Source organism: Brassica napus, chromosome C9 (genome assembly GCF_020379485.1).
Source record: "Brassica napus cultivar Da-Ae chromosome C9, Da-Ae, whole genome shotgun sequence".
Classification (NCBI taxonomy): domain Eukaryota; kingdom Viridiplantae; phylum Streptophyta; class Magnoliopsida; order Brassicales; family Brassicaceae; genus Brassica; species Brassica napus.
Window position 1 is genome coordinate 7,861,923 of NC_063452.1, and position 142,104 is coordinate 8,004,026.

Here is a 142,104-nt window from a genome sequence, read left to right on the forward strand (position 1 = left end):
ATATAAATAATGAAAACAAGAAAAAATATAATATCTATTCCTAAGATTTTATTACTGGTTTTATTCTTTTAAGACCTGGTAGCCTCTATTTTTTACTTTAAAAATAAAGTATTTTAAAAATAAAACAAAAAGGATTTTTTTCCTCCAATGGTTACATGTATTTTATACCCTAAAAAGAAACTATTCTAAAAAATATTTTTTTATTTTATTAATTTATGATACAATTTTTAACTTTCAAAATATGAAATTTTTATCCTTTTATTTTATAATAATGTACTACCACAATAACAATATTATTTTAAAACTAAAATTTTATTATAATACATAATTATAAAAAAATGATGTACTAAACATTATATTTAAATGTGTAAATCATATTATATAATTTTATTCTTGTGTAAAACGAAAACATATTAAAATGAAATTTCATTTTGTAAAGAAAAAGTTTCATTATATTAATAGAATAAAGAAACAGTGTTACTCTATATTTGGTGTACTATTATTGATCTTTCTACATTTAACGATCTAGCGCATCATTAGAATGATTTTTACTCTATATTAGGTGTTAAAAGAAAAAATAGATTAGAAAATAGGAGATGAGCTAACATTATTATATAATTAACCAAAATTATATCATTAACCTAATATTCTAAGCTAATCGGGTCATGTGACATGTGAGAATAACAGGAAAGTGAGAATTCAGTTTAATTTACGATGGCTAAAGTACTTTGGGATTCAACTGAAAATAGTAAATTATGGGTGCAACCAGAATCGTATGTTTATAGCCATCAACCAAAGTCTTTAAATTTTTTTTCCTTTGTGGGTCATTATGGTATATTAATGGTTCAAGAAAAATGTATATACTGAATCTGCATCGTAAAATAAATAAATGTACTAGAGTTTAATGGGTAGCTAAGAGATTAACATGTTTCAACATCAACATATGGTTACTAAAAATATATGACCATTCAATAAGATTAAATCTAATAACATTATTTTTAATGACAATTTCAAAATGTGTATTTGATAACAAAGATATTGTTCAGCGGCACAATAGTTGTTTGGTATCTTGATCAACTCAACAAAGTCTATCTCTTCTATGATTGGGATCAATCAACGATTTTCACAGGGTCACCTCTTCCTATGTTCGTAGAGGTGATGATCCGGCTCAGCTCTGAACGGAGTTGACAGATGCACATAACGAGATTTCATCAATGAGGATTGAGCATCAAGCGACATGCCAACAGTTGTAAACCATGAAAAGTATGTTTGCCATACATGTGGAAGGACTTGACAGCTACTCGAGCTCTAGAGATTATACATAAAAATATTAATATCATCATACAACAAACTTTGGAGGAGCAAGCTGACCTGGAACGAATAACGGATAAAGCGGTTCCAAAGACTAGTGTTGAGTTCTTCAACGACGTTGATTTGAAATAGTTTCTATATTATTATTTTGTTTTATAATTTCCATTAAAAAATTGTTTACAATTTTATAAGTTCCATTTTATTTATGTCTGATTTTAAAATTTGTTTTGAATTATTACAATATATTAATTTAATTATTATTTTATTTTAATAAAGGTATACATTTATAAGTTAATTCTTTGTTAACTTAACAATTAATTAACATTAAATTAAAGGAAATCGTCTCTAATTCATTATTAACTTAACAACAAATTAACATTGACTGTCGCAGTTAATTTGTTGCTAATTCAACTACAATAATAAACAACCACAATTTAAAGTGTTATATTGTAAGTCGAAGTTACGAAGATAGTTTTTTCGTAAAATTTATATCTAATTTACGATGAATATATTTATGAAAAAATAACGATATATCATGGATCTTGCAGCTTAAAGACGAATTTATGACAATCTTTCAATAACTATGTGCATTTAATAATGAAACTACACTCCTTGTTATTAAGTTGTAAACAAGATGTCTTTTTAGATTTGTGCAGACTTAGACATCTTTAGACATCTTTAAGAAATACGAGATGGATTTTGGTTGAAGAAATACGAGATGGATTTTGGTTGAAGAAATGCTTGCCAGATTTTTTCTCATTGTTGGTCAGTGCACAAGATATATTCTCCCCGAGATGTATTCAAGAGATCAAGTTTTGAAATAATTCAGAAATGCTTACTCAATTAAGTAGTGATGGTTATCAATTTCTTGGCGTACAACAACAACAAAGAGAACATGCTACTGAATAGATAACAACCATTGCTTCAGATATGTAGAAGAATTGTATTATTAGTTGATCTCAATGGTGATATATGCATGAGTAAGTGAACATTTTAATGTGTTTTTTTATATTTTTATGGTTGACAATAGTAGTGTAATCTCACAACATATTTTTTCTGATAGGTGTGGAATGATTTATGGCATTGTTTCCTTGTTGGCATGATATGTAAAAACAATACTTGCCTAAATTTTTTTTTTTTGAAACACATACTCTTCTAAATATATTACACTTTTAGCGTGGTTTCGATAGATTGTTGTTAGAAAATGTTTTTTTTTTTTAAAGATCTTAGGAAATCTATTTTTTTTTTTTTAAACTCTACCAAATCTCCTATCAAAATCCTTAAACTCCAAATAAATTTAGCTAAATTCCATCAAATCTAAAATCCTTAAAAAAATTCATATCCCTAATCAAATAAGCCCTTTAATATATTTGACGTATATTTAGTACCAAATGGTTATGTATTTAAAACATCCAACAGTTAATTCAACAAAATAAACTTAATTTACATCAATTTTTATCCCTTTCGTTCTTTGCTAAAATTTGATAATCTACTTACAAGTTTGTCATTTTACTCAGATAATAGTCCCTTGTTATTTACAAAACTAACTTTATGAAAATATAACGACCAATCACAATTCTGATACTGATTTAGCTAAAGTAACTGAGAGCCCACGGAATTCACCCCACCTAACCTCTCTTAAAATATCAAGATATTAAAGAAAAGAAAATGTATACGTGACTCTTCTTTACAAAGGCTATATAAACCCTAGACTGGCACAAGGTTCCATCCAACACAAACACATACATCTACTTATTAACCATGAAGCTTCATGGACTAGCCTTGATAGGTTATCTAATTGCTGTGGTGAGTTGCAAAGCTATTGAGGAATGCCAAGAGAACGAGCCATTCACATGTAGAAACACTGATCAGTTAAGCAGTAAAAATTTCCCAAAAGACTTCATATTCGGTGTTGCTTCTGCTGCTTACCAGGCATGTTACAAACCAACAATTTTTGACGTAGAAAACCATTTAAAATATTAAATCCAACGTTGCATGGTTGTTTCTTATTATTGTAGGTGGAAGGGGGCAGAGGACGTGGTCTTAACGTTTGGGATGGCTTCACTCACCGATACCCAGGTATATCATCTACATGGTACATATATATATACATATGTCCACAACTCTTATCATTCTTAGTAATGTATTTGTTTACTATCAGAGAAGGGAGGATCCGATCTTGGGAATGGAGACACTACTTGTGAGTCATACACGAGATGGCAGGTTAGTTCCTCACTGAGTCATAGACCAGATGGCAGGTTAATTCCTCATTTCCTCACTGTGTATAATGATATCCGAGTGCGTATGTAAACTGCAGAAAGATATAGACATCATAGACGAACTCAATGCTACTGGCTACAGATTCTCATTTGCATGGTCAAGAATCATTCCAAGTATGAACACATAAACAATCTATTTATACAAAAATTTCTAGTAATTTGATTGTGATTGTTGGAAAATTAAATATATGACATGTATACATGAGCAGAAGGAAAGGTGAGTAGGGGAGTGAACAAAGGAGGTCTCGAATACTACCACAAACTCATAGATGGCCTCATCGCGAAGAATATAACCCCTTTTGTTACCCTCTTTCACTGGGACCTTCCTCAAACACTGCAAGACGAGTATGAAGGTTTCTTGAACCGCACCGTCATGTATGTCATTTGTGCCGCGTTCTTAGCATGGAAAATAATAAGAAAAACATATATATAATTGATCTCATGTTAATGATTTGATTCTATGCTTTTCACAGAGATGACTTTAGAGATTATGCGGATCTATGTTTCAAGGAATTTGGTGGAAAGGTGAAGAACTGGATCACGATCAACCAGCTGTACACAGTGCCTACGAGAGGCTATGCAATCGGAACAGATGCACCCGGTCGATGTTCTCCGGAGGTTGATGAGAAATGTTACGGCGGAAATTCTTCAACAGAACCTTATATAGTTGCACATAACCAGCTTCTTGCTCATGCTGCGGCGGTCGATGTTTACAGGACAAAATATAAGGTGAGAGAGTATATGGGTTTGTGAATATATAGGTGTAGTCTTACGTATATATATGACTATATCTAATCATATCATTATGGTATGCCGTGACCAACAGTTCCAAAAAGGGAAGATCGGACCAGTGATGATAACCAGATGGTTTCTTCCATTTGATAAGACTGACCAAGCCAGCAGAGATGCAGCTAATAGGATGAAAGAATTCTTCTTGGGATGGTAACGTATATGTATGTATATATCAACAAAAAATGAAATGATTTTCTTATACGTATGTTCATCGATCAGGTTCATGGAGCCGCTAACAAAGGGTAGATACCCAGACATCATGAGGGAAATTGTGGGTAGTCGGCTTCCCAATTTCACGGAAGCAGAAGCGGAACTCGTTGCGGGTTCATATGATTTTCTTGGTCTCAACTACTACACCACTCAGTACGCCCAGCCAAAACCTAACCCAGTTACATGGGCAAATCACACTGCCATGATGGACCCAGGCGCAAAGCTCACATGTACCACTCTGTTTCCTCTTATAGTTACAACCTTTCTATATATATATATATATATATATGTTTCTAACTCTTTTTAATTAAAGTATATACTTTGTGAGTGACCACCAATTATTTCATCCTTGGGTTTACAGATAACAATTCCCGTGGTGAAAATCTTGGTCCACTGGTATGTGCATGATCCTCCCCTGTTACTTCTCAATATTTTTTTCTTTCTTGTTTATGGGTATAATATGTATGCTTCCTTTTCTCAGTTCGTTAAAGACGAAAAAAACGGGAATGCCTATTACTACCCAAAAGGCATTTATTACGTTATGGACTACTTCAAAAACAAATACAATAACCCTTTGATCTATATCACTGAGAACGGTGACTATACTCATCTCTTTTTCCATATTAAGTAAATGTGTGTTTCAAATAATGTACAGTTGAAAAAACAAAAATGTACAGTTGTTGATGTACCATGATGGTCTAATTAGGATTTAGTACTCCCGGTAAAGAAACCCGTGAGGAAGCTGTTGCTGATTCCAAGCGGATCGATTATCTCTGCAGTCATCTATGTTTTCTCCGCAAGGTCATCAGGTGAGTGGAAGCTACTTTATTTTTTTCTCTTTTGAATTTGATGTATGGTCATCATCATGCACAGGCTTTGAATTATGATTTTTTCTGTTTCCAGGGAGAAGGGTGTCAACATAAAAGGATACTTTGCATGGGCTCTTGGAGATAATTATGAATTCTGCAAAGGTTTTACCGTTAGATTCGGACTTAGTTACGTTAACTGGACAGACCTCAATGATAGAAATCTCAAAAAATCTGGCAAATGGTACCAAAGCTTTATTAACGGTACCACTAAGAACCCTGCCAAACAAGATTTCCGCCGCCCAAACCTCTCCCTCCGCAACCAGAAGAAGAACCTCGCAGATGCATGAAACACTTTATCCCACCTTCATGATCATCTTCATATCTCTACTACTTGCTTCATAATAAGGAGTTTGTTCTATCTATATTGTACTACATAAATATTCCAATAAAAGATGATCATTTACTAATGAATATTTTCGTTTGAGTTCAATCCCTTCTTACCGCTTCAATTACTTTTTACTTGGAATGATTTGGTTTTACAAATTATAAAACTTGGAATGTCAATTATTCATGTGAGATTCGTTAGAGCATGATTATCGGTAAAAACGCTTTTGGAGGTTTTTAAATTTTTTTATCATTTAAAAAAAAAATTAAAAATGAACCGATCGCGGACCGCCACGTGTCTATGGAGCCCGCAAACAGTACAACAAACCCCTGTGAAACGTTTCTTATTTGGCGACATTGAAGCACAGTTTTTGAAAAAAGGTGGTGAGGTCCACGCGTAAGAACCCTCTTCCCACCACCGATAATTATGCTCTTAGATTTAGATAAGACATAGTCTATGTGTAACTATATTACTATATTATTTTATTATGTTTTATTTATGTTCTATTTCCAATGTAACGTAATATATTATATTACCATAAATATATTAATAAATTATTTTATTATGTTTTATTTTATTTGTTGATTTATAGAGTACTCTGTTTTATTTTGAAGTATAGTTTGTAATTTTCATATATTTTAAAATCGTTTTATTGTTTTTAAACATTGTTAAGTTCTACTAAAAAGTTAAAATTTTGTACTATCAAATCATAATAATATTTTGTTATATTAGTTTCCTTTAAAAAAATCATTTTCTATTATTCAAATTTTTTGTATATTATTCATAGAGCTTTTTAATACAGTTTTGTTCTTATTATGACCACATGTTATGTATTTATCAACGTTATCAGCTTTTTCATTTTTACCGTCTGTTTGCTACATAGAAAGTTATAACCAGACAAAAAGATGATAAATGTCACCAATTAAATCATGTCAAAATCATAGATATTTTTAATTGGCTATTGCACTAAAAAACTATAGGAAAAAGTATAATTAGATAAATGGACATTGCAATGTTGATTTTCTATAATTCCAGTATTAACCATATTCAAACTTGTAACCAGAGACAAACAATAGATCTGACACAATTTTTTTAATTCTCTTTCATGCACATTGGTGAATTAATGATTATATTTTTTGAAACAATACGAAATATAATAGTCATTTGGCTGCAAAACCCCGAGAAATTATCTAACTCATCTCCAGATCTTTCCATTTTTAATCTCATTTTTTATTTCGACTGAAACAAGTTTTCTCTTCCATACCGATATGGATGATTTTTGATTTGCATACTTTCCAGAAGATTTAGTAGGAGAAACCAAAATCTCAATTCCAGATCTGCGAATGAGGACGAGATACAGTATCTGCGAGAATCATCTTTCGGTAAGATTGTTCTTATTACCAAAAACTCGTGTTTTCAGGTAGATTCGCAAGATTCTTACTATCTCCGCCTTCACTCTCCTCTTCCTTGAGTACGCGGTGGCGTGTGTACTCACGCTACTCAATCACTTCTTGATGCGCATGTTTGGCTCCATTCGTTTATTGGAAAGATCATAAAAAAGAGGAAGAAGTGTGGAGAGAAAGTACGCGGTGGCGGGTGTACTCACGCTACTCAATGTCAGCAAAACACTAAACCCTAAATCTTAATCTTTAAATTCTATACCCTTGGGTAAACCATAAACCTCAGGGTTTATGATTTATCAAAGGGTTTAGTGTTTAGGATTAAAGGTTTGGTGTTTTTAATATTTAATATTTAGTGTTTGTGATTTAGGATTTATCGAAGGGTTTATATATGGTTTATTATTTAGGGTTTAGTGTTTTGCTAGCGGCACGTTAAAAATATTTTTTTTAAAAAATCATTTTTTTTTTGTTTTCGCAACTACTACTATTTTTTATTTATTTTATCTTTCTTATTTTAAAAATATAATATAACTTAGCAAATATTTATTATTTTGTTTCCTTTTTCGAAGATATGGAATATGATCTAACAAAATACTATTGGTTGGTGAATCTTTCTTTTTTTTAGCAACGGTTGGTGAATATGGACCTCTTGCCAAGCCAATAAGCCCAAAATCAGGTGAATGGTCACGGAAATCTCAAGATATGAGCAAAACCAGTCAAACCAATTCTACACTTGCCTTATTTGGAAGATTCGGATTTGGCATCAAGCCAAACTCAACTCTGGAGACAGACCATGCGACTTTTCAGATTCAAGAAAAACTCTAAAAACATCATAGGAATCACCATACTGCAGCGGACCAGGCGGATCCCAATCCAACAAAAAAATCCATTTGATTTAGTAAAATGTGTCAAACCGATATTATTTAAGGAAGGTCTTTAAATCCTTCAAATTGGGTTGACCCAAACATATCTATAAAAGACAGGAGAGATATTAGACCATCCAGAAGCTATCCAAGTTTCCTACCATGAACTAGCATAGGGTTTTTGTACTTGAGTTGTCTGCGTTATTCACTATAGGAGTTCCAATTACCATATGTTTGTGGTAAGGCTCTATTAAAGGCTGTTTAGTTTCAGGTAGTTTTGTTTGTTCTTGGTTGATGTTCTCGTTTTTCTTATTGCGTCCTACTTTCCTCTTTCTTGTTCATTTTGTTTAAGCTTCGCTCTGCTTTGGTTCCCGGATTGTCGGGCTTCGTTTCTCCTTCTTGGATCTATGTCTCTGGAGATTTATAAAATCTGCCACTCTTGTATCCCAAAAATGTATTCCACGAATTATTTCACTAAGTATGAATGAATGAAGTTTCAAGTGAAAAAGAATATACTGAATTTCATATATAAATTTTCATGATTTATGTTCTAAAAAAAAATGATAGTGTTTTCATTGAGTGGTTATAACATGGTAGAAATTGCATATAATAAAATATTGGCTCAAATATTCCACTTAGCAAGTGAACAATGGTGAAATACGCCAATTCCCACGGTTAGATTTTTGTGTATTTGAATTTTGATAAGTAGAATATATAATGGCAAATAGTAAGAAATGAGAAGTATTATAAACTTTGGTTTGATAATTTGTGTATCAAAATAAATGGTAAGTACTATAAAGCCTACAATTAGGCATGGACCCATTTAAACGGAACCAAAATTTCGAACCAAACTGAAATTCAAGGTTCGGTTCGGGGTTGGATCCTATCAACTATACTAGTGGATCCCATTTCTCTAGAACCAAAAAGTGGAACTTAACTGAAATCGAACCGAGAACTAAATGAATATCCAAATTTCTATAATATAGTTTATCTATTAATAAATGTTAACTATATTTAGATTTAAAACAATAAAATAATATAAAAATTATTTATAAGTAGAAATACCCAAAAAATAGAATTACTAGAATATTTTTTTCCAAAATATTTAAAATTCTCTGAATTATCCGAATTTTTTTATCTGAAAATCCCAAAAATCTGATATTTTATCTGGAAATCCAGGTTTTTTTACTATTTAACCGATAAACCGGAATCGAATGGGATACGAAATTACCTCGTATATAAGCCGGTTCTCAATTTTGTTATTTGAACCGAACCCAAAACTGAATAACCAAAACCAAAAACTGAAATAACTGAACTGAAACCTAATCGAAATTTCAAAATACCCAAGCAGATCCTAAACCTCTAGAACTGAAAAACATCTTGAACCGAACCGGAACCGAACTGAGGACTGAATTCCCAAGGCTACCTGCAATGATAAAAATAATCTTTCTATCCATTAGATATTATTTGAGAGACATTACAACATTTTAGGTTGTCATATGTCATCTCCACAATGATTCTTAGAATCTTTAAAGAAATAGGTTCGTCCATCTAAATATAAAATAAGATTTTATTAAACTAATCCTAAATTAATTATTAATGTTCTTCATTTTTTCTTTATATAAAAATGGAGGATTTGCCAAATATGACTCACAACATGATTTTAAATGCAAACATATACCCAAACTTGAATCAAATGCAAAACTAACCTAAAAGCCTTGTGAAATTACAGCCTGCCCCTTGTGACCAAACAAAAACCAGAAGTCATTTTTACGAATATAGCCTCAGTAAGTCGTCTGAGATGCTGGAAGTCGTCTAGAAGACTTCCATGTAAGTCGTCTGGACGAACAGATCTGGGAAAAAAAAATGATTTCATAGTTTCAACTAGTGAGATAACTCGTTTGTCATACATAAGTCTTCTCCAAGCACCCAGAATCTCAAAAAAAAGTGACCCACCAAAGAATTGTAAGCTTAAATGGCTCTATGAACCATAAAAATTTTAGAATCAAAATCTTGGATTTTTTTTTTATGAATATGGAGAGAAAGTGAAAGAGATGTTTTTATTTCATAAGAATTGAGAATGAAAGAGTGTAAATCGATTTTTAGGTGCATTAAGAGCTTCAAATTGGTTGTTCATGGTGGTTGGTGTATTGATGGCAATGACAATATTGTGAATACTTGAGTAAGATGAGGATAAAAGAGTAAAATATACATTTTCGACAAAAAAGAAAAAAAAAGTGATGGTATTTTTCGTAAATAATTTAAACTTTGGGGGTGAAAGAGGCAAGTCAAAGTTTTTTTTAAAAAAAGGTTAATTTTGTGTTTGACTTTAAGTTTTGAGTCATATTTGCCAAAACCCCAATAAAAATTACGGAATTCATAATGTGGCTAATATATATAATATATATATATGCCAATAATGGTTTTGAACAATAAAGATTTAATAAAAATTAGTGTATCCCTCTATAATTTTTGTTTACTTTTAAATTATAAAATATTTATTAAACAGCCACATTAACTATATAATAAAAATTTCAGATTTTTGAATGTGATATTTTGAATTTTTTTAAATGACTATATTAATAAACATGTTTAAAGTCTCACATTAATTTTTTTGTGATTCATGGTTTAAAATTTTTTTTATGACAAGATATAAATTATTGCAAAATCAGATAAGTAAAATGCTCATTTAATAAATATTAAAATTAATATATATATATATATATATATATCGCTTAAATGAAACTATATACCATATAAAAATTAATAAAGATTTAAATTTTAAAATTTGCTTTGTTTTTTTTTCTTGATAAAAGCTTTAAAAAATATTTAAAACTTAATATTTAAATTTTAAATTTTGCATTCAAATTTTTTAAAAAAACTTATAAATTACTAAACTATCAAACATAACCCAATGAAATTTTTGTTAATAGTGATTTAAAGTTTTTGTTATAAATTCACAAATGATCAAAAATTCATATGAGTAAAAAACATCAGTTAATAGATATCATTGTCATAAATTTTGCCAAAATCATAAAATCAAGTTTCCCACCAAAACTTTAAATTGGATTTTTTTCATCAAAATGCTAAATCTCATTTTTCCACAGAAACGACAAATTCATGTTTTCCTGCCTAAACCGCAAAGTCTTGTTTTCTCGTCAAAACCATAAAATTGAATTTTCCGACAAAAACGCAAAGTCGTGTTTACCGCCAAAATCATAAAAGTGAGTTTTTCCGGCAAAACAGTAAAATTGAGTTTTCTGCCAAAACAGCAAAGTCATGTTTTCCCGCCAAAACCGTAAAATCAAGTTTTCCCGCCAAAACCGTAAAATTGAGTTTTCCCGTCAAAACTGCAAAATTGTGTTTTCCCGCCATAACCGAAATATTGTATTATTCGACCAAAACCAAACACCATAAAATCAAGTTTCTCGCCAAAACCGTAAATTTGAGTTTTCCTGCCAAAACAACAAAATTGAGTTTTCCTGCCAAAACTGCAAAACCGATTTTTTCCGTCAAAACTGTAAAATTGAGTTTTCCCGCCAAAACCGTAAAATTGAGTTTTTCCGTCAAATTTTTTGTTTTCAGTCACAACCGCAATAACTTGTTTTCCTGCCAAAACCACAAAATCATGTTTTCTGGTAAAAACCGTAAAATGGAATTTACTGCCAAAACCGTAAATTTGAGTTTTCCCGCCAAAACCACAAAAATTGAATTTTCCCGCCAGAACCACAAATTTGAATTTTTCCGCCAAAACCACAAAATATTGTTTTCCCGCCAAAACTGCAATATTGTATTTTTCGGCCAAAATCGTAATATTGTATTTTATCGTTAGGACCGTAAAATTGTATTTTCCACTAAAACAAAAAATCTCATTTTTTCGCCAAAATGTTAAATATTATTTATCATAAGTCTAAGTATTCTTTTTGTTTTCAGCCCCAAAATAATATTTTTACTTAGTAACCATTTAAGCTATAATATTATTGTTCATGGGTTAACCATTAAAAACCATTAACTCATTAACTTAAATGAGTTATGGATTGACCCAATCCATTTGTCAAATAGATTGGTTAAAACCATAACCCATATAAGCTTAAAACCATTTAGATATGGTTTGGTTCGGGTTGGTTTATCCATTTTGACACCCCTATAGAGAATATTAGTTGGATGTTATGATTTTAGGTTTTCTGATTTTTTTTATTATATTAATATTTCTGAAACTTATATTACTTTTAATTTTTACAAAATCATTTGTTTTTTTGAGTTTCATTTCAAAAAATTATACTTTAACATCTATGATTTTATCTTTTATAAAATTTGGAATAATATCATTTTGAGTACGGAATAGTTATTTTCAAAAGGGTATATTTGATCAAGAAAATTTGGGAAAATTACACAATTATTTTTGAGTTTAGAAAATTATATGAATTTTGAGTATATATTTTGGTAAGATTTTTAATATTTTTCTAAAAATATTTTGTTATAATTAAAATAAATATGAAATTTATAAAAAAAATATCTGTATATTTAGTATCTTTAATGAATTATTAATATTTAAAATTTTCTAATATCATATTTTGTATATATTACTTGAACTAAAGGTTAGAATATAATATTAGAATTTGTAAGTAATCATTTTTAGATAATATATGTTTAGAGTTTCAAAATAAATAAGAAAATAATATATAGTTGTAGATACAAAAGTTTAACATATGTTAATCAATTTTATTTTTCATAAAAATATTACATAGTTTACAAAATTTTAACTCATTCTAATGGTGAAGGATAATTAATTAGAAATAAAGTATTTTTAAATTAAAATAGTTTAATGTACCAATTTAATATAATTTTCATATTTGATTCATAGAATACTTCTATTTCAATATAATATAGATTATAAATATATAACTTTTAAACGCAAAACAGCATAGAATTTTTTTTTGTTTATAAGAATATTTTAATTAACATTAATTTATATAGTTGTAGAATTACATATGTCAAAATCTTTGTATTCCGTACAATTATTATTTATATTCCATAAATCACATTAGCAACCTAGTAATTTGTAATGAGAGTGCTAATTCAAATCAACATGCGTCAAGATTATTTGTATAGATGGTTTGTTCAGGGCCGATTTAGTCGGACTTGGAGTTTAAAAAAAAGTAGGAAAATTGTTTTTTAGGCCAAAAGAATGATAACTATGTTCTATTAGGGTAATCTCATATATTTAATTTCTTATTAGTCTAAATATTTTCAAAATAGCAATATTGTCCTTAATTTCAATCTAAAATTTGAAATTACAATTAATAAAAAAAGGTTAAATAAATATAATTTTTAACTAAAATAATTTAAAAAAATATTAAAAATCCCAAAAAATTGAAATTGCCACAAATACCACTTTTCTAGTACCACTTTTCATGTTTACACTAACCACTGTTACCATCACTTTTAATGAAGGGTAAAAGACACTTATACCCTTAGGATTAATTAATCTAGACTTAGAGTTTAGAGTTGGGGGTGAATTATGATTTTTGGAATGTGGAATTTAGGTATAAATAAATATTAAAAATATATACAAAAAAATTTAAAAAAAAAAACCGAACAAGGATATATAAATTTTGAAAAAAAAGAATTTAATAAAAAAGTTTGAATTTGAAAAAGTATAATTTGAAAACATAAAAAAATATTATTTCTTTATTTTTTATTTAAATAATGATTTATTATATATATATATAACAAGGGTATAAAAGTCTTTTGACAGTTCAGATCAGGATCGACCGGTTCGGATCAAATGGTTTCCAAATCGATGATTTAATTTTTTTAATTTAAAAATTGATTTTATAAATCGCAATTTTATTTTTATTCAAAAAAAAGCGATTTAATAAATATAAGGAAACTAAATATTTTTAAATATTCTCTTCTCATATTTTCGGAACTGGTTATCTTTATCCGTAGAATCTGTATTCTACTATATGTAGAACACATTAAACATGTTTGAAATCGATTTATACTAGTTTTAGATTTATAGTAATGTGTAGATTTCGATTTCTACATGTTTTAGATTTATAGTAATGTGTAGATTCCAGATTCTACAGATTTTAGAACGATATGTTATGCGCGGAATGTATTTTCCAAATATTTTTAAATTACTATTATTTACGTTGATCACGTATTCTAAACATATTAGATTCAATGAAAAAAGTGGATTACATTTTCTACTGTGTAGAATGTCAATTCTACTTTTTGTAGAAAAAAAATATGAAATTACGATTTAAACATTTTTAGAATTATAAAAAAATACCAATAAATTGATATAGGTATTTCATCAGTAGTTACTATTTTTTTAAAAAAATTTGTTTGTAAAACTATTTATTTGATTTATTTTTGAAAATACTAAATGGTGTTAGCTAGAGGAAAAAGTGGTACAAAAAAAAATTAGGACATATTTATCATTTTTTTGGCCTAAAAAAACAATTTTCCCAAAAAAGTATTATCAGGTGTCTAATATTTGAGTACTTAAAACAGTTCTAACCATCAATTTGCATGGATTCCACTTCAATCCATTTTCGAAAATATGGATCATTTGTTTTGGAGAGTTTTACCAACTTTGGATATTCATCAATGCCTACGGTACATTTGGAAAGTTAGAAATATCATGGTTTTCATTAATATAAATGTGGATTCTAGAGATATTTTTAAGCTTGCAGAAACGAAAGCTGCAACACGGTTTGAGGTTCAGGCATCACTCTCACAACAAATTACACAACAGGAGGAGACGGTTTTCACAGCATTGTCTTCGGTTCAGGGACGATGGTGTTTCACAGATGGTTCATGGAAAGCCCATGATATTTTTTCATGACAAAGATGGTATAGCACTTTAGAAGGTTTTGATGGTTTAATGGGAACAAGAAATACAAGGGCTAGTCTTTCTCCATTACATGCCGAGCTAGAGGCTTTCATCTGGACTTTTGTAAAGTATGAGCAATCTACGATAATTTCATTGCAATGGACTGTTCCCAATTGATGAAGATGGTTTTTGAGCTTGCAGAATGGCCAGCATACACAAGTTATTGAGAAGATATCCGGATCCTGAGAGAGAGCTTTAATCACTCCGCGATTATTCATGTACCAAGAACGAAGAACACAAGGGCTGACAGCCTGGCATGCAGTGCTCGTCGTTCACATGGATGCAGAGTTGCCGAGTTAGTTCGAAGAATCTTAGTTAAGTCTATATGTTGATGACAAAAAAACATTTGTAATGTAAAATTTTATTTTATTTTTAAATGAAATATCTATAATGCATTGGATTTACTTCAACTCTAGTTTATGCTTTAACGAAAATAGAGTAATGAACAAAAAAAACATTATTCTGTTTATAGAATAAATTCATTTTTACTCTATTATATAATAAAATATAATATAACTGAAATATATCTTTCTTCTAAATTTCAATTTAGGAAAAATATGGAATGAGTTGGAGATAGTCTTACGCCTTGGTTAACAAATATATTGATTCAAGGCCACTTTCATCACGAGCCATACCGCCCACAGGCAACGCATATCTTTATCTATTTTGGCCGCTTGATGCAAATCACATGAAACCTCGGACTCAGCCTCTCCAAACACACCAAAAGAAATAAAAACAGCATAATAATAATTATTGGAGGTGCTTTATCATCGGCAAAACTGTGATCTTTCGTAGCATTTAAATTCATAATGGGGAATCTAAAATCGAAGGTACGGACGCAGTTTGCTTCGTATGCCCCCAGTAATTTTATCCGTAATCAGTTCGATGCTCCTATGCATTCAGCTCTTCTTCTTTTTTTTACTTCTTGGTAAATATTATGTCTATTTTCTACAAATTTAAATTTTAACTTTAATATTTGGTATATATCGTCTATCCTCAATGAATGTCAAAAAAAGTTATTTACTTGTTATAAAAAAGTCAAGGAATATTGTTTATTTGTAAGGATTGGGAATGTCACTAAACTGGTTGTACCTTGCCTTTGGATTCTCACTAAGCATATGTGCAGATGGCATATTCAGGTCTATCTCCTTTGGGTCTGCACCTTCTCTTGTGTGTTTTAGTTGATGTAAGGAAAAGTTTAAAAAATCATAGGTCTATCCCAAGAGTAAGGCAAGAGTTGTACAAAAAAGCGTAGCGAACCATCAGGAGAAGTCTAATAACATATTAAGAATCTAATATATTACATAAATTAAGCAAATCTATTTCGAAAAATTCAAGCAAATAAAACAATCAAAACAAAGTCAAAATCAAAAGCTAACTTAGTTAGAATAAGCAAGTTTGAAAAAAACAAAGAAAGTGGTGTGACGGTTAAAACAGCTTATTTTTTATGGTCCACACTGTTAGAAATCAGTTGAAAAGAACCATTTTAGATTATTGTTTTTTTTTGTAGCAGCTTATTTTTTGTAGCAGCTTATTTTTTGTATCAGTTAAAACAGCTTATTTTAGATTATCTTAGATTATTGTAAATCGTATTTTGTCACAACTTTCCAACGGATCCCTATATTTCCACTAGATAACAATATAAATAATGAAAACAAGAAAAAATATAATATCTATTCCTAAGATTTTATTACTGGTTTTATTCTTTTAATACCTGGTAGCCTCTATTTTTTACTTTAAAAATAAAGTATTTTAAAAATAAAATAAAAAGGATTTTTTTCCTCCAATGGTTACATGTATTTTATACCCTAAAAAGAAACTATTCTAAAAAATATTTTTTTATTTTATTAATTTATGATACAATTTTTAACTTTCGAAATATGAATTTTTTATCCTTTTATTTTATAATAATGTACTACCACAATAACAATATTATTTTAAAACTAAAATTTTATTATAATACATAATTATAAAAAAAATGATGTACTAAACATTATATTTAAATGTGTAAATCATATTATATAATTTTATTCTTGTGTAAAACGAAAACATATTAAAATGAAAGATCATTTTGTAAAGAAAAAGTTTCATTATATTAATAGAATAAAGAAACAGTGTTACTCTATATTTGGTGTACTATTATTGATCTTTCTACATTTAACGATATAGCGCATCATTAGAATGATTTTTACTCTATATTAGGTGTTAAAAGAAAAAATAGATTAGAAAATAGGAGATGAGCTAACATTATTATATAATTAACCAAAATTATATCATTAACTTAATATTCTAAGCTAATCGGGTCATGTGACATGTGAGAATAACTGGAAAGTGAGAATTCAGTTTAATTTACGATGGCTAAAGTACTTTGGGATTCAACTGAAAATAGTAAATTATGGGTGCAACCAGAATCGTATGTTTATAGCCATCAACCAAAGTCTTTAATTTTTTTTTCCTTTGTGGGTCATTATGGTATATTAATGGTTCAAGAAAAATGTATATACTGAATCTGCATCGTAAAATAAATAAATGTACTAGAGTTTAATGGGTAGCTAAGAGATTAACATGTTTCAACATCAACATATGGTTACTAAAAATATATGACCATTCAATAAGATTAAATCTAATAACATTATTTTTAATGACAATTTCAAAATGTGTATTTGATAACAAAGATATTGTTCAGCGGCACAATAGTTGTTTGGTATCTTGATCAACTCAACAAAGTCTATCTCTTCTATGATTGGGATCAATCAACGATTTTCACAGGGTCACCTCTTCCTATGTTCGTAGAGGTGATGATCCGGCTCAGCTCTGAACGGAGTTGACAGATGCACATAACGAGATTTCATCAATGAGGATTGAGCATCAAGCGACATGCCAACAGTTGTAAACCATGAAAAGTATGTTTGCCATACATGTGGAGGGACTTGACAGCTACTCGAGCTCTAGAGATTATACATAAAAATATTAATATCATCATACAACAAACTTTGGAGGAGCAAGCTGACCTGGAACGAATAACGGATAAAGCGGTTCCAAAGACTAGTGTTGAGTTCTTCAACGACGTTGATTTGAAATAGTTTCTATATTATTATTTTGTTTTATAATTTCCATTAAAAAATTGTTTACAATTTTATAAGTTCCATTTTATTTATATCTGATTTTAAAATTTGTTTTGAATTATTACAATATATTAATTTAATTATTATTTTATTTTAATAAAGGTATACATTTATAAGTTAATTTTTTGTTAACTTAACAATTAATTAACATTAAATTAAAGGAAATCGTCTCTAATTCATTGTTAACTTAACAACAAATTAACATTGACTGTCGCAGTTAATTTGTTGCTAATTCAACAACAATAATAAACAACCACAATTTAAAGTGTTATATTGTAAGTCGAAGTTACGAAGATAGTTTTTTCGTAAAATTTATATCTAATTTAGGATGAATATATTTATGAAAAAATAACGATATATCATGGATCTTGCAGCTTAAAGACGAATTTATGACAATCTTTCAATAACTATGTGCATTTAATAATGAAACTACACTCCTTGTTATTAAGTTGTAAACCAGATGTCTTTTTAGATTTGTGCAGACTTAGACATCTTTAGACATCTTTAAGAAATACGAGATGGATTTTGGTTGAAGAAATACGAGATGGATTTTGGTTGAAGAAATGCTTGCCAGATTTTTTCTCATTGTTGGTCAGTGCACAAGATATATTCTCCCCGAGATGTATTCAAGAGATCAAGTTTTGAAATAATTCAGAAATGCTTACTCAATTAAGTAGTGATGGTTATCAATTTCTTGACGTACAACAACAACAAAGAGAACATGCTACTGAATAGATAACAACCATTGCTTCAGATATGTAGAAGAATTGTATTATTAGTTGATCTCAATGGTGATATATGCATGAGTAAGTGAACATTTTAATGTGTTTTTTTATTTTTTATGGTTGACAATAGTAGTGTAATCTCACAACATATTTTTTCTGATAGGTGTGGAATGATTTATGGCATTGTTTCCTTGTTGGCATGATATGTAAAAACAATACTTGCCTAAATTTTTTTTTTTTGAAACACATACTCTTCTAAATATATTACACTTTTAGCGTGGTTTCGATAGATTGTTGTTAGAAAATGTTTTTTTTTTTTAAAGATCTTAGGAAATCTATTTTTTTTTTTTTAAACTCTACCAAATCTCCTATCAAAATCCTTAAACTCCAAATAAATTTAGCTAAATTCCATCAAATCTAAAATCCTTAAAAAAATTCATATCCCTAATCAAATAAGCCCTTTAATATATTTGACGTATATTTAGTACCAAATGGTTATGTATTTAAAACATCCAACAGTTAATTCAACAAAATAAACTTAATTTACATCAATTTTTATCCCTTTCGTTCTTTGCTAAAATTTGATAATCTACTTACAAGTTTGTCATTTTACTCAGATAATAGTCCCTTGTTATTTACAAAACTAACTTTATGAAAATATAACGACCAATCACAATTCTGATACTGATTTAGCTAAAGTAACTGAGAGCCCACGGAATTCACCCCACCTAACCTCTCTTAAAATATCAAGATATTAAAGAAAAGAAAATGTATACGTGACTCTTCTTTACAAAGGCTATATAAACCCTAGACTGGCACAAGGTTCCATCCAACACAAACACATACATCTACTTATTAACCATGAAGCTTCATGGACTAGCCTTGATAGGTTATCTAATTGCTGTGGTGAGTTGCAAAGCTATTGAGGAATGCCAAGAGAACGAGCCATTCACATGTAGAAACACTGATCAGTTAAGCAGTAAAAATTTCCCAAAAGACTTCATATTCGGTGTTGCTTCTGCTGCTTACCAGGCATGTTACAAACCAACAATTTTTGACGTAGAAAACCATTTAAAATATTAAATCCAACGTTGCATGGTTGTTTCTTATTATTGTAGGTGGAAGGGGGCAGAGGACGTGGTCTTAACGTTTGGGATGGCTTCACTCACCGATACCCAGGTATATCATCTACATGGTACATATATATATACATATGTCCACAACTCTTATCATTCTTAGTAATGTATTTGTTTACTATCAGAGAAGGGAGGATCCGATCTTGGGAATGGAGACACTACTTGTGAGTCATACACGAGATGGCAGGTTAGTTCCTCACTGAGTCATAGACCAGATGGCAGGTTAATTCCTCATTTCCTCACTGTGTATAATGATATCCGAGTGCGTATGTAAACTGCAGAAAGATATAGACATCATAGACGAACTCAATGCTACTGGCTACAGATTCTCATTTGCCTGGTCAAGAATCATTCCAAGTATGAACACATAAACAATCTATTTATACAAAAATTTCTAGTAATTTGATTGTGATTGTTGGAAAATTAAATATATGACATGTATACATGAGCAGAAGGAAAGGTGAGTAGGGGAGTGAACAAAGGAGGTCTCGAATACTACCACAAACTCATAGATGGCCTCATCGCGAAGAATATAACCCCTTTTGTTACCCTCTTTCACTGGGACCTTCCTCAAACACTGCAAGACGAGTATGAAGGTTTCTTGAACCGCACCGTCATGTATGTCATTTGTGCCGCGTTCTTAGCATGGAAAATAATAAGAAAAACATATATATAATTGATCTCATGTTAATGATTTGATTCTATGCTTTTCACAGAGATGACTTTAGAGATTATGCGGATCTATGTTTCAAGGAATTTGGTGGAAAGGTGAAGAACTGGATCACGATCAACCAGCTGTACACAGTGCCTACGAGAGGCTATGCAATCGGAACAGATGCACCCGGTCGATGTTCTCCGGAGGTTGATGAGAAATGTTACGGCGGAAATTCTTCAACAGAACCTTATATAGTTGCACATAACCAGCTTCTTGCTCATGCTGCGGCGGTCGATGTTTACAGGACAAAATATAAGGTGAGAGAGTATATGGGTTTGTGAATATATAGGTGTAGTCTTACGTATATATATGACTATATCTAATCATATCATTATGGTATGCCGTGACCAACAGTTCCAAAAAGGGAAGATCGGACCAGTGATGATAACCAGATGGTTTCTTCCATTTGATAAGACTGACCAAGCCAGCAGAGATGCAGCTAATAGGATGAAAGAATTCTTCTTGGGATGGTAACGTATATGTATGTATATATCAACAAAAAATGAAATGATTTTCTTATACGTATGTTCATCGATCAGGTTCATGGAGCCGCTAACAAAGGGTAGATACCCAGACATCATGAGGGAAATTGTGGGTAGTCGGCTTCCCAATTTCACGGAAGCAGAAGCGGAACTCGTTGCGGGTTCATATGATTTTCTTGGTCTCAACTACTACACCACTCAGTACGCCCAGCCAAAACCTAACCCAGTTACATGGGCAAATCACACTGCCATGATGGACCCAGGCGCAAAGCTCACATGTACCACTCTGTTTCCTCTTATAGTTACAACCTTTCTATATATATATATATATATATATATATGTTTCTAACTCTTTTTAATTAAAGTATATACTTTGTGAGTGACCACCAATTATTTCATCCTTGGGTTTACAGATAACAATTCCCGTGGTGAAAATCTTGGTCCACTGGTATGTGCATGATCCTCCCCTGTTACTTCTCAATATTTTTTTCTTTCTTGTTTATGGGTATAATATGTATGCTTCCTTTTCTCAGTTCGTTAAAGACGAAAAAAACGGGAATGCCTATTACTACCCAAAAGGCATTTATTACGTTATGGACTACTTCAAAAACAAATACAATAACCCTTTGATCTATATCACTGAGAACGGTGACTACTACTCATCTCTTTTTCCATATTAAGTAAATGTGTGTTTCAAATAATGTACAGTTGAAAAAACAAAAATGTACAGTTGTTGATGTACCATGATGGTCTAATTAGGATTTAGTACTCCCGGTGAAGAAACCCGTGAGGAAGCTGTTGCTGATTCCAAGCGGATCGATTATCTCTGCAGTCATCTATGTTTTCTCCGCAAGGTCATCAGGTGAGTGGAAGCTACTTTATTTTTTTCTCTTTTGAATTTGATGTATGGTCATCATCATGCACAGGCTTTGAATTATGATTTTTTCTGTTTCCAGGGAGAAGGGTGTCAACATAAAAGGATACTTTGCATGGGCTCTTGGAGATAATTATGAATTCTGCAAAGGTTTTACCGTTAGATTCGGACTTAGTTACGTTAACTGGACAGACCTCAATGATAGAAATCTCAAAAAATCTGGCAAATGGTACCAAAGCTTTATTAACGGTACCACTAAGAACCCTGCCAAACAAGATTTCCGCCGCCCAAACCTCTCCCTCCGCAACCAGAAGAAGAACCTCGCAGATGCATGAAACACTTTATCCCACCTTCATGATCATCTTCATATCTCTACTACTTGCTTCATAGAAAAGGGGCTTATTGTACTAAATAAATATTCCAATAAAAGATGATCATTTTTACTAATGAATATTTTAGTTTGAGTTCAATCCCTTCTTACCGCTTCAGTTACGTTTTACTTTGGATGATTAGTGATGTAGAGTGAGCTACGATGACACTAGAATATTCTTTAGTCAGAGAATTCCTATGATGAATGTCTTATTTTAATCGTTGAAAACACCAAGGATTAAAGAACACCAATGTAGTGAAGATGGACGTTTAAGGGGAGAAGGAGGCTGAAGTGGAGGATGAGATTGAACTGAAAATGAAGGTTGCATGGGAGGTTCAAGAGGCAAAGGGTGATACAAAATGTTGTAGATCAAATGTTAGTAAACCCGCATGAAGCAAAATTACTGGCTCTCCCTCACGGTTTGCGATCTTTGAAGAAGATGAAGGAGAAGGAAATAGTTTGGCAGTACAAATAGACACAGATAGTTATTCAAATTTCCACTTAACTTGAAAGAGAAGAAGGGGAGACTGAACATGTGTCAGTCAGTCAAACGATGGAGGAAGAAATCCAAAAGGAGAAACACGAGGAGAAACAGCTTATCTCATATTTTCATCGAAATGTAAAAACAAAAAATTCAGATTGTTTTGATTCAAACACTGCAAATGCAAAGGATCTAGCTCCTAGCGTAGCAGGTAGAAGAAGAATCACCCAGAAGAAATAATCATGTCAGCTTTGTGTTGGGTTCCTCCTAGTGGGGAAACCCAATGGTGTGATTGTGGTGAAAATGAGAAGTTAATCTAGAGGATCAAAGTGACCACTTGAGAAATTCATCTTGAGCAAACTTTGATGCTCTAGGTAACACAATCACATATTTTAAGTTTGGGCCAATGATATTTATCCATGAGATGGTATTGGGCATTGGTGGGTTAGTGAGACAGGACTATATAACCTAATTTTGTGGTAAGCTAAGCAAAAAGAAAGCAAGAACTAAGAAAAGGAAGCACAAGAGAGAAAGGAGATAAAGAGGAAAGTCGTCTTGGTTTGTCAAGGCAGGGTTTGGAGGGTCAAACGGATCCTGATCTGGCTGATACTTTGTGGGAAGCTTCGTCATTCAGTTGGTTAGAGGTTCACCAAAGGGATTTGGATTTCAACGGTTGGATCTTCTGAGATATGGGTTTTAGTGAAGCTGGTTGTCAGTATTTTTCAGCAGTTCTGTCTTGAGTGTTTGGTAAATTTGACGGTGAGGTCTTCTCTGTTTTGAGCTGGGATTTGGCAGAGGTACTACTGGGTTGTTGCTGCTGGTCTTGAAGCTTTGTGTTGCTCTCTTGTGGTTGTGTTCTTGTGTTGGAGATAGCTTTTGTAGCTGAGTCTCTGTTCTGTTCAGGTTGTTGAACAGGGAGGACGTGGTTGTACTCACATACATTTATATAGTGGATTGTTGAGTGGACTACGGTCCCGTGGTTTTTTTCTTCTCACATCGAGTAGGTTTTCTACGTAAAAAGTGTTTGTCTCATTTAGTTATTGCTTATACTATATCCTGCTATCTTCGAAGTATTTTCCTCTCAGATTCTCACAAGGTCAGGGGGAACACGATAGTACATTCCGCTGCACTGTGTGTTTTAACCCCATCAAAGTGGTATCAGAGCTTTTGGTTTTAGAGCTTTGGGGTTGATAACTTCGGGTTATGGTTGCTTGTGAGAATGATGGAAAATACGAGCAGGGTGATAAGCTTGAATGGTGCTAAATATCATCTATGGAAGGGTAAGATGGAGGATTTTCTCTTTGTTAAAGAATTCCATTTTCAAGTCTTCGAGGAGAAGAAATCTGAGAAGAAGACGGATAAAGAGTGGAAGCTTCTGCATCGCCAAGTGTGTGGGTTGATAAGGCAGTGGGTAGATGATAATGTGTTGCATCATATTGAGACTGAGACGGATGCTCGTTCTTTGTGGAAGAAGCTGGAGCAGTTGTATGCAAGGAAGACCGGAAACAACAAGATGTACATGATCAAGAAGTTGATTGAGCTGAGGTATCAGGAGGAAACTCCGATGACGGGTCACTTGAATCGTTTTAGGGATTGCTCAACAAGCTGTCTGATATGGGCATCAAGTTTGATGATGAGATTCACGGTCTATGGCTTCTCGGTACTTTACTGGATTCTTGAGAGGTTTTTAGGATGTCTCTTTGTAACTCCGTGTCGGAAGGTGTTATTTCGATGGATTCAGTGAAGAACAGTGTTCTTAATGAGGAAGCAAGAAGACAGTCGAACGCTAGCAGTTCGTGTTCAGATGTCTTTGTTACTGAGTCAAGGGGGAGGAGTTCGAGTAGAGATCCCAGAGAGACAAGAACAGGAGCAGGAGAAAATCTAATAAATTTGCTAACATGGAGTGCTATTTCTGTCACAAGAAAGGGCACATGAAGAAGGATTGTTGGAAGTTGAAAAACAAGCAGCAAGGAAATCAAGAAGAAAAAGTGGATCGGGTGACTGTCACCGAAGATCAGTTTTTCATTCTTCTTGAGGGTGATGCCATTAATGTTGCATGCCAAAACACCAGTTGGGTGATTGATAGTGGAGCTACTACTCATGCAACATCACAGCGGGATTTGTTTTCTACCTATACTACGGGTAATTATGGTTCCGTGAAGATGGGAAATGATGCAATGGCTCAGGTTGCTGGCATTGGCGATATATGCTTGGAGACTAGTCTTGGGACTAGGTTGATGCTTAAGGATGTTAAGCATGTCCCTGATATTAGGATGAATCTGATATCAACGGGAAGGCTTGATGATGAGGGTTATTTCAGTTTGCACGGTGGTGGTAAATGGAAGCTCTCTCGCGGTGCTTTGATTGTGGCTCGAGGTGAGAAATCCTCATCCTTCTATTAGATGCAGGCTAAGGTCTCCAAAGACGCTGTTAATGCGGTGGAGAATGATGGTGCCATGGAGTTATGGCATAAGAGACTCGGTCACATGAGTGAGAAGGGAATGTCTGTGTTGTCTAAGAATGAGGTGATTCCAGGAATCTGTGGTTTGCACCTGCAGAAGTGATCGCATTGCTTTGCGGGAAAACAACACAAGGTGTCTTTCAAGTCTTATGCGCCTTCTAGGAAACCCGAGGTACTCGATTTGGTACATTCAGATGTGTGTGGTCCAATGAAGACAAGATCCATTTGCGGCGCATCATATTTTGTGACTTTCATTGATGATCATTCAAGGAAGTTGTGGTTATTTCCTATGAGGACGAAGGATCAGGTGCTGGGATATTTCAACCATTTTGTGGCGTTGGTAGAGAGACAAACGGGAAAGAAGCTGAAGTGTATCCGCAGTGATAATTGTGGAGAGTATTCTGGACCATTTGATGCTTATTGTAAAGAGCATGGAATAAGACATCAGTTCACGCCACCATGATGATCTAATTAGGATTTAGTACTCCCGGTGAAGAAACCCGTGAGAAAGCTGTTGCTGATTCCAAGCGGATCGATTATCTCTGCAGTCATCTATGTTTTCTCCGCAAGGTCATCAGGTGAGTGGAAGCTACTTTATTTTTTTCTCTTTTGAATTTGATGTATGGTCATCATCATGCACATGCTTTGAATTATGTTTTTTTTTTCTGTTTCCAGGGAGAAGGGTGTCAACATAAAAGGATACTTTGCATGGGCTCTTGGAGATAATTATGAATTCTGCAAAGGTTTTACCGTTAGATTCGGACTTAGTTACGTTAACTGGACAGACCTCAATGATAGAAATCTCAAAAAATCTGGCAAATGGTACCAAAGCTTTATTAACGGTACCACTAAGAACCCTGCCAAACAAGATTTCTGCCCCCCAAACCTCTCCTTCCAGAACCAGAAGAAGAAGCTCTCAGATGCATGAAACACTTTATCCCACCATCATGATCATCTTCATATCTCTACTACTTGCTTCATAGATAAGGGGCTTGTTGTACTAAATAAATATTCCAATAAAAGATGATCATTTTTACTAATGAATATTTTAGTTTAAGTTCAATCCCTTCTTACCGCTTCAGTTACGTTTTACTTTGGATGATTAGGTTTTACAAATTATAAAACTTGGCATGTCAGCTATTCATGTGAGATTTGTGAGATTTAGATAAGAGAGTCTATGTGTAAATGCGAGAACTATAGCAAGAATAGTACCATAAAGTACATAAGAGAATATCTCTACAAAAATGTGTGTTATTTACTAGTATTTTTAAAGTAAATTTATTGCATAGAAATCTTCACAGTATTCGATATCGACCTTAGATTCTGTCAGCATTTGCCTCCAAGAAAACCCTAGATTCTTCAATCGCGGCCTCCTCTGAGCTGAGCCTAAGTTCTGATACCAATTTGTTCAACTTAACGCTCAGATTGCGACCTAGATTTACTCGATTGCTAGAATATAAAGAACATGAAAGAAGACAGGGTTTGTTCACCAGGCGTTCAACTCCTTTTTCGAATGTGAGGAAGAGATATTCTCACCAGGGCTGGTTAGCCCAGCAATACACTATCTCAGCTCAAACTCGAGCCCCGATCAACAACTGATCACAATCTTCTTCTCCGATCTTATCTTCTCTCTCTCTCTGATTACAATCTCTCTATCTTTCCTATCAGCTAGAGATATAAAGTAAGTTCTAACGACTTATACAGCGTCTTTTTACAACACTCAACCTCCCCCCCCCCCCCCCCCCAATGCTAAAACACGTGCAACTTGACCAAGCTATAACCGGCTTAAATCACTTCTAATCTAACCGGTCAATCAAACCAGTTTACATACATTCATAATACACAGACTCGGATTCCTCTCATCCTGAGGTAAACCCACTCAGCTTCATATCTTGCGAACTTAGCAACTCAGTTCTCAGTCACCCTGAGAAACCTCAATTCTTCCCTCATCTTTCCCTCATATTTATGGGATTGTACTGCATAGCAATCTTCACAACATTGATGATATTCTCACTTACCAACTCATGAACAAAGTTGTACTTCACGTCCACATCATTTTTCCTCCGTGGAGCACTGCGTTTCTTGATAGTGCAATATCACTTTGAGAATCACAAAACACATCCACTTGGGTTGGTCTTAAGCAAAACCCAACTCGTTCATAAAACCCTTGAGCCATACTGCTTCCCGAGCTGTTTCACTCAATGCAATGTACCTCGGTTGTTGATAGTGCCACTACTTTCTGTAAACTCGACCTCCAGCTTACTAAATTCCCTCCAAACGTGAATACCATTCCTGTCGACCTCTTTTTATCCAAGTCTGCACCATATTCTTCATCACAGTACCAATAAAATGCCATTGCTTCTTGTGTTAAAGCATCACCTTGATATCATTTTCTTTCTCTACCTCTTCTTATTCTTTCAGATCATTGATTTTCTTGATACCGACGAAAACATAAATCACAGGTTACTCCACTTAAGTTACCTCCACCTATACAACCGGCACCACCATATACCACTGCATTAGTTTCTGCTACTGTCGTCATCCGTCATTCAATTGATATCATTTCATATTATCTTCCGTGTAGATCGTACTGTCCAATCTGGTTTGGAGGAAACGCTAGACGGGGTTCTGTCATTGCCGCCATTAACTGACACGCCAACGTCAGTGGTCATCCATTTCCTAACTTTCATCGAAATAGAACAAAAATAACGCACGCCCAGAATTTATGTTGCTTTCATATTGTCTTCCCCGTCTTCTTTATGTTTAACACTTTTAAGTTTTCTAAGTCTGGTCTATTATACATAGTTATATAGTATAGTTTAATATTATATACGATTTTTCAGATTTTAATTACATTATATTTTAAATTTGGGTTTATTAATTAGAGTTTACTGATTAGTCTTTAGGGTTTAGTATTTGAAAAATGAGGATGAAATTAGAAATAGGGTTAAAATAAGTTTTAGTATTTTACATTTTTATTTATTGTGTTCTATTCTATTATTATATATATATAGAATGGAAATGTAACACAATATACATTATGTTTGTTTTATTTATGTTCTATTCTTAGTGTAACCTAATATATTATATAACTATATTATTTTATTATGTTTTATTCTATTTGTTGATATCTATAGAGTGTTCTATTTTATTTTGAAATATAGTTTGTAATTTTCATATGTTTTAAAATCGTTTATTGTTTTTGAACATTGATAATTTCTACTAAAAAGTTAAAAATTTGTACTATCAAATCTTAATAGTATTTGTCTATATCAGATTCCTTTTTAAAAAAAAAAATCATTTTCTATTATTCAAAAATTTGTAGTATATTATTCATAGAGATTTTTAATACAGTTGTGTTCTTATTATGGCCTAACATTTCTAAAAAAAATCACCATTCACAAGAAGTAATTTTTCTTTCTCATTCTCTGCCTTTTTTTGTAGAGAAATAAAGAACAAAATTATTCCTTGTTAAATATGGAGTGGAACAACCATTCTTTTTTGTTCCTGCAATTTTATTCCTCGACGATTTTTTCTTATTTGTTCCTCTTGTTTTCAGAAAGGTCACCAGTCGGAGCCGTTATGTATTTATCAACGTCATCAGCTATTTTCACTTTTACTGTCTACTAGGTGTTTTCCTACACCAAGTACAGAAATAAAATTTTAAAGTTTAAATTATATTTAAAGATAAGATTTTATTAATTTTTAGATTTTATTATTTGCTTACAATTTAATTTTAACTTTTAATATAAATTTATGTAATAATTAAGACAAAATCATTTATATTTATATTTAATAATATATTTTTATATTTAAAATTATATTCTTGAAAAGATAGTTTTATCATTTATTTTGATTAAAATATATATAAATAAAATTTTATAAAATTAACTTAAAATTCTGTTAGGTATATAATTATCAAAACGTAAAACTAAATAATATTTTTTTTTAAATAAATATTAAAAAGAAACTAACAGTATCCAGATAAAAATATTACAATTTTTAAATAAAAAACTCCATAAAATTTTGAAGAATTTTTTTAGTTATAAAAATTAGATATTTATAAAAAATAGAATTAAATAATATTTTGAAAATTATAAACTATTATTATATTTTAATTTCTACTATTATATTATTTATTGTTATATTAATGATGATATATGATGTTATATTAATGATGATATATGAGTTATTACCGTATTTAAAAATTTTTGCCAAAAATATAAAGAAACTCAAATATAAATCTATCTAAGAGGAATGTGCATATCACAATTAGATCAATGTCATGTCATATTTTATACTAAACCATGTCATTATTATATTTTTCAAAACTACACATGACAAATCACTTTTTAAATAATGGATAAAGGATTTTCTACATACAAAGTTATAACCAGATAAAAAAAGATGTTAAATGTTACTTCTAATTAAATCATGTCAAAATCATAGATATATTTTTTATTTCCTATCCAAAATTGGCTACTCTCAGCAAATTAACCCTTCTTCATACGTCAATAAAATCATTTAGGCAAAAAAAAAAAACTTTGAAGCCTCGGTTTTTTTTTTAGAGGAGCAAGTGGGTCAGTGGTCGCACCACCTCTGCTGCCATCTCACCAAGCGGAGTTCGAACCCTGCAACTGCCTCTATCAAGAGGAACTACTAGGCCATTGTGCCACAGAGAAAAAAAAAATGAAGCCTCGGTTTGGTCTAACTATTTCACGTACGAACGAAAAGATGAATCCACACAATAAAAAAAAAAAAAAGAAAAAAAGGCGAACTCGATAAAATAACAAAGAAAAAAACAAAAATCCCTTTAGGGCAGGAAGAGAAGAAGTACTTCTGCAAGAATCAATCGCTTCTACTGGTTCGTACTCAACCCTAATCTCCATCGATCTCCGATCATCATCCTTGTCTATCTTCTCTTTTTGATTGATTCTGACTCTTTTCTTCGAGAAGCTTCACGCTTTCTACTCTCCGAACCTCTCAATTTCAATCGATTACGCTCACAACGTAATCGGATTCTTGATGAATTCGCTTGATTTCACTTTCTTACTTGAGTAAAGCTAAACAATTGTTTCAGGTGTCGAAGAAGATGGGGTCAGAATCAGATCAGTGCTCTTCCAGATTCAATACCTCGGAGGTCAAATCTCTCATTTACCAGAAAATCGGACACTCGAGAGCTAATAGTTACTTCCACCAGCTTGGTAAGTTCCTCACCTCCAGGATAAGCAAGTCTGAGTTCGACAAGCTTTGTATCAAGACCATCGGTAGAGAACACGTCCCTCTTCACAATCGTTTGCTACGTTCCATTCTCAAGAACGCAACCGTTGCTAACTCTCCACCACCAAGATTTCTCAAGAAATCTGATTCTGCATTCCCTCGAAAGTGCAGGTCGAGGAAGTTTAGAGACCGGCCGAGTCCGCTCGGTCCGCTCGGGAAGCCTCAGAGCATCACCACGACTAATGACGAGTCCATCTCGAAGGCACAGAGACTTCCAATGGAAGAAGGAGAAGAGGTTGAACAGAGTGTACAGAGCAGAAAAAGCCCCTTGACCGCGCCGCTCGGTGTTTCAATCACCGGAGGAAGACAGTTTGTTTGCAGAAAGGGTGAGACTTGTCAAAACAGCGGCGAGCTTCCTGATACAGTGACCTTGAAGACTAGGTTAGAGAAGAAACTGGAGATGGAAGGGGTAACGTTGTCAATGGACTCTGCTAATGTTTTGAATAGTGGGTTGGATGCGTTTATCACAAGGCTGATAAAGCCCTGTTTGAGTTTGGTCGGACAAAAACGAGTTTCGATGTCGGATTTGCGCGCTGCAATGGAGTTGAATCCAAGGGTTCTTGGAGAGGATTGGCCTATACATCTAGAGAAAATCTGTTCTCGTGCTTCTGATGAGGAGTAAAAAGTTGTAGGAAAAAAAAAGGCTATTTTCGACATTTGAAACTGTTAATGATATTTGATTGATCGATTCTTTTCCTGGAATTTGGGTGGGAATTTGCCAGTAGAGCCTTCTTGAGGAAGCTTTGAAGGAGGCTTCAGGTTGTACAATAGTTTATATATAATAGATATATAGTTTAAATCACCATTTGTTTAGAAGGATATCTTTACTTTCTTTTTCTGTATTTCTTCCTCCTTGTGTCTCTCAATGTAATAAATTTTCAATTAAAGAAAAAGAAACTTTTAACATCCAAGTCCCTCGATAGACTCTTGTCTTATTTGCAGGAAGTCACATTTCATTGAAGAAGAACGTAATTCAGACAAGTAAGAGGAAACAAAACTCATTGCTTCATGAAAAACATGTCTTTGTAGAAGACCTTTCAAGTGTTTCAGCTTAAAATAGCGTCTGGCTTTTTACGGTTTCCCATGTAAGTCATGTAGATTGTCCACAAATAGGAAAACGCGTTGCTTACAAGAGGCTGCAAGATTAAGAAAAACAAGAGCAAAATTGAGTGAGAAACCAATCTTTTCAGTTTTGTCCTAAGATAAGCAGCAAAAGTCATCTGAGTTTTGTCTTGCACCGCATGTCTAAAACGAGGTGGGGGGTATGAATGTTACCTGTAAATGAACGGGGAAGAACTTGAATGTTATAAAATCACATATAGGCCAATACATGACACAGTTTCGCATCGCAGGGAGAAAGTCCCTTTTCAATCTGGCAACTATATCAGAACCGCCTTCACCTGAACAAACATACAAACAGAAAGTAAAAATAGCTTACAACATGATCTAGTGTTGTAATCAAAACTACTGATATAAACTGAAACTCTCCGCCACTAATTTCTATGGAATCTCTGGATTCTCTTAGCTAATGGAAATAACCAATCAATATGAACACATAGAAGGAAGCTTACCTTGTAGTAACGCATTCAATGAGAAGAAAGTCACCATCATAACAGGCCCGTAGATTATATTCCCCATGGCCATTTTCTTAAACGTTGTGATGAAATCCTGTCTGGGCAAGAGTCTCGACATAAAATTGAACCAACAGTGAAGTGTTGGACCCAAGACACATAGACCATATCCACCCATCCTTGCTGTTCTCACTAAGTCATAAGAGTCTGAAGACTTTTTCGCAATGGTCTGATAAAATACCACAATTCACATTAAAACATGTAAGAAATTAAATAAAACGATTTTAAGAATGTTTTTCTGCTTACCTGAGAAGACAAATCGGCGGCAATGTAGATAAGGGAAGACGTGACGCTTTTGGTGAGAACTGGGCGTGACTTCACCATACCAAGATACCATCCCACGAAGCCAACAGACGAGGAGGAAGGAGGAGGAGGTGGGAGCCCGGTTTGCTTTCCTCTCCCAAGAAACTGAGGCCTCGATTGCAGTCGCCTAAGGTTCAAAAGAGCAAGGCTGGTTTTACCAAAAGGATCTTCCGCCGCCGCGTTCCGCCTTATGAGCCGTGCGGCGTCGTTGGTGACTTTTCTGAACAATGCCCGGCTCATTTTGCTCCGGCTGCGTTAGTTTCCGAGATTTTGGATTATAGCAAAAGGTCACAAACAACTCTCCACCCACCCACCATGGCTGTTCATTTACCGTCGGTTTACTTAAACCGTATTTGGAGCCTATATTCCATAGGCTTAAATATGCCATGAACTATAAGTCAAAAGAGGGGAAAAAAAAAAACAGTGAGAAGGTGCGTGAGAAAGTGAGCAGCAAGTTCGGATTCATACAAAATGAATGACATGATCAAATCTATTATTTATGTGGTTTAAATATGATAAAAATTCTGGTTGATTATAGACTCTTTCAAAAAGTAAGAACAAAAGTACATTCGATACGTGATCTTATTGCCAATCAAAATGGCATATAGATTAATAATAGAATTATTATTTTTTTAAAAAAAATTAAAATAATTGAAAAAAAAAAATAATGACACTCATTTTAATGACGCTAACGTCACTAACTAAATCCTAAATCTTAAATTCTAAACCCTAAACTTTAAATCTAAACCTAAATCCTAAATTCTAAACTCAAACTCTAAACCCTATATCTTAAACCCAAATCCTAAACCATAAACTCACACCGTAAACTTTAAACTCAAACCCTATACCTTAAACTCAAACCCTAGATCCTAAACCCAAACCTAGACTCTAAAAACAAATCTTAAACCCTAAAGAAACAACATAAACATTAACCCAAACCTTTAGGATATAGGATTTGGGTTCAGGGTTTACGATTTGAGTTTAGGGTGTAGGGATTAGGTTTTGATATATAGTTTGAGTTTAGAGTCTACGATTTGGGTTTAGGATATAAGGTTTGGGTTTAGGGTTTACGGTTTGGGTTTAGGGTTTAGGATTTGGGTTTAGGATATAGGGTTTGGGTTTAGAGTTTACGGTTTGGGTTTAGGGTTTAGGATTTGGGTTTAAGATTTAGGGTTTAATTAGTGACGTTAGCATCATTAAAATTGGCGTTATTATTTTTTTTCAATTATTTCAGATTTTTTAAAATAAAATTAATCTATTTTATTATTAATCTAGGTGGTATTTTGATTGGTAATAAGAAAAGATGTGAATTTAAAGGTTCACCCTAGGGGTCAAAAAGTAATACTCTCTCCGTTTTTTAATATAAGTCGTTTTATAATTATGCCATAGATTAAGAAATCATTAATTTTTTTATATTTTCTAAACAAAAACATTATTAATTATTTACCTAACCACAAATCAACCAATAATAAAATAGAATGTATATTATCATTGGTCATATAACATTAGGTGTTAATAAATTTTACATAAAAAACCGAAAACGTCATATAATTTGAAACATAAAAATTCCTGTAAAACGACTTATATAAAAAACGGAGGGAGTAGTAAATCCGTTTTATTTGTAGTTAAGTCAGAAACTCATCAAATCTCAATAAATGTATATCAAGCAGAATAAATGGTGATTTAATATGATTACGAGCTACACTCATTTACTTACAAAAGTTATACTTTCCCCCACATACAAATGAGTCAAATGACTGATGTTATGGTTTTTTTTTTTTTGTGTACGAAAGATTGATATTCTATGTTTAGTTAATGAATCTAAATTTAGAAGTAAAACATAAACTAAAATGTAAGAATATAAATGGTTGAATTTTATTGAAAATCAGATAAAAGTTTTATATTTACCGATTCTCAATAAAATTCAACCATTTATATTTTCATTTTAGTTTATGTTTTACTTTTATCATAAAACTTTGGGAGCATGTGGATGAAGATTCCTCAGATTTTCAGCAAACAGCTTTGTCATATATTTACTGTTTAACTTGCAGACTTGCAGTACTCATCGACAATGTAGTTGTATTGTGTTCTGGTTTAGTCTACACCAATTCGTAATCATATACATAAGAGAAATCGGCCAAAAAAACAGTGAACTTTGAGGGAATTGCCAAAAGAAACCTAGACATATGGGCTAGCCAATAAAATCCTGAACTTTTGTTGACTTTTCGGGTTTATTAAGAAACTTACGATTGACTGACCAGATAAACACACCGTTAACCGAGTTAACTGTTAATTAAGCGGACGTTAACTTTTGGTGTTAAAGTATACGACGTCGTTTCATCACTTTGTTTGATTAAAGACAAACGACGTCGTTTATATAGCTGTGTTATTAAAAATATGTGTTTCCAACGGCTCGAACTCGTGTCCTCGGGTTTAATGGTAGGGGTTTTTGCCACTGAGCTAGTGGACTTTGCAATGGATATACGAACACAATTTCTTTTATTCTTCGAATCCGAGTTAAAGACAAATTAATGAAACGACGCGTTTTACATTAACTTTTTTTATTAAAAAGATGGGGTTCCATCGACTCGAACTCTTGCACTCGGGTTTAATGGTAGGGGTTTTTGCCACTGAGCTAGTGGACTTTGCAATGGATATACGAACACAGTTTCTTTTATTCTCTTTGAATCCGAGTTAAATGAATCAAAAAGAAACGACGGCGTTTTCTCGTCCGATTGGTATAAACCCTAAATGGGCGAAATCATAAATCCAGTTCGCGATTCAAGCTCGATTCTCTTCGATTTCGTCCTTAAGAATCTCGATTCTCATCTCTCCTTCTTCGAGTATCGCATGATGAGTTCGGGTTGTGAGGATTCGTCTGTGAATACGATGGGAATTCGTGGTATCCCGAAGCAATGCGGCTGTGGTCGAAGAACTGGGATATACACATCAAAAACGAAGGTCAATCCAGGAAGAACTTTCTTTAGATGCCCAACGTTTCAAAATGTAAGTGTTTAATTTGATTGTGTTTAAGAAAAGAACATAAGATTCAATGGCTAGGTAGTCAGTGAGAAATTGTTTGAATATAAAGATTGTGTTCATGATTTGTGTCTAGGATCACTTGTATAAATGGGTAGATGAAGCTGTCTACGAAGAGGTTCAAGATGCATTGCCAAAAGTTGAATGCTTTGCATCAGATGTTATGAAAATTAAAATGGAGATCGAAAGCATGAAAACCGTGGAGGAAGACTTGAAAGAAGATGTCAGGAAGGCGAGCAATGAACTTAAGAAGCTGAATGTGATCATGAAAGTGGGTTTTTCGGTGGTTTGTTTAGGCGTTGTGATATGTCTTGTGTTGATCATGTTTGACAAAGCAGATGGGTTGTCTATGAATAGCTACTAGAAGACTGTTTATGTAAGGCTATGTTTATGTAAGAATCATGGTTCATGTAAGGCTATGTTTTAAGACAATGTTTCAGTAATGTTTATGTTTTACTTCTTGATTGTTTATAGAAGGACAAATGAACACACCAATGAACAGACCATCAAGATAAACAACATGATGAAAACACAAAGATAATAACCAACACTATCTTCATTGAGAGTTTCAAATTAAAACAGCAGGAAGAGAAGAAAGAAAAAGGTAGTTCTTGTTCCAAAAGCATTCAGACAGAGACATCATCATAAACAACAGACAACGAAAGCATTCAGACAGTGACCATCATAAACAACACACAAGCATCTAAAAAAACCATCTTCCCCACGATGCTGTCTGTGATGCTTCAGCTTGTGAGGATTGACCTTCTGAAGATTGAGGAACTTCCCATGGTGATGCTTGAGCTTGTGAGGATTGATTTTTTGAGGTTTGAGCTTCTGAGGATTGAGCTTGTGACTCGCCAAAGTGTAGTCCCTGCAAAACTGTAGGTTTCACGCCACTTAGAGGTTGTGTAGAAAGGAGCAACAAATTCAGAGGGTTTTCTTCCCACGCCAAGGATGACCTTGGCAGCATGGATGCATGGAATACCATTCATTTGCCAGCTTCGACATGCACAAGTCTCATTCTCCAAATTCACCACATATGACTGGTCTCTATCTTCCACCTCAGTCTCTAGCCCAATTGCCCAACGCAGACTACATTCTTTTGACTTCTTCTCAACCCTGTCTAACTCTTTATGTGTCTTCGGGGTGAACCTAGTCTTCCTGTCCTTAGCCATCTTAGACCTATTGTAGTTCCTAGTCATACATTGGCGCCTTATCTCCTCTAACATGTCTAGCAGAGGTTTCTTCCTAGGCTCCCTGATGGTCTTGTTGAAGGACTCACACAAGTTGTTCAGATTATCATTGCAGTAGGAGCCTATCTTGAAGAAAGCTCTAGACCAAGTCTCTGGCTTTGTCTTTATCAGAGATGCATGTGCGCCAGGATCATAGTTCTTAAGCTCGTCCATGTTGTAGTTGAACATACCAGGAGTGTAGCTCCTTGCAATGAACCAGAAGAACCTCTGTAACCTTAGATCTTTTCCACCTTTCCTCCAGTTCTCGTAGATATGGCGACAACACTGTCTATGCTCAGCTTCTGGAAGGAGGGTATGAACTGCCTTCACTAATCCCTACAAGATCAGAAAAAAAAAAGAAATCAGAAACAAGAATCAAACATTCATTGAGTATCATGAAAGCAAAGTGTTTACCTTTTGTTTGTCAGACATTATAACAAAGCCGTTCCCATTTTCCAATCCCAAATCCAAGGCCAAACGCTTCACAAACCAATCCCAGTTTGTATCATTCTCTATCTCCACTACAGCCCAAGCAATAGGGACAATCCTATTGTCTCCATCTCTTCCAACCGCAGCCAACAACTGTCCCTTGATGTCCCATTTCAAAAAGTCTCCATCTAAGCCAATAACAGGCCTACAAGTCTTCTTCCATGCTTCCTTTTGTGCTTGGAAACACATGTAGAGTCTGTAGAACCGCTGCTTGCTTCCAACCGTGGCTCCTGGTATGGTCTCAATTTCCATGGTTGATCCAGGATTGCTCCTCAATATCTCTGCTTGGTAATCCCAGATTTTATCAAAATGCTCCTCATGGGTCTTCCTCCTTTCTTTCATCACCTTCGTCTTGGCCTTAATGCATGAGTTTTCTAAAACTTCCATCTTATACTCCCTCAATATCTCAGCCTGTATCTCCTTTGCCGTGAGCTTAGGATTCAGCCTTAACCTCTCAGCAAATAGACTTGCAATTGCTGACCTCTTAAGTATCTTGGAAAACCCTGTCCTCTCACACTTATGGTCATTGACGTATGTCTTTACCATCAACTTCTGTTTCCTCCTATCATACGAACAATAACCATCCAGGGACAAGGAGCCTCATCATCTCTCATCTCAGCGGCACATTTTGCACCCATCTTCAAGCTACTGGATCTGTAGTACTTGATGTTGTATCTGGTTTTCAGGGTATACCTCAGACAAGCATGTTTGAAGTCCTCAGCATCTGAAAATGTCTTGCCTAGCTGAAGGAGCTCCTCTGGATCAGTGTCTTCTCTGTAAGCTTGCGCAGGTCTCATCTCCTCTTCATTCTCATCATCTGAAGACAGAGGATCAGGGATTTTATCATCATCCCATGCATCATCATCGCCTTCGTCTTCATCAACCTCACAGTCATCATTTTTTGCTTTATCACCAAAATAAAGACTCAAATCTGTACAGCCAACTTCCTCAATGCCAGCAATACCGTTCTCATCTTCCCTACCATCATCACCTATATCCCCAAATTCCTCAATCTGGAGAAATTCTTCTCTGTCATCACCATCATCACCTAGACTCCTCTCCGAGTTTACCTTCTGCTTCTTCGATTGTCTAGGAGACACAGGCGACCCGCCATATGAAGTTCCCCGCCTTATCTTCTTCGCAACTGTTGATGCCAACATCTCAGTCTCTGGCCATTCTTCTCTGTCATCACCAGAAGGAGCCACATTTACCTTCTGCTTCTTCGAAACTCTAGGAGACAGAGTTGAACCACGCCTCGTGGCCTTCACCGGAGATGGCGACCCATATGAAGTTCCCCTCCTCGTGGTCTTCTCCGGAGATGACGCAGGCGACCCATATGAAGTTCCCCGCCTTGTCTTCGACGCCTTCGACACCTCTGTAGATGCCAACATCGATATCCCTTCAACGCTTTTACGAATCCTCGATCTCTCCGGCGATGACAAACTCACAGAAGCATCGCGTTCTCCACCTTTTTTCGACTCTTGAACCGCTTCGTCACTCCCGTAATCGAAATTCCTCATCGCTCTGAAAATCATTACCTCCCTTCCATTCCTTGTGAACTTCGTATTTACCATCTCCTCACCATTACAAGAGAAATCCCCAAATCGATTTGAGAAATTAGGGTTACGTTCAAACACGGGTTTCATTTTGTTTGATTGAAATTAAACACATCTTTTGATCAATAAAAATAAACATGTGTGATAATCTTCCGAAAAGTCCACTAGCTCAGTGGCAAAACCCCCTTAGGACCACGAGTGCACGGGTTCGAGTCCAGGCAACAACAATTTTAATTAAGCAAAACGACGTCGTCTTGAGATTTTGTGTTTAACAAAACAACTGAATGAAACGACGTAGTTTCACTACACGGCAATAATTAACGGTGAGTTAGCACTGTCTTAATTGTCGGTTAACGGTGTGTTAATCTGGTTAATCAACAGTAAGTTTGTGAATTAACTAAAAAAGTCAACAAAAGATCAGGGTTTTATTGGTCAGGTTCGAGTACAGGTTTTTGTTGGCAATTTCCGCAAAGTTCAGTGTTTTTTTGGCCGATTTCTCATATACATAACGACTCCAATGGCTTCCTTAAACATTGAGTCAACCGAATAAGAAACAGGGTGATCACATCATAGACAGTCCTGATTCACTCATCTCTGAGCGTCTCTCATCCAAGAATTCCTTCAGTACACGTATATAGCTGTGTTGTACGATGTGACATCTGTTTTAACATATATCATCTAAGCTCATACAACAATTCTTCTTTACACTTTTTGTAGAATGCAAAGAACAATTTTGGAGTCAAATAGAGACGGTGGAAATCCAAGTGGATTTGACAGTAAGAATGTTGCCCCGTCTTTGAACGGAACAAAAATAATAGTACAATACAAATAGGACGTGTCTGGGGTTTATTCGGTTCTTTCAATCACATGCAATGTGCAACACAATGTTAGAAGATATCCGAGTGTTTCAGCTTGAAATTGCGGCTGGTTTTTCACGATTTCCCATGTAAGTCATGTAGATGGACCACACATACGAAAATGAGTTGCTTACAAGAGGCTGCAGGATAAACAAAACAAGAGAGCAGGTTGAGTGGAATCCTGAGATAAAGCAGCAATGGAGGGAAGAAAGTAAATCCTTTGAAAGAGAAGAAGTGACTCGTTACCTGTAAATGAACGGGGAAGAACTTGAATGTTATAAAATCACAAACAGGCCAATACATGACACAGTTTAACATAACTGGAAGAAGGTCCCTTTTCAATCGGGCAAGTATATCAGAACCGCCTTCACCTGAGCAAACAAAAGCGCTTAAAGAACATTGGTTTCGTGTTGTAATTAAACCACCTGCATCATTCGAATTCAAGAAGCTTTACCCTGTAGTAACGCGTTGAACGATAAGAAAATAACCATAATGGTAGGCCCGTAGACGGTCTGTCCCATGGCCATTTTCTTAAACGTTGTGATGAAATCTTGTTTGGGAAAGAGTCTTGACATGAAACCGAACCATTGGTGTTGGACAGGGCCCAAGATAAGTAGACCGTATGCTCCCATCCTTGCTGTCCTCACCAGGTCATAAGAATCTGAAGAAGATTTCTCCTTCGTAATGGTCTGTTGAAACAAATCAAATGAACAATTATAATTAAGTTCTAACAGACTCAAAGAAAACAAATATACAAATGGAAACCCGAAAAAGTGAGAACCTGAGAGGACAAATCGGCGGCGATGTAAATAAGGGAAGAGGTGATTCCTTTGGTGAGGACGGGGCGTGATTTCACCATACCAAGATACCATCCCACTAAACCAACAGACGAGGAAGACGATGAAGAGAAACCCGAGGAAGAAGGAGGTGAGATTCTTGATTGTTTTGGTCTCCCGAGAGGCTGATTCGAGCGGAAATAAGGCCTCGATTGCAATCTTGTTCCGCTTTTGCCAAACGGATCTGATGCCGCCGCGTTCCGCCGTATCAGCTGGGCGGCGGCGTTTCTGAACAAGGCTCCGCTCATTGTTGTGAGCTTCTCCGAGAATCTGGGGATTGTTATCGGAAGCGTGTTTTCAAAGCTGAAAGTACTTTCAATGTTGGACTTTGGTTCAATAAAGAGGATGGGCATTTCGGGATGCGGGATTCGTACACATAACTTGAAATTGTAAAAGAAACAAGACGGTTTTGAGATTTTTTTTTTTTTTTTAATTCAAAATCATTTGCATAAGGATTAACTATTACAGTATAACCTCTTTAAATTAATACTCTATAAATTAATATACACTAAAAATTTCTATAAAATAATATAATTTTATAATCCCAAATTGAGTTTTTAGTTCAATTAGTATATCGATAAATTAATATCTCTATAAATTAATAAAAAAAAATTAGTTTTGGTGTAGTCCCAACGTTATCAATTTATAGAGGTTTCAATTGAGATAATTTTAGAAAATTTTAAAAGTTTCAGAAATTTTTGAAAAAAATTATATATAATATCTATCTATCTATTCTATTAAAATAAAATTATTGTTTTATCTACGTTTGAGAAATCATATTTGTTGAGAAATCATATTAGGGACCATTTAATTAATTACATAACATATCATATTTGATTATTTATATTAATCAATAAAATATATAACATTTCTATAAAAATATTAATAATCAATAAAAATATTAATAATAAATAAAATAAACTATAAAGTTCAATTTTATTATTAGTTATAACAAAAGCTGTTGAAAAATAATTTAACAAAATCCAAAAAACAAATATTTAAAATATTTTTTATTAAATAATACAGTAATTAATTTTGTAATTAATAATATACTCTAATTATAAATTAATATTAATTAAAATTTTATTATAAACAAAAAAACTAACCTATTTTTTATAAATTTTATAATTATAGTCTATACTATATTAAAATATAAGTATAATAAATATGAAAAAAACTATTTAATTGGCAAATAATTTATTTTATTTTTAAAAAATACTGCATTTAAATAAATTATCATTCACCATTGAAACAGGTTAAAATTTGTCAACTATGTAATATATTTATACAAAAAGATAAAATTATTAACAATAAGTTGAACTTTTATATCTACAACTTCTTCAAACTTATTTGAATAAAATTTTCTACTTGATTATTTCAGATTATGAATTTATTGTATTGCACTCAAAAACGTAATAACAATTAATAATGTAATAAGAAACATTAACCATAAGATTAAAGAGTTACACAATATGTAACACTAAAATTTAAATTATATATTTAGAATGTTTATGATAATATTAAAGTTATACATAACCTTTATAAAATTAAAAAAATATCTGCAAAGACGTGCAGATTACATTCTAATCTATACTATTAAAAAAAGAATCATCCCAAAAATCTATTTAAAAGTTGCTTCAACTATTCATATTTAATCCAACCTATTATATACAACCAAATATTATAAATAACCTCTATTGAAGCAGCAATTAAATCCTGTCACATTTTTTGGAATCTGCCCAAAAATCTAATTAAAAGTTGTTGCACAAATTCATCTTTAATCATTCTATTATATACAACCAAATACTATTACTAACTTATATATTAAAGCAACAATTAAATCATGTTACATTTTATTAAACCCACGTTTACAATTAATCGTGATTTCTACACACATTTGATATTAATTGTATATCTTCACTTTAATCATTCTTCACATCTCTTTATATATTTATTTGTACTTATATCATTTAGCTACTTGATGTCTAGTTCTACCTTTCTAGTTGCCTAGCTGTAGCTGTCATATTGCCCAACCGCCTAGCTGTCATACTGCCTAACTACCAAGCTGCTTTGCGACATGGAAACCTGGAAAGTTGAACAACCTGACAACTTGGAGAGCTGGCGAACTGGAGACCTGACGAACTGGAGACCTTACGATCTATAGAGCCTATGACCTGGAGAGCTGACGACCTACCGACCTGATGACTTAATCGCCTACCTGACGAAGATACTTCTCTTCTAGCTTCCTAGCTCGAAGAGAGAGACCAAAATGACTAGCTAAATAAAGAACTTTCTCGAGCAATAACACCTCATACCACACATAAAAGATGTTTCCTAAAAACTACGTTTGACTTGATTCCGATAAGAATATATAGGCAGCTTTTTCTAAAGGCACAACTTATACTCCCTCAGTTTTTTAATGTTACATATTCTAGATTTTTCACACATTTTAATAAAACACATTAAATTTGCATATTTTTTTGTGTTTATCTTTGTTTCATAATTTTAAGCCAATAACAATTCAGTAAATGCAATTAAATTTTTTGAAATTTGCAATTAGTTAATAAAACATGTCTTGAAAATGTAAAAAATGGATCTTTTTAAAATAAATTTTTTTCCTAGAATATGTAATATCAAGGAACAGAGAGGGAGTAGTATATTTAATTTCATCAATGACCAGCTCTTGTAAGTTTGTTCATCAGACAAAGATTGGAAACCTAATTCTCGAAGACTCAACACACTTAATATGATGAGTCGAAGGGCCTTTCTTCGAGGTATGAAGCAATAAATGAAGAATAGAGCTAAAAAAAACCTAACAAAGGCTTCTTTGTTGTGCAGTCAACCAAAAATCCTAATCCTATTTTATGAGCGGATGTTAGGATCCATCAATTAACATTTTAAACAATATATAAAATGTTAAATTGGTTAAGGTTCTAAAGGCTTCTACGCACAGATCTGAGATTCGAACCCTAGACTATGAAATTTCTTATAGATTACAGAAAATTTAAGTTTTAAGTAATGGAGAAGAACGATTTATTAATGCAGGCTACGAAAAGAAAGATTTACAAAAAAGCTTTAACATGATGCAAGTAAATCTGATCAGGAATATATTTTTATATGACTGATCGGATGATTCAGTTAAGCGTAGATCTTCATAAGACAGGTAATTATTCTCGGTTGTGGATTGTTTATGTAATTTTCATAAATATAATATAGTAATAAATCAGCATTTAAAAAAAACAATTTATAAAAAAATATGTATTTGGTGAGATCCATAATTCTTTTTATTACTTAGCTAAGCACCTAAGCTAAAGTTGCTTTTACATGTTTGGAAATTAGAGTAACTAATTGATACAACTCATACACATTCCCATCATTATAATTTGATAAAACTCGCCGACGTGTCAACAGATCTAGCATCGCCAACTCTCACATGGCATCATGACAATATATACACTACAGAACTTCAATACGACGCAATGTATATGCGTTTCGATGTGATTCCACTTTTTCTATTTAAATAAATCATTTTCCTCCTTCTACATTTCCTTTACATAGAACCATCAGAGACTTCATTATTCGAAAAACAAAAGAAAGAAAGAAAAAATGGGTCGGCAATTTGTTATCGTTGCGATCTGCATCGTCCTCGTCGCCGGCGTCGGAGGTCAAGCTCCGTCTACACCACCAACAGCTACACCAGCACCACCGACTCCAACCACTCCCCCACCAGCAGCGACTCCTCCTCCTGTCTCAGCTCCTCCACCAGTCACCACTTCACCTCCTCCAGCCACCACCGCTCCTCCTCCGGCTACTCCTCCTCCTGTTGCTTCTCCACCTCCAGCAACTCCTCCTCCCGTCGCTACTCCTCCCCCCGTCGCTACTCCTCCTCCAGCTCTTCTTGCATCTCCTCCCGCTCAGGTTCCGGCTCTTGCTCCGACTACGAAGCCAGACACTCCTTCTTTATCTCCGTTGTCTAGCCCACCTTCTCCGGCGACTGATGCTCCGGGACCGAGCACCGAGTCGCTCTCTCCAGGACCTTCCACTGATTCAAATGACCAGGTCCGTACACTTTCTTACATTTGACTGGAATCTAACGCAATGCGTTTCAGATCTGAGATGTTTTTGACTTCGACACTCGTTCACTTAAGCTTGCACTAGATAATCACTGATTAGATCTAAAACCGTTCTTGAATCACATGATTAGCGCAATTTAACATAGGAAGCCTAACTATGTTCTAAGTTAGCAGTTGTAAACGCAATTTAGCAAGGGAGTCCTAATCCGCGCCGTTTCGGTTTCGCCGATTTTCGGACCGTTGCTGTAGCTTCTGTCTCGAGATCTTCGAACTCAAGCCTTGGCGCCTGGGGTTCAGGAGTCACGTGAGTTGGCAGTATGCACGTGAACGTTATTAACTTCCACGTGTCCATATGTCCGGACCAGTGAAATTCGATTTTAAAAGTTTTTTTTGTGCAAATTCGATTTTAAAAGTTTTTTTTTGTGCAAATTCGATTTTAAAAGTAGATCTAGTTATTATTTACAAAAAAAGTAGATCTAGTTTACTTTTCTTTTGGTCATAAAATTGTTTTTAGTGGAATAAAATAGTCCAAAAGCATGCATGAATCACGGAATTCTCCAGGATTACTTTATGATTACGACCCCTGGACTTTAGAATCTTTCAAATGGTTAACCCGGATTAATAAGATCTCAGGAAACTCCTATTTTGAAATTAACTCTGATCGAATTATCACTTCTTAAATAAAGATGCTTCTCTAACCAATAAAAATGAAATGTTGGTCCCAACTTTTTTATGTTTTGCAGAATGGTGCAACCAAGACGGTTTCGAGCTTGGTACTTGGATCTGTTCTCGTTTGGTTTATGATCTAAGGGGGAAGGCTTTTCCACGGTGTTCTTTACAATTAATTTTTATGACGGACGTTTGTTTCTTCCATTGTTATTACTTTGGGGACTAAATTCTTTTGGGATTATAAGGATATTATTGAGTGTGTTGAGATGGAGATATCAGAATATTTTGTTTAGATATATTTTGTGGCTACTTATCCTAGGCATGGTCATACGGGGTCCCAATCGGGTTTTGGTTTTTCGGGTTTATCAAAATTAACTCTATTCAGATTATATAAAAATTCGGTTCGGGACCGGTTCGGGTTCGGGTCGGGGTTAGTAAATCTTCAAAGAACCGGTATAACCCATTGTACTTTCGGGTTCGGGTCTCATTGGTGTACTATAAATTGCTTTCTTCCATGTGTGTTATCTCTATTCGTTTGCCTCTGACCTCTTTCTTGATGCTAGACATTAACTGGGGTGGGGTTTCAAACACACATACTAAACGAGTGGGCAATCAAACCTAGAAGAGGAGGAAAACATAAATTTGTTATCAACCTGTGACAAGGAGTTTGCTGTTTAACGGATATATATTATGCTTTGGAATCAAAACCCTATAAAGTTTTGTGTATGGAAGGTGTTAAGAAATCTGCATATCTGTGAAACAAACCAATTCTCAAACATCTTATATGGAACTTGGGAGTTCGCAACAAAGAGGAACATAACATACGAGAAAGAGCATAACTTGAACAATGAATAAACTCTCAACAAGACACACCACGAGCCACGAGACACACGCCATTATCTCCAAAAGTTGGAATGTCATAAGGTCTACAACTGCATGTATGTATGATTTCAAAAAGCTTTGTATTTCATGTGGCTCATCTCTTAATGTAATTTATACACATTTTACTGTTGGTAAAATCCAGGTTTAGGATAATTCCATCTTTTACCGGCCTTTAAATTTTTTATCAGAAATATATTCACCTCTTTTATGCCACAAGATATACTTATCATTAGTACATGTTTTATGCTTTAATTATCTTTTAATGTGCAGAACTAGATGTGTTTTAAGAGGTTGATCAGCCAATGTTAACTAAATAGGCCATCAGCTAATATCCTAGAATGTATTTAAGTAGAGTTCAAGAATAAATCTTAAAACAATCATCTCTTTAAGTCGATTTAAAAAATCAATCATCTAGTTTTCTTAATGAAACAAAAACTTATGGTAAATTGATGGAATATAAAATGTTTGAAATAAATCTGAACAAAATCCACTGCCAATAGCTTCAATTAGCACTTTGTCTCTGATTTCCATACCTAAGTAGTTTTCACTTGAATTCATGGTTTTTATCATAAAGCATGCACAAAATTAGTTACATGTACATTAGCACAATCATTTGTCCACCAATTTTAGAAGAAATATTATAAGATTAGATTCGAAAATCTTACGGAACTTAAAGTGTTACATTTTTCAAACTATTTTGTTCTTTTACTGCAATCATTCTGCAAGTGTCCAGACCTTTTCATCTTTCATTTTTTTTTGCATTTTTCTTCATTTACTTGATATTCATTATAGGGGATGCTCTTTTATTACTTAGTTAGATCTAGCTCCTTGAACATAATGGACAACTTTAGTACCTTTACGGCCAAGCCTAGTCTCCTATCAAACCATTTTATTAGTGAGTTCATTCAACTTCCACCTTACATATGTGGTGTTATAATTAACTTGGAATGGTTCATACTTAGAAAGTAATGAATTTAGGATAAATTGGACAAGAAATGAATCTTCCACACTCATTCTTAAATACTTTAATTTAGCTGAATATTGGTCATTTCAATGCAATGTTCATGTATATACCTTATCTCATTAGTCTTTATGGTTGTAAGATCTGCCATAAATTTCTCAACTAGAGATTTGCTTGCAGTCTTAAGTAATTCTTCTATATATATAAGATATTTTTTTAGTTTTTTCAGCCAACATAAAGAAAATTTTAATGTTGTTAGTTATTGTATATTAAGAACATAATGCTTAGTCTATTCAATTTCACCCAAACTTTATGGAAATCTTTTTCGTCTTCAGTACTATCCACTATTAGCAAATTTGACTCATCTTTATGGAGTGTCAAATACACTATAGTACTCTTAATATGAACTCAAATTTCTCTTTTCATTCCAAGAAGTTGGTTCCTGTAGGGACTAGAATATAAGAGATCATAGATGACAATCTTTCGAACAAAAACTTAATAGTTTTTGTGATCCAACAAAGTTAAATTAGACTTTCAAAGATAATCAACACACGCATTTCTTGCATACATATGCTAAGAAATTATGATGCTCATGTGGGTAGCAACCATTCTTTCATTAATAATCATATGATATTGAAAACATTTATGAGTAAAATATCAATTTACTCAGACTACGCTATCTGTGGATATATTCAGTCTACACAATAAAAATACTATAAGTTATATGATCATATTTTGTGTACATAGTCTACATGTTGGTAACTAATTGTTAATCAAAATATCAAATACTTATCTAAACAATAATTTTCATTTTGCAGATCATTTAGAGTAAAGTCACTGTGGTAATATCTAAACTCTAAGTTGGCAGTTTATATGAAATATTGTTTTATACAAATCATGCACACATTACTTAATTTGATTCATTACGATTTATGTATATAAATTTATGCATTCGTTATTTCTCTTAGAGATCAGAATAGAATACACACATATAAGGTATGATTCATGATTTCTGAAAAACTCTTGTCTGTTTTATACATACAAATTAAACATTAATGTAGATCTAATTTTCATTACCTAAGTATAGATCTACTTTCATCATCTAAACATAAATCTGTTATACTTTCCGGATTAGCTATATGTTTATAACCATTAGCTCTTATACCACATGTAAACATTATTTACATGAACTCTAAGGATCTTTAACATCTAGACTGATTACATAATATAACTATAAGTAAGATTAGTGGAGTATCTCAATTCATCGTTGCGGAAATCTTCTTGAATAGTTTTGACTATGGAAGATGAGTTCTTGATCTTTAAGTTGGAGTTAAAACTTATTTTCTCTTGCCTACAAACCTTTCTTGTGTTGCTTTTTTAGTGTTTGTGATGTCTTTAAGATGGAGAAAAGACATTTATCTACAGGTGGGGAGAGATCTTTCTCATCAAGTTTTGATTACTTCTTCACTACGACTTTATTTTTTTCTTAGCAAATTTATTCTTTAATCTCAACCATCCATCAAAGTTGAGTAATGAAAAGTATTTATACTTTTAAAATCATTCATTCATTCGTTGAACTTTTTCTCTTTGAATGCATTGAATTTAATTCAAATGTTTTTATATCACTTATATACTAAAGCACAAGTCATATAACTAATCAAAATTTTACACATAATCAACATTTATAAAAATCAATAAAACATTAATTTAAACAAGGTGAATGTTACGTAAATCGTATCAACGGTTACAACCCACAATCTTTCTTTCCTCATCCACGATCTTTCTTCCCATATGCACAAATCTAGCATAAAACTGATGAGGAATTGTACTTCATCCTTTCTTGCTCTCCATGTCTCTCTTGCATCATTTTTCCTCTATTTCCTCAATTCTAAGTTTTTGCAGTTGATAGAGGTTTAGGCACTTCTCTTCAACTCGATTCCGTGTTCTATACATATATTTCACCTAAGTAATATGTGATCACTTTTGCAGGAAACAAAGTGAAGATGTCATTGGATTATACCCATCTTTCTCAACTGATTCTTTCTAAAAAAGAATGGAAGAAAAGCTAGAAAGTTGTTGGATATTCAACTTATAATTTCCAGGTGAGTTAATTACAAAAATAACTTTACTTTTAAAGTTGTGTTGATCATTCGTGGTTATATTTCTTTGGATAATATGCCATTGTAGGCATGGATCTCAGACCAGGTTCAGAACAAAGAAATATTTTACAAGGCTTGATAATTGATCCTTCCTTACTGATTACCCTCATGAAAACTAGAGATTTAATCATGTCTGGTTTGTAATCTAAAGCCACGTTATAACTAAATATGAATTTATTGTCAAATCCATTTTATTTTACATTGATTGCATTGTTTTTAACTAAACAAGAAGAAATTTCTCTCACTTTTGTTTTCTGGTTAACTAGCTACTAAGTTATTAAGAAATTAATTATTGTATATCAAAATGATATGCAATTAAAAACACACACATATCTGTTAGTATCCAATCCAAAGTTCTTTGTTTCAACTTTATATCTGAAAGGTAAGTAGTTTTATGTATGTAGGTGTGGTTTCTGATATTAGGAACATTCAATACGGAAGAAGATTTGAGTAGAAACAGAGGAGAATGAAACAAAAAAGTACAAAGGAAGCAGAAGCACCCGCAAGGTGATTCAGTTAAATATGGAACTCTAGAGTTTCTTCACCAAAAGTAAGTCTCAACATTTATTTACCATTTTAAAACTATTCTTGGATATTGCTATACATTTTGATATGTGCTTAATACTTTTAAGTCATTATTACATCCTGTGATGTTCATGTTGTGGTGGATACATATATAGTCTATGCTCTGCAAGTATATGTGTTGCTAGGATTCATCTTCACTGGAGCCGGAATTGAAATATACCATAAAAAGGTTGTCTAACTTCAAAAAAGGTAATGTCTAGAAACCCATGAACGCTCAGTACGAGAATCTCTATAATGTTTTTGTATTATCAAGCATATGATTTTGTGATTATGTAAATGTTAATAATTTTGAGAAACTTTACTTGATTTAAGTGACAATAAGGATCATATTTTTCACAATTTCCTTTCAATTATACTATTTAATCAATGTTTAGTCATCTATGTCATTTAGATTTAAAAACTATAGCAGTATTAAGTAAATAGTAAAGATCACATATTTTCAAACTAAAGTGCAAGTAAATTTGATTATTTAAATTATTTTCTATTGTTATGTACTGATTTGTTTTCGTAGAATGATGTTTATGTGCTACATGCTATTTTTTTTACTGTTTTAATTGAATTTGTAAGATTATTTGCAGATATTGAATGAATTACTCGATGTAAAAGCCAAAGACAGATTGGTCACAGAGCATGTTGATTATGAGAAAAAGGTACTGGAAAGAAGAGCAAGATAGAAGTAAATCAAGAAAACTTCATACTAATATTTGTATGCAACGAACTAATTTATAATAATGTAAAAAACTAAACAGATGTAACATAGTTTTTATATGTTTGTGGGTTACTCAGTAATAAATGTGTTAGTATTTTTAAGTATAAATATGAAATATTTTTATGTCTATTTTTATTTTATTTAGCTAAATTTTATACATGTAACTTTTAGTTATGGATATATATAGCTAAAATTTGATATTATTTATAAAAAAACATTTACGCACTGGGGCACACCAGTTGTTATATATTTTATGAGTCATCAAATGAGAAACTTCATAAAATAAGTTACTTGTCTATTAGTTAATCCTTATTAGAAACTAAACTATTTTAGTTACCATTTTATCGATCACCAAGTGTTTTTAGAGTTTAACGATATCAATAAAATATAAATGTACCATAAAACTACACAATGGTATAGAAATATTTATCTACTAATGAATGTACTTCTTACAATACCATGGAAAGTACCGGAACATGTCTTTTGATTACATTTACTTCGTCCTCGATAGTGGTTGAAAAATGTTCCATTTGGCTAAAAACAAACAAAGTAGGTGAGTATGGGAGTCATGTGCGGAAACCGCGTGGAAATTGGACTTCAGGAGACCATCTCGTTGTTTGTTCATGTTCATTCTCCATCTGTTACCTGCCTGTTTCCCTCAATAATTCATGAATAGATTAACATATTTATTCATGAGAATATAACAATTAATTGATCCAATTACTTGTGATCGCTACATCTTTATTATCAATATTATAACCATGGTATCTCAAACTACTCAAGCTATTTTTAAAAAGCAAGCTAATATTTTTAGTTCGCTAAAAAGGTAAAAAAAAACTATAACTAATTTCTAATGAACAATTGCATATATTCTTATTATAAATAATAAATATATAAAATGTGAAAATAATGAAAACTGGTCTATTGTTGAAGAATCATAATGGGATTGAGAGACTACGGTTCGTGTATTCTTTTGAGATCTCACCCTTTTTAAAAAAATTGAAAGTATCTTGGGTTTACGAAGAAGTCCAAACTAATTTTCAGAAAAAAAATACAATTTACATATAAACCATTTATTAGTATGCAAATAGATATAAAAAAAATAATGTGATTTATTTTCGCGTACGTGATGAAATTAAGACACGTGTCGAACACATCTCTTTACCACTTGACAATAAGCTTTCAAACGATTTCACCTTATTTTTTTGATAATATTGGTGTGATCCCAAAGGCTTTCTAAGGCCAAATACTAATCACCAATAAATCTATAGAAATCCAGGTTTTCTTGATAATTAAAGCGTTTTGGATGGCCAAAAAAAATCGAACCCATGGCGAAAGTTCCAGCTAGAACCCGTTTACCACTAAGTCAAGACCACTTAGTTAGATTTCGCCTTTTTGTGTATTGTATATCCCCTAAATTGTAAAAAACATATATAAATAAGTATTTATTTTAGTGTAGGATCCCGAGTTATTAAAATCAATATGTTAAAAACTTCGTATTTACACAGGTTTTAGAGATTATACTGAAATGTTGGTTTGGAATTCTTTATTATTGAAAGAGAATGAAAATAAGAACAATAGAACATGTTGGTTTTATTTAATAAAGATAATGGAAATTGGAAGGGAATATTACTTTAAGTCCATTAAAAATAATGAAGTTGGTAGCTTGGCCTATAAAATGCCAATAAAGAGACCACAAGGACATTGTAAACTTGATCCTTGCTAACCATCCTCAGTGAGTTAAAGACAACCAGTGAAATTAAACATGAAGATAATTCTCTCCATATTCTTTGTTGCCTCATTTCTTATAATCACTTCATCTCTTGCTTCGGCTACTATCTCAGGTTTGTTAATCTCTTCCAAGCCTCTTTTCTTCTTAATCTACTTTATATAATTAACTATGATATTACTTGGTCTAACTGATTTAGGTAATATATGTTTTTGATACTTATTGATCAAAAATTCAGCAAAGATAAGTGAACTTACTCTACATTGCATAACATGCAAAACTTTTAAGGATATAAATATACGTGTACAAAAATCTGGAATGAATATTTCATGATGATGAAGGTGGTGGTGGTGGTGGTGCGGTAGCTCCAGCGCCGGAGATCAAAGATGGAGCAGAGTTAGAGAAATGGTGTGGAGGGAAGTGTGAAGTGAGATGCGAAGAAGCAGGGATGAAGGATAGATGTTTGAAGTATTGTGGGATATGCTGCAAAGAGTGTAAGTGTGTTCCTTCAGGAACTTATGGGAACAAGCATGAGTGTGCTTGCTATCGTGACAAGCTCAGCAGCAAAAAGACTCCCAAGTGTCCTTGATTATACATTTCGATCTCCATCCAAATTTCTAAATAAACAAAAAAGAAAGATCCGGTGAACCAAATATATATGGATCTTTTGCTTATGAGTTTTTTTCCCTTCAATTGTCCTTTGTAATTCCCGGTGTTTTTTTCTTGATAAGTTATTCCCGGTGTTAAATTGGTTTGAGTTATTATAATGTGGAATTATAAACTTACCAATCAATCGAAGCTATCTATTACTCCACATAAGATTATGTTTCGTATTTCACCAATTAAAAATTGAAGCAAGTCAAAGTAGGTAAAACAAATTTGTGAAAAGAAAACATATTTGAAGAACGATGAATGCAATGTGTAAAACTGGTTTTACCATATAATAAACAAATACATTGCATGAATCGGTGATAAAAATAATTTTTGAATCGATAATTTTATAAATGCTTTTTTTTTTAACAAACTATTTCTCGCAAATATTTTCTTAACCCAAAAATGTATTTTACGTACAAACGAGTGTGAGGGCTAATACTTTCGAAAGAAAGCAGATGAACGTGTTTGGTAAATAATTATATGATAGAATTGCGACAACGTCTAGGAGGTTTTAAAAGACTGACTATCGTGTTAGGTTCATCACGTGCTTCAACTACTTCTTTGTCTACGTTTTCGACTTTTCCAATATTTTTCTGGGTATAATGAAACAAATAATTTACATGTACCTTAATATTACGAATAATTGGATCTTGGTTCGTCTGCGCATCCATCCATATGATCCATCCACACTATTCTCATGCTTTCTTATCCAACCAGGTCCAACAGATACTTAACCGAATATCTTTGTTTCTTAGTCACTCTAGAAGAAATAAAGAGAGACGGCTCAGTCGCAATAGAGCCATCTAGTACAGTCAATACGTCAGCCACACTAACGCTCCACAACCAGCCATTAATCTACTCATGATCAGAAAGAACAGTAACTCGACCCAACAGCTCCAAAATCCGACAATGACTCCTCGCATCTAATCTAAGATTACCTATACTCGACCAGACAGCCAACAAAAACATCAGTTGTCCATTGATCCCCCGGTGGATGGACGCTCAGTCAGTCTCATCTATCGCAAAACAAGTTTGATAGCTCTCGTCTTGCTTCTTTTCGATCACCCATAATCCGTGCGTCTCTACACCTTAACAGAATGCTTCGACTTCACTGTCCCATTTACACTCAGTTAAGGATCATTTACCAATCGTCGCACTATTCTGATCTGTCTTTCCGTGCAGACGATCATTAACACATGATCACCCTCAGACTCCCTAACCAATGACATATCCGTTTCCGCTGCAATTCCCTATCGCGAAATATCTCCCAACAAACATTGATCAGTACGATCCAGTCTACACTGAATCGGTTTCTCCCTGACTTACAGGCCGTAAGTTTGTACTGTGAGTGTCTCTGTGTTAAGTATAGATCGATTGTTGCCATAAACTATACCGTAATCCACTAATCCCTTGCTCTGGTTCAATCATCATTAGCTCAACCGCTGCTGTCTTAGTAGTTCTTCCTGATCTTTCACGATCATCCGAACATGGATCATAACCGCCTCAGACATAACAAATATCTCCCTATGACTCGCCAATGATCTCCCAATTATCTTCGGCCTCCTTCGCAGTATGTCCTCAAGGACCCGCGATCATCTCTCCAGAGTAGAACAAATGATCCACCCGCCTTTGAATTATACATCGATCAGACTTGATGAAGACTCTCACCAGTCAGTTCCTTGATCACAGTTGATCTCTATATATCTGGACATCTCTACAGACCCGATCACTACTTTATCAAACTGATCTGCGCTCGATCCCTATCGAATGTAAATGTAAGTTCTCCTTGCAATCCATCGCTTTACTCGCATCAAGCCCTGGCGTGACTCAGACCATGGCAAGGTCTCCATCTAGACTCACGATCGACTCTCACCCCAGCCATCAACAACTTGATTCTCCTCTCTCTTAGTTCTCGGTTTTCTCTATGTTTCTTAGTTCTAAAAACTGTGTGAGGAAAAGTAAATTCCCATTTTCCCACGAAAATACCATTAAAAAGGAGTTCTGGCGGTTACTTCTCGGCCTTAACCGCCCTAACCACCCAAGTAAGTTGTTACCCTAATTAATGTACCTGCTCACTAACAGTCCAGGAATAACCGTTCCTCCCTCAGTTTTCTGAAAGTAACTGTCTCAGACATTTATTTAATCTTCCTTGGCCAACTGCCTGATGACGGTTATAGAATTCCCATAACCGCCCTAGCATCAGTTAAGCAGTTCAGTAACTTCTCCAGTAACTGCCAGACAGTGTTTTCACGACCGACCTGGACCCGCGGTCGGACCGGTAAACCCGGTGACCCAACATGTATTCCGGTTTGGGTTTTAAGAAATATCCACTATTTAAAAACCCGGTAAAATCCGCAAAAACCCGTTAAAACCCGGAACCCGGACACCGGTTGAACCAGTAGATAACTCTTAGTTACTTTTTTAGTTTTTTTAAAATTGTGATACTAAAGTCGGTTGGATATTCCAAATAAAAAGGTTAGTTTTTCAGTTTTTCACTTATCAATTTCCTAGTATTGTCTTTCTTGCGGCTGTCTCACATACTCTGTATCCCCGACTAAGTTTATAGTTTTTATTTGTTCATCATGATATGTTTTGTATGAATCAAAGTTAGTAGTCTTATTCTAATTGTTTATGCAATACCATATGACATGAATCATGTTCTGCGTGACCTTTTTTTTATGTGACTATTGTTTTGTTTAATCACAATGATGTGTCATGTTCTGTTTGTTTTGTACAACACTATATATTTCCTTATGTCCCATGATTTGTAAAAAACTTTGTGTATGATTTTTACAGGAAATGGAGACTGACCCTGAGGAAAACTACGAAGAAATAGCTGCTGCAAACCGTTCGGTCCGAGGAAAAAAAGATAGTGAAATTGCAGGGTCCTATGTGATTCAGTCTCTGTTCTAAAAGGCGGCCGCCTAACCGCATGGTCGGCCGAGTAGTCGCTCCACGTCAATGAACCAACTCGATTAAGACCAATTCGGTCACATTAATCGGTTCACATATAGTCGACCGCCTAACTGATTTAATCGGTTCAAAACAGATTTCTCAGCGAGTAACTATCCGTATTATTTAACTTTATGAGTATATGCTTGGCTCAGTAACCGTTCCCGCCAAAACACACATCAGTCAGTCCTTACACTAACTAACTGATCTTAGATGACAAGTCATGTGCCTTGTCTAAAATCCAACCAGCTTTATCTGACAAGCTCAACCACTATGTTCGGCCCCGACAGTAACATTGTCCTAGACGATACGTTTAATATTGACTAGCTCATCTGATCAGTCTAGCTTACCCATCCTTATATAATCAGTTTTCGGAACGCGGCGCTATAATTATCTTGGTCTAAGTATACAAATAAGTATACCAACCTACATAGGGTTGTTACATTTTTTTCATTTGAGAAATTGGGTCAACCATAACAGTTTAGGAAATTAAATGTTTGACCATAGCTGGTTTTTTCATCCCGCTTGTTGATTTCCCCCCCCCCCCCCCCCCCCCCCCCCATATAGGTAATTCCGCCATCATTGATATTTTTATGGTGCAATTTCTTCCTAATTTTTCAAAATCAATATCAACTGTTGAATTTGAATTTGGCATATGAATTTGATAGTGAATTATTCAAAAAAATATTATTCAAGAAAGAATTGGCTACTACTAGTAGTTTAAATATTAAAATCGACAGGGGGAATACTAATCGGCTAAGAATGTTTCTAGATTATAAAGCAATAATTTCTAAAACCCTAACTCTCTCTCTTGCCTGCTTTTTCTAAGAATCACTATATCGTATTCGTATAAGAGTTTGTTGGCACAATTTCTTCTTTCTTACTCTATTTTCTTTTTCTTTTAGGTTGATTTCCAATTTTGTTATTGGGTTTGAAATCATTAATTTAGAGAGACTGAATTCGTCGTTCGATGAGCTTTGGAAAGGGAAATAAAGTCATGTTCAACAATATTCCACATGACTTAAAAGCGGACAATATACATTAAAAATTCTATAAATTAATAACGTTAAAATTACAATATTTTATTAATTTATAGAATTACTAATTTATGAAATTTTCTTTATATAGATATTTATATTTAGAATGCATTTTTATATAAAATATGAAAATATTTAATTTTACTACATATACTTTAATCAAAATTTGAAATTTTGACTTTGGTTTTGTTTTACTATATTATTTAGTGTATATAAGAGTATGTTTCATATAATTTAAATGTGATTTTAATATAATTTTATTAAATATTATTAAAATATCTTGAAGTATTAAGAAACGATGCAAATAATTCTATTTTAATTTAAAATAAGTAATATGGTGTTTTGTTTATACATAGATAAAATGTATACATATATAAATTATTAATTTATGATTTTAATAGACTATATATTTACATAGGATTTTCTGAAAAAAAATATTATCTTATGATTTTATCGATTTGTGTTATATTTTGATCTAGTCTAACTCTGAACCAAAGAATTTTATTAATTTATTGAGTGTTATTTTATAAAGTTTCTGGTGTATTATGTTGGAAACGGTTTATATTGATTCAGTTCTAATTAAGTAATTTTATTTAGATAAAAAAACAAAAGAGAATAATACAACGATAATAGTTGCCATAAAACTATGTTTAAGACACACACGTCGCTTATTATTTGAGAAGCATTATAGCATTTGAGCTATTACATATGTCAATACTAGAATAATTTTTAAAATCTTTATAGAAATAGGTTAAACATATACACTATAATTTTCATTAAACTAACCATAAATTCTGTTACAAAAAAAAAAACTAACCATAAATTCTTTATTTTTTTTCTTTAAAAACCTACAGAACTACCTAATGTGATAAAAAAATATATGACAATTAATGATTTTGCATAATTAAGATTTGATAACAGTTTGTGCATCTTCTATCATTTTTGTTTAATTTTATAATATTAAAAGAAATTAAAAAATCACATTAATCATATAATAAAAATTTAGATTTTTCTGTATATTTTATATTTTAAATTTCTAAAAAATGGCTATAAATTACAAAAAATATTAAAAGTCTCACACAGAACATTTTTTATTAGGATTTTATTTTTTTTATTATAACAACATACAAATAATAATAAAATTATATGAGTAAAAAGTTTCATTTAATAGATATTTAGGTTAAATATATATATATATTAATATCGTTTAAATGAAATTATATACCGTATAAAAATACATAATTATTGTAATTTTAAATTTTATATTGAACAAGTATTGAGAATTTAAAATTTTAATTTTAAAATTTGAATTGAATTTTAAAAAATGATTATAAATTAGTAAAACTATTAAAAGTCCCACATTGCAAAATTTTATTATTAACAATTTAAATTTTTGGTTATAAAAAATATATGAATAATCATAAATAATACGAGTACAAAGACTAATTTAATATATAGTCATATTAAGAATATACTATATCTCAGTTCAAAAAAAAAAAGAATATAATATATCTAAAACTTTTCACATCAGTCCAGGAGGCGTGTTGGTTTAGTGGTTGTGCACTTGTACCGGCTGCTCGTATTTGTCGCGGCATCTGTTAGGGGACTGATGTGAAAGGTCTTCGATTCTGCAATTTGGACGCTAAAACGAACTCTAATTTTGGCACTTTCGATGTGTGTTTCACATGCGCGCGAGTATTATAAGAGCACTCACATTTCATGTCATTCCTTCATATATTAATGACAAGACAAAGTATATTCCCAAATACAGTTACATTTAGCTTTACTGCTTTACAGGTCCACCAATACAATACTGCAAATACAAAACAAATTTTAGCAAGAGCAATCTCATAAGTTTTAGTTTTCCTAGCACATGAATTGCCAGGCTAACGCCAAACTGCATATATGTGCATGATCTAAAGCTCCAACGCTGGCCAGTCTTCCCCTCCACTTGCACACTTTGTTGGTTCAAGTATGTAAGCAAAGGCCGGTGATACAAAAGATTTAAGACGATATTGAGAAAAATAAAGATAGCTTCAAGCAACGTTTTCAGACCCATTAGCATCGCATGTCAAATTTAGAACCTCCATTAGTTCCATTCGATATTCCAAACCTCTGAGATAGTGTCCTAACAGCATGCACCTTCAAGGAGAAAAAAAACACACACTATAATTATAAGATGTCTTTGATAATAGAACTAATTCCCAATAAAGCTTTCTTTTGCGAGGATCTATTTGTGTAATTCCATGTGAAACCTTAGCAAGCAAGAGAGGGAGAAAGCAAGGCAAATCTAACCAGAAGAGAAGACGAGCAAGGTAATCTCGAGTTAGTGAGATCAGAGGCTGAAAATGAAGCGAAGTGTTCTCTACAAGTTCAGCACAATCTTCGTCGCCTTTTGCATTCACAGTTTCAGTAGGTGGAGCTTCTGATGTTGGCAATTTAGAGTGCATTTTCGGTGATAGGGTTGCGAGAAGACCGTGAACAACAGAGTGGATTGTCTCTTTCACCTCAGGAGCCGCGGGTTCTGACAACTCAGCTACCTGTTAAGAAAAAAACATAGTTTAGATGGTCAGAGAGATTTGGAAATGAAACCAACATTGCCCCCATGAGTCAGTGATTTTGACACAAACCTTCTCAGGTTGCAGCGATCTTAAATAGTCTAACAAATCATTCTTCTCTTCGCCAACAAACTGCTGCATTTGAAGGGCAGCGTTTTTTCGCCTCACTTCTTGTAATTCCTGTAAAATGCATTGACAAAATATACTTTGCTTTTTTTTTTTTAATTATTATTAAATAAGGCTAAACAGAAAAATAGGATTGAATTAGAAACCGTACCTTTTTAACAGAAGACAACTGTGACTGCAAACGGAAGATATATTCTTGAGCTTCAGAGGAAACTCTGCCAAGACCTTCTTTATCAATCATTTCAGAGAGGCTTTGCGTTTTACCATCCATTGTGGACGAACCATTGTTTTCAACACAAACGTCATCCGGTTCCGTATCAGTCCCTTTCACGATAGTGTGGCTTTCGAAGTCCTCATCATCCATGTCAAGGTTTTTTTCGAGGAAAAGCCGATACTCAGCATTCCTCAATGTATACCTACAGTATAGCCAAAACATCAGAAAGATAAAATCTATTAGAAAAGCAGACAAGACAAAATCAAATCATCCAGTGGCACAAAAGTAATTGACTTTCACGACGATGATCATAAAGAGCAGGAACATATATATATATACCCAGTCATCATGGAAGAGACCAAAAGCTTAGACAAAGGCTCCCAAAGAGATTGGATGTGGACTTGAAACCTATCAGAAGGGAGGAGACCCAACATTCCCGAGATTGTTCTCTTCATAGCGTCCAAAGTAGTGAGTGGAACATCTTTCTGAATCTGACTCACATCTAACGGTTCAATCTCTTGGATAACATCTGCAATTAAGCACTTCTGAGAGAGAGCAAAAAAAAAACCCAATTTCAAATTCAAATTCCACAAAGAGAAAATAAAAACAGAGTTTTTTAAGAAAAAGAAGAAAACCTTGGGTGATCGAGAATCGGAATGGAGTGCGAAATCGTCGAGGGAGAAGCCATCGTCGCTGAAACTGTTCGGAGAAGTTGAGGCGGATGCGGCGAGAGTTAGGGGTCGGAATCTCGAGTTGGATCGGAAGAGGAACGGAGAGGAAGGGTTTGTGGGTTTGTTACGGATGGTGACTCGAGGAAGAGAAAGGGAGAAGCAAGAGATCGTCGTCGTCGTCGACATCGCCGGAAGCTTGATGGCGAAATTGTACGAAGATTCGTCTTCTTCTTCTTCCTCTTCCTCTTCCTCTGAGCTGATGAAACCCTAATTCCCCTTTTGCGAGTCTGATTTGGAGTATTTGTTGGCCACATAACAAACCGGAACGTGACAAAAACGATGAATAACACTCATCCGTCAGCGATTACGGTTTGCTGTTAACCGTTCTACTACAAGGTGGCTGGCTTAGTTGTTGAACCGGTAGTAGCCCCGTTTTGTTTTTTTTTTTTTCAATTAAAAAACTTATATGGGTTGAACCCAGTAGAATTTGAAAATAGACAGGTTTTTGCTAAATAGTCAACAAGCTTTATCGGACTCACGCGAAACAAAGTAAATGGAACAAGAAACAAATGCAGAAGACTAAAGGATGGAGACGATGTCCGCCATCACTTCGTGGAGCTCCAACGATCGATGATCGACAACCCGAGGATAAAGCTCTGACGAGCACTTGACAGTCTGTGCGAAGACAGGTATGTGTGAAATGGAGGCTGATCGCATGATAGAGAGCAACTCTGACCTCGGCGATGCAAGGAGACGATACGTGGGATTGCGATTGAGAGCCCCGATTCAATTCGCGTGATAATATGTATATCTTCTACACTTCTACACAATATGGCCATCTATTGTCATTTAGGATTACAATCACTTCCAACCACCATTTTGGTGTGACCCAGATCGAAACAGACTTTTCGAAATTTCCAAACTTCTTCCTCCACATCAGGAGCAGTCGTTTGATCACTCATTTTCTCTCTTGGTTAGACTAACCAATGCTCCCTAAAATAAACATAACTTTTGGTCGCACAGTTAAATTTGACCTCTCTTTTTTTTTCATATTATTGACCTTAAACCTGCATATGCAAGCTAACTTAATTTTCTTTTCGATGTCCAAACTTGAACTCACTTGTTTGTGTTAACTGCCAAACTTCTAAGGTGTTGTTCGTTTGCTCACCCAGGTGATCCAATCTGGGTGAAAATGCAAATCGATGTTCGTTTTATGCATTATAATATTACATCCAGATGGAACATCCAGCTGAATTTTTAAAAACTCTTCTCAAATTCTCACCCAAATGAAGGTGAATCTTGATGGTGCATCTGAATGCAGATGCATCTAGTTCAGTCCAAATGATAAATGACAAAAATGACTTTTTAAAATCAAAATATTATTTTCAAACCGTAAATTCCGTTTTTTTTTGCATATACATTTTTTCGCCAGAACCAAAAAATGCATTTTTCCGCCAAAACAGGAAAAACGCATTTTTCCGCTAAAACCGAAAAACACATTTTTCCGCCAAAACCGTAAAAATTGCATTTTCCCGCCAAAACCAAAAAAAAAGTATTTTCCCACCAAAACCACAAAAAAAATCAATTTCTCGCCAAAACGGGAAAACGCAATTTTCCCAAAACCGGAAAATGCATTTTCTCGCCAAAACTGGAAAAAACAATTTTCCCGCCAAAAACACAAAAAACACTTTTCCCGTCAAAAATGCAAAAATGCACATTTCCCGCCAAAACCGCAAAAAATGCATTTTTCCGCCAAAATCCCGAAAAAAAAATTTTCCCGTCAAACCCGTAGAAAAGCACTTTTTCATCAAAAACGCATTTTCCACCAAAACCGCAAAACACACTTTTCCCGCCAAAACCGCAAAAAACGTATTTTCCGCCAAACCCATAAAATGTATTTTTCTGCCAAAACCATAAAGATGCACTTTTTCGTCAAAAACACATAATTTTTCCTTATTTTTCCTCAAAAACACATTTTTCCTCGAGAACCGCATAAATATTTTTCGCGAAAACCGTAAAAATGATATTTTTCCGCCGAAACGTAAAAAATATATTTTAGTCATTTTGTTAACAAGTCTACCTAGATGCAGATGCAAGTTAAAAATGAAAAGCAAACGAACATAGTTGCATTCAGATGATTCATCTAGATGCATGAACGAAATGAAAAAAATAAACAACACACAGATAGAACATCTAGATGGACCATCTGGATCATCTGGATGTATCTTCCAGATGTACAAACGAACGGTGCCAACTCTTTTACCCAATGCATCTTCAAACAAATTTACCGATAGAATGACAATAATTTCCATCAAAGCATACATGGTCCCTGGGAATATAAAAACTTCTCTAACCAGGATTTTTGGTCCCAACTAGAAAGAGAAAACAAATTACACAGAGAATCCACATGGAAAAATAAACGAGATGAGATTAAAAAAAACACTATGAAAAGAAAAAGAAAAACTAATTCACCAGCGAGGAATCTAATTATATTACAATACCAAAGCGCTTATCAATTTAAAGCCTTTGACTTTGACTTCACCAATGAAAAACATGGGCCTGCCCTTATCTCCTCCTCCTCTCCGGCGTCCAATGCGGTAAAGCTGGGCTAAAATGTGCCGACACAACCCTAGAATCAAGTAGCTCCACTATAGGTGTGAAGTTCACGCACCTCGGTACCTTGTACTGGTTAATTGACGCACCTCTTGAGATGGCGTAGTCCATCAACTCCTCGAACGTCCCGTTTCTTACCACCCTAATCTCCAACGGTCCAACGGAGTTATCAGCGACTCGACATTGGCGGTAAACCGAGTTCAACGACTCTTCCATCTCGAGGCAGCATCGAGTCAGAGTATCATGACTTGGTTGCCTCTCTCCGTCCCTCACTAACAACTCCCAGTACAAGACGTAGTGGCCCGGGATCGTGCTTGTGTCTGCGTAGCTAGTGTACTCCGCTACACGGGTGCCGCACTCTTTGAGAAGCAGCTTTGATGCGTTCTCCACCGCTTTCTGAAGCTCAGACTCGTCAGTCTTGTCAGAGTCGATGCTGAGGAGGACGTTCTTCCTCCTCACAAAATGAAACTGAGGTGCTGAGTTGTGGAAGCCCGTGACTCTGAGGATGTCACCAACTCGGTATCGACATAGACCGGCATAGGTCGTGACAACGAGTTCGTACTCTTTGCCGATCTTTACATCAACAAGTTCAACGGCCTTGGAGCCGCCAAGAGGGATAAACTCGAAGTAGGCCATGTTGGGCATAATGGTGTACGAAACTTCAGATGGTTTGCTCATCGGGTTAAGGTTTAAACCAAAGTAACACTCGGAGGAAGCGTACATTGTGCAAGCCATGGGAAGGCCACCGCTATAATATTCCAATGTTGGGATATATTGAGCCATGGCTCCAGTTACGATGACATCAAGGTACTTAGTGTTGGGCCAAATCCGGGTGATGATTCCTTCCCAATTTTCCGTCTGGCACCCCTGGCGGATGAACTCCGCCAGGTGCTGGTCCGGTTTGAGAATAACAGACATGCACTGCCTTATAGACGGGTCGGTTATCTCAGAGTCGAGGGAACCTGACTCAATGTCGTTGGCCAAGCGAGACCAGTGAAGCTGGAGGAATCGGATGGCACGGAGGAGACCAGAGGCAAAAACAGCGCCTACACGGAGGACAGAGAGGCGGTCAAGGAGGCCGCATAGCATCTGAGAGTACATGCTCTGGAAGGAGTCGGCACAGAGAATGGCTTCGTTGGGACTAGTGTACACGTTGTAGGGGTCGTATGGTCGGGACCTGAATTTATCACTCTTGTAGTAGCTGGTTAAGACTGGTCGAGCCGGTAGCCCACCCGGTGTCTTTGTTTCCGACTTAACGAACAGGAAGTACAATCCCTTTCCTTTATCTAGTCCTGGCACATACCTGCTCCAGAAAGGACAGAAAATGGTCAACGCTTGAACTAATAATAAAGAAATTTAATTAACAAATATGTACAGTCTACAAAGTTTTTATTTTTGTTTATTATTTATTTTTTAAAGAAATATTTGGTTGAATTTGGATCAGTAAATATTTTTTTGTTAACCTTGACACACCATAGGACTAAGTTTTATCAATGTGAAGGACTTACAAATTCATGACGGGCATGAGGAGACTATAAAGAAGCTGGCGACGGTCGAGCTCTTCTTGAATGGTCGGCATGAGTTTCCTCTCTCCGGCTGAGGTTCCGGAGCTGGTGAGGAACTCGGAGATGGGATGGGCGGATAAGATGGGAGATCGGTCTCCGTCAGCGATACGTTGGATCTCGGGCTGGAGATCTTCGTAGGTAATGATTGGAAGCTTTGATTTAAAGGTATCACGGTCTGTGGCACCTCCAAGGTTGAAGCGACGGAGGTACTCCGTCTCAGCGTTGCGTCTCAGAATCTCCGCTAGGAGGTTTTCTTGAACCGTATCTGCATTTCGAGTCATTTCCTCGATGAAACGGAGGGCTTTCGCGTCTTTTTCACACGCTGGAGGTCCCAATGGCGACGAGAGGCTAGAGTCTACGGCCATAGTTATGTCTTTTCTTGATTCACTCTTTTTTGTCTCTGATTTATGGAGAGGAAAAAAACTAAACAAGGACAAAGAAGTTGGGTTAGAGAGAGAAAGTTTGTGTTTATTACAAGTTGGGATGTGTTTTGGGATTGAAGAGCTTGGTGGGTGTACCTATTTATATAGAGGCTGGTGGTCTGAAAATGCCACGTCAAATGGCCAAACAAACGTGAGATCGGACAATAACCTCAAATAATCTAAACTTATTACTTTCCAATCTTAACTAAGATATTGCACGCGCTCCTCTAAGACAAATCTCTTTTATGATCTATCAAATTATTACACAACGCAATGAAAACATTTTCTTAAGCAGGATATGTATTTTACCATAAGTAGCTAATATATACTCCATATATATAGTTTTCTTTTGACTTGGCAATGCAAATAAGAGACGATCTTGAGAGTAACACAAACGAACAAATCAAGAAAAGTAAGTTACAAGAGAAAACTGGACACTGATAATTGCCATAAACTTAAAACGAAGTTTACGTATAAAACTTAATTGATAGGACGGAATCTTCAAAAAGATACCCGCCAACTATGGTAAAAAGAAACTTCCAAAAACTAAAGAGAGTAAGTTACAAAAAAAAAAAAAAAAAAAAAAAACTAAAGAGTATATGACTTTTCTGGTAAACTGGTAAGCGGGACTATTTTAATGGATAATGAAAAAGTTCCTTGTAGTAAATCTTAGAAATTTCGGGTCCTTTGGTCCACGTTTTCCTCGTGGGCATGATGAGGTAACTATTGACAATATCACAATGAAAAGTTCACATTTAAAGAAAATTTTTAAATTTGATATTGAGTTAACCAGTGGAGGTAGAATTCAAACATGTATAAAAATAAAAATTAAAAAAATTATAAATAATTAACATTTAAATTAGGCTTTTGGCAGGAAGGAGACTGGAAAGACACTGGCTGGAAAATTATGTTGTGGAGATAATAAAAGATAAATTAGTAGATTAGATACTAGTAATAAAATAGAAATAAAGATGAGAACACAAGAAATGAGGCAACAATAAAGGAAGGGATGTTGAAGGTGAAGGGAACAGAGTAGGACCCAAAGAGAACGTCAACATGGCACGATAAGAGGGATTTGCATGTGGGGTTGCCATAGCCATGTCACCATCTTTCTCTACGCGTTTCTCGTCTCTCCCCACTTTCTTTTCCTCATGTATACTTTATTATATATATTTATATTAACTCAAATATACTACCAGCATTTTAGGGTTTTTGATTTCTTAATGGTAGAATCGCTACACGATGAGACCGTCAGTTGTCATGAGTATTATAGTTGGAAGTAGGCATGCGACTTCTAGCCAAACCAAATAAAAATCAAACCGACCAAACTGAACTTTTTGGTTTTCAAAATTTTATTCAATTTTGAGCTCTAAACCAGCGGTTCAGTTCAACACTTGTAAAGTTATCAATTTCTCTATTTTCTAATATATACATAAAATAGATTAATTGAGAAAGAATCAAACAAACGGAACTGGTAACTTTAAAAGCGTTGAACTGAACTAAACCAAAGTTGTTTTTACTGATAAACCAAAGTTTTACGTGGTCAGTTTTGGAAAATTATGATAACTCAAAATATATGACAAATAAAAAAAGCGAATCATATAGAAGTGAACTACCTAAACTCGCATGTCTTGTTGGAAGAGTCGAGATATGGTCATTGAGTTTAATGTTTTGTTGTCGTCATGTTAAGAAGATTGTCGCATGTGCCACTAGCTACCCGAAAAATGAATAAAAGTTCCAAACAAAATAAATCATTATAACACTATTTTTGTTAACATATTAGGAGTTTCGAAAGAATATGATGTTTTGAACCATTGAAATTTAATGGTAATCGAGATTAAATCCAGAACTTTTGCGGGTTTGTAAAAAACATTAGGTTTTGAGTTTAAAATTTATATTCGAAGAGGGTAAATTTATTTATCTCCTCTCAAATCAAAGATATCAAAGCGGAACGAGAAATGGGGCCCTGACAAAAGGGAAACGTGTTGCTGGTTTGGTAGTCAGAAAGGAATGCCCCTTGGGCACATGAGACAAATGCCTAATTCCATACATGCATGTTTTCTTGCCTAACCATTTTCAGTTTTCCACTATAGACTATTACAAACTGATGGACCATCACGGTTCTCTATTCCCTATTTAGAACTTATTTAAAGGAAGCAATCAGTTAAATTTTGCTATTTCCCTTTGATTAATCAATTTTTTTATTTAATATGTGTATATAGGTTTCTAAGTTGACAAAATATTTTACCAAAAGAAGTTTACAAAACAAAAACACAAGTAAGCTAAAACTATTTTTTTATGTTTGGAGTATTTCCTGTCTAACGAACGCGAAGCACTAACTTTCAAGTTCTTCACAACATTACCTGCTTATCTTTTCCATTTTTAGAACTACGTATGAAGATGTGCAAGGATGGTATTTTTAGGGTGAAAAGTAGGTTACATAATTTATATATTTATTTTAAATTCTTAATCTTTGTTCTAAATCACAAGAGGTGCTCTAAATTCTCATTCTTCTATGTTTTATGTTGATTATATACCACCGGATGGGGTTTTGAATTGGTATCTAGATCGAATTAGTATAGCTAATTGTTGGCAAAAAAATATTTGTTCTAAATTATCTATAAACCAATTATCATTATTTTCATATTTAATTGTAAGAAACCCAGTTGTATGTCATAATCCGTATAAAATCTTAGAAAATTAAAATTTTAAGTGTTTTTTGATATTGATTAGATGAAATTTATTCTACTTGAAAAAGCGTACTTCATTTCTTGGGAAATTGTTCATCGGGGCAAGTCATCGTTGTAGGATTTGGTGAACACGGTAGGGAACTCGATCACATGGTGCAAACTCAATGGTAAAGAATGTCACTTGAGGACCCTTGAATATTTATATAACTTGTCACTGCCGGTCTAGACTAATTAATATGGCACCAAAAGCATACCAAAAAAAAATCCTCCTAATTACAAAACAAAAAAAATCTATATAACTAAAATAATAAAAATACTACTAAAAATATGTTTTTTCAAATAAAAAATAGAAAACATCAAAATATTTATGAAAAAAATTGATTCTGGCTTTTTTCCAATAAAATAATTTACTAATTCAAATAATCAAGTGTTTTAGTTAGCTTGTATAGCAATACATAGTGGAACGTAGATTATCGTTTATGAAATTCAATGAAAATTCTATTTCTACAGAAGCAACTAAAATTAGAATTGTCGATAAGCAGTTTCTTTTGTGTTTAGACAACAACGATCCATTTGTTTAGAAATTTCAGCATGTCAGCCGTTTTTGTAATTGCATTTGACAACACTTCTAGTTCTAATCCTATTTACTAGTAGCATTTTTAACAACCCAAAAAGCTAATCTATATACCAGAACAAAATATCTGATAAAATCATGTCAATATCAGTCTCACCTTGTATAATTTTATAGAGGTATGCGATAATTTTATATATGTTTGGATTTCAAAAGTTTCTAAAAATTTACAACTTGTAAAAAGAAGAAATATAAAAAGACTTAGAAGATGCAACTATTTTAAAGAAAAATATTAATAAGGATTTTAACGTTAAAACCCCTCAACTATGTTTGTTTTAGGTAAAAACCCTCAAACTAAGTATTTAATGTAAAAGCCCTCAAACTAACTTTATTTAATGAAGTAAACCCTAACAGGTCATAATTACAAATACTACCGGTAAATCTTTAGTTTAGGGGTTTCTACATTAAATAAACATAGTTGAGGAGTTTTACCATTAAAAAAAAAATCAAAATTTTATAATATTATCTAAAAAATAGTAACTTCAATTTTCAAAATTAGCATTTTTAATTTTTTTTCTAAATATATGAGTTTGATGTGTTTTTAACATCAACATTATATATGTATAAATTAAAAATGTAAAAACCGAGAAAATATAACAAAAATTATATAAAGAATTTAGACGCAGTAAGACTTTCTTCCCTAACTTCCGGATCAGACATATTCCAAGAGCACAAAATACTATGGTGGACAAGCTTGCAAGTGGTGCGAGGAGTTCTCCTTCAGCTATGATATATTTCGATTCAGTACTTTCGGTTTGGCTTTCTGAATCGCGCGGTCCAATCACTTAGTTCTCGTTTATGTTGTCAAAAAAAAGTTACTAATTTTTAAATAATATTATAAAATTTTGATTTTTTTTTGTTTTTAAAAATTTTAATGGTAAAACCTCTCAACTATGTTTACTTAATGTAGAAACCTCTAAATTAAATATTTACCGGTAGTATTGGTAATTATGATCTCCTAGAGTTTAATTCATTAAATAACATTAGTTTGAGGGTTTTTTCATTAAATATTTAGTCTGGGGGTTTTTCCATTAAATATTTAGTTTGGGGGTTTTTTACCCAAAACAAATTTAGTTGAGGGGTTTTAACATTAAAAATCCTATTAATAACAATGAAACGTGTAGCAACCGGTAATTAGATCGTTAATTGTTTTAACATTGTATCTAATAAATATCAGGATAGTAGAAAGGAGAGCAAGAAAAAAAAGGCTAATAGTGCAGTTACCAAAATCCAATGTGAAAGAAAATCAAAAATTTAATCGTTATTTTGAATATAAAAGGAAAGAAATGTTTAAAAAAAGAAGAAGAAGTGGATTTAGAAATCTATACTAATAAATATACATATAATTAAAATAAGAATAAGTAAATATAAAATATATAAAAAATAGAAATATTACACTAAACAGTAATGAGTACATATACAATAAAAATAAATAATAAGTAAATATACAATATAATAAATAGAAATGTTACATTAAACGTCGATCATAATATTATCATTTAATATAAAACCAAAAAAATTAGAATAAGTAAATATACAATTAAGAAATAAAAATACTAAATTAAACATCTATCTAAAAAATATATAGTAAAATAAATAATCACTAAATACACAATATAATAAATGAAAAAATTACATTAAACATCTATCTGAAAAATATAGTTTTACATTTTTATTATTTCCAAATATTTTTATAAATAAATATAGAATATAAGAAAAACAAGCATACAATATAAGAAATATAAATATTACATTAAACATCTATCATAATATTATCATTTGATATAAAAGCAAGAAAATTAGAATAAGTAAATATACAATATAAGAAAAAAAAATAAACAATAGATAAAATACAATAAAGAAATGAAAAAAAAAACTAAATTAAACATCTCTCTGAAAAAAAATGTATAGTAAAATGAATAATAAGTAAATATAAAATATAAGAAATAGAAATATTATAATAAACATCTATCGTAATATTATAATATGTAAATAGACAATATAAAGAAAAATACAGAATAAGTAAATATACAATATCTGAACAGAAAAAACCAAATTAAACATCTTTCTGAAAAATATATTGTAAAATAAATAATAATTAAATATAGAGTATAAAAAGTAAAAATATTACATTAAACATCTATCATAATATTAAAATAAAAATAAATAATAAGTATATATACAATATAAGAAATATAAGAACTACATTAAACATCTGAAAAACATACAGTAAAATAAATAATAAATAAATATATAATATAAGAAATGGAAAAACTACATTAAACATTTATCTGAAAAATGTATTGTTTTACATTTTTATTATTTACAAATATTTTTATAAGTAAATATATATAAAATATTGGAAGAAATAAATAATAAGTAAATATACAATATAATATAAGAAATAGAAATGTTACGTATTATAATAAGTAAATAAAAAATATAAGAAAAAAATAAATAATATTTAAATATAGTATATAAGAAATAAAAATATTACATTAAATATATATCGTAATATTATCATTGATATAAAAGCAAGAAATTTAGAATAAATAAATATACAAAATATGAAAAGATAAACATTAAGTAAATATATAATATAAAAAACTGAAAAAGGTAAATTAAATATCTATCTGAAAAATGTATAGCTAAATAAATAATAAGGAAATATACTATATAAGAAATAGAAATATTACATTAAACATCTATCGTAATATTATCATTTGATATAAAAACATGAAAATTAAAATAAATAAATATACAATATAGAGAAATTCCTTAGGATAGCCTTTTTTAAGTTTTAGCCACAAAAATAGCTCTTAATGAGAAAAATGATCAATAGAAGTTTTATTAAAGAGTAAAAATACATTTATACCATAAGGTTAACTAATCTACACTTAGGGTTTAGAGTTAAGGGATGGAGTTTTGAGATAGCGTTTCAAATTTCAAAAACTAAAAAATAAATATTAATATTTTCAATACTATTTTGGTCATTCTATTTATTGAATGCTATTTTGCGACAAAAGCTTAAAAATGACTATTTGAGATAATTACTCAATAATATAAGAAAAACTAAATAATAAGTAAATATATAATATAAGAAATGGAAAACTATATCAAACATCTATCTGAAAAATATATAATTTTCTGTTTTTTTTTTAAAAGAAATATGTATTCACACAAACATACAATTCAAAATTTTGTTGTTGTTCATAATACAACTTCCAAAGGAATAGTTATATAGTTAACATTTGAAAATTAAAATTGTCTCACGCGTAGTGCGGATTAACTCCTAGTCTATTACCTATATGGCAGATAGACAAAAGCACAAACCAGTAGATTGAAATAGATTTCCAAAAATTTGACGCCCTTGAAATTATGTTACTCTTTGACGCTTAAATCTTTGTTTTATGGCAGTTAGTAGAGGGCCGGCCATGTAACTTGCAGATGAAATTTGAGAAAAAATAAGTATTATCATTTGCAAATTTTACATATTTTCTGCTATGTTTTTCTTTTTAATTGATAATTTAAATTTGATGAAAATAATATGGATCCATGTTATATAGCAAACTTAATCCAATTCTAAGCTTTTAAAAATTAATTTAACAACAAATACTGTTATAAGAGATACTTCTCATTTTGAAATTTAGCTAAAGCCTAAAGAAACCAAAGAGGAAAATCATGAAATCAAGAATTGGTGATGCCCTTAGTTTAAGGAAAGTGACAATGCGTTGAATCATTTTACTCTTTGAAGCTTAAAGTCTTTGTTTTATTGCAGTGACGATGTGTTGAATCATTATATAGTGAGATATGAAGTTAGTTTAGAATATTTCTTATTTCATACTCCATTTAACTCTATTTTAGAATAAAATATGGAGTGGGGTTAGATGTGCTTTTAGTTTAAAGAAAGTGACGATGATGCGTTGAATCAACTTTCATATTTTTTGTATCTCCCATTTTTGGAAAAAGAACAATCAATCTTTCTTTCGACTTATTTATCAGTACGGTTGATAAATACGGGAGTGGAAGTTTTATCATGTCTTCTACTATTATACATTCTTGCTAAATTAAATGAATGGTTGTTTGAGTACATATACCTCAATAAGAATGTTGGAATCGGATTCCACTCTTAGTCTCTGAATGAATTTTGAGATTTTTTAAAGAATAAGTAAAGCTTATCATGTATTGTGTCCATGATTAGCTCCAGGATTTTATCCCACTGTGTTGTCCAGCTGGTTGTAAGCAGATTTTTTGTGAGGCTTGTCCATACTTCATCCGAGTACTTGCCAGCAAATAGGAGGTACTTGCAGGCTTGACAAACAAAGAACAGGCCACATAGACTCTCATGTTAAGTCATGACCTTACTACCAGATGATAACCGAATGTGATACAATAATACAAGCCATGATATCAAAAAGTATGTAGGTGTAGAGTATGTGAACCATATGCCTTTCTATCAATTTTTTAACTGGTTGCATCACACGAAGTAGTTTTCATTTTCCTTAAAAGTTCATTCCGGGCTTAAATTTGTCAACTCATTTATTATTATTTTAATTTCGTTTAATTTAAACTTCAAATATCATAATTATTTAAAATGCTTCTCAATAATATACGTGAGGATATATAAATGATATATCCACAAAGCAGTCCACACATTTCAGATGAGGTCAACATTTAGTTGGAAAACCGGAGGTTTCATGTTGCATTACTGGCGTGTTGCTGTTTCAGAAAAACAAAAACAGATTACAATAAAGAATGATTTTGTAGATAAAATGATTGAAGGAACATAATGGTAATTACAATAAACATATATATTTGGGCAATAAACATATATTATTTGGGCGCAGACGGGGGAAATAAAGAAAGGAACCGTCTCACCGCCATAAGATCTTCGGAAGATTTGAAGTTCGTGGACTCCATTCATCACGTGCGCTTCCCTTTCCTCTCGCCTTCCTCATCCTTTGTTTTTTGAACATAAATTGAAGTTTATATTAATTTTCTGCAGTTTAATCGCCTTTGCATATAATGCAACAACCTAATAAGTAATTTACAACAAACATTAAAAAATATTTTTCTTTATATTTTGTTATTTTAAGATAATTATTTTTTTGTTTATTCATCTATATGTGCTTGGTATGTGACTCCATTATTTTATAAAAATAATTTATTTTTATATACTTGAAGCTACGACATATATTCCTAATAAACATTTATATATATATATATATATATATATATATATATTTTGCTTAAGCTTTGGTGAACATTTTTATATTTTTGATGATAACTTATGAACACATAACTTGTTTTTGACGACTAAAAGCTTTATGAACACATAACTTCGTCAAAAGGTTATTAAATATTATATTTGATGTGATAATGCATTGAAGAAAATGTGAAAATATTGCTGTTGGTAATATTTGTTCGGTAGAAGTAAAGAGATGTTCTTGAACTTCATTGGAGATAATATATGACTGTTAAATCTTTTAATATATTTCGAAATACCATTTGGTAGTTGATACCATTGGCTTTATGAACATATTCTTTTCTTTTCTTTGAACAACTTATGAATATAATAAAGGAAATTGTACCCTATAAGGCTATAACCAACAAAAAAACAAAAATTAAAAAAATAACCAAACCCCCATTCTCTCTTTTTTTTTTCCTATCTATTTTTACCTTCTCTCTAAAAATTTAATTTTGTTTTTTGTTTTGGTCATTTCACCAATTTTCCCATATAATAAATACATAAAAACATTTACATACATTTTTTCTTTCATTTTGGGAACAAAAACATAAGACCACGCAAAATATGTCTATTACTAACGACTGATAAAACAACGGGACCAACTCTAAGATACAAAATGAAAACAAATTAAATTATAAGAAGGAATAAAACAATGTGGTAGAAGAGAGTAGAGGTGGCATGTGTCAGAACTTGTTTTCAGTTAAGAAGTCGTTGCAGCTTGTTTCGTAGGAAGAGGCTACTCACACTTTGACACACGTACCAGCTAGCTACCCCAAATCCAAACTTTTCACATTACTTAGATATGCGAACATGTATGATGATAATCAAATATTTTAAATACGATTTTATTTTTGTTAATAGAGAACTTCGTGACTACACCAATACCCTTTTCAGACAATCGATTAAACATGTTATAGTTCAATTTTCTCTTGTTGGTGTTTTTTCTCGGAAGTTTCTTAACTTCTTTATTGGCACGTAGTCAAAACAAATTGCCCTTTATTTTCATTTTACTTGTTTGAGCCTTTGAGTTAGTGTGTTTAACTTTCAAGGAATCCAGCTTTTAATGTAGTCCTTGTGTAGTTGTGCAACACATTGATCATTTTCGAATAGTTTCGCTTTCAAAGAATTTCACAGTTTGATTATGATGTATGGAATTCATATAAGCAAATAGGAATAGTCACATGTAATTATCGCTTAACCTTTATGTTTTCAGTAGAACTATCTTGGTTAGAAAATCTATTAAAGTGGTTCGACCTATATGTGCCGACCACATTCCGAGTTTTCACTTATGAATTGTAACAAAATGTATTTGCAAATTATTATTATTATTTTTTTTTTGTTAAGTATGTGAATTTCATTAACTGGTAATGATACAGAGAGATTACAAGAGTTTGAAGAAATCAAATCCTAGAAATCTAAAGTGCTAGTTAAAGCAAATGTGTTAGAGAGAGCCACAAAAAAGGTAAAAAGACTCTCTAAAACAAACTAAGGTTTAGCCACATTCTCAAGACACATGACTAAAGCTTTGCAGAGTACGAATTCCTAGCAACCATTGAGTATCAGGAGACCACAACTTGATCTTGCAACCGGAAACCTGTAACAAGAGAGGCGATCATTAGAGTTCACAACCGGAGAACGGTCTGAGGCACCGCAGACCGTCCCAAAGGCGACTCCGAAAGGAGGAAAGGCGAAGCAGGGTTGACTAAGTCCTGGTCCGGCCATCACAACCAGCGAAGTCCACTCCGGACGAAGCTTACTCCAGAAAACGACAAGACCAACTCCCTGAGAAATCCAAACCGAAGCGAAGACGCCAGCAGATAAGCACGGGTGAGATACAAGCTGGCGGAAGCGGAGGTTATACGGCTCGACTCCGGTCCCGACAAACAAGCAAAGCACTAAAAGATCTGGCAGCTTAGCTTCGAAAAGGGCAGGAAGTGGAAGTCAAATTCTTTCTGAAACTTGTAAATCGGGGGAGGTTTGAGCTCCCATCAGCAGGCGAGAAGATGAGGGAACCGACAGAAGGCAGAGACAAAGCAGAGAACTGAAATCCCTGAGCTATCTCGAACCACCCAAGGACCCGAGACCATCAGACGCCATGGTAGTTGTTGAGAAGACGGAAAGGAAAAGAAGTCTCCGACGAAGCCCTCAAAACATTGCTTTTCGTCTTAGACCCGAAGATCTACACGGGAAAGTTCTAGCTAGAGCAACCGAAGACAGAGACATGGGTAGACAGAGGAGGCAGCGAGGCTGACCGGAGACGCAGCGGCAGCGAAGCTCCGGCGAATCCTCCAAGGTGAAACTGACCCAGATCCACCGAAAGCCAAACCCTAGATCTACTTTCGAAACGGCGCCTCCTGAAGAGTTCTGAGCATCCACGACCTTGCCATCACTCCGGAGAGACTGGGTATGCACCTAGAAATCGTTTTGATTCGCCGGATCCGGCCGGTATCCAAGCGAAAAACCAGAGATGATGAAGCAAGGAGGAGGTGGGGAAAACAAAGCTCGACAGGGCTGAGGATGGACAGAGGGAGCGATTTGGGGTGGCGACCGACGACTAACGACCACTGCCGGCCACCGGAGACGAGGTTCAGACGGTGAGGTTGAGAAGACTGAGATTTGGGGGAAAAGAGACTCGAGAAAAACTTTCTCTCACCTCTCTCCTCTTTGTTTTTTCCACCCTCAATGCTCTTGCTCTACTACTAATCTTTGTTTTTTTGTAAATTATGCTTCATTAACAAGCAATCAATTATGGGGATTGACGTAGACTTCGATTACATACAACTAAACTGAAAAACATTAAAAAGAATTAGAGGGAAGTTTCTGTTATATTTCGTTTGCATGTGCATGTAATAAAAAGCAATTGAATGTTTTCAATAACGTAAAAGATGATTGCGTGTTTGGAAAATATGAACAACCACGAGAAAAGGTTTTTGTACGAACGGGATCCGTACTCTTGTAAGTCTATGTACAACCAAGCATCGAGTCAGAATTTAAAAGTACAACAGGGCATCGTAATCTTTGAGAAAAGTAATACATGCTTCACTTGGCATATTAAGATTAATGATTGAATTTCATGTTCATTAATTTAAAATATGCACAATTATTCGGTTGATTAATTAATACTCCCACACCTTATTTAATCATTCAAAACTGTTTTATGTTTTTTGACCAATTGTAGTTGAGTTGGAGAACATCTGGAGACTTGTTATTTATTTTTCGTTACAACCAATACATATTGTTTTTTTTGACTAATAAGGTGTTATTGGTTTATATATTTTGATTGATTTAGAAATCCGTATAGTATTTATAAATCCAAGTAAAATACGTAAATCCGGAGGTTTTCCCTCGGATTTGAGTTTTTATATTTTTAAGTAAAAATCCAAACAAATCCATTCAAATCCATTATAAAATCAAATATATTAGTAAATTCGTACGATTAAATAACACTTGACTTGATACATAATTTATGAATCATTAAACCAATAACACATGATTTTAATACAGATTTGAAAATCATAGAACCAATAACACTAGATTTAGTTCGAATTTTCAAATCCATTAAAATACAACATCCAATAACCCCTACTAAAAGTATTGCTCAAATACCAATATCATAATTTATAAATAGAAATAACTGAAAATTTGGGCTCGTCTTGTGTGAAACAAAGAACTAAATGACATTTAAAATAAATATACAAAAAATAGATTAATGTTGAAACTGAACTCGGCGTATCCATAGATAGCACGATTCGACGGTGGATTAAAGAGAGTCTACATACGTAGGAACTCAGCGAATAGATAAAGAAGATGTTTTATATATCATAGACAAGTCGTCACGAACATGCTGTCATAGTTAGACTGTTATAGAGGAAGTGTCGTGGATGTGCTTTCGTTCAGGCTTCTTATTTTGTGGACGAGGTGCATGGACATGTTCTCCGTTTTGAATGAGCCGTCATGGACAAGTCATTGTGGATACACCGTGATAGATGAACAATCATGGACAAACCATCATGAATGGGCTTCTATGACGAGTTTACGGTAATGAAGCCACTGATATGAGATGAAATCTTCTTGATGACGGGATCGATGTGATGACATAATGATGCAATCAAAGTTTTGAGGATATCAGCATTATAACGTTATTGACGGGATTGGCATGATGATGTGATCGGTCTGTTGACATGTTCGGCGTGGGGAATTCACTTCTTTTTTTTTTGTGGACAACAGGTGGGGAATTCACAAATCACCAAGATAAACTTATATGGGCCTTTGATATGTGGACAACAGGTGGGGAATTCACAAATCAACAGTTCGGTCCGCCTTAGATGGTTCTTTAGCATCTCCCAATTTTGTCTTTTTCCTCTTCCCACTTAGTGTAGATGAGCTCCATTATAGTGTTTTATAGCTACATCAAATGAGTATTTGGAGCTCTTAATGTGACCTGCATTCATAGCTGACTTGAATCCCGCCAATACCCTCATGTTCATATTTGACTGGGTGTTGGTCAACCGTATAAGTTCAAGAAGTGTCACATCCCGGTTGCAAACCGGAATGGTTTTGTTTTTTAATTGTTAACTTGATTTGGACCAAAACTCATTAGGTTTTGTCCTTCTTTTCTGGCCCGTGTAGTAAACCCTAGGGTTTCCACTTCCTTTTCTTATAAAATAGAGCATCCTCCTTCTCTTTTCTCCCATTTATCAGAGCGAAGCCCTACAGAGTTCTAGAGAGATCTGAAAACTCCAGCCGTCAAGGGTTCTCTTTTCTTTTCTCTTCTCTCTCTTTCTCTCTCGCATGCGTCTCTCTCTCCTTGATGTTTGTCGTTTGCTGAAGGCTGGAGCCAAGCCTTGGAGATCCCCGATGAACCGATCCAATTCTATGTCCAGATATCTCCTTATCTTCTTTCTAGATCTGGTCACTGGTGAGGTAAAGAACCCTAGTTCTCGTTTTCTCCATCTCGTTCTTCTCTTTTATCTTAGATCTCTCATCCTGGTTGCTTTGATGATAGCACCAATCTTTTCTGTTGTAGATCTGGTTCGTGGAAAGCCGTAAGTTTCAAATCTGCTTCATCTCTCTTTTCCATTCTCATATCTAAGGCCAAGGTGAGGACTGTTATGATCTCTTCTTCCTTCTTTCATTATCATTTCATTGTAAGAGTTTCTAGCTAAATCATTCATACCTACGTGTTATCTATAAGTATACACGTAGTTGTTTGATAAATGAACTATATATATATATATATATATATATATATATCCCTATATATTGTATTGTAATGTGTGAACATCTAGATCTATTCATAGGTTGCTAAATTGAATATGATTGAATGATGTTTGAGGATTGATTGTATGTGACGATTGTATTGATTGGGGTTATGGTATATGTGGGTGATGTATATGTAGGAAGTGTAGATAGGTTAGAGAAAGGCATAAGGACTATGTGTGCCGGTGTAACGTGGTGGCATGATGTATATGTATGTCTCGGGCGTTACACCGTTTCTTGTTGGATCATGTGGCAATCGCGTGAGTTGGCATGATTTATCACCGGAGCGGGCATGCGGTGTGCCTATGTGAAGTTAAGAATGTAGTAGCATGGTTCACGTGGAGACAGCGTGATGTGGCGTGAACATGTGAATGTAGTCACACTAATCACGTGGAGACAGCGTGATGTGTCGTGATCGTGTGAGTGTGGTGGCGCGGATCACGTGGAGACAGCGTGATGTGGCATGATCGCGTCAAGGCGTGGAACTCACGGAGACAGCATGAAGTGGTGAGTTATCACGTGACAACATAAGAGGCGTGGATACAGCGTGATGTGGCGTTAGTCTCATGTTGGCACCGTCGGGGTTTATCCTCGTTTCTTGTTGATTGATATTGCTTTACTGGATGTTCTAGGTAGAGCTTTTGTTATGTTGTGTGGTGAATGTCGGGTGATTGATTTCGGGGCTCCTGGAGCTTCCCTCACTGAGCTTTTGTCGAAATGCTCACCCCTCTTTCTTCCCTTTCCATTTAAGGTTCAGCTCATGTTGGTGGGTTTTTGTGAAAGACGTCCTGGGATCCTAAAGACACATTGTTTCGGCCTTGTGACTGGAGACAAGTGTCATGATATCGCCGACCATTTCAGCTATGCTGGGTCGGGGTGTCACAAGTGGTATCAGAGCTGGTTAGCCATCTCGGTTCTGACCCAAGAGGCGTCTTGAGACCTGTCGTGGAGCGCAAGGAGGACGTTGCGTTCTTTGAGAGGAGGTGAATTGTAACATCCCGAGTTGTGATATATGAAAAGGCTTAAGAGAATTGATTTGGCTACCTATGTCACCAAAGTTGACTTACTTTTTCCATCATACATCCGTTTAGAACTCCAAAGTTAAGCATGCTTGGGATGTAGTAGTGAAAGGATGGGTGAGCTATCGAAAAGTGATGTGCGATACCGTGCGAGTGAGGCCAAAGCACGGGGAAAGGTTGGGTGGTGATTGCAGGGTCAATAAACAATGATTTCGAGCCTTCGGAAATCAACGGACCGACCGTCGGATGGGATGGAGCCCACGGGCCGAGAGAGCGGGCGTGGGTGACCCATTAGCCGTGGACGGATGGCGTTATAAGTGGTATCAGAGCCCAGGAAAGACTCTCTAGTCCTAACCTAGAGGGTCAGTCTCGACTCAAACCAATATGAATTGAACCAGTTCCTAATCTCTTACTTAATGGTTGAGTTCTCCCTAGCTCCGTATGGAATTCGGAGCGAATTCTTGGTTAAGTGAGTGAGAGTTGTCACATCCCGGTTCTTCCAAACCGGAATGGTTTCGTTTTTTAATTGTTAACATGATTTGGACCAAAGCCCATTAGGTTTTGTCCTTCTTTTCTGGTATGTGTAGTAAACCCTAGGGTTTCCACCTCCTTTTCTTATAAAATGGAGCCTCCTCCTTCTCTTATCTCCCATTTAGAAATCAGAGCGAAGCCCTGCAGAGTTCCAGAGAGATCTAAAAACCCCAGCCGTCAAGGTTTCTCTTTCCTCTTCTCTCTCCTTCACTCTCGCCTGCGTCTCTCTCTCTCTCTCTCCTTGCTATTTGCCGTTTGCTGAAGGCTGGAGCCAAGCCTTGGAGATCCCCGATGAACCGATCCAATTCTATGTCCAGATCTCTCCATGTCTTCTTTCTAGATATGGTCACTGGTGAGGTAAAGAACCCTAGTTCTCGTTTTCTCCATCTTGTTCTTCTCTTTTATCTTGGATCTCTCATCCTGGGTGCTTTGGTGGTAGCACCAATCTTTTCTGTTGTAGATCTGGTTCGTGGAAAGCCGTAAGCTTCAGATCTGCTTCATCTCTCTTTTCCATTCTCATATCTAAGGCCAAGGTGAGGACTGTTGTGATCTCTTCTTCCTTCTTTCATTATCACTTCATTGTAAGAGTTTCTAGCTAAATCATTCATACCTACGTGTTATCTATAAGCATACACGTAGTTGTTTGATAAATGAACTATATATATATATATATATATATCCCTATATATTGTATTGTAATGTGTGAACATCTAGATCTATTCATAGGTTGCTAAATTGAATATGATTGAATGATGTTTGAGGATTGATTGTATGTGACGATTGTATTGATTGGGGTTATTGTATATGTGGGTGATGTATATGTGGGAAGTGTAGATAGGTTAGAGAAAGGCATAAGGCCTATGTGTGCCAGTTTAACGTGGTGGAATGATGTATATGTATGTCTAGGGCGTTACACCGTTTCTTGTTGGATCATGTGGCAATCGCGTGAGTTGGCATGATTCATCGCCGGAGTGGGCATGCGGCGTGCCTGTGTGAAGTTAAGAATGTAGTAGCATGGTTCACGTGGAGACAGCGTGATGTGGCATGAACATGTGAGTGTAGTCACACTGATCACGTGGAGACAACGTGATGTGGCATGATCGTGTGAGTGTGGTGGCGCGGATCACGTGAAGACTGTGTGATGTGGCGTGATCGCGTCAAGGCGTGGAACTCACAGAGGCAGCGTGATGTGGTGAGTTCTCACGTGACAACATGAGAGGCGTGGAGACAACATGATGTGGCGTTAGTCTCATGTTGGCACCGTCGGGGTTTATCTTTGTTTCTTGTTGATTGATATTGCTTTACTGGATATTCTAGGTAGAGCTTTTGTTATGTTGTGTGGTGAATGTCGGGTGATTGATTTCGGGGCTCCTGGAGCTTCCCTCACTGGGATTTTGTCGAAATGCTCACCCCTCCTTCTTCCCTTTCCATTTCAGGTTCAGCTCATGTTGGTGGGTTTTGGTCAAAGACGTCATGGAATCCTAAAGACACATTGTTTCGGCCTTGTGGCTGGAGACAAGTGTTATGATATCGCCGACCATTTCAGCTATGCTGGGTCGGGGTGTCACAAGAAGATTGAGTGATTTAAGGGACTGCCTGAGGTGCAATTGAACGAGAAGTTTGTGATCTTGGAGCGGTGACGTGACACCGAATAAGAAGAAAAATGTATATTCGAGAAATGTGTAACTCTTGATTACATATAGAATGAGAATACCTAAATGAGTTAAGGATGTCCGTTAAGGACTGAGATTAGAGCACTCGGAACAATACGATTATGAATTACGGTTCTTGGTCAGTGAGATCTGCGAGAGAAACAATTGTTGTTGCATTAAGAGATCTTGGCAATTTAGGAAGTGCTCGTGATACATAAGTTGTGTGTAGTCATGTAATTATGATTGAACAAGACGGTTAAGTTCAAATTATTTATAATAAAGGTCTTATCTACAAAGTCTTCGAAGAAAAAATCTTATCTATAAAGTCTTTGCATTGTCCATTTTCTAAGTTTTTCATTTGGTCCTCTACGATAAATATCGTTTACAGGTTGAGATTTTAGGAAGACTGTCTCCGTGGTTTAATTTTGTATTGAATTATTGTCTTCGTAATCAACAAAACGCTTCTGTGCAACTTTACAAAAATAATTATGTCTTTTTCTTTTTCGTATTTGTGTGGTTATACAGAGAATCCGAACTTTCATTAAAGTTATGTTTTTTCCATTATAAATTTCGACAATGCAAATTTCGGTTTAAAAATTCTTTTACTCAAAACAACCAAACGCTTAATCTAGAAAGATGTCAGAGCAAAGAGATAGCGGCATCATCTCGTTTTGAGGATAGGGCAACTAGACGTCGCAAGAGTGTTAGGTGATGCAGAAAGTTCGGCTGATATTATCTTTAAAACAACCTTCGAGTGAATAGAAATCTATCTTTCTAAAATCATAGAAAGTCCGAGCCCATTGTTTAGACTCTCTGGGGAAACCTCTATGGCCCTCGGCACCATTAACCTCTTGAAACACACTTATAAGTCCGTAACCTTTACTGAATTTGTGGAAATTGTAAGAGAAAGATTCCATATGTTCACAACTAGGGAAATTCCATTATCAACAGCTGGTTAGCATCTTGGGCTTACTAGTGCCGACAAACAAGATTTCATCAACCAAATAGACTTTTCCAAAGTTTTGTTACAATCCCTGAGATAAACATTGCAATGACACACAAATCAAGATTGCTTGGAAAAGTCCATAGAGAGTTCCACGAAGAGCACCAAGTTCAACGCGAAGGTTTTTAGCAAATGGGTTGTTTTCGGCGTAGTACAATCTTTGCAGTTCCTCTAGTTACTTGGAGTTTATGGCAAAGACTCTAACGAAACCAACAAACAATTACCATATAAGAAATGACCATGAATTGGAAGAAAAAGGTAAGGGACAATAGAAAGATGCCCTGCTAAATATGGCCAAGTTCAGAAAAATTGTCACTAGATTCTATTAAGTAGGCTTTGAAGTTTTACCAGAAACTGGAGCATGTCGATGATCTGTTACAGGTAACCAAAAAAAAAAAAAAATCATACTCTCTTCTCCCTTGATGATGTATATGCAAGGCAGAGCCCTTGAGATTCCACTGATGTGGCTTGTTTTGTTTTATAATGTTTGGCTGAAGTACATGTTCATGAAATATCTTGAGGGGTTGAATCCACTTAAGATCACTGCACAAATTGGAGAAACAAACTTTAAGATGACATTCTTTCAAAAAAGAGGCATCTGTGAAACCAATGAATGATTTAAAACTTACAAATAGGGGACAGGACAATCACGATCCCAATTGGGTAGAGGAAGAATGTTGTTCGTTCCAAAAATGGAAGCACTGGTATTAGATTCAAGCAATGTTGTTAGCTCAATAGTTATATCAGTTGTGAAAGAAAGAATCTTTGAGACTTACCGTCGTATCCTAGGAAGTTAAGATAATGGTAATACGAAGCCCCGACCATGAAAAGCAGATTCGAAAGTAGCAGAGCGATGAACCCATGAGTTATCAGGAGTGGTGATAAGAAATAATGAACGACTGTAGCAATACAAGAAGATACTATAAGTCATAAATCTATTTCAAAACTGAGTGATGTGTTTAAAGGAGTAATTACCGTAGAGCAGCACAAACATCGGAAAGAACGAGTTGCAGTGAACATCAAACGTATACAGCCTACAGAGAAACACATACAAGGCATGTCATAAACAAGCTCACACGGATAGAGAGAAACTATGATAAGGAATATGGATATTGAACAATAAAACCAAAAAAAATCTTGTGTGTAGTATCGAGTTGAAAGATAAGAATCGGTCAATAAACTAACCATTCAACACGTTGTTCCACCACATGACTGTTAGGAGCCTCCTCGCGAAGGTAAGAGTTCGTCAGAAACCTGGGAAGTCGTATCTCAAGTTAGAGAAACTGTCAATTTTGATATAAGAAACCACTTGAGAGATTCAGTGCTAGTTCTCAGGAGTGTTTGTCTTGCACTATATAAAATGATTAAAACAGTAATAGTAACATAACAGTGACACGAGCAGCAATAGCAGACGTTGGATGCAACATAATATTTAAGCGATGTGACGAGTTTATCCATGCACCGATAGAAAACACTTACCAACAGCATGTAGCTATAACTGCTCCAGTGATTAAGAAATGGGTGAGGAACACTGATACAACCACGACGACAGCATGAGAGCCACTATGGTCATACCTGAAGCAGAGACAGAAGATTACAATCAATAACGGAAAGAAAAAAATAAAACAAATTCGTTATCCAAGGCAATATTTTTATTAACTATCACACTCTACAAACTGCAAATTAAACAAAATACTTACGTGGCACAGTAGGCTAAAGTTGCAACAATAAGAAGCAGGCTACAGATCACAATAAAAGCAGGGTCATCACGTGCCCATTGGTTTTTCGTTTCTGAGAGAAAGAAAGAACAATGGAAATTAAAGCAAACGCACTTAAAATTTTACAAACTTATACCAAACGTTTAGCTTATTTTTAACTGGCACTAGCATTAAGTATAAGGAGAAGCCAATAAATTAAAAAAGGCAAAAGAGAAAATCACAATGAGATGATTCTCTGCAAGTAACATATTCAGATTAAATAATCCCTGACCATACAGTGTTAGTAAGACTTGGATGGCTCAAGATCCTTTCAGCAACAGAAGGGTATAGTGTATAAAAGCAAAAAAAAAAGCTTGTTAATGAAAGTTGAGCTTACGTTTGTGATACTTAGTGTGTTGATAGCTGATACCATAGCGTCCACATGAAAAAAAATAAAACATACAAAAGTAAGAGAACAAGAACTATAAATATGTAATACCTTAGCCAAAAAGTTCCCCAACTTGTTGGATTAGACTAGGACAAGTTATAAAACTCTCTTTAACGTCCAATTGCAAAAGGGGAAAGTGAAACCATCTCAAACTCTATTCACCTAGAAACTCAAATGATTAACCAGTTCTGAGTCTAACCTTATCATCTTATCAAATGCAACAGCTTAAAGGTTGAATTAAAAATAAAAAATAAAAAAATGAAACTTTCAAAGAGACTTACACAACTTTGGGGGATGTACAAAGGTTAAGCATCTGCCAGAAAGTATATTCAACATCCATTTGCTGCCACTGCAATGAACAAAGGGGACGTTTCAAGGAAAACGAGAATATGATGTAACAACATTATCTCCAACATGATAAGAAACGAATAATGTATTGTTTAACTATCAGATCATCATAATATCAGAAATCGCTGAACCTAGAAACGGAGCTAAGCTACGAACGAAGGACGGACGCAAATTAAAGCTAAATCCGATTCGTGTTCTCCACTATCAGACCATAATTTTCAATCGAGAATCGAGACGAATCTGAGATCAAATCGACGATTGGGGGAAGCATGAGATGTAATGAGGAAGAGAACCTTGACGATACGGCGAAAATACTGAAGGAACATTGGGTTGGCTCGGGATGAAGAAGGCGAAGAGCGAGATCTGGAAGTTGTGGGCAACATCTTCTCCTCCCTTTGTTCCTGATCTTCTTCTTTTTCTCTCCTCCTACTCGTCTTCCCTCTCGAGGTTTGATCCGAGATCTCTCTCTCTCTCTCTTCTCGCGTTTCCCTTTTGGTTTGTTTTCGGTTTAGGCGGATGATTGATTGTTATTATTGATAGCTTCCTACTGCTACCGCACCAAACGCCTTTTTTGCCTTTGCAGTTTTGCGTTTGATTCAAAACGTTTCATGTTTTGAGTTTTGAGGCCTAAAATAAACAATGTTTTGATGATATACTTAGTGGTTGACTGGTTGGATCGGTTCAACCCGATCGAACTGAGTTTTTATTTTGTAAAAATTAAATATATATAATCATATATTTACACTATATGAATCTTAAAAGGTAATTTTATCGTATGATACGTTGTATATTCTCTTTTATTACCTAGAAAAATAAACAATAAGCATAAATGTGAATGTGAATACTATGTAAATTGAATTGATAAAATCTAAATAATTGACCGTTATATTTATATATTCTTACAATTAAAATCTCAAATTGTATGAAGCAAAATGAAAATAGTATGTGAAAGCTAAAAAAATTATAATTAAATGGAAAACCAGCTAAGTAGTGATAGTCAAACATTGATTATGAAATATTACTAACTATGATCCTAAATGTAGGAAGTTTTAATCCTAAATGTAGGAAGTTTTAAAGAATTTTGATGTTCCAATATATAAGATGTTTTCATCTTTCTAGACAACTTTTTACTTTATTAAAAACTGTGCAACCAATCATATTTGATAATCTATTTTGTAATCGGTTGAATAACATTAATTTCTAATTTTAATGATATTTTATTGACAAAACAATGATTTTCTTAATATGCGTTTTTTTACCTAAACATCTTATATTTAGGAATAGAGGGGGTATATTTTAATAATAAATGAAAACACATTAATTATATGTTAATTTTTTTGGTTTTGAAGTTGACCCAGTTCATTGTTTTTACCAATTTTTTTCAAATCCAGATTTTAAACCAAATTGGACTCGGTTTCAACGAGTCAGGAACCCCAGTCCAGTTTTCAAAATACTGAAAATAAGGTTCATGATTCGTTAATTAATTTGGTAAAGGACAATAAAATGATACAAAACGTTTCGTAACTTATACGATAAATCACATCTGTAATTCAGTAATAACAAAGTCGTCGAGTCCACAACGGTTGGTTCTCAAAGACAAAAGTAAACAAGTCTCAGACTTGACGTTTATGAATAGAAGTGATGCCTAAAAAAAAGCAGAAACTCATGCAACTTTAGGAACTGCGATAGATTCCGAGGTAGGCACTGTCACGGACCGCAACAGCTCTAACGAACAAACAAGGCCTAGGAAATGAGAAAGCAAGGTGTTTGCCGATGCCTGCAACAAAACTCCCTCATAAGTCTTTAAAAAAAATCTCACTAGTCTTTGATTAGCAATGTGATTAAAGATAAAAGCATATGTGCTCAAAATACCTGAACGAGGAAGACATCAAGAGCAAGAACGGGACTGTATCCTTGAGAGACTCCTTGGTAGAAAGGGCTTGCTGAAGTTGTCAAAGCCTTTGCAACCAAAAACCCAACAGTTGCTTGCATCCCTAGAATCGCTGCTCCCATTCCAACAAGATTTACCATTATCCCACTTCTCAACCCTTTCACAACATCAGCACGAGGAGGGGCCTGAAAAACAATACATACAACCACCCATGATTTAAAAAAAAATTGGATCTTTTTCATTATCAAACTGTTACATTTCGGTGTAGGCATTGACAAGCTACAATGAATGAAGAAGGGTACCTTGGCAGGGTCAGCGGCAGTTCGACGGAGCCTCTCAGAGAGACGAATATAGCCAAAGGACCCGAAGACGGAGACAAAAGCAGCAGCGATCCCACTTGCTGTGGCGTAGAAAGTAGCAGGTGAAGTGGGTTTGCCAGTTACAGCGACGGAGAATGATAGAATGACAGCCGCCACAAGGGTCGACACAAGCTGCCCCCAGAAACCAATACTCCCCAGCCTCTTGAAGTACCTTGAAGTCTTCTCTAATCTCTTTGCCACCTGTCACAACCACTAACACTTTCTTTTACACCAATCTTGAAAATCATTCTACACTCAATCAAGATTCGAGAAGGAAGAGAAGAACCTGAGCGAGCTTTGCCTTGTCGACCTCACTATCACCGGAAACGGAACCAGGAGACGTTGGATAGGAAGATGCCACTGTGAATGGTGCGAGACTAGGCTTAGATCCTCTGATTTGGAAACCATGGAGAAGCGGAGAGGAAGGCGATTGGTATGAAGAGATTGTCGCTCTCCTCTTCGGCGAAATGAGCGGGTTTGGAGCCAAGCGGAGGGGATTAAACGAGGGGAAGAGGCGAGCTGGGAGGCGGTGGTGGAAACCTGGCCGCAGAGCGACGGCGGATACGCCGGAGGAGCTCGCCGTCGGCATATGCAGTGACGGCGTGTTTTCTCTTTTGCGTTAAATGAGTAAAGCTGGGGGACTTGTGCTTTTAGGACATCTTATTGCAATGGGCTCTTTTTGCTACCTAACGGCCTTTCAGATCATATTTTGATTTTTCTCTTTTTCTTAAGGTTTTTTTTTTTTTTTTTTGCCTACTAAAATCAAAACAAGAGATTTTTATGTTTCAAAAAAAAAGAAAAAAAAAAAAATCAAAACAAGAGATTACAAAGTCATTTATAAGATGATAGAAACAAATTATTACATAGTTATTATACTCATTTACTGAGTATGAGGTAATCATCCTACTACTATTTGATGGGTATGCTTTCTTTACATACATTTTTTAAATCTCTAAATCACATATATCTCATGTCCATTGCTGCTAATCTAGTGATGGTTCTAGACTTCTAGGAAAGCACTTTGATACCAATTAGTCAGTATCAAGACATTTGGTGATATAATAACCTTTGCAATAATCTTTATTTGACTCGAACACTTTTTATGTGCCAAAGATGAGAAAGTGGTCTAGATGATCACAAACCACCCATTCTGCCACAGTCGAGTTGACTCCAATCATACCAACAGACATAAAAATCCAATATCATACTAAAGGCAAGACCGTTGTCACTGTCAAATCTGTAGCGTCTATGTTACTGCTTAAGAGAACTAATGGTTGAGATCTCAAAATGTTATGTGCTAGTGCTACCAATTGTGAAAAGAGTAGTATTAAAGCCGCAAATATAATACCACCACAATCAAAACCACATATAACTCATACACCGCAATGGAATCATGTAAGCATTTAATTAGGAACCAAGATAACTCACCCCAAAGTCGAGAAACCGTAGACAAATATTCCTTAGACTAAACTCAATCCCATACACCATCAAACTACAAAGTCTTCTTAATCTTCTAGTGTAGGATGCTGACGTGAAAATTGAATGAATGAGTGGTCCACTCTGAAGCTTAAATTAAGTTAACACGAGTTATGACGAAAAAGTTATCATACTTTCAAATCAGGTGATTTCCAACTTACTCGATTTGGACATGTGTCAATTTACCGAAGATTCCAATCAGGATGAAACAAGTTGTAAAAAAGTACTTGATTTGAAAACATAACTCAATAGAGCATCACTTTAAAGTTAGTTAAGCTAATATGAGTGAAGACGAAAAAGTTGCATCACTTTCAAATCAGATGATTCCGTACTTACTCGGTTTGGACATATAGTTGACTATACTATTTTGTATAGCCAACTTTATCCGATTCCTTTTGGTAAACTTAATTTGAGTTTGTATAATGGTTTATGGTGGTTTTTCTTAATTTGAGTTTGTATAATGGTTTATGGTGGTTTTTCCTTTTTAGTTTTGGTTATTTTCATTGGTTTATGGTACAAATATGCTTCGATAAATGAAACATTTTCATTCGTAATAGGTATTTAATTAAAAACAAAACCTAATAAGAATCAATCCAAAACCAAACAAAAATGTTATATGTACATATATGAATCCACGGTTCATATATATCTCGAAAACCTAGATCTGAAAAGAACCAATCCAAACCCAAACCAATACCTCATTTATCCATGACTAGTTCATATAATGTTTAACCAACTAAAATCAATATTATTAATTTAGAATCACTCTTATCTTTTACCCTTGTTAGAACCGGGAATATTACTTAAAATGCCATTGGAACAATTTAAATAAACTAACTGTCTGTATTTAACATTTATCTCTACCTATTACGAGACTTTGACATTCTATAACTTCCCTTTTACTTCCTATAATATCGGGACCCATCACTCTCATTTTTTTTTTCTGACAACTACTCTCATATATACAAAGTAAAATACACTAAACCTGTGAAATAAAATATTCGAACCCATAACATTTTTTAAACAGCATGAACCATAACTTTAACTATATCAATACATCCCCTCTAACAGAATAGTATGGCTTGTGTGAGGATTTCATATAAGTAGATTTTGAAATGGCAGTTTCAATAGGTTATCAGGCTTATTTGATATAACACTAACCAATCATTTTATGTAAATTTAATTTTAAATATATTTATATAAACTTTATCTGATATTTTACATTTAATTTCAGTAAATACTATAAATTAAGCTAAATAATAAATATAGTTAGTTAGTATAATACTAATTATTTTATAAATTATAGAAATTTAAGATAAAAAATACAAGTAATATACAATAAAAAAATGAAATATATAAAATTTGCTCAATTTAATGGACACTTTTTTCAAACAAAAATAATCCCGCCCTTTCTAAGGGCGGGTCAAAATCTAGTATTGATTAACACGATGGATTGGTTTACCCAACTTACATCCCTAATTTCATCAACACGATGCTAGTTTGATTTTGAATAATTTTTACAGGCATAGTTTTAGAAAACTGACTGCATTATAAAACTTGTTCTTTTTTCAGTATCCAATTAAAAAATCTCTATCTAGTGAAAGATATTGATACATAAACTAAAATTTGATGTATAAACTAATATGTTCATCTTTTATTTATTAAGTTTGAATTAAATATATTTCGACTTTCTCTTTAACACCTTACATAAACATTTTAATTTTATGATATATTTTTTTCTTCTTCTATATTTTAACTATACTTTATGGCTATTTTCTGAAAAGATTTTTTTTTTAATGTAAAATATAAAGCATGTTAAAGAATTCTGAAAATATTTTAAATTTTAAACTATATCTCATTTCTAGTTTCTCATGCAAAGGAAAAGAAAAACAATTCTTAAATGTTTAAATACGACTGTGCATGTTATATAACTCTGAAAATTTTCTAGTATCAACCCAACATAAGTATAACATAGATGGTATTAAATAAAAAATGCAAAGTCTCAAAATTCAAAATAAATCAGAATCTAAAGTGTACATACCTTAAAATCCACTAGAATGTGTTGTTTACTCTCTCAATCATAACATTCAAAATTTGAAATCTCATTTCTTAGAACAAAACATATCTAGTATATATTACTTATACTAAAAATACAAATCATATGAAACCAAAAAAACATGATATTTTCTCGTGACATTTTCACAAACTTCGACAAAAGACAAAGTACTAAATGAGAAATAACAACGACAAAAGGAATTTAAAAAAAAAAACAAAAGGAATAAAAATAACCAACCCCTTTCTCTCTTCCCACCTTCTCTTTAACACCTCACAGTTTTGCTTTGCTCCAATATCTCACACATTTGGTGAACAAAACAATTATCACTTACTTGCAGTTGTTCACCCTCTCTCTCTCTCTCTTATCCCTCTCTATTGTATGAATACAAATATTTCATAAGCATCTCTCTATCTCTTATCTCTCTATTCTATGAATCCACAGTTTTCATAAGCATACTCAGAAAGAGAAAAACCCAAGAACTCAAAACCATGACTTCCCACAGAAGGGACCTCTCCAATCATTTCATCTTCCATCTTCTTCTTCTTATTCTTCTCCCTACCCTACTCCAAGCTCTTAACACCGATGGTGTCCTTTTGCTCTCTTTCAAATACACCATCACCAGTGACCCCCTCTCCGTTCTACAAAACTGGAACTACGACGATGAAACACCATGTTCTTGGACAGGTGTTACCTGCACAGAGCTTGGGAGTCCAAACACTCCAGACATGTCTAGAGTCACAAGCTTGGCTCTTCCCAACAAACAGCTTCTGGGTTCTGTCCCTCCAAGCTTGTTTTCAATCACAAATCTAGGAATCTTGGACCTCTCCAACAATTTCTTCCACGGGTCACTCCCGGATACACTCTCAAACGCTACTCAGCTTCGTGTTTTGTCCCTTGGTAACAACAACGTTTCTGGTCAAGTGCCTGAGAGCATCACCAACGTGGCGACTCTCCAGCTCTTGAATCTCTCAGCTAACGCCATCACCGGTAAAATCCCTCAAGATCTCTCACTTCTCAACAACCTGACGGTTCTTGACATCTCCTCAAATCATCTAGACGGATCTCTTCCTCCGGATTTACAAGGAACAAGTCTCCATTACCTCAACTTATCACACAATCAAATATCCGGAGATATCTATCCAACGTTCGCTCAGAAAGTTCCAGCGAGCATCATTCTCGATCTCTCATTCAACAATCTTACAGGACCAATCCCAAGTACACCACCGATGCTTAACCAAAGGGCAGAGTCTTTTCTCGGTAATCTTGGCTTGTGTGGTCAGCCACTGAAGACCCCCTGTTTAATCCCTTCCACACTTTCAGATCCACAAAACATCTCCGACACTACTTCACCAGCAATAGCGGTAATGCCGAGGTCTTCCTCGCCTCCAACAAACCCTTCACCAGAATCACCACCGAACCAAAGCAAACTAAAACCAACCACAATAGTAGGAATCACAGTTGCTGATATAGCCGGTCTAGCCATCATAGCCACGTTCATCCTCTACGTATACCAGCTCAGGAAACGTAGAAGCTACCAGGAGTACAGCACTTTCAAAGTCTTGAAAGACTGTCTGGAGAAAAACGACACTTTATCCGCAAAGAAAGAGACCGTTTTCGCCTTGGAGGTCACGCAATCTCCAGTTGCTAAACCGGGATGGGGATCGTGCCTAACCGGAAGGTACGACGAGACGTCCTCGGAGAGCAGCGACGTAGAGAACCAGATTCAAGACCGAAAAACAGTTGACTCGTTGAAACGCGACGGTGAAACTCAACTAGTGACCGTCGACGGAGAGACGAAGCTGGAGCTGGAGACTCTACTGAAGGCGTCGGCTTACGTGTTGGGTACGAGCAGAGGAGGCATTGTGTATAAAGCGGTACTGGAGAACGGCGCGGCGTTTGCGGTGCGGCGGATCGGAGCGGAGAGTTGCACGGCGGTGAAGTTGAAGGAGTTCGAGAGAGAGGTTCAGGGTATCGCTAAGCTTCGACACCCGAATCTCGTTAGAGTTCGTGGCTTTGTGTGGGGGAGAGAAGAGAAGCTTCTCATCTCTGACTACGTCCCCAATGGAAGCTTGCATTGCTCCTCCATCTACTGTAAGTTTACATTAACTTACTGAATATTTGCTAAAATACGCCCAAATATTAGTGTTTTTTTTTTCTGTCAACAAACCAAATTGTAGCTGTACTTTGGTCGGTAGAGATGGGAGTTCGGTGTGGTTAGATTCCATTTGGGTAATTTATATATTCTGGCCAGGATTGGGTTTTTGATTCTCTATCCACTAGAATTTGGACTTTTTGGATTTTAAATACTTTATTCGAAATATGATTCAAAATTACCTAAGAAATCAAAAAAATTAAAACTAAACTTAATAAACATATAATATATGACCCGAAAATGAAATTAGGCATTTGAAATAATTATTTAGGTTTTAAAATACTATTTTGGATATTCGTTTAGATTCGAGTATTTGTTCTGTTCTGATTTGAGGTTCAAGTACGAATTTCCAAATTTTCGAATATTTTTGAATATCTGTTTGGATTTGGATTGGTTTGGATAATAGCGTATATCCAAACTACTATACGTCAAAACTTGTTCGAATATTATAGATCAGATTGGGTTTGGATTCAAATTTCTCAGATCGGGTTTTATTCTGATTTTGGATCTGTTTTCTTTTTTTTCCCAGCCTTAATATAGTCGGTTTCCTCTGTCTCACAACATTTCTTTTGATGCGAAAACAGCAAAATCAGGGTCGTCTTCTACATCGTCGCCAAACCCTCTCCCGTTCAAGGCACGGCTCAAGATAGCAAGAGGCATAGCTCGAGGAATCGCCTACATCCATGACAAGAAGCACGTGCATGGCAACATCAAACCCAATAACATCCTCTTTGACTCTGAGTTTGAGCCAATTATTACAGATACAGGCCTTGACCGCCTAATGACTCCAGCCCATCCACTCATCGCTGGCCCAGCATCAGGCTCACAGCACCATCCACCAGAATGGTCTACAAGCGAGAAACCAAACCCCAGATGGGACGTTTATTCTTTTGGTGTTGTCTTTCTGGAGCTTCTCATGGGTCGAGTTTTCTTGGTCGATCGAGACTTCGTTCGAGAATCTGAAGTCGATGAGAAATCTTGGTTCTTGAGGTTGGTCGATGGGTCAATCAACAGTGACATGGCTTACTACGAGGATGAAGTGGTTGCATGCTTTAGGTTAACCTATCGTTGTGTCTCTTCCTTGCCTCAGAAGCGACCGTTCATGAAGGAAGTTGTTCAAGTCTTAGAGAAAATATCTGTTTAGTTGTTTACTTATTCAATGTAGAAAGTATAAATTTGGTCCATCTTTAAATTTGTTTGTCACTTTTTTCTCTTTAAAAAATTATATTCTTATTAAGTATTTTGCTTGTTGCTTAACTTTGTTAATTTTAAAATATTTCTGTTTTTTAAGCATGCTTTATTTTCTTAAACTAGCGGTTGAAAATAGTTTTGTTCTTTTATTCTTGTAGATTTCTATTTGGTTGATCAATGTCATTTTCAACTTTGAGTCAGTACTAAGCATGCTCTGATTTCTTTATGGGCTTTTTGCAGAATTGACCTATAACTTAAAGTCAAACACAAAACTAACCTCCTTTTTTTTTTGAAAATTGGTTTTGCCCTATTCACCCCACAAGTTCATATAATTTACGAAAATGCCATCAATTTTTTTTTTCTTTTTTTTTTCGAAAATGACATTTTTACTCTCTCACCCTCATCATCTTCAAGTAATTACAAGATTGTCATTGTCATCAATACCACAACCACCATGAACAACCAATTTGAAGCTCTTAATGCTCCCAAAATCGATTTACCCTTCTTCTTTCTTCATTCTTATGAAGTAAACACAACATCTCTCTCACTTTCTCTCCACATTAAGCTAAAAAAACTCAAGATTTTGATTCTACATTTTTTATGGTTCATAGAGTCAAAGAAGCTAACGATTCTGGGTGGGTCACTTTCTTTTGAAATTCTGTGTTCTTAAAGAAGCCTTATGTGTGCTAAGGAAGTTATCTCACCAATTTAAGGTATGAAATCGAGTTTTTTTCCAGATCTGTTCGTCAGACGACTTACTTGGGAAGTCGTCTGGCTGTAGACAACTTACCTGGAAGTCGTCTGGTCAACGCAGAGGTTATTTTTGCAATTGACTTTGAAATCTGTAACCTGAGACGACTGAAAGTTAAGTCGTCTGTTTTTGTTTGGTTTCAAAAAAATTTCCAAAGAACCTAGACGACTTACATTTCAGTCGTCATAGGTTAGTTTTGCATTTGACTGGATAATTTCAGAAGTTTGACTTCCCCAGACGACTTACATTTCAGTCGTCTGGCGAAAATTAAAATAATAATATTTTTTTAAAAGTAGACGACTTACAGTTAAGTCGTCATAGGTTAGTTTTGCAATTGAAAAAAAAAAACTTCAAGATTTAATTATATACAGACGACTTATAATTCAGTCGTCCACGAGACGACTGAAATGTAAGTCGTCCAGGATTTACGAGGTTTGACCAAAATCTCAGAAAAAAATCCTGGACGACTTACAAGTAAGTCGTCTCGTGGACGACTGAAGTATAAGTCGTCTGTGTATAATTAAATTTTGAAGTTTTTTTTTTCAATTGCAAAACTAACCTATGACGACTTAACTGTAAGTCGTCTACTTTTAAAAAAATATTATTATTTTAATTTTCGCCAGACGACTGAAATGTAAGTCGTCTGGGGAAGTCAAACTTCTGAAATTATCCAGTCAAATGCAAAACTAACCTATGACGACTGAAATGTAATCGTCTAGCTTTTTTGGAGTTTTTTTTTAGCCAAACAATAGTAGACGACTTATTTTTCAGTCGTCCGAAATAACAGATTTCAAAGTCAATTGCAAAAATAACCTCTGTGTGTGACCAGACGACGTATAGTTTAGTCGTCTGGACAACTTAGATTGAAGTCGTCCGCGTCTTCTCCGCTAGTTTTTAAGTCTTCTACGTTAGTTTTTGAATAACTTGTATTTTTAAAAGTGATAAGTAACTTCAAGATATGTAAAACTCATATTTACAAAATATGTTCTCTCCCTTAGTTTTACTAAATTTGACTAAGTTTTTCAACGCAAACTTATAATAAAATATGATATGCTTTGACTAGTTACTATTGTTTGTTTCCATCTCTTAAGTATTATTGTTATAGACAATAATGATGACTATTGTTATGAGCTGGAAGAAGGGTTAAAATACTTCTTAAAATGTTGTATCAATATAAAGCTACCAACATTCTTGTTTATTAAGATGTGAAAAAGGCCATTGGAGTTTATTATTGCATATGAGAGATCCAAAGATAAGAAAAAGGCTACTGAAGTCTATTATTTCATTGATTTGTAAATGTGTAAACACATTGTTAGCACATTTAATACATCTTGGAAAACATTATTACTGATTTTACAAAAAATTCACAACTAAAAGAGTAGACATGCAATTCACAAAACAGACCACAAACAAAACTATTATAGATCATTCCTCTACAAAGACAAGCTTGGATTCCACTTGAGTAGACAAGACCACACGACTTTTAAGAAGTCCAGACGACTTCCAAGAAGTCCAGACGACTTCCAAGAAGTTCAGACGACTTTGTCAGAAGACTTTTAGGAAGTTCAGACGACTTCCAGACGACTTTACAGGAAGTCCAGACGACTTTGTCAGAAGACTTCCAAGAAGTCCAGACGACTTCCAGACGACTTCCAGACGACTAACAGGTAAGTCGTCCCAGAAGTCTTCCAGATCTGAAAAACCTGCATATTAAATCCAGATCTGAAAAACCTGCATATCCAAAAACGTTCAAATGGCTTAAAAACAGAAAAAATGAGTGAAAGATTAGATAAATCTACCTTTACAGAACACACAAAAATACATATCTAAAAATAATAGATCTACCTTTAAATTAGTGGAAGATGAGTACCATCTAATTAAAAACCTGCAAAAAGATAGATTAGTAAGAAAGACATGAGACAAAACTGGAAAATTCATATAAAGTTTGGTGTTTTCAAGTCAAAGAGAGTAGAGTGGGTTTGGAGAGTTTTAGTTTGGGAAAAAAGTAAGAACTTTATACAACAAGAAGTTCCCAAATGAAGAAAAATCAGACATAAGAACTTACCAAAACGCTCAGATCTATTATGAAAGGGAGACTTCGTCAGAAGACTTCCTGGAAGTCCAGACGACTTCCCTGAAGTCCAGACGACTTCCTGGAAGTCCAGACGACTTCCTGGAAGTCCAGACGACTTCCTGGAAGTCCAGACGACTTCCTGGAAGTCCAGACGACTTTGTCAGAAGACTTCCAAGAAGTCCAGACGACTTCCAGACGACTAATAGGTAAGTCGTCCAAGAAGTCTTCCAGATCTGAAAAACCTGCATATCAAATCCAGATCTGAAAAACCTGCATATCCAAAAACGTTCAAATGACTTAAAAATAGAGAAAATGAGTGGAAGATTAGATAAATCTACATTTATAGAACACACAAAAATACATATCTAAAATTAATAGATTTACCTTTAAATTAATGGAAGATGAGTACCATTTGATTAAAAACCTGTAAAAGAGATAGATTAGTAAGAAATACATGAGACAAAACTGAAAAATTCATATAAAGTTTGGTGTTTTCAAGTCAAAGAGATTAGAGAGAGGTTGGAGAGTTTTAGAATGATGAACATTACATTTTTGTTGCAGCCATTTGAGAGGAGGAGAGAGAATGTGTAAATTTTTCTTTATATAGGGAGACAAAAAATCCAATTATATTAAATATTTTTTACTCAGACGACTTCCTGGACGACTTACATTTCAGTCGTCTGGTGAAGAAATTAAAACAGACGACTTACATGTAAGTCGTCCAGAAGAGTTTAATATTTTTAGCGGGAAATTAAATATTTTTAGCGGGAAACTAAAATAGAAGACTTTCCAGACGACTTACAAGTAAGTCGTCTGGTTTAAATTATTTAAGTGGGAAAATAATTTTTTTAAAAAATTTAGGCGGGAATATTTGGACGACTTACATGTAAGTCATCTGTTTTAATTTCTTCACCAGACGACTGAAATGTAAGTCGTCCGAGTAAATTATTCAACAGACGACTAAAATATACGTCGTCCGAGTAAATTATTCAACAGACGACTGAAATATAAGTCGTCCACACCCTAAACATAACCCCTAAACTTAATTATCTAATTAAAGACTTCATAAAATCAAATCAAACTTGAAAAGTGTTTACTATACACATAAATAAACACATATAGGTGAAAACTAATTTTTGAAAAAAACATTTTAGTTTTCCAAAATCTAACTCTAACAATACATACAATACTACAACATATGTTTGCCAAACTCCTAAACCAAAGTATTTCATGATTCACTACTTCCACTCATCTATCTTCAAAACAAATCAATTTTATCATATCTTAATTTATATCACTTAAAACTGTTTATAATTACTTGATTTTTATTTTTCACGCATCAAAATATTTTTTTACAAGATTTATAAATTATTTTTAAAATAAACTGGTACCAGACGACTTACACTTCAGTCGTCCAGACGACTTATACTTCAGTCGTCCAGACGACTTCCAACATCTCAGACGACTCAGACGATTTACTAGGGCTATATTCGTAAAAATGGCTTCTGTTTTTTTGTTTGGTCACAAGGGGCTGAGCTGTAATTTCACTAGTCTTTTAGGTTAGTTTTGCATTTGATTCAAGTTTGGGTATAAGTTTGGGGTTAAAATCAAGTTGTGGGTTAGTTTTGGCAAAAACCCTTTTCTTTATTACAGTATACAACTTCGATTAATATAAGTATTTTGGGACAGTCCCAAAATCAAAAACTGCCAAATTATATTCTTATTAATATAACTATTAGTATTTTACTTGTTGCTTAACTTTGTCAATTTTAAAATATTTCTGTTTCTAAGCATGCTTGTTTTCTTAAACTAGCGGTTGAAAATAGTTTTTGTTCTTTTCTTCTTGTAGATTTCTATTTGGTTGATCAATATCATTTTCAAGTTTGAGTCAGTATTAAGCAGCTCTGATTTCCTTATTACAGTATACTGTATACCACTTCGATTAATAGAAGTATTTTGGGACAGTCCCAAAATCAAAAACTGCCAAAAGCAATGTTTTTTTTTCCTTTTTTTTGTTTAATTTTAGGTATCCATAATTCACAATAAGAACTGTAATCCACGGATAAAATTTTTCCGGATATGTAATTGGACTGAAAACAAAAGTTTATATCCATGTGCATGTCTAAAAGCAATTAGACTTAGTTTTGATGCATCTGATAAACGAACTTGAAACTGTGACATGAATATTTACATTTGATGTTGATTTATATTTTTGGTTAGCTTCTCTGTTCATCTGATTCAGCGACGGATTTAGGTTCATGGCTTGGTGTCCTTGTATTGTTTATGTCCCACTGGCGTCATTGTTTCTAAAGATCTCTTCCTCTGCTTTCGGTTGTGGAGGCTGCCTCTGGTTAACGTCGTTTTATCTCCAGTTGTCAGTCGCTGGTGATCTATGGTTTCTTGCGACTATGGTCTTCCTCTCTCAGTAAGTGTCCGGTTTGTTTTTGGGGCTTGTGCTTTCTCCTTGCAGTTTGGAGCTCTTGTGATTCATGGATGATCTTCTCTGGTGGTTTTTCCTATGGTTGTGGTACTAGCTTTTTTTTTTAAAGTTTTCAGAACGTGGTTTGCTTACTCTTTAGAATTTTTGGAAGAAGTGATAAAGCTTTGTGGAGGACTTGAGTATAGGTAAAGGTCATAATCTATATTCTTTGTTCTAGTCTTGTTGTTATTGCTTCCGGGATATCCAGTGGCTCCGGGGTTTATCTGGCTTATGTTTTTGTTGTCCTTTGGTTAGTGTCTTTTGTTGCTCATTCCATCTTAGTTTGTGATGGAATGCTTATGTTTGAACTTTTTTGTATCATTTGTGATCAATATCAATTCATAAATGACAGCAAAAATAAAGTTAGGCACTAGAAAATGGGAGGGCCAAGAAACAGCTGTTTCCGGAGGAAGTCGCTGATGCTGACAGTGACAAAATTGGTTGGTACCGATACCACAAATAGAATTTTATTCCGTTCATGCGGTCTTTCTTTTTGAGTAACCTGTATAACTTAATACAATTTTTTTTAATAAACATGAAACCCAGATTAATTTGTAAAACTTCTAAAAAATCTGGATATTTTTGGTTTTTCTTGATAAAATATGTAATTTTTGAACATTTGTCGATAATCATTTCATAAGTCATAACACTATGTTTAAATTGTAATCAGTCCTCTCAAGTGAAATTGAACTAGTGGTTTCGATAACTCTCAAGTGCCATTAGACCACTATCTACAAATGAAATCTTTTATATTGGCCAGTAAAAATTAAATACTCAACAATAGTAGTTAATAAAATTCGAACCATGGTCTTGGTTTACATAGCAAATATTTGATAACTATTCTAATTAAGAGACCAACACAACTTGGTTTTATACGATCATTCTTTAGACCCAAATACTAACAGTTCTGGTGCAATTTACTAAGTAATTCAGCTCTAGTTTAGTAGCCATTTGAATTAAGCTTGAAATTATTACGTTGTTTGTTTTGTTATTATTAGAACCGTACGATTGTTATTCCGTATGTTACAAAAAACAAAATACTTTAAACTACATACAAGCACCATAGTGAGAAAGAAACTCAAAGTCAGGAGATGACATTACTAGTCATTTATCAATTGTTGGTAGTCATTTATGGATGACAAAATCAATTGTGTTATAAAAAGAACTGAAATTTTATTGTATCGCGGGAATTTAAACAAAGCAAAATTTTATACCCGTACGAAGAAGATAACACTGGAATAGAGAGAGATTTTATTATAAGGGAGAAGAGATTGTGTTTTTGAGATGATGTTACAATCGATCGAAATGATCGATTTATATAAAAGTGAAAAAGTTGAAGTTACTGTGCGAGCATAGTGACAGTGGGCTCCACACTTATTATATTTACTCGTTATTCGGTGCTGTCATTTTTGACTTTTGATTACGTTCATAACACTCCCCCTTGATATAGCAGTGCCTCCGATCGTAAAAACGTATCATGTTTGCGATCGGGCTTTGTGTGGATCTGAAAGATATCATGCATCTGCAAAACCAACCATTTGACCTTTTGAACTTTTAGGATAAAACAAGCCTAAATCAATGGTCCCTTGGAGGTAACGAAAAACATGTTTAATCCCATTCCAATGTCTTCGAGTTGGAGATGAGCTGAATCTTGCCAAAAGATTCACAGCAAATGATATATCAGGCCGTGTACAATTTGCAAGGTACATCAGCGCTCCAATTGCACTTAGATATGGTACTTCCGGACCAAGTATCTCTTCTTTCTCCTCAGGTGGTCGAAATGGATCACTTTCAATATTAAGTGACCTAACGACCATCGGGGTGCTAAGAGGAGTTGATTTATCCATGTTAAATCGTTTCAACACTCTTTTAGTGTATGTGGATTGATGCACAAATATACCATTTTGTGAATATTCTATTTGTAGGCCAAGACAATACTGTGTCTGTCCTAGATCTTTCATCTCAAATTCTCCTTTGAGATAGTCTGATGCCTTTTGTATTTCCTTTTGAGTTCCGATAATGTTAAGATCATCAACATATACCGCGATTATTACAAATCCAGATATTGTTTTCTTGATGAAAACACATGGGCATATAGGATCATTCACATATCATTCTTTTATTAAATGATCACTGAGACGATTATACCACATACGTCCAAATTGCTTTAACCCATATAGTGATCTTTGCAATTTTATTGCACATAACTCTTTAGGTTTGGAACTTAATGCTTCTGGCATTTTAAATCCATCAGGGATTTTCATGTAGATATCAGTATCTAATGATCCGTATAGATAAGCTGTAACAACATCCATGAGACGCATCTCAACATTTTTATCAGCGGCTAGACTCATCAGGAATCTAAATGTGATCGCATCCATTACAGGAAAATATGTTTCCTCATAATCAATACCAGGTCTTTGAGAAAATCCTTGGGCTACAAGGCGAGCTTTATACCTTGTAATCTCATTTTTCTCATTTCGTTTTCGAACGAAAATCCATCTGTACTCAACTGGTCTCACATCTTCAGGTGTGAGTATAATAGATTCAAACACTTTTCGTTTGTTAAGCGAATCAAGTTCGATTTGTATTGTTTCTTTCCATTTATTCCAATCATGTCTCTTTTGACATTCATATATGGATTTCGGTTCTGGATCATCGGTATCTTCATTTACCTCATTTGACATAAGATATGAGAAAACATCACCAATGTCATCATTTTCATTCCTTTTCCATATCTTTTTGTTATGGATGTAATTAATAGAAATCTCATGATTATCTTTCGATTCATGGTGCTCTGATTCATCAGAGTCCTTATCATTTATTTCTTCCAAAATATTTTCTGCTATTTTGGGTGCATAACATATTTCAGCTTTCTTCTGTTTCCTAGGATTCTTATCCTTAGAACCAACATGTCTACCACGCTTCAGACGTGTTTTTAGCTCTCGTGTGTCATCCTCCTTTTCTTGTTCATTTGGCATTTTGATACAAGCAGGAGCATTTGCAGCTGGTATATGAGATTTAGTTACTGTCTTGGTATCTGCAAATGTATCAGGTAGCTGGTTAGCTATACTCTATAAATGCATAATTCGTCGAACTTCTAGTTCTGACTCTTTAGTAGGAGGATCAAGATATAACAATGATGGTACACTCCATTTTATATCACTTCCAACATTTTTGTTTTCTCCCCCTAGAACTGGGAATACATTTTCGTCAAAATGACAATCAGCAAAACGTGCTGTAAAGACGTCACCAGTCTGTGGTTCTAGGTATCTTATAATTGATGGAGAGTCACAACCAACATATATTCCCAACCTTCTTTGTGGTCCCATCTTTGTTCGTTGTGGTGGTGCTACAGGCACATATACTGCACAACCAAAGATTCTTAAATGGGAAATATTTGGTTCTCGACCAAACGCTAATTGTAGTGGGGAATACTTGTGGTATGCACTTCGTCTGATTCGAATGAGTGTTTCTGCGTGCAAAATAGCATGTCCCCATACAGAGGTTGGAAGTTTTGATCTCATGATCGATGGTCTTGCAATCAGCTGCAGACGCTTAATTAAAGATTCAGCCAAACCATTTTGCGTATGAACATGAGCCACAGAATGTTCAACTTCAATTCCCGTTACCATACAATAATCATTGAATGCTTGGGATGTGAATTCACCAGCGTTGTCTAATCTAACTTTTTTAATATTATAATCAGGGAACTGTGTCCGCAGTTTGATTATCTGTGTTAGAAATCACGCAAATGCTATGTTTCGAGATGATAATAGACAAACGTGTGACCATCTACTGGATGCGTCAATTAATACCATAAAATAGTGGAATGGTCCACATGGTGGATGTATCGGTCCACATATATCACCTTGAATTCTTTCAAGGAACTTTGGTGATTCTTTATCGATTTTGGTTGGCGATGGCCTTACGATCAATTTTCCTAGAGAACATGCAACACATGTCATTTTATTCCCTTGAGAAATCTCTTGGATTTTCAGTGAATGACCATGTGAGCTCTCTATGATTCTACGCATCATTGTGGTGCCCGGGTGACCGAGGCGATCATGCCATAAATTAAAATCTTATGGATTTTGTTTTACCATAAAATTTGATTCGATTGCATTGATATAAGTATGGTGTAATCCCGAAGGAAGTTCTGGAAACTTTTCCAATATGTGTCTTTTGCCAAATTTATCAGAAGTTATATATATACACTTCTTTCCATTTTCAGTTACAGACTGAGTATCATATCCTTGACGATATATGTCTTTAAAACTCAACAAATTTCTTCTGGAATTCGGAGCATATAGTGTATGGAAATTTTTGTTCCATTTGGCAATGTAAAGTTTGCTTTACCATTTCCTTCAATCACGTCTGCAGGACCTGATATTGTATTGACAGTAATTCTTTTTGGTTTTATATCTGAGAAATATATATTTTTTCTCAAGATAGTGTGTGTTGTTCCACTATCTAGTATACATAACTCTTGAATCTCTTTCTTAGATTTTGTTCCATTTGCGTTTTGATCTATTTCTGAAATTATCATAAACATTAAAAAACAGTGAAACGTGAAATTTATTCATTGATTATATAAAGAAAACACACAATAATTATACATATATTGTTGTTAAAACAACATTATTCTTTGAAAAACATAATTAGTATACATTACAAATGAGGACTATTCAGTAGTCTTATTAGAAACATTTCCGTACTCTTCAAGAGTATTCTAGTCCAGCTCATTTACGAAATCAGAGGATTCAAGGTATGAGGTCCCTTCAATGTTTTCCGTGAGGTTCACCTCTTTAGCCTTTCCATTTATGGACTCTTGATATAACTTGCACAAATGTGGGGGAGTACGACAGGTACGGGACCAATGTCCTTTACATCCACATCTGTAACATACAGTCTCACTTTTCTTTGTGGTATCCTCTTCGGTTTCTTTGCCTTTAGGAGGTTGTTCAAATCTAACCCATTTGTTAGATCTAATACTTTTAGGATAGTAAGGCTTTCCACGTTTGTTGTTGAAACGCCGACCACGACCTCGGTTGGTCTGGTTTCTCCTTCCCGAATATTCTACCGCCGTAGCATTCACTTCGAGAAATGCCTTGGCTCCCGTAGGTCGGGAATTATGGTTTTTGATTAGTAACTCATCGTTCTTTTCAGCCAACATGAGTGTTACCATCAATTCAGAAAATTTGGTGTACCCACATTTTCTGTAAATTCGGGATAAGACGTTGTGTTCTTTGTGGAAAGTATTGTATGTCTTGTCAAGCATTTCTGCTTCAGTGACAGGGTTACCACAATATTTTAATTGTGCAACTATCCTCAAGATAGTGGAATTGTAATCTCTAACCCTTTGGAAATCCTGAAACCTCAGGGTTTTCCACTCTTCAAGAGCGTGAGGGAGATTGATTTCCTTTTGATTATCGAATCTGTCTTTCAAGGCTTGCCATAGTACGGCTGGGTCCTCAACGTCTCCATAGTCGTGAGTTAGATTCTCATCTAAGTGCTTCTTCAGGAAGATTATCGCTTCGGCTATATGCTCGGGTGGCGATTTGTTACCGACTTTTATCGCTTCGGTTATTTTTTTTATTACAAGATAAGGTTTCACATTTGTGACCCATCTGACATAGTTTTCGCCGGTTACTTTCAGACCCGGGAACTGGAGTTTCTCGATGTTTGTCATTTGTATTTCTAAAACACAAAATAATAATTTTATTAGAACTTCATAATTTAAAAACCGTTTACATTAATCATACAAGCAATTACAAGGAGAAGCGATGTAAAGAAAAGTAAACCGATATTCATCTTAAATTTACCCGGAGTAAATTCTCTAACGAATAAACCGTAAACAGAAATACAAATAAAAATTGCACATAAAATCAAAAATGCGCGAATCATCTTTCTTGAAATGAAAAACCGGAGGAGAGCGATTTGAAATTTTTGAGAGAAGAGGAAATGTTTTGGATGATGAAATGAAGTGAAAATGAGTTGTATTTATGGATGAAAATCACTGTTCATGACCGTTTGAGAAAGGGAAATTATTTGAAAAATTTTCTTTGTGACCGTTGGTGTTAAATCGAGTGCACCAAAAATCAGTCTGAAAATATTGTATTAAACTGTCAATCAAATCTATAAAATTTCATAAAAATTAGTAAAGGTAAAAATTATGGCAACAAATCATGCGACGGCTCAGCCGGTCAATGCAAAGTAATAAATAAATTATACGGCGGCTCGGCCGACCAATTAACAATAAACAGAATATAAGGCGGCTCGGCCGACCAATTAACAATAAACAGAATATAAGGCGGCTCGGCCGACCAATTAACAATAAACAGAATATAAGGCGGCTCGGCCGACCAATAAATTAATTAAATTATTAATAAATAATATAGGCGGTATTCCGGCCATTATAACATAATATAAATAATAGTACAGGCGGTATACCGACCATTATAGCAGGGAATATATGATACAATAAATTTTACCGAATTGCAGAACGATCGTGCTGATAACGTGTTATAAAAAGAACTGAAATTTTATTGTATCGCAGGAATTTAAACAAAGCAAAATTTTATACCCGTACGAAGAAGATAACAATGGAATAGAGAGAGATTTTATTATAAGGGAGAAGAGATTGTGTTTTTGAGATGATGTTACAATCGATCGAAATGATCGATTTATATAGAAGTGAAAAAGTTAAAGTTACAGTGCGAGCATAGTGACAGTGGGCTCCACACTTATTATATTTACTCGTTATTCGGTGCTGTCATTTTTTACTTTTGATTACGTTCATAACAAATCGTTAGTAGTCATTTATCAAATAATAAAAACTGTGGATTCATATTGGGTATCATAACACTACGTTATCCATATAGTAGAAATACATAAATTTATTGATTTAAATAGGGAAAAACTAAAATGTATCAAAATTGATTCTATTAGTATATATATTTTAAAGTTTGAAAAATGATTAGATGTTTTTTCATACCTAATACTAGTATATGTTTAAAACAATAATCGTTGACCAAAAAAACAATAATTAGAAGAACAAATACTTACAAAGTAGTATTACTTTTAGTCTTAATAGTTAATACACCAAAAACAAATAGAATCAAAATTCATTTTATTACTATAAATCTATTTGTTGCTAAAAAAAATACTATAAATCTTTAATTTTGAAAATAGTTAGAATATCTTCCATACTTAACGTAGATTTTAAACCTTGTTAGAAAAAAAAACTTATATAGAAAAACTACTATTAAATTTCTAATCTGTGAAAATAAATTTTAACTTATATACAGAATTGTCGTCGTAAATTTTTATAAGCTTGATCTTTGGACTAAAATTTATAAAGCAATAATTATTCATGACACAATCAAATTTTAAATCTTACTAGATTTGGATCCGCACAACCGTGCGGGTATTAATTTTCATGTTTATATATATTTTACATAATTAGAATATATTTTTTAAGCTACTTATATATTTAAATGTTTATATATAATTATTTTAAATATAATAATTTGATAGTTTTCATGCTGTAAGTTAACTGACTATTTCAAATCATCACATATATTTGATATTTTTATTATACATATTTTAAAATTATTTTTTATTCAATTATTATGATCCCGATCCGTAATTTAAAGTGCTAGATTTTTTTTATCAATATTTTTTTATGTTTATTCATTTAAGATAATAACTATATATATATAATTTTAAGATAAGTTAATTTTATACATGATTATCTAATTTACTAATGTCAACCCGTTCTAATAACATATTATATTTCTAGCAAAAAATTTTGATGTTTGTGAAAATAAAATATATTAATTTATCAGTTTAAAATAATTTTATCATATTTAGTTAAATACAATGTTTTATTTAAAAATGATAGATATAACTATAAAATAGTAAAATTAGTGAAAATATTTATATACAATTTTTGATAATTAAGATATTGTTATAATGTTTTTCAACACATTTGTTAAGAAAAATAAATAAATATATTTATATTTTAAATTAAAAGATATCAACTTATATTATGATTTAAGTAGTTAAAAGATTATATATTAGTATTAAAGAAATACATTTAATAAAAAAATTAAATGATGATTCAAATAAAAATATCACAAATGAATCAAGGTGAGTTTGTTAACAAATCCGGGTTATATTAAGAATTATATATTATTAATTCATATTATTAGTAATAAAAGGATGATAACTGATTTATATTGAGAGTCCATTTTAAAAAAAAATCACACATGAATCAAAGTCGTGACTTTTTTCATGTGTGATTTTTTAATTTGACCATCAATTAGAAATCTTATTAAATATATTTTATTAAGATTAATAATACATAGAATCTTTAAAATACTAACAAATTTGTTTTAATAGATTTTTACAAGATCATCATTTTTGAAATTATATTTAAATATTTTCACTAATTTCGAAATTATTTTGACATATTATTATACATTAATATATTCAGTTATCGTTTATAAAATGAAAAAAAAAAATTCTATAATATTTTATCTATTATATAATCATAATTAATCATATTAGAAAAAAATTAATTGATCTAACTATAATAAAATTGTATTAAATTTATAAATTTATATATTTTATATATTTTATTTTCGTAGGTATAAAACATTTATGATCAAAAATAAAGTATAATACATTGGTAAGATGGGTTAACATTAGCAAACTATATAATGCATGTATAAAAGATAACTTGTCTTTCTTTAAAGCTAATAATGTAAAATTTTTGTAACTACTTTAATCATAATATATTTTCATTTTTATTTTAAATATAATATATATTTATATATTATATTTTAAAAATTCTAATAAATTCGTGTATAAATATTTTAACCATAACTTAATGTATTTTAAGTTATCGTTTATAAAATAAAAAATAAATAAATTATATCTTATTTTATCTATTTTATAGTCATGATTATGTTAAAATACAATTATTATAATTAAATAAATATGATAAAAGTATATTCAATTGATAAATTTAAAAAAAATTATTTTCATAAATATAAATTATTTATTTTAAAATTAAGATATGATAATAGAACGGTTTAAATAGTAAACTATATAATACATGTCTAAAAATTAATATATTTTATATTTTTATATATACAATAATATATTATCTAAAATGAATAACCATAAAAAGTATTGGTAAAAAGAAATCTAGTTTCGAAAGACGAATCAAAATTTAGCATAAATTAAATACAAAATAATTTTCAAATATATTTTCTCATGAATATATTAATTTGCTTAATAACTAAATGCAAATATAGTAAGATAAATATATAATAAGAAGTGATAAATACATACGGTTTTAAACAATTGATTAATTATAACATGTAAATTATAAAATTATTGTATTTGAAATAGTTATATAAATATTTAAGTATACGATTCACATTAAAAATATATACCATTTATGTTCTAAAATAATAATTTATGTATAGAAAATAATAATTTATGTTTAGAAAAGTGAAAACAAATATCCGGTTGAGCGGATGGAAATCTAATTTGTATTATATTTCAAAATAAAAATGAAACAAACAGGCTAAAAAATCTCGTTCTTTATTTTTTATACATTAGATTGTGTACTTTCAACGCAGTTTTTACTTTCTGCCAACATCCGAAGATCTCGATGAATAAATATTTTAGTACTATTTCTTCAAGACTATAGAGTAAACTCAATAAAAGACCATTATTTTACAAATCACTGACACAAAAAGGTGACCGACACCGACAAAACTATGACTTTGGTTTCCCACCATAAGCCTGCTTGCAGATGGAAAATGGTTTCTGCGATGGAGCACACATCTTCGCTTTCCCTGGACATCCCTGCAGACAATTATTCCCCAAACTCCCCATCACTTCCGTCTCCGGTTTAACGAATCTCGCCGGCGCTTTCCCGGTTAAGTAATTCCCGTCGAGGAAAAGCCGTCTCAACGTCTTGCTCCGTTCGTATTCCGCCGGGATCGCTCCGTGAAGCATGTTGTACCTCAAAGACAACGAAGAAAGTCTCGGGTACGCCGCGAGACTCGCCGGAGCGGTCCCGGCGATTCGGTTAAACCCGAGCTCCACCGCCACGAGGTCGCTTTCTCCGGCGAGCTTCTTAGGAGGAAGGACTTCGATGCCCGTGATGCTGTTGTTCGCTAGATCGACTTGTTGGATAGATTGCAGATTGAAGAACCAAGCTCCGAGTGTTCCGGTGAACGAGTTCTCAGCGAGTTCGACTACTTCAAGCTGAGTCGACTCGGTGAACGACTCTTTTGAGATGGGTCCCGATAAAGAGTTCGCCTTTAGAGCAAGGTCGATGAGGCTCTGCGGGAGCTTTGGGATCGAGCCGGTGAGCTTGTTGTAGCTAAGATCGAGCTGTCTCAGATTCGAGAGCGAGCTAAGTGATTTCGGAAGCGACCCGGTTAGCGAGTTACGCGAGATGTCGATCGACTCGGCTGAGCTGAGCCGAGTTACCGATTCGGGCAAGGACCCAGAGAACGAGTTTGACCGGAGAGTTAGTGTCTGGAGGCTGACGAGGGAGGAGATGGAAGATGGTATTGAGCCGTAGAAGTTGTTGTCGGCGAGATCGAGCGTGAGTAGCTGCGTGAGACCAGAGATGAGCGGCGTGAGACGACCCGTGTACCCGACCGGGTCGAGAGTGAGTTGGGTCACACGTGTGGAGTCGGACGAGCAAGTGATGCCGCACGTGAAATGAGTTCGACGTGGTGTGGCGCATGGGTCGGAGGCAGTAAAGTCCCAGCTTGCGAGACAGGACCATGGAGGGATTGAGTTGGGTTTCACGGAGGCTTTGAAGGCTTTTAAAGCTGACACGTCGGATGCTGATGTCAGTGCATCGGTGGAGATGATGGAAAGGGAGAAGAGGAGAGGAAGAAGGAAGGAAATGGACAAAGTCATTGTTTTGGTTTGAAGTGTTTTGTGTGAATGAATGATGTCAAGTGTTAAAAGAGTGTTGCTATCTTTATATAAAAGCAAGCAATTCTACGTGGTGGAGGTCGGCTTTGCCTTTTAGTCGCCTCTCTCCATACGTACAAGGTTAAGACATAAATCAAATGTTTGAAGAAAGTTAATTAACATGTTGTTAGCCTGAGAAAGTTATTGATTAAGTTTTGGAACTTTTGGTGAACTGTAAAAAAGTGTCTGAAACTTTTGGTTAACCAAAAAAAGAAATGTTTCAATAATTGTTAGTAGGAATTAATGGTCTAACTACCATATTTTATAATGATAAGGCTAAGTTTGTTGCCACATCCTGTGATTTCTGAGCAAATAATCTTGTATTAAGAAGATTATGTTCTTGGAGTTGTTATGTTAGCGACAAAGATAGATGCGACAAACGCCGTCTGACTATGAATATGAATATGAATATGAATACGCATAAAGACACAGTGTTCTTTGGACTAATCCAAAAACGCCTTTGTGCTTATTATTCTATGTTACAACTATATAGTTTATGATCATCGCTCATTTTCCATTATTTCTTAACTCAAAAGGATATGAAAAATATAATAGTAGAAAATTGGATAAGACCGAAATACTTGGACTTACGAATGATTGGGACATGGCTGGAGGGCACTTACAAAAGCTACTTTCTTGTTTATTTATTTTCAGGTTCCTTAGAAAAAAATCATTTCAAAAAGCTAGTGTTTCCCTCTTTGATAATTCTTGCTTTCAGGTTGTTAGGCCAAAATCTACAACCCAGCTCCAAAACGCTATTTTAACGTTATTTTAACACTAAAACTTTCTCCAATCTAACTGCAAAAATCACACCATTTTAGTGTCACACTATAATTTTACACCAAATTTGGTGACACTATTTACTACACTATAACACTATTCACTTATTTTATTAATAAATTGTACAATTAAATAAATGACAAATAAAAAGTTAAATACATATAATATTATAAAATAATTTTTAGTATGGAATTTAGTGTTGTGGTTGGAAAACAATATTTTTTTTAGTGTTGAAACTACACCAAAATAATGTAGTTTTGACACTAAAATAGTGTTATAGGTTGGAGATGCTCTTAGCCAACTTCATTGAGAACGATTACACTAGGACTTCAACTGTGACCTATCTAAAAATAATAATTAGAAAATGTAATATTCTTCAAAATCAAAATTTATATTATTTAGATGATTTTTTTTTTGTTACTGATTAGTCCAAGTTCTAATCAGACAAAGAGTTATTCTGAATAAAACATTTGTCTGACTATGTCTGGTGTAGATGAGATTTAGATGAAGTTTATCTTAAAAATTAAGATAGTTTTAGTTCATTTTCGGAATTTATTCCTCTAAATTTATAGTTTGTAATATTAACATTTCTTATAAATTTCATTTCCAAGAGAAAATGTCTCTTTTTATTTATTGAGTTTGTTTCAAAAAAATCATTCTAAAATTATTTATAAAAATTATATTCATTTCTTAAAAATAAAATTATATATATATATTAAATTAGTATATACATCTCATTCGAGAGATTTCCTCATTCGAGGGTTACAAGTATAATAATGGATGAGCACATGATAGGCATATGACCAAACTACTTCCTAGGCCTACATTGGATTGAGATCCCTTTAGCCTCCGAGAGAGAACAAGAAAAGCTTTCCTCCCAAAGACTCTTTGATGTATATAGACTTATTTGTGAGTAATTTTTGGAAAATGTGCCAAGTTCTGGTGAGGGGCTATATTCATAGATGATAGATGGAAACTCTTATCTGCATATGAAGTGTTTAGATCACAAAAAGTGTAAAACGAGCAGGATTTTTTTTTTTGAAAAAGTAAAACGAGCAGGGTTGGAACTCTTATTTTCTAATTATTGAATATTTTAGAGTGTCAGATCTTTGTGGCCTTCTCTTACTTATCTTCCTCTCGAGGATATTCCCCCTTCTTTATAAAGAGAAGCTTATGTGCTTTCCCACAAATTGGATGTATTCCATTTTGAAATATACCCTAGAATAGCAATAAAAAAGTTTTGGTCACAAATATAGATTTTAATGATTAAAATGGCCAAAATATTTCATTAAAGAGGTAAATATACATTTATACCACTAGGATTAACTAATCCAAACCTTAGGGTTTAAAGTTAAGGGGTGGAGATTTGGGATTGGAGTTTAAAATTTTATAAAATAAAAAATAAATATTGAAAATTTGAAAAAAAAAATTTAAAAATAGTTTCAAAAAGTATTTTCGAATTACAAAAAGAAAATTTGAAAAAAAAATAAAAACAAAATTTAAATTTTTTTTTTGAAAGTTCGAATTTGAAAATATATAATCTTAAACTATATAAAATTTTTATTTTTTTATTTTTTATTTTTTTATTTTTTTATATATCTAGTATATTAAGATCTTTTTACCTATTAAATGAAACATTTTAGTCATTTTTCTCCTTGTGATCTATTTTTGTGACCAAAACTTGGAAATAGTCTATTTAAAAGAATTGTCCTTCCATTTTCCCATCAGTCTCATATTGCTGACTTGGATAATCATATCCAAAAAATTAGCGGTGAACCTTCTATCTCCCAAGCTCGTCTGTTGTGCCATGCGGCTAGCCTTGTTGTATCGGACTTGGCTCCTCCCAGTCATGTAGCGCACATGGATTCCAAATAAAATCCGTCCCAAAAATTGATGCCGGCTCCATGGCTTGAGTCGACTCATATCATGGATGTCGTGCACCAATCTTGAGAAAAGATGGCATCCTGCAACATTTGCTTCGTTTACCTGTAGGATGATTTTTGAATGATTCTTATTAGGAAAAGGAAATATAACGTATTGTTGTAATCTATATTATACAATATTCTTATTAGATTAGGGTTATGATATCATCCTTGTATAAAATACATGACTTCGTATCACGTTAATAATTATAGATATTAGCATTAAGTAATAATTCTTGGAGAAATTTTATTAAAATTTGTGATATGTGTATCACGTTAGTGGTAGTGTATTTGGAGTGAACCCATCGTACCTAGCTCGGTACAACTAGATACCTTTCTATAGCATGTGTGGGCAAAAATCAAACCCGCACAAAGACTGACACTCGTGCTCGTGAACCTAGATAGGCAGAGAAATAACAAACAAGGAAACCCTCTTCTTCCCCTTCATGAAGGGATCAAGCATTCTTTTGGACCGGTTTGCAATGGTGTTTGCAATGGTACGTTGAGGCTTAGCTGGTTGCACTTGTTCGTGAAGCCTTCAAGTTTGAGTTAGTTGGTCGGTTGGTTGAATAGAACCTCTACGGACTGGTTAAAGATTTTGTGCATGTCTATTGTTCCAAACCGGGTCCTTGGAGCTTGTTTCATGGTTGGGATTTGGGTGGTATGGTCGAAATTGGTTTCGGATTTTATATCATTCTCTCCTTCTTGAGAAAATTTTATCCCAGGGTTTTATTTATTGTTGAGCCGGGTCTGATGTGGTTGTGGAAACACCATTATAGGTCTTGAGAACATAACAGAGAGAATCATTCTTTGTTCAGGTATAAATTAACTTTCTCATCACAAAGCAACTCATTTTTATAGAATTAACGGGGCTAGTTAGAATGTAAAAAACGATTGCAATATACTCACCAATGGTCAATGCTACCTACTGTCTTAAATGACACATAAAGTAACCTCCAGAAAACCTCATTGATAACTAAATGTTTGAATATGATTATAACATGTGCTGTTTATTAGTTGTTTATACCCAAGCAAACCTTGTAGACGTTTTGAACAACTAAATGTTTCTATGCATTGACATATGAAAACATAGTATACAGTTGTAAACTGTAAAGCGTAACATCTTCCACTGAACATCAATGATGATGATTATTATACAGGAGAACTAAAAGAGAGATAAAATTGCTTAAACAAGATCTACAATTCATCATATAGCTTGAGCCCGTCATCCACAAGATCCTCACAATGCTTAACAAAAGGAAAAATCTCCCCCGAGTTTTTTCCCCAGTCAGCTTCACATCCATGAAACGGAGGAGTAAGGTAACAAGGCTCCATCGACGTGGATCGAACACATGGAGGATCAGGAGTTGTAAGATCCCTTGGCTGAAAAAGTAACCATGGCTTTAATCCTCCAATACTATAAGCAGCATATCCAAACGTAGACCTTGCACTTGTGACAATCTTATCGGTTAGGCTCAGTAGATATATCTCAGCAAGCGCCTTTTGGTCATGAAGCTTCTTGTCTGTTTGCTGAAACCTTTCTCCACTTGGTTGATTGACTTCAACAACCTCTCCTGTCGAACTTGGTCGCTCCCAAAACATGCTCTTTAAGTTGTCAGAGTACTCTGGATACAAAGATGTGACAAGAACAGCTTTAACTTTTGTGATACTCGATGCGTTGACTTGTGGTCCTTCTTGTGAAGCCAACTCAGGCAAGAGTTTCTGTCTTTGCGTACAACCTACGATCTGGTCCATGACGTGCTGGAAATATCCAGCGTTCTTTCTGAAAACCCGTATTTGAATCCCGAGTGTCTCGTCCGCTCTGGATAAGTGAGCGTGGTAGTACCTTGTGACCATACCCCAAACTTGATTGGTCGGATGAAAAAGATACCGAGACAAAAGGTGGAAGACTGTATCTTTCTGCGGGAACAGCTTCGTTAGTTCGGGTCGGAAAGTTGGATTAAACCATAGAGACGGAACAAAGTAGACATTGGCTTGAATAATCAACCAAGGGACTTTGTTGATCAAACCTTGATCCTTTTCGCAGACGAACATCTTATCTTCATCCCTTGAATCATGGAGGTTATGAAGATATAGATGCTGCGGGATAGAAGTCGAGTTGATGGCGTGATTGTTCAGCATTGTTCCGTAACAACGAGAGTATCCCTTGTCGAACCGGTAAGTACCATTCATCAATGGGAAGTCAAGAGGAAGCAACCAAGAAGTACCTGGAAATGGCTCGCATAAGATATCACTAACATCCTTGCGGTTGTCAACGAGAATGATTCTCTCTGTTAAGAGAGCGTAGAGGAAGGCAGAAGCAATGGTAAGCATTCTGTTTCCAAGCCCGTAACCCGCGATCCACACAATGTATCTGCATTCACCGATGGAGTTGCCTTCTGCATAATTCTCATCACGAACAAGATTCTCTGTTGCTTCCTTGTAAGCTTTTGTGTCTGGACCGCAACGCTTGTGCAGCACCTCGTAGCTTCTAAGCTTAGAGACGAGATATTCTGAAGGCTTGTATGGCGAAGGCTGGCGATACAACGAAGATTTATGATACCTACTGAAGCAAGAACCTTCATCGAAATCGCCGGTTAAAAGTCCTCCCAACAGTTTATCCCTCGGTGTTTCGGATTCCTTTGAAACTGTGGAAAGAAAATGAAAATGTATAAAGTCAGAAGGACGATTCTTAGTTAATATATAAAACACAAAAGATGAATATATAGTTCTTTTTTCTTACCGGTGGATATAGCATCAAGAAGTTGGTTCTTGATGTTTTTTGAGGATGATAATAACATTATGGACAAAACTAGTACACAACTAAAGAGGAATGTTATCAGAATCTTCATCTTCAAACCCAAAGCCTGAAAAATTTACTGGAGATCTGAAATTTGTGATACATGTTGACATTAGTTGGATCGCTTATAATCAGGAGATGATTCAAAAAGTGTTTTATATATAGCGTGATTAGAACTCTTATTGTGATTTGAAGTTGAAGATACAGTATGACTTTGAATATGTTAATGGCGTGATAGTCAAGTTGTGCATGTGATTATCGACGAAAGTCCGAACGTGACTCATGTAGACATGTCTTGAACTCCGAATTCTTATATCGTATTAGTCTCTATAAAAACTTAGTTTACCAGTTTAACTTTATAGGGTCAATGAAATGTATTCAAATGAAACATATAATTTTCAATATTCAGTCTTCGATTAGTGAACCACTTGGAGAGGAAAAAAAGGTGGAGGAATGTGATATTTCTCTTTGCACAGTTAAAAACTTTTTTTTTTCAAAGTTGCACAGTTAGAAACACTTCTTTAATCTCAATATATAAGATATTTCTTAGAAATTTTTTTTTAGGAAACACTTCTTTAATCTCAGATGTTTCTCCCGGTCGCCTGAAATTCTAAGACTCCGATTTGCCCTTTTTGGGAAGAAAATTAATATATATATATATTTATAATTAAAAAATTATTTTTTCTTCATTTTTTTTTTGACAACAAGACATTCTCAGATGTTTCTCCCGTTCGTCTGAAATTCTAAGACTCCGATTTGCCCTTTTTGGTAAGAAAATTAATATATATATATTTATAATTAAAAAACTATTTTTCCTTCATTTTTTTTTGACAACAAGACATTCATAAACTCATATTGACTCTGTAAACCAAATCGGTAACTCCGCATCCATGTGAACGACGAAAGACGGTTGTTTCCTAGCACCGCGTGCTAAGCAATCCGCCCGTAGGTTCTCCGTCTGAAGTACATGAACGATGTCTGAGTTGAGGAAGCTTCTTTGTAAAAGCTTAATGTCTTCCAGATAACTTTCAAATGCTGGTCATTCTTCTGGTTTCGAAACCATCTTTACCAATTGAGAATAATCTGTTGCAAACATAACCTGAAACTGTCTTAAATTCTCCATACATTCCATTGCCCAAATCAAAGCTCCCACCTCCGAATGAAGAGGTGAAAGACATGCCCTTATATTTCTTGCCCCTAATAAACCATCAAAACCCGGTAAGGTGCTATACCAGCCTTGTCCTGAAAATAGTTCCTTATCTTTCCATGAACCATCTATGAAACACCATCTTCCTGAAGTCGCTAGTGTGGTCCGGTATGTACCTGATGTCCCCTCATTTGATCAGTGAGTACATGTGCCTCAGCCCAAAGTGTTGATTCTAATTCTGCTATTTTAAGTGTTTCCCTTGGATCAATATCCAGATTGCTAAACAATTTGTTATTCCGACCTTTCCGTATATACCATAATATCCATGCAAATTGGTGGTCATTCATCTTTGGATTGACTCTCCAAAAAAGTTGATCAATGTTAGCGAAAAAAGAACTATTAGGAAAAATATTGAGATTCAATGGTATCTTAGATAGTACCCACACTTGACGTGCTGGAGGACATTAAAAAAACACATGGTTTATTGATTCATCCAGATCTCCGCATCGAGCCCAACATATATCCCCTTGTATTCCTCTCGCTTTTAGGTTTTTCATTACCGCTATACAACCTGAAAGGAGTTGCCATAAAAAATGATTTATCTTCGGAGGGCACCGCACTTCCCAGCAGAAAGCTTTTAGTATATCCACTGTGGGTTCATAAAAATCTGGTGGTTTTTCCTTATCAGGATAGATCCGTTCCACTTGATACCCTGATTTTACCGAATATTTTCCATTGTTAGTGAAATGCCATTCATTCTCATCTTCCAACTGATTTCTACTTAATGAGATACTTTCAATAATATTTACGTCATGAGGATCCATCGAAGCCCTAATTTCTTGTAGGTTCCATGTTCGGGAAAACTATTTTTCCTTCTAATTTTATAAAATGTTTCTAAATATAATATCTATAATATTATTTAAGAAGCCAGTTTCCTATGTGTCGCTCTCACGTTAACTCTCACGATGGTTGATTACACTGATACCCTTAATGAATTAACTTACATTTAAAATACTATTATTTATTATTTTATTTAGTTTCTTTTTTAAAAAATTCCAATAATATACACATATAATAAAAGGGAAATTTTTTATAAAATTAAAAAAAAATTTTAAAAACGAAAATATATGTATATATAATATGATTTCATAAAAAAGGAAAATTCACAAAATAGTAATATTGCATTTAAAAAATATTTTTAGATAACATAAAATATAATTTTGAACTAATAAAATACTTTCTTTATATCTATATTTTATTAGATGAAAATTATAAATTTCTATATTTTCTTAGATGAAAATTATAAATTTCTATATAATGTGATTTCATTAAAATCAATTTACACAATAATCTTGATATTAGAAACATAAATATTATTTCTTTTAAAACATAATTTAAACAATACAAAAAAAATTCAAAGTAAGAAAAATATATTTATATACATATATATTTTCTTAGATGATTACATAAAATAATTAAGTAACATAAACTGATATATGTTTAACTGTCTAAAAATATTTTATAATTAGTAATATTGAAATGTTTTATTTATTTTTCATAAATTTAGTTGACTATAATATCTTTCAATTACAGCAAAAAATATCGATAAATTATATTTTACTTATATAATATTATTTTTAAATACAATCACAATTTTTTTACTGCTTATTTTTAAGAGATATTAAAACAAAAACTAAAAATAAAATTTTAAAATAAACATTGTTTGGTCAAATAGTTACAAAATAGTTTAATGAAGTAGATATATTATATTTTATCATTATTGAAGTTATTTTTTTCTTAATATTAAATATGCTTTTAAATTTTATGTTTTTATGTTTGTAGAACTTAATAGAACCATAATCAAAATACCAAAGCAAATCTTAATTCTCATTTTTAAGATTACTTAAAATAAATTTTAGTTTCCATTCAAAATCAAAGGCATAAAGTTATATAGAATTTTTAAAATATTTTAATTATTGTAGATATTGATATGTATACATGAGCTTTCAAAAACGTATTAGCTACTTACGCATGTAACTTCATATTGATCATCACTTTATTTTCTAATATTATTTTAAAAAACATCAACATGTAATTTGATAAATTTTATGAAAATACATGCACATTTAACTTAATTATAATAAAAAAATAATTATACTTTACTTTGAATTTGAAAGAATATACGTAACTCAACTCAAAACATATTAAAAATGAAAATAAAATATTAACCAACTGTTACAATTTAGTTCTTTTGTAAAATTTATATATATGCACGAGACTTCAGAATATTATCGTTTCGTTATATTAATTTATGTAATTTAGAATCTGACACTTTAGTTTATTTTTTTTATTTCATTCTAAGCACAATATATCTTAAGTTATCCATAATCTTCATAAAATATATTTACATGTTTAAGATAACAACCACCTAAATGCAAATAAGAAATTAATCAAAATTTTAATATATAGAATAAAAAATACTACAGTTGAATTCATATATGCAATCTAATTTACTCAAATCCCTTATATACTAAAGCACAAGTCACTCAAACAATCACTAGATCTTGACCCGCGCTACAAAGCGCGGGTATATTGTTTGTTTTGTTTTTTCGGTATATTTTTTATACATAGCTTAAAATGAATATCACCCCGTTCCTGGTTGAACAAAAAAAAAGAATATCACCCATTCCACATTCATAAAATCAGTTAAATGTAAAAAGTAGTTAAATGAAATAGGTATGTGTTTTGCTCGTAGGAAGCAACAAACATGTCAATATACAATTTAGTTATCAATATTTTTTAGTATATGAACTTTAAGATTTTTAAAATAATTTCAATGGGTTATTCGAACCAGAACTAAAATTTAAAAATATCTGAATGAGGCTAAAATATTAAACTCCGAAAACCCAAAATCCGAATTAGATCCTAACCAAATCGGAATGAGTACTCGAACGACCACCCCTAATTTCTGTATAAGATATTGTATAGGTTTAGACACATTTATCCAGAACCAAAAAACTAAAACCAAATGTAAACCTAATTCATAAATAATCAAGTGAATCATATATCTCTGGAACCAAAAAATTGAATTGAACGGAATCAAACCGCTAACCAAATAGGTATCCAAATTTTTTAAATGGAATTATATACCCACAAATATTAATTATACTTAATTTTTAAATAGTTAAATATACTAAAAATACTATTTATTAACAAAATTACCCGAATATTTTTATCCATAAATTTAAAATTATCTAAATTATTTGATATTTTTATTCAAACCGTCCGATATTTAAAGCTGGTATAATTATTTATTTATTTGTAAACATAGTTATTGATACTATGAATATAAATGTTATTAATTGTTATTGATAATGTATATACAGAATGGTATCAGGCATGCGAAAATCAAAGCATCTAATAGATGAATTGGTTGTTGTCAATGATTGTAGTCGAATACTTTTTCCACTCAAAGTAATGCATCCCGAAATGATAGGAAGTAAAAAGAAGAGGAGGTTATTTTTTTTCACTTTTTTTTTATCGGGAGGTTATAAAATACCAAGGGAAGAGGAGGTTATAATATATATATACATGTCATGGCAGTTAAATTTTTAAGAAAGTGGATTATAAATAATTGGATCAAACAAATATCAATTGGTCATACATGAGTTTTAATAGAATAGATATTTTGACACATAATAAAGGGCAAAATCTCCTAAACCCTAAACCCTAAACTCTAAACCCTAAACCCTAAATCCTAAACCCCACCCTTTAACTCTAAACCCTAAGTTTGTGACTTTTGATAAAACATTAAGTGCTATTTTCGTGACTTTTGACCTTGAGTGCTAGTTTGGGAACATAAACTTGATTTAGTGCTATTTTTAAATTTAAAAAATTAAGAAAAAACTCAAAAAGACAATATTTAGAAGAAAGCAAAAAATGATCTGTAAACTACCCACGATCATACTTTGACCACGATCTTTAATTTTCCATTCTCTTATATCTCCCGAAATGTTATCACATTTGATAAAGAAAATTAGAAAAAAAAATTTTGATCGATCAAAAACAGAATATAAAGAATGTATTCTTCTTCTTTGCTTTCAAAATCCTAATTCATATTTGGGGCCATCTTGAATGTCCTGAGTCATAGAACGAGTGCTGAGATCAATTACTAAGGATCTCAACAACTCATTTTTCCTAATGGTGCTATCTCCCTCCTTTGTACAGTTTTGTTGATTACGGCAGAGCAAGACATGCTTCATGGGAACCGGTTTAGGGTTAGGAAAGCTCGAAAAAGAGTGGATATGGTGGATTTGAATAGCTGGAGATTCAACTCAAAGAAATTGACTTTTTAACGCGAAGAAAGAGAAGGAAAGATGAGGAGGATAGAAGTCAACCACAAATGAAGATGCAAACATGGTAGAAACAGAAGAAGGGTTTTTGATAGAATGGCTTTTGTTAAAAGGTAAATGCTCCTGGTGTGTATAATTAAATATCTTACGTATATAAACTTCAAAAGAACGGTTGAAAAAATCTGAAACATGGAAAAACCATTATGCTTCTGTGTTCTTCAAAAGTGGTTAATCCATTTTCAATGGTTTAGTTATGTCTAACATGAACTTATAATTTGTGTCATATATATTTAAAAGTTATAGTCGCAAAAATTAAGTAGCAACGACAACCTATTCTCAAACTAAAAAGTTAAATAACTTTAACTACATAGTTAATTCCCATTACTATGAACTGATTATTTTTTCATGCGATGATGTTTCTATGTTACATGCTGATTTTTTCCTGGCTTCATTGGGTTTGTAACATTATTTTAGTTTGCACATGGATACAATTAGAGAAAATATTGTAAGAACAAAACGAAGTAAAATAGAAAAGCATTCGTACTAATATTTATATTCAACAAACTATTTAAGATCAATGTAAAAATTTATAAACAAAAGCAAGCTTAATTTATATGTTTGTGGTTACTTAATTATAAGTGTGTTAATATTATTTTTAGTATATACGCATTTACTTATCAGATAAAACATAGTTATGTTCTACATGTCAATTTTTAAAACTGAAATGTGTTTATTTGCAAGAAAAATTACTCCCATGCGGAGCATGGATCCATACTAGTGATAACTAAATCGACTGAAAAACAACAAAACCGATTAGATATAACATATATAAAATCATATGTATAATTAAAGTAATATAATATTATTAATATAAATGATGCATATAAATTATAAATTAATTTAAAATTAAAAGTAATTAGCAATCAATTATTATAATATATTTACTTTAGAAATATTTATATCTGTGCATGGGAAAATCACCTAGTTTACTCTTAAATATAAATGTAAACTAAATATACTTTGCGTATTTTATAAATAAGAGTATATAATACATGATTTTAAAAATAGAGAAATTCTCTAGGATATCATTTTTAAGTTCTTGTCATAAAACTAGTCCTCAATGAAGAAATGACTAAAATAAGTTTTATTAAAGGGCGGATAGTCTAGCACGTAGTGCAAGAAGGCAACCCTCGTTTGTAGTCCATATGGATGCAGAACTACCAGTTTAGTTTACAGGGTCTATATGAGTCTGGTTTGTTGCTGACAAAAAAAAAAGTTTTATTAAAGGGTAAAAAATACAAGGATTAACTAATTTAGATTTATGGTTTAGAGTTAAGGGGTGAGGTTTGGGGGATAGAGTTTCAAATTTAAAAATTTCAACACAAAAAAAAAATATTTTCGTCATTTTCTTTTTTGAGGGTTATTTATATTACAAAAACTAAAAAAAAATGTAGAATTGCCCTTTTAAATACGTGCATTTTTATCTTTATTATATTTTTACGACGGCCCAAAGGCCCAACTTAAACCATTGCTCTTTTATCTTTACCACTCTCTCCTTCATCGGCGAGAAACCCTTTGGATCCTAAAACCCTAAAAAGATCGCAACGAGCTTTAGACATGGACACTGGTGCCACTTACCAGAGATTCCCAAAGGTGAAGATCCGCGAGCTCAAAGACGACTACGCCAAGTTCGAGCTTCGCGACACCGACGTATCCATGGCCAACGCCCTCCGCCGCGTCATGATCTCCGAAGTCCCCACCGTCGCGATCGACCTCGTCGAGATCGAGGTCAACTCCTCCGTCCTCAACGACGAGTTCATCGCTCATCGCCTGGGTCTCATCCCTCTCACCAGCGAGAGGGCCATGAGCATGCGCTTCTCTCGGGATTGCGATGCTTGCGACGGAGATGGACAGTGCGAGTTTTGCTCCGTCGAGTTTCATCTTAGGGCTAAATGTGTTACGGACCAAACCCTGGATGTTACTAGTAGGGATTTGTACAGTGCTGATGCTACCGTTACTCCTGTTGACTTCGGCGTCGATTCATCTGATTCAGGCGAGCAAAGGTATCTCTTTTTTTTCCTTCATTGTTAGCCTCATTACCCTGATAAATAAAAAGACATAATATATTGTCGGTTTTCCGACAATTTTAGTGTGATGAAAGATGCCTTCCTTTTTTATTTTCTTTTAATTTAGTTGGTGGGTTGTTTTTTTTTTTTTTCTGCTTAGTAATTTTGTTTGTTGGCGGTTTCTTTTGATTTTTCAGGGGAATTATCATAGTGAAACTGCGGCGTGGACAAGAACTGAAGCTAAGGGCAATAGCGAGGAAAGGAATCGGGAAAGATCACGCGAAATGGTCTCCTGCAGCTACGGTTACGTTTATGTATGAGCCTGACATAATTATCAACGAAGATATGATGGACACTTTGACGGACGAGGAAAAGATCGACTTGATTGAGAGCAGCCCTACCAAAGTTTTTGACTTTGATTCAGTCACCAGACAGGTTAGTTTTTCCACCTTTTAACACTTAATTACTTAAGTTGAGATCTTCTTTGAAAATGGTACTTTTCTTTTTTAGGTTGTGGTGGTTGATCCGGAAGCATACACTTACGATGAAGAAGTGATCAAGAAAGCAGAAGCCATGGGGAAAGTGGGGCTCATTGAGATACGTCCGAAAGACGACAGTTTTATATTCACCGTTGAATCCACAGGTGCAGTGAAGGCCTCGCAGCTGGTACTGAATGCCATAGATCTCCTGAAGCAGAAGCTTGATGCAGTCCGTCTCTCAGACGATACTGTTGAAGCTGATGATCAGTTTGGTGAACTCGGTGCACATATGCGTGGAGGATGAGCTTGTGGTAAACTTGAGCTCCCTGGTTTGCCAGATTGTTCCAGGATTGAGATAATATTGGACCAGATCAATATTTTAACTGTAGTGGTACACTCTTGTTAGATAACAACTTGTGAAATCGGGTCTCTTGTTTTTCCCTGACATCTGATCATCTTGTTATTATGTGAATGCAGACTAAAGTCTTATTCTTGCACTATGTTTAGGAGTTGGTCACGCCTAGATACACTTTTTGACTTGTGAAAACATTAATGAGCACTTTTAAACTATGGAAAATATAAAAGATAAAAACCTTAACTATACTATCTGATAAAGATAAATTATAGGGAATTTTGACAAAAAGGGACAATAAAATTTTCATTTTTCTGTTGTCCTTTTAGAACAAAACATTTTGGATGTTTATAAAAATCTATATCGATATATCTACAAGATGCAAATAAATAAGAAAAATATAAAACATTATATTAACATACGTGTGCATTTAGAAAAAAAAATATTTGTGTTGAAATTGTTTGTGAAATAGCAATTTCAAGAATGAGTTAAAAATGTCCATGAACCTTTTTTTTTTACATCCGAGAATTGAAATCCAAACCTCCTTATGTAAAAGTATTAATGAATTCTTGATCAAACCACTGGACCAGAGAGCTTATTCCGTAAAGCTTAGGGTGTGATTAGTACTGGTTGTAGGTGCTGTTCACATCTCCATTTATTTCTACAGCACTAAATTTACAGCAATCAAACTTTAATAAAAATTTCAAAATTACAGCTCTTGAAATAACCTACTATCTAAGTTTGATTTAGAATCGGTAATCCACTGGAAACGCAATGATCTAATAGAAATAAAATATGCAATATACCAAATACATACCCATTTAATAAGGAAGAATACCTAATTCTCCATTACTTAAGTCGAGAAGATCAAAAGGTCTAAGTTTTAAACATGTATCTCTACTTTTCCACAGCATACGTTCACATTTTTCCACAAAGTCTTTCATCTAATTCTGCGATATACTCTTTGTTTCGGTCATTTTCTAACGTACTATGGTTAGGACTGGACAAATAAATCAAACCCGAAAATCCTAAATAAATTCGATCCGATAAAAACGAATCTATATCGATTTGAATCCGACATAAATACCGAACATATTTTGTTTTATGGTATTACAAGTTATGAATTTTATCCGAACAGAACCCAAACCTAAATGGATATCCGATAGAACCCGAAAAACTCAAAATTCCAAAAAAAAAACTTATATCAAACTTGATTTCAATTCCTAATATATATCTAAAATACATTAAAATATTATTGAACATCTCAAATAATTATCTATTACACCAAATATATATATTAAACTAGGTATTTGAATCAAGTTCTTTTTTGGAATTTTAAATTTTTCAGTTTATATCGGATATCTATTTAGATTCAGATTCGGTTCGGATAAAACTTATAACCCAAAATATCATTAAACAAGATCCATTCAGTATCGGGTTTGAATCGGTTTGGATTCATCTTTATTGGATCGGGTTTGGTTTATTTGTTCAGCCGTGATTGGAAGTTTTTATGTAATAGTGTGACAACAACTCTATCTCCCCAACAAAACCAAACACGTTCTAGTTGAGGATGATCGTGATTTGTTTTTGACTTCCACAGAGGATAGCACTACCTGATGATTACCAACTTCTACTCTCGACTCAACAAACGGACACATTTTTGTATAAACTAAAGTTGTAAAGGACGAAAACTTAATTAGTTGTAAAGGACGAAAAGATTAGTAAGTTTTATTGTTTATGTATAAACCAAAGTTAAAAGAAATCAAAAGTATTAACTTGTATGATATAGCGCTGGAAAGTAGCAGCCACATTGCGAGATAAGTCCCGCTTTCTCAGGACATTCTGTCACCACCGACAAATTTTAGAGCATTTTATCAGAAATATATTTTTTAATCTGAAGAATAAACAATAGGGCAAAAATGAATGTTTTTTCTTGTCGTATACAACCCTCCAAATGGCCACGCTTCAGAGTGTTGCTACAAAGGATCAATACGTTGTGTTTGCTTCAGTTGCATTTGAAACAGAGTATGTTGCATCTGACGAGTTTTTGAGAGAAATTGCAAAGAGTGATCCGTGATGGCAAGTTCCAATCTTATCTGGCATTAGGAAGACCAGCTTGGTTTCAGATTCATAGAGAGACGTCTTTTATCTGCTCGTAGATCTTTTTAGATTGAGCACTCAGAACATCAATATCCCAAAAACCTACATGCGGTTCTTATTATTATTATTATTATTATTGTTTTTTTTTTAATTTGATTTAAAAAAAAAATTAAAAACAGAACCAATTGTGGACCATCATTTGTCGTGGAGTCCGCAAAACAATACAAGATACATCCAACAAACGTTTCTTATTATACAACTATAAGGTACGGTTTTTTCAACAATCGTGGGCCTCTCCTCACGTAAGAAACGCTCAACATACTCCGATGCAGATGCTCTTATAGTTCTTTTTTAGATTCCTATTGTACCTGAACCATTATATGGGTTGATTCTTCTACGGTAGTTAAAAAACCCATTAATTATAAAAAGATTTTCCTAGGGAAAATAAAATAAAATCAAGACTACCTAGGAAAAATAAATTAAAATCAAGACTAAGACCAACCGCAACGGTGAGTCTGATATAGCTCGATTTCCTATTTGATTTTTTTTTATTAGTTTTTTTCTTTTTTTCTTCTAATTAAAAAAAAAATTAAAAAAAATAAATAAACTAATCGTGGGCCGCCACGTATCGTGGGGCCCGCGACACAGTAACAATACTCCACTTGGATTAATCCTTAGGTTCGGATTTTTCGATCTCGATCCGACACAGAAACCAACAAATCAATATTTTAATATTTGTTTTTTTTTAAGGATTGCACCTAGGGACTCGCGTTGCATGTACTACGGACTCGCGTTGCATGTACTGTAACATCTAATGGCAAGTAAAACAATGTTGCTATTTTATCACATAGTTTTTATGCATTAGAGTTGTTTTTATGCATTAGAGTTTGGCATTTGATTATGGAATTTGGCTACATCATTTGTAGTTTGTACTCCTCAAGGTTTCAAAGTGTAACCGTCTCCAAAATTAGAACAAACGAAACGAAAAGACTAAACGACAGTTAAAACCCCTCAAAGCTAATTTAATTACAAAAGAGTCACAAAAGTCCGAAAGTAACTCGCTTTCAGTTTCAGTCTTCGTCGCCACCACTTACCGGCGTAAATGGCTCCGACAATTTCGTCGAGTTCCGACAAAACCCATTCCCCTGTTTTCCCCCTTTCTCCCCCGCCAGAACAAAATGCCCTATCTCTCCGAAGACCTCAATCAGATTCTCTTCACACAGAAACTCATCACTGTAAACTCTCTCAAGCTTTCTCCCAAACTCACGTACAAAAACATCCGTCGTCTTGGTCTTCTTCCCGGAATCTTTACTCTTCGCCAGAACCGCCGACGTAAAAATCGGAGCCATTCTTCCCGGCGAGTCTCCGGCGTACCCGCTCGGCCCATCAATCAGAATCACATCCCAATCAATCTCGTACACAAAGTTAGGTAAATCGTTGATCGCCAGCTTACAATCCGAGAACAAAAGATTCTGAACGGGTCGACACTCGGATCGGGTTTTATAGTAACGCAAAAGCTTACCGGCTTGAGGGACTTTGGTCGGGAAAACGACGTCGTAAGCCTCAGCTCCGGGGTTACTCTGCTCGAATCTAGAAACAGCGTAAGGATTCTCGTCGACGAAGACGGTACGGCCTTTGAGATTTACGGATCTCCAGAGGAGAGATTCGTGGGAGAGTCCGAAGACGAGAAGGTTACAGGTGGGAGCTTTGGAGTTAATGACGGTGGAGATGGTGGAGAGTTCGGATAAGGACATTGAGGTGTTTGGTGGTGTTGAGGAAGTGTAGTGGAGGAGTGCGGCGAGGATGGGTGGTGAGAGAGAGGAGGGTGATGATGAAGATGAGGAGAGAGAGTTGGAGGTTGGTGTAGTGGAATGGAGTGAGGATGAGAAGAGAAAGAAAGAGAAGACGAGAGTGAAAAAAGAGAGGATGAAGATGAATAAGAGTAAGAGACGGTGGTGATTCACGGTGGCGACGGCTGAAGCTGTGTTGTGGTGGTGGAAGAGGATCAAGTTAGTGTTTTTGTTGCTCTTCATTTGTTTTTATTTTCTATCAAACCAAAAGAGAAAGGAAGAAGACGAAATGTGTGTTGGTCTCTTTGAGAAACACTTTGTAAAACAAAACTAAAAACCACAGAGAAAATTAAATCTGTTTGTTTCCTAATAAAATTTGGTTTTCTCCGGTTTTTTTTGAACCACAACATAGTAAAGGTCCCATCCCACATTACTATACTTTCGTTTTATTGATTATCATATTTCAAAATTTTAAATTTGGGTTTCTAAGAGCATCTTTAACCCTAAGAAACCAAAGAGTTTCTTAATTTTTTTTTTCTGATTTAAAAAAAAAAAATTAAAAACTAACCAATCGTGGAGCTGGTTTGAAAATTGTTCTCACTATAAGGGTCTTTGTGGGTTGTCTTGACCCGAGTTGAACTGTTAAAAGGAAAGTCTTTCTGAACTGTTAAGGAAACAACAAAAGGCTCATGGATGTGGCGTAAACTCTTAAGAATAAGACCATTAGTATCTGCGTTTATGAGAAGTGAAGTCAGAAATGGAGAATCTACATCCTTCTAGTTTGATGATTGGTTAGGGACTGGCAGGCTGATTGAGACTACATGAGAGTTGGGACCACGATACTTTGGCATTCCTCGTCAAGCGTCGGTATCTGATACTTGTGCTAACGGAAGTTGGGCAATGCGAAGAGGAGGAATGAGAGTTTATGAGGCAGAATACGATGTAATAGAGGCGGCTCAGCAACCGAGTGTAGATGGGGGAAAGGATATCATTTTGTGGAAATATAATGAAGATGATTACAAAAACAACTTCTCTACTCATAAAACGTGGGACCAAATTAGAATCAAAGCTATTGAGGTTTATCGTGTGGTTGGCCTTTAGGGATATGCTCTCTACTGGCATTCGCATGCGGAATTGGGGTATTACTCAAGGTTGTTTGTTTTGTGGGGAGAGGGACGACAGTAGGGATCACCTATTTTTCGCATGCCCTATCATTTTTACTATCTGGACTACTCTCACAGCCAGACTCCTGGGATCCTCGGCCTCACCAGATTGGACTGCCACGACGAGGTCGCTCAAGCGATGTAATCGTCCTAACCTGGATAGCATCCTTCTGAGGATGGTGTTTCAAACTTCTATTTATTTTATATGGAAGGAGAGAAACACTAGAAGACATCAAGGAGTATGGTGATACGTCCTATGAAAGGATCACTCGACCGGTAAGGATTTGATATGAACTCCAAGGGAGAACTGGATGGATTGAAGGGTCGCACGAAGGTTGCGGAACATGATACAACCAATACATTTTTAAGCTGAACATGATAATAGAAAAATAATAACACGATGCTTCCTAACTAACTTTGCAGGATAGACTGATTCGCTAACTTTTCTATCGTTGTTCTCGGTCTTATATGATCTTGTGTTCGGCTATCATCCATTGTGATCCAACGCCTTTTATCACTTAATAGATCAGGAGGCAAGATCCATCTGTTACATCGTTGCCCATTCCATACACTCCCACTGCAGGAAATAACATGTTTTGTCGTATTCCATATCCATACCATACATAATTCCTCAAATTGACATTGATAAGTACGTAACTTCATTGTCTTCCTCTCCATATCCTCATATAAGCAATCCCTTGTTCCTCTTGTTGTCCTCAGAACATAGAATTCTTGATGAAAGAAAATACCAGTGTTGCCTTCATCACACCGTAGATCAAATAAAACATATTCCTTTGAAGTAGTGGAGTCACCATGGTAAATGAACACGATGTCTGCAATCTTCCCCATGGCCATGGCGGTTTAAGATTCCTTTTCTTGTTCCACAGAACTTGCATTCTTCTCATGAAATTCTTTGGAGGGGTGAAACCGTTGTGCTTAGCAAGCCACATAAACACGTCGACAACACAGAACCACCACGTTTTGTTTGTGGGAAGATCACACTCAGCAATTATGGAGAAAATAGCCTCACCAATTAGGGAGAAAATAAACTCATCACAAATCTGATTCAAACTCCATAACCGCCTAATGAACCAATGGATACACAGGAACCTGATTGCCCATGACGACATCACACGCAGGCCACATGAAACGGAGAGACGGAGTGATGATAATACACATCGTTTGATTTGATACCAAGTGGACGACAATGATTTCAGCGAAATCATACTTATTGACTCAATCTAGACTAAGACACGAAGAAAACAGAAAATCTAAAGCAAAAGCGGCGGCCGTAGGCACCGCGAGAGAGAAAATTGTAAAAACCAGAAAATCCCCTTTTTGATCGCTTCTGTTCGAAGAGAGAGAATGTTTTACGTCTATTCTTTTTTTTTACTGAAAGCCTTGCAACAAAATTTTATTCAAATTTTATATTTATTCCTCTTCATTGTCGCATGCTTTGAAGAAGAGGATTGACATCTATCATCTCGGCTTGGGGAGGATGAGGTCCTGATTTCATCCACCGTAGGAGTACTGAGGCGAACAACCAGACTGAAACTCTAAAGTTTCGGTCTACAACTGATAATGATCATGTTTCGGTCTACAACTGATGATGATCACGAATACCATATCCCATCCAGGCATCCACTCTCTTGTCATGAAGAGATGGATCAATGAAACTGTAACACTCGTTTTTTTGTCATAATAAACTAACACTTATTTTATTGGGTGATTTTACTGAATATTCATAAGAGACAAAAGGATTAAGAATATGTCCATGCTACAGTAATGTAGGACGGATGTGACAATTAAAGCCTAATTTTTTCCGTTTTCTCCCTCCTAGCGCGTGCACGTGAGATGGCTCTGGAAGAAAAAAACATGGTTGTTGTTTCAGACTATACTATATGTTGTATAGTATAGTAGCGTACAGTTTGGTACAAGTTCTACACTGATTTCAAAAGGAAAATATGGTATAATTGGTGAAGTTAAAAGGAAAATATGGTACAAAATGAAATGCATAAGGTTGGGTTCAAAAGGAAGCATAACAAATATAAGTTACATGTGCAACGAAACTAGAAATATGGTGGCCGTGGGAGGCACCAAAACATATTTGTCAGCATTTATGTTGCTGGAATACACGGGAAGGAGACAATACTATATTCAGTGTAGTATAGACAGATCGCTAAAACTCATAGACCTCCACGTTCAAAGGAATTATGTGTCTGTAATGAGAGTTATTGAACCATAGCAAATAGAGAACCTGGGGGAAGATATGTAATTTTAAAAATAAAAGAATAGAAAACACGATTGTTTAGTTTGATGAAAGAAGGAACACATAATATAACTGAATATGTCTGACACAGCGTCACTGCATAAAAGGCCCCTATTAGAAAAATAATAGCAAGCCTTTTGGTGGCTCTGCATAGTACATGTAGGACATGTGATAGAAAACAGATATGGTTAAAAGAGAATTTTAAAGCGCAATGGGAGGACAACAATATATGCATAATGTTAAAACTAAAGTATACTAGCACTTTGTTTATACCTTTCGGGAAGTTATGCACTAGTACGCAAAAAAGATATTTTTATCCATTTTTACTATACATGAGAACGAAATAGTATGCATGGCGTCGTGAAAAGAAGTGAAAGATGTTGTACTATAGGTAACATATTATAGTATGGTAACCTAGACACGAACATAAAATCAATCATTTTAGTGTATTTCACAATGATGTAACCAATTAGGGTTGCAAGTTAGTGTTACAGCTGCACAACTTTATACATAACAACCTTAATAGGAGTCTAGTTTAGTTTCGTCCCAAAATTGATGTTGCGAGAAATGTGTACACGATAAACACAAGTAGTATTCAAGATACATTAACGAGAAGACAAAGATTAAAACATATAACAATAATAAGTATTATTATGACAGAAAATGTAGGGTTCCCATTAGTATTATTTTTTTGAACTGCGACTCAGCCAACTGTGACTCATCCAATTGCTCCTGCTGAACATCTGAAAGAGCTACTTTAATGCCTTTATCCAACGCAAATTGAAGTAATTGTTGGTTCTTTTCCGTTCAGTATGTTTGAACTCTGTCTGATACAAACGCTCGGGCAACCCTAACTCCTCCATCCTATATCAGCAAAGGGCAATTGTCAAGATCGTCAAACCATGTAAGTTTCCTATTCAATTGTGTATAATAGTAAAGTTTGCTATTGAATTGCGTATAATAGTATATACATCACAATTGTTACAAAAAAAAAGTATATACATCACAATACAAATATATACTAACAAGTACATGCGGTATATGTTATTGGGATTTTGCAAAAGGACAATTGCAACAAAACTACTTTACAATAATCTACCAACATGGTTTAGCGCATACACTATACAATTCCAAGTATATATTTGCAGTCACAACACAATTCTTTGACCATACTACAAACATTCCACACATAGTATAGTCTGAGCATTCAAAACCATCAAACCCACTCAAGCTTACACCTACATCTTCCAACTAACATCTGTTAACTGTGCATGCAGACATCTATATGCATGACAATAAAATTATATATGCTAAAAATATCAGGAAAATATAACTTCACATTCACCAACAAACATGGTATACATCAATCTTGCAAAAGGGTGAGAAGTGAAGATGGAGATGATAATTTTGCAAAAGGGTGAGAAGTGAAGATGATGATTTATTTACTGTGTAAAGACAAAATCATGTTTTCCCTTTTTACGCGCATACAAGAGTCTTTTGGTCAAAAATCACCATAATATATAACATATCATAGCCACAAAGAAGTAATGGTTATAAACTTAATTTTCCTTGTGCTATGGACATGTTGCCTAATTTCCCTATTTTATTTTATATGTTACCAATTATAAATTAATACTTATTTGTTTTTTTTTGATAAATACTTATTTGCTTTTGTTGATAATAATATAATGAGAATAGAATGATTCAAAAATTCAAATCGGCAACTCTGTATTTATGTAAACCACTAGGTGATTTTTCTGTGCTCATGCACGGATATAAATATTTCTAAAGTAAATATATTATAATAATTGATTTCTCTATTTACTTTTAATTTTAAATTAATTTATAATTTGTATGCATCATTTATATTAATAATATTACATATATACATATGATTTTATATATATTATATCTAATCGGTTTTGTTGTTTTACAGTCGATTTAGTTATCATTTGGATAAATTGGATTGCATCTCTGAATTCAACTTTAATATTTTTTATTCTAAATATATCAAAAAATTGATTAATTTCTTATTTGCATTTAGGTGGTTGTTGTCTTAGATATATAAATATATTTTATGAGGATTATGTATAGCTTAACATATATTGTGCTTTGAATGAAATAAAAAAAATAAACTAAGTGTATGATTCCAAATTACTTAAATTAATATAACGATAATATTATGAAGTCTCATGCATATATATAAATTTTACAAAAAAACTAAATTTTACAAAAGAACTAAATTATAACAGTTGTTTGATATTTTATTTTCATTTTTAATATGTTTTTAGTTGTCCTGTGATTTATATTTATAAAATACATTACTATTCTTATAAAAGTATATATTCTTATCGTAGTTAAATTTATGATTTTAGATATAAATTGGATTGAGTCACTCATGTTGTGATTATATTGAGTTATATATATTTTTCAAATTCAAAATGAAGTATAATTATTTTTATTATAATTAAGTCAAATCAAATCAATTTTATTTATCGTTTAAATGTGCATGTATTTTCATAATATTTATCAAATTATATGTTGATGTTTTTTTAGAAAATATTAGAAAATAAAGTGATGATCAATAGAAAATTACATGCATATGTAGCTGATATATTTTTGGAAGTTCGTGAACACATATCAATATTTACAATAATTAAAATATTTTATAAATTTTAAATAAATTTATGCCTTTGATTTATTGAATGGAAACTGAAATTTATTTTAAATAATCTTAAAATGAGAATTCAGATTTGCTTTGGTATTTTTATTATGGTTTTATTAAGTTTCACAAACATAAAAACATAAATTTAAAATCAAATTTAATAGTAAGAAAACAAATAAATTTAAAAATGATAAAATATAATATATCTACTTCGTTAATTAAACTATTTTGTAACTATTTGATCAAACGATTTTTATTTTTAAAATTTATTTTTAGTTTTCAATATCTCTTAAAAATAAGTAGTAAACAAAATTGTGATTGTATTTGAAAATAATATTGTATAAATAAAATATAATTTATCAATTTTTTTTGCTGTAATTGAAAGATATTATAGTCAACTAAATATATGAAAATAAAAATAAACATTTCAATAATACTAATTATAAACTATTTTTTAGTCAATTAAATATATATCAGTTTATGTTACTTAATTATTTTGTGTAATCATCTAAGAAAATAGATAGATATATAAAAATATTTTTATTACTTTGAATTTTTTTTGTATTGTTTAAAATTATATTTTAAAAGAATTAGTATTTTTTTCTAATATCAAGATTATCTGTGTAAATATTTTTTAAGGAAATCACATTATATACAAATTTATATTTTTCATCTAAGAAAATATATATGTATATAAAAAAACTATTTTATTACTTCAAAAGTATATTTTATCTTATTTAAATATTTTTTTAAATGCAATATTACTATTTTGTGAATTTTACGTTTTTATGAAATCATATTATATATACATATATTTTCGTTTTTCAATTCATTTTTTACTTTATAAAAAATTTCTTTTTTATTATATGTTTATGTTTTTTGGAAAATTTTAAAAAGGAAACTAAATAAATAAATAATAGTATTTTAAATGTATTATTTTTAATTCATTAAAAGTATCAGTATAATAAACTATCGTGAGAGTTAACGCCGACGTGATACATAAAAAAACTGATTTCTCAAATAATAATATTATAGAGATAGCGGGAGTTGTACTCATAGTACACAATTTTTAGAGAATTTAGGTCACATATACACACAAAAAACTATAATTAAGGAACTACGACTTCACTGTTTTCGGTACCGTGGATAATTTGATAATCCCGTTTTACCCTTCATCCACATTTTTTTTCCTCTCCCATTTTCTCTTTTTCTACTATTACGTTCTCTTTCCTCTCCCCAATTTTCTCTTCTCATACGATTCCCTTGGAATTCTCACTATCATTTCACTTCTTTTTTTCTAATGAATTCATTTTCATCTTTCTTAACCATAAACAAAATCTAATCCACCATTACCTCCGTCTCCTATCTTTTGTTATTGCCGTTGTTTCTTATAGCTTCTCCAAAACCGCAGCTGAAAACGAAATCATCTTGATTGAAAGAGTAGTCAAGCCTCACCATACCGGGACAACTCATCACCGACATTTCACCACTGTGAATTTTTTTTTTGCTAGATATACTCCATCCAACTCAGTGTAGAGCTCTAGTGTGTACGTCTCTCACGACGAGCTCGTTTATGTAATCGCTCCAGCGATCTGCTCAAATTTGAGAACAATATGGAGATTTCAAAGCGATATATTGGCTTACCAGAGAGACTGAGACGACAACATGAATCTCACAAATTTCAACTGAGGTTAGCTGTAGCTATTTTGTAACAAATTATGTTGTTGTTAGCTGATAAATATTTGGTTAGTTGATATACATTAGGTATTGTGAGCTGATACATGTTTGCTTATATGTTATCAAATTGTTGTTGCCGCTAAATGACAAATAATTGGGTAGATGTCACAAAAAATTAGCTGATGCATGTTTGATTAGTTGTTATAAAGCATGTTACCAATTTTTAAAAATGATTGGTACAAATTTATAAATAGCTTCTGTTAGATGATACATGATATGTTAGATGCTACCAAATAGGTTACCATGATAACTCAATCATTATCTATTTAGCTTATACATTCTTAACGGTTAACAACTATCGTATCATGTATAAACCAATAAATTATATCTAACATTGTGTTTACATGGTAAATATAATATTATATTGCTAAAATATAATGACTATTTACTGCCTTATTGATTCTTTTGCGCTTTACATGTAAATAATACTCGCTAGCAAACATGTAGGATGTTAATATAAATTGATACATTCGATGGGAGCATACATTTGGCTTAGCAAGTTATCCACTAACAATTTTATTATATTTTACATTAAATTTTAGCATTCAACATTTCTGTTAACGTACTGGTAATTTACACCCAATTTATTGTGTTTTCCTCTCCTTGGAACTAGCTGCAGATTGCCAATTCGTTAAGGTCTTGCAATCAATCCCAATCCCTAATTTTCTACTGATTTTCAATTCCCAAACATAATAAGATGTATAAATTAGGGGAAATCTTTTGGTGTGCTTGGGTCTAATGTTCCACAATTTGAAAAGCTTTTTGGGAGACATGTCTTTTTTTGGGTCCAACTTTTACTGGCATACAGTGTGCATTAAACGTCAATGGAAGTACCGTGATAGTGGCGAGGACAAGTTTATGAGGAGAAGGTCGGTGAAAAATCTGCGATGAAAACCAAATTGGCGGTGGTTTTGAAGAAAACAGATTAGTGGGAGTGGATTGAAGAGAAGACATCAACATTGATAAAGGATTAAAAAAACATCATTAGAATAAAGGTGTTGAAAATGAACGAGTAGATAGATGATGGAGAAGAAGATGAAAGCTTTCTCTTTCTTACGTGCTCAATTAGAAAGAATAAAATAGTCAGTTTATAACATTTTTGCTACAAAGAATTTGGGTTTCCAAGCTATTGTGGTAGTTTCCTAATTTTAGTTCAAATTAGGTATATTGAGTCAATTATCTCCAATTTTTATTTATCTACTTCATTCCCTAGTTTTTATTACTAGCGATCGTTACCCGCGCCAAGGCGCGGAGTTTTTGCATTTTAATCTATTTTTGTCTCTTGCTTACTAATCTAGCATTCAGTTTTTCAATGCATTTTATCTTCACCATCTCCTCTTGTCTTGTTTACATTTGTTTTCACGTTCTGTCGTTTGATTTGTCTTAGTTTTGACTTGTGTAATAACTTAACCCTACTCATTCTTCTTTCATTCTTTATTGATTGATATTTTTATCTCGCTTAACTCTGTGTTACCACTAATTTGCTCAAATCATTTTTCATCATCTGCTTCGTATTCTTTCATATTCATTAACTATTGTCTCCAATCTCTTTAAATCCTAAAAATCCTACATGTTCTTTTGTTTATTAAATAACATATTAAATATTGTTGAAACTGTTTATTTATTCTAATAAATCCTTACGATTATAACTAAGATGATACAGATAAAAAAACTGATTATAATTTAATTGAAATTAAAGTCTAAAGTAGAAGTTATTAAACTTGCAATCCTTCTTTTTGTCATCCAAGATAGCTTTAGTCAAATTAATTATATTGATTTAGAAAACCCATAAGCTATTTCAATCCCAAACAACCAAAAAACAGGCGCATTTGTTATTGACGCTGCGGCGGGTTTCCTTTACTATAAACATAATTGCTTGTCACAACTGTTAATAAACCCAAATGTGTTTACAAAAGCTACCCATATAAGAGTTTCATACTCATTTCTGTTTCTCTAGTCATCTCCTAGGTTAGTAGCTATCATAATACAATCATCAAACAAAGGACATATCTCTTGGTTCCATATTGAATATGCAAAATGACTGTTTTCTGCAGACTCCATGATCACTGAGTATTATAAATATCAAACTCTGTCTATGGTCTATTTATATGTTGAGGAAATGCCTCGAAATGTAGCTTCCAAATAATGATTTCCAGGTCAACACATTGCATGTTAACCTACGCAATGGGATCAGCGGATCTGCAGATACCGCTATATGTCGAGTCGAACGCAACTACACATATGTTCCCTGCTTGTGCCTTTCATTCACAATCTGCAATTCTCTCAAGAACCAGAATCAATGTTAAATGAGGTAAAAGTTTTAGAGTCACAACAGACTTTGTATAGCCAAACCCAATAAACCAAGCACCCAACGTAACATCCCCACTTGCCTATTTGTGCAGAAAATGACTATGATCATTATATAGTAGCACCGAGAAGTTAGATGGAGAATGAGGTATGAATGCAAAGTAGACAAAACAGTTAAAATCTTACTGATTATGGGAAATATAAGAAATCAATTCTCTTGAAATGACGTATAACTGTCCAATAGCGTGACAGAAGTATTTGTTCATGTTCTCACCAAACTTCCAATTATAAATGTATATATAAATCTATTATAGTTATTGCCAGCGCTCTGTTGCGATATTTGTTAGATAAAATAATCCATCCAACATAATAAAAAAAAGAAACCAACAAAATTGTAAAGCTAACCATCAGCTGAGATGCTTTTGCTGTCCTGACACATTGCAAGCTTAGTGATTTCACTGTCAAAAGCAACAAACTAAGCAGTCATATGCATCCGAGACATTTATTTACAAACGGTTCCTAGCACAGAAAAAGCATATTATTATGTTACAGATGATAAGTTTGATGCATAAATACAGTTTAGAATTTTTTTCAACTGAACATTTGTGCCTACTGAATTACCTTACAACACCCACTGCATTGTGATTTTGGCATGTTAAAGCTGAGAATCAACATTGGAGCTTGCATTAGCATTTGGAACATGAAATATAGCACCATCAATATCCAATGTTAATTCCATTGACAATAACTGTGCAAAAGAACTCTGCTAGTAAGGTAATCGTGATTAGTAATTTTTTACATCTTAGTGTCGTACAACTTCAAAACGATAGACACTTACAATCGACGGCTCTCAAAGATGGACCGCAAACCATCTAATGATATGCTTACCTCGTCGTATAAGTAATCCATGTCACTTTCCTCCCACAGGTAACGTTGCTGGTGCAGTTCAATTCCCTCCACCTCTTCCTCATCATTAGGATGCTCTGCAATATACTCTCTGTAAGGTTCAAATTTATGTCGCTAGAATTATCAGAGAAAAAAATATAAAGTACCCTCCAAATCTTCAGGAGCATCGACATTTTCTTTATTCAATGATCTTCAATCAACCTAACAACCATCAAAATAAAAAGAATGTGAGGCACATAATCTTCAAAATCCAAGTCTAATGAATGGAAAAAAAAAACTCAGGAAGACAGAAAATGTCAAACACTCACTGGCTTCTTCTTCTTTTACTTCTTGGCTCCCGTGAATGAACTGTCAAAGCCATCATTATTTGCAGGAAAAAAGATTAAACAAAGCAACTGATGAAAAGAAACAAATATGTTTCACAGCACATAAACTCTTCTTAAACAATCAGGCAACAGATAATATGTCTCCCGTGTGACTCCGTTGAGTCCTCGATGGCATCCTGAACGACAAATGTCTTCTTCTTCTTCTTGGTTAGATCAAAGGGTGCAAGTTAAGGATGACCAAAGAAAATTAAAACCACACAATGATGATTTATCAAGCAAAATAAAAGAACCGATGATGAATTTATTAAAGATGGAGAGATGTAGAGACTAAAGAAGAAAAACTGATTCATGAAACTCAAAGAGTCAATCTGTGTTTCTTAGATGAGTCATGAACCGATGATTAAAAATTGAAAGCCTTAAACTTCGATTGAAGAGACCGCTTACAGAGCAAAGAAGTTTATTGGGCTTTTTTTTTAACGAATCCCATTTCAAAAAGTGAGTTATAAAGTATTTATTAAATCATTAGATAAAATAAATAAGTGTGGATCCCACAGAGAAAACCGAAGAAGCAATGGTTTCCGATCTTCATAAATATATATTTGTTTCAGCCATCAATGTACAAATAATCTTTTAGCTCAGTGGTAAAAATGTTGTTGTTTAGATTTTAATAACCCAAGTTTGAGTCACGGATTTGACACTTTATTACATTTTTTAAAAGTGGGATCTACGTATCGCTGACGTGTCGATTCAGGAGTGATGCAACTGCCATATTATAACGTAGATTTACTTTTTTAATCGATATAGCGTTTCTATTTACTACTGGATTAAAGAAAGACAAGACCAATTGTTTTCTTACCGACACTGTCTATTTTCGTGACCATATATTGCATCTTTATTTTATTATCTTTTTTAGCAGAAGAAATGCTATGTTTTGTATGTTCGTCAGCCTTTGATTTTTTTTTTTCCTTTTTGGGTTCTTGTTCTATTTTATTTTTTGTTGTTGTAGATTTTTTTTCTCTTTGGTGGTCTATTTATGTAATATTTGTTTTTATTAATAAATATATTAAATGGCAAGAAAAAATCTCGAAAAGAAAGAAGATATCATTGAGACAACTCAGACAAATGACGTTCTTACACTAAATACTGGCAGAAGAATCATTCATTACTTAGTTTGGTATGGTATATAGCACCAATTTTTTAATTATTAAATCATATGTTTAGATTTTATTTTTTATATATCAAAATCTTTCAAACTTAAAGTCACATGAATTCTGTACGCCTCTTAATCCTCTCCTTGCCTAAACTATTTGCTTATGTGCTCAATATTTCCAAATAACAAAATTTTATTCTTTCCTCATTATTCTTGTTTCTCTCTGCAGAGAAATTAAATAGCAATTTTCCGGGGAAAACAAAGTCGAAGAAAAGCCTTAAGAATCGTGCATTGGAAAAAGACAACCACCACACCCACAAAATTAAAAAAATAAAATAAAAAATAAAACAACCCCTCAAGCAAGATTGTTTTCGAGACCCACTTTAGGTCTCTAGGGATTTTCTGGGTACCATTTCTCTCAACCTTCTTCTGAAATTTCCCTTCTTTTAATTGCTTAGATCGTTCATGATTTGATGCATTTGCAATAGCTAAGGGCAGATCCGGATTGCAATTTTAATTTTCCTTCGGTAATTGGGAGTTTTCTTTGTAATTAACTCGATTTGTTTGATAATTGAATCAGAAATGTGTTACTTGGAGATGTGGTTTATTATCTTTGTGGAAATGCTTATTATGTATGTGTAGAAGATGCTCAAATGTTAATCTCACACAAAGCTAGCTGCTAATATCATGTTTTTTTA

At 33.7% G+C, this 142,104-nt stretch overlaps 19 protein-coding genes and 1 long non-coding RNA gene across 23 annotated transcripts in view; 10 read left to right on the top strand and 10 right to left on the bottom strand.

The window, feature by feature from the left end:
• Positions 1–3,022: 3,022 nt before the first annotated feature.
• LOC125592612 (myrosinase-like) lies at positions 3,023–5,891 on the top strand. Its single transcript, XM_048767923.1, has 12 exons — positions 3,023–3,243; positions 3,330–3,390; positions 3,473–3,534; positions 3,629–3,704; positions 3,800–3,965; positions 4,064–4,319; positions 4,417–4,532; positions 4,602–4,822; positions 4,954–4,988; positions 5,074–5,188; positions 5,299–5,401; positions 5,496–5,891. The coding sequence occupies exons 1-12, from the start codon at positions 3,073–3,075 to the stop codon at positions 5,746–5,748; spliced, it is 1,635 nt and encodes a 544-aa protein (XP_048623880.1). The 5' UTR covers positions 3,023–3,072; the 3' UTR covers positions 5,749–5,891.
• Positions 5,892–19,613: 13,722 nt separating this feature from the next.
• Positions 19,614–22,457, top strand: LOC106410978 (myrosinase-like). The gene is made up of 12 exons (XM_013851626.3): positions 19,614–19,835; positions 19,922–19,982; positions 20,065–20,126; positions 20,221–20,296; positions 20,392–20,557; positions 20,656–20,911; positions 21,009–21,124; positions 21,194–21,414; positions 21,550–21,584; positions 21,670–21,784; positions 21,896–21,998; positions 22,093–22,457. Exons 1-12 carry the CDS (start codon positions 19,665–19,667, stop codon positions 22,343–22,345), a joined length of 1,635 nt encoding a protein of 544 aa, XP_013707080.1. The 5' UTR covers positions 19,614–19,664; the 3' UTR covers positions 22,346–22,457.
• Positions 22,458–23,605: 1,148 nt separating this feature from the next.
• On the top strand, positions 23,606–26,385 carry LOC111210023. The gene is made up of 2 exons (XR_002661421.2): positions 23,606–25,900; positions 25,998–26,385. It is a non-coding gene; the product is annotated as an uncharacterized LOC111210023 (long non-coding RNA).
• A 3,645-nt stretch (positions 26,386–30,030) lies between these two features.
• Positions 30,031–31,508, top strand: BNACNNG22340D. Its single transcript, XM_013851014.3, has 2 exons — positions 30,031–30,186; positions 30,403–31,508. The coding sequence occupies exon 2, from the start codon at positions 30,415–30,417 to the stop codon at positions 31,222–31,224; it is 810 nt and encodes a 269-aa protein (XP_013706468.1). The 5' UTR covers positions 30,031–30,186; positions 30,403–30,414; the 3' UTR covers positions 31,225–31,508.
• LOC106410505 (protein SYM1) lies at positions 31,459–33,013 on the bottom strand. Its single transcript, XM_013851015.3, has 4 exons — positions 32,480–33,013; positions 32,174–32,402; positions 31,878–32,002; positions 31,459–31,738 (listed from the first exon to the last, which is right to left on the bottom strand). The coding sequence occupies exons 1-4, from the start codon at positions 32,774–32,776 to the stop codon at positions 31,649–31,651; spliced, it is 741 nt and encodes a 246-aa protein (XP_013706469.1). The 5' UTR covers positions 32,777–33,013; the 3' UTR covers positions 31,459–31,648.
• A 1,619-nt stretch (positions 33,014–34,632) lies between these two features.
• LOC106410506 (uncharacterized protein At1g43920, Chloroplastic-like) lies at positions 34,633–35,996 on the top strand. The gene is made up of 2 exons (XM_013851016.3): positions 34,633–35,542; positions 35,652–35,996. Exons 1-2 carry the CDS (start codon positions 35,288–35,290, stop codon positions 35,937–35,939), a joined length of 543 nt encoding a protein of 180 aa, XP_013706470.2. The 5' UTR covers positions 34,633–35,287; the 3' UTR covers positions 35,940–35,996.
• A 117-nt stretch (positions 35,997–36,113) lies between these two features.
• LOC106408914 lies at positions 36,114–37,871 on the bottom strand. The gene is made up of 2 exons (XM_013849597.2): positions 37,222–37,871; positions 36,114–37,143 (listed from the first exon to the last, which is right to left on the bottom strand). The coding sequence occupies exons 1-2, from the start codon at positions 37,840–37,842 to the stop codon at positions 36,319–36,321; spliced, it is 1,446 nt and encodes a 481-aa protein (XP_013705051.2). The 5' UTR covers positions 37,843–37,871; the 3' UTR covers positions 36,114–36,318.
• A 1,627-nt stretch (positions 37,872–39,498) lies between these two features.
• Positions 39,499–40,945, bottom strand: LOC106410502 (PXMP2/4 family protein 4). Its single transcript, XM_013851012.3, has 4 exons — positions 40,491–40,945; positions 40,164–40,398; positions 39,956–40,080; positions 39,499–39,849 (listed from the first exon to the last, which is right to left on the bottom strand). Exons 1-4 carry the CDS (start codon positions 40,896–40,898, stop codon positions 39,760–39,762), a joined length of 858 nt encoding a protein of 285 aa, XP_013706466.1. The 5' UTR covers positions 40,899–40,945; the 3' UTR covers positions 39,499–39,759.
• A 3,131-nt stretch (positions 40,946–44,076) lies between these two features.
• LOC106407684 (classical arabinogalactan protein 9-like) lies at positions 44,077–45,583 on the top strand. The gene is made up of 2 exons (XM_013848552.3): positions 44,077–44,604; positions 45,362–45,583. The coding sequence occupies exons 1-2, from the start codon at positions 44,152–44,154 to the stop codon at positions 45,425–45,427; spliced, it is 519 nt and encodes a 172-aa protein (XP_013704006.1). The 5' UTR covers positions 44,077–44,151; the 3' UTR covers positions 45,428–45,583.
• Positions 45,584–52,267: 6,684 nt separating this feature from the next.
• Positions 52,268–53,126, top strand: LOC106410508 (gibberellin-regulated protein 7-like). The gene is made up of 2 exons (XM_013851018.3): positions 52,268–52,427; positions 52,654–53,126. The coding sequence occupies exons 1-2, from the start codon at positions 52,349–52,351 to the stop codon at positions 52,899–52,901; spliced, it is 327 nt and encodes a 108-aa protein (XP_013706472.1). The 5' UTR covers positions 52,268–52,348; the 3' UTR covers positions 52,902–53,126.
• A 5,566-nt stretch (positions 53,127–58,692) lies between these two features.
• On the bottom strand, positions 58,693–60,847 carry LOC106410806. The gene is made up of 6 exons (XM_048767924.1): positions 60,489–60,847; positions 60,193–60,398; positions 59,791–60,055; positions 59,586–59,693; positions 59,251–59,495; positions 58,693–59,097 (listed from the first exon to the last, which is right to left on the bottom strand). Exons 1-6 carry the CDS (start codon positions 60,708–60,710, stop codon positions 58,992–58,994), a joined length of 1,152 nt encoding a protein of 383 aa, XP_048623881.1. The 5' UTR covers positions 60,711–60,847; the 3' UTR covers positions 58,693–58,991.
• A 1,968-nt stretch (positions 60,848–62,815) lies between these two features.
• Positions 62,816–65,400, bottom strand: LOC106409452 (probable indole-3-acetic acid-amido synthetase GH3.1). Its single transcript, XM_013850090.3, has 2 exons — positions 64,646–65,400; positions 62,816–64,440 (listed from the first exon to the last, which is right to left on the bottom strand). The coding sequence occupies exons 1-2, from the start codon at positions 65,065–65,067 to the stop codon at positions 63,090–63,092; spliced, it is 1,773 nt and encodes a 590-aa protein (XP_013705544.1). The 5' UTR covers positions 65,068–65,400; the 3' UTR covers positions 62,816–63,089.
• Positions 65,401–83,363: 17,963 nt separating this feature from the next.
• LOC106431177 (protein unc-50 homolog) lies at positions 83,364–86,202 on the bottom strand. Of its 2 annotated transcripts, XM_013871987.3 has the most exons (10): positions 85,944–86,202; positions 85,584–85,651; positions 85,252–85,277; positions 84,858–84,948; positions 84,637–84,732; positions 84,343–84,411; positions 84,133–84,191; positions 83,934–84,056; positions 83,787–83,858; positions 83,364–83,700 (listed from the first exon to the last, which is right to left on the bottom strand). In XM_013871987.3, exons 1-10 carry the CDS (start codon positions 86,031–86,033, stop codon positions 83,636–83,638), a joined length of 759 nt encoding a protein of 252 aa, XP_013727441.1. In that variant the 5' UTR covers positions 86,034–86,202; the 3' UTR covers positions 83,364–83,635. The 2 variants fall into 2 exon arrangements, with proteins under 2 accessions (XP_013727441.1, XP_048623882.1); XM_048767925.1 differs by lacking the exon at positions 85,944–86,202 and having other exon boundaries at positions 85,252–85,464.
• Positions 86,203–87,154: 952 nt separating this feature from the next.
• On the bottom strand, positions 87,155–88,619 carry LOC106431174 (protein TIC 21, chloroplastic-like). Its single transcript, XM_013871985.3, has 4 exons — positions 88,187–88,619; positions 87,844–88,101; positions 87,523–87,726; positions 87,155–87,427 (listed from the first exon to the last, which is right to left on the bottom strand). Exons 1-4 carry the CDS (start codon positions 88,487–88,489, stop codon positions 87,314–87,316), a joined length of 879 nt encoding a protein of 292 aa, XP_013727439.1. The 5' UTR covers positions 88,490–88,619; the 3' UTR covers positions 87,155–87,313.
• Positions 88,620–91,542: 2,923 nt separating this feature from the next.
• On the top strand, positions 91,543–94,877 carry LOC106431175 (receptor protein kinase-like protein At4g34220). Its single transcript, XM_013871986.3, has 2 exons — positions 91,543–93,523; positions 94,169–94,877. Exons 1-2 carry the CDS (start codon positions 91,921–91,923, stop codon positions 94,726–94,728), a joined length of 2,163 nt encoding a protein of 720 aa, XP_013727440.1. The 5' UTR covers positions 91,543–91,920; the 3' UTR covers positions 94,729–94,877.
• A 14,804-nt stretch (positions 94,878–109,681) lies between these two features.
• On the bottom strand, positions 109,682–111,314 carry LOC106411146 (leucine-rich repeat receptor-like serine/threonine-protein kinase SKM1). Its single transcript, XM_013851840.3, has one exon. The coding sequence runs from the start codon at positions 111,036–111,038 to the stop codon at positions 109,875–109,877; it is 1,164 nt and encodes a 387-aa protein (XP_013707294.1). The 5' UTR covers positions 111,039–111,314; the 3' UTR covers positions 109,682–109,874.
• Positions 111,315–114,200: 2,886 nt separating this feature from the next.
• LOC106409706 (fucosyltransferase 6) lies at positions 114,201–116,679 on the bottom strand. Its single transcript, XM_013850279.3, has 2 exons — positions 116,541–116,679; positions 114,201–116,445 (listed from the first exon to the last, which is right to left on the bottom strand). Exons 1-2 carry the CDS (start codon positions 116,647–116,649, stop codon positions 114,995–114,997), a joined length of 1,560 nt encoding a protein of 519 aa, XP_013705733.1. The 5' UTR covers positions 116,650–116,679; the 3' UTR covers positions 114,201–114,994.
• Positions 116,680–123,643: 6,964 nt separating this feature from the next.
• Positions 123,644–125,132, top strand: LOC106409313 (DNA-directed RNA polymerases II, IV and V subunit 3). Its single transcript, XM_013849967.3, has 3 exons — positions 123,644–124,159; positions 124,360–124,597; positions 124,673–125,132. The coding sequence occupies exons 1-3, from the start codon at positions 123,714–123,716 to the stop codon at positions 124,943–124,945; spliced, it is 957 nt and encodes a 318-aa protein (XP_013705421.1). The 5' UTR covers positions 123,644–123,713; the 3' UTR covers positions 124,946–125,132.
• A 2,821-nt stretch (positions 125,133–127,953) lies between these two features.
• On the bottom strand, positions 127,954–129,386 carry LOC106410874 (protein IRX15-LIKE). Its single transcript, XM_013851504.3, has one exon. The coding sequence runs from the start codon at positions 129,124–129,126 to the stop codon at positions 128,164–128,166; it is 963 nt and encodes a 320-aa protein (XP_013706958.1). The 5' UTR covers positions 129,127–129,386; the 3' UTR covers positions 127,954–128,163.
• Positions 129,387–141,367: 11,981 nt separating this feature from the next.
• LOC106410875 (E3 ubiquitin-protein ligase MBR1) overlaps positions 141,368–142,104 on the top strand; it is a 3,245-nt gene continuing 2,508 nt past the window's right edge. The window contains exons 1-2 of one of the 3 annotated variants that reach the window (XM_048767928.1): positions 141,368–141,430; positions 141,636–141,812. The gene's annotated coding sequence lies outside the window, so the exon portion shown is untranslated. Of the gene's footprint in view, positions 141,431–141,563; positions 141,934–142,104 lie in introns of those variants that run through there. The other 2 variants (XM_048767926.1, XM_048767927.1) reach the window with 2 other exon arrangements.

Bases quoted from the DNA above. Each gene is read 5' to 3' on its own strand.
- LOC106410502 (XM_013851012.3), bottom strand. From the start codon at position 40,898: ATGCCCATCCTCTTTATTGAACCAAAGTCCAACATTGAAAGTACTTTC. The intron at 40,399-40,490 runs GTTCTCACTTTT...TTGTTTCAACAG, and splicing joins CCGCCGATTTGTCCTCTCAG to ACCATTACGAAGGAGAAATC. The intron at 40,081-40,163 runs GTAAAGCTTCTT...TTGTTTGCTCAG, and splicing joins GTTCAACGCGTTACTACAGG to GTGAAGGCGGTTCTGATATA.
- LOC106431175 (XM_013871986.3), top strand. From the start codon at position 91,921: ATGACTTCCCACAGAAGGGACCTCTCCAATCATTTCATCTTCCATCTT. The intron at 93,524-94,168 runs GTAAGTTTACAT...ATGCGAAAACAG, and splicing joins GCATTGCTCCTCCATCTACT to CAAAATCAGGGTCGTCTTCT.
- LOC106410806 (XM_048767924.1), bottom strand. From the start codon at position 60,710: ATGTCGACGACGACGACGATCTCTTGCTTCTCCCTTTCTCTTCCTCGA. The intron at 60,399-60,488 runs GTTTTCTTCTTT...GCTCTCTCTCAG, and splicing joins CCGATTCTCGATCACCCAAG to AAGTGCTTAATTGCAGATGT. The intron at 60,056-60,192 runs GTATATATATAT...GCTATACTGTAG, and splicing joins GTCTCTTCCATGATGACTGG to GTATACATTGAGGAATGCTG.
- LOC106410508 (XM_013851018.3), top strand. From the start codon at position 52,349: ATGAAGATAATTCTCTCCATATTCTTTGTTGCCTCATTTCTTATAATC. The intron at 52,428-52,653 runs GTTTGTTAATCT...ATGATGATGAAG, and splicing joins TGCTTCGGCTACTATCTCAG to GTGGTGGTGGTGGTGGTGCG.
- LOC106410505 (XM_013851015.3), bottom strand. From the start codon at position 32,776: ATGAGCCGGGCATTGTTCAGAAAAGTCACCAACGACGCCGCACGGCTC. The intron at 32,003-32,173 runs GTAAGCTTCCTT...ATGTTTGTTCAG, and splicing joins ATTGAATGCGTTACTACAAG to GTGAAGGCGGTTCTGATATA. The intron at 31,739-31,877 runs GTAACATTCATA...TTAATCTTGCAG, and splicing joins TCTTCCCCGTTCATTTACAG to CCTCTTGTAAGCAACGCGTT.
- LOC106431177 (XM_013871987.3), bottom strand. From the start codon at position 86,033: ATGTTGCCCACAACTTCCAGATCTCGCTCTTCGCCTTCTTCATCCCGA. The intron at 85,652-85,943 runs GTTCTCTTCCTC...TGTTCATTGCAG, and splicing joins ATTTTCGCCGTATCGTCAAG to TGGCAGCAAATGGATGTTGA. The intron at 83,701-83,786 runs GTAAGTTTTAAA...CAATTTGTGCAG, and splicing joins GATTGTCCTGTCCCCTATTT to TGATCTTAAGTGGATTCAAC.
- LOC106409313 (XM_013849967.3), top strand. From the start codon at position 123,714: ATGGACACTGGTGCCACTTACCAGAGATTCCCAAAGGTGAAGATCCGC. The intron at 124,160-124,359 runs GTATCTCTTTTT...TTGATTTTTCAG, and splicing joins TCTGATTCAGGCGAGCAAAG to GGGAATTATCATAGTGAAAC. The intron at 124,598-124,672 runs GTTAGTTTTTCC...TTTCTTTTTTAG, and splicing joins TTGATTCAGTCACCAGACAG to GTTGTGGTGGTTGATCCGGA.
- BNACNNG22340D (XM_013851014.3), top strand. From the start codon at position 30,415: ATGGGGTCAGAATCAGATCAGTGCTCTTCCAGATTCAATACCTCGGAG.
- LOC106410506 (XM_013851016.3), top strand. From the start codon at position 35,288: ATGGGCGAAATCATAAATCCAGTTCGCGATTCAAGCTCGATTCTCTTC. The intron at 35,543-35,651 runs GTAAGTGTTTAA...ATTTGTGTCTAG, and splicing joins GATGCCCAACGTTTCAAAAT to GATCACTTGTATAAATGGGT.
- LOC106410978 (XM_013851626.3), top strand. From the start codon at position 19,665: ATGAAGCTTCATGGACTAGCCTTGATAGGTTATCTAATTGCTGTGGTG. The intron at 19,836-19,921 runs GCATGTTACAAA...TTATTATTGTAG, and splicing joins TTGCTTCTGCTGCTTACCAG to GTGGAAGGGGGCAGAGGACG. The intron at 19,983-20,064 runs GTATATCATCTA...GTTTACTATCAG, and splicing joins CTTCACTCACCGATACCCAG to AGAAGGGAGGATCCGATCTT.
- LOC125592612 (XM_048767923.1), top strand. From the start codon at position 3,073: ATGAAGCTTCATGGACTAGCCTTGATAGGTTATCTAATTGCTGTGGTG. The intron at 3,391-3,472 runs GTATATCATCTA...GTTTACTATCAG, and splicing joins CTTCACTCACCGATACCCAG to AGAAGGGAGGATCCGATCTT. The intron at 4,533-4,601 runs GTAACGTATATG...TTCATCGATCAG, and splicing joins AAAGAATTCTTCTTGGGATG to GTTCATGGAGCCGCTAACAA.
- LOC106411146 (XM_013851840.3), bottom strand. From the start codon at position 111,038: ATGACTTTGTCCATTTCCTTCCTTCTTCCTCTCCTCTTCTCCCTTTCC.
- LOC106409706 (XM_013850279.3), bottom strand. From the start codon at position 116,649: ATGAAGATTCTGATAACATTCCTCTTTAGTTGTGTACTAGTTTTGTCC. The intron at 116,446-116,540 runs GTAAGAAAAAAG...TTCTTTCCACAG, and splicing joins TCTTGATGCTATATCCACCG to TTTCAAAGGAATCCGAAACA.
- LOC106410874 (XM_013851504.3), bottom strand. From the start codon at position 129,126: ATGAAGAGCAACAAAAACACTAACTTGATCCTCTTCCACCACCACAAC.
- LOC106408914 (XM_013849597.2), bottom strand. From the start codon at position 37,842: ATGGTAAAGACATACGTCAATGACCATAAGTGTGAGAGGACAGGGTTT. The intron at 37,144-37,221 runs GTAAACACTTTG...CTGATCTTGTAG, and splicing joins TAATGTCTGACAAACAAAAG to GGATTAGTGAAGGCAGTTCA.
- LOC106407684 (XM_013848552.3), top strand. From the start codon at position 44,152: ATGGGTCGGCAATTTGTTATCGTTGCGATCTGCATCGTCCTCGTCGCC. The intron at 44,605-45,361 runs GTCCGTACACTT...TATGTTTTGCAG, and splicing joins CCACTGATTCAAATGACCAG to AATGGTGCAACCAAGACGGT.
- LOC106431174 (XM_013871985.3), bottom strand. From the start codon at position 88,489: ATGCCGACGGCGAGCTCCTCCGGCGTATCCGCCGTCGCTCTGCGGCCA. The intron at 87,727-87,843 runs GTACCCTTCTTC...ATTGTTTTTCAG, and splicing joins CTGCCGCTGACCCTGCCAAG to GCCCCTCCTCGTGCTGATGT. The intron at 87,428-87,522 runs GTATTTTGAGCA...GTTTTGTTGCAG, and splicing joins TTGATGTCTTCCTCGTTCAG to GCATCGGCAAACACCTTGCT.
- LOC106409452 (XM_013850090.3), bottom strand. From the start codon at position 65,067: ATGGCCGTAGACTCTAGCCTCTCGTCGCCATTGGGACCTCCAGCGTGT. The intron at 64,441-64,645 runs GTAAGTCCTTCA...TTTCTGGAGCAG, and splicing joins CTCATGCCCGTCATGAATTT to GTATGTGCCAGGACTAGATA.